The sequence below is a fragment of the Mixophyes fleayi genome, chromosome 2 (assembly GCF_038048845.1).
Source record: "Mixophyes fleayi isolate aMixFle1 chromosome 2, aMixFle1.hap1, whole genome shotgun sequence".
In the NCBI taxonomy this organism is placed as follows: domain Eukaryota; kingdom Metazoa; phylum Chordata; class Amphibia; order Anura; family Limnodynastidae; genus Mixophyes; species Mixophyes fleayi.
The window spans coordinates 86,038,125-86,158,459 of record NC_134403.1 but is presented as its reverse complement, the minus strand read 5'-3'; the positions used below and the strand labels follow the sequence as shown (position 1 = coordinate 86,158,459).

Sequence of the window (120,335 nt, the reverse complement as noted above, 5' to 3'; positions counted from 1 at the left end):
AGAACGATATGGCTAGTATACATATAGTTCTCCTCAGTAAAAACCTTCTCCCTCTCCCACCAACTAAGGAAGAGATTGGCGTATGTGGGCGCACACGCACTGCCCATTGCGGTTCCTCTTATTTGAAGATAAAACTTTTCTTCAAAGATGAAATAGTTACATGTCAAAATTAATTCTAATAGATTCAGAATGAAATCATTCATATCATCCATATTTCTCATATCCCAAAAATACTTGGTTGCCTGTAGGCCCTGTTCATGAATTATATTTGAATACAAGGATTCCACGTCAAAAGAAGCCAATCTAGTTGTTTCATTTAGAATGATGTTATTGATCTTTGTCAGGACATCTGAAGTGTCCCTTACATATGAATCAATCCTAGTGACAAATTCTCGCAACTGTGCATCAATAAATTTGCTAGCATTCTCAGTAAGATTACCTATACTGGAGACTATTGGCTTGCCGGGAGGATTTAGTTCATTCTTATGGATTTTTTGGAGAACATAAAACGTGGCCACTCTCGGATGATGTACTGCCAAAAAAATCAAAATCAGTGCGTGAGATAATTCCTCTTATATGTGCGTCATGAATTAGTTTATCATATTTTAGCTGGGAATTGGCTGTCGGATTAAAAATGAGTCGTTTATAGCAGCCAGTATCATTCAGCTGACGATAAATTTCTTTTGTGTATTGAGGCCTAGGCCATAGGACTATGTTACTGCCCTTATCGGACGTTTTAATCACTATATTGTCCCACTTCTCTATTTCTTTGAGTGCTTTCCATTCCCCCTTAGTAAGATTGTATTATACTAATAAAATTTGTATTTATTTTAATTTATTCCATTGTCTTCTGAGTGCCCTGAAAACACAATCTTGTTCTCTGTTAGGACCTGCACTAATATCTGTCTGTGCTGCAACCATGAGGATGGGGGGACACTGACCCTCAATGGGAGGATAGTGTAAGAATCCGGGGGAAGGGCGCCTAACATCAGTGACTGTGCACTGTCCTGATATCGCCCATTACCTCTGGAACCTCCTTTAGTTAGTCTGGGGCTGAATTTTCCGGCTTGCCGGGCGGGGAATAGTCGGGAGCGAGTCCTCCAATAGATGGGATAGATGTCCCAGGGTCCTGAGGCGCGCGGCGAGGTGGCCGGAAGTTAGGCCTCCCTGCATTGTATGTCACCGCCGAGCCGAGCCGGGATCAGATCCAATTTCAAATAGGCGGCAGGAGTCTCCAGTACACTGTCTCCCAGGTGGTGGTAGTGAGGGACGAATATAGGTGCCCTGCATTCAAGATTAGCCTTGGGCAGCACGGTGGCCTCACAGCACTGGGGTCATGAGTTCGATTCCCGACCATGGCCTTATCTGTGTGGAGTTTGTATGTTCTCCCCGTGTTTGCGTGGGTTTCCTCCGGGTTCTCCGGTTTCCTCCCACATTCCAAAAACATGCTAGTAGGTTAATTGGCTGCTATCAAATTGACCTTAGTCTCTGTCTGTGTGTGTGTATGTTAGGGAATTTAGACTGTAAGCTCCTATGAGGCAGGAACTGATGTGAGTGAATTCCCTGTTCAGCGCTGCGGAATTAGTAGCACTATATAAATATCTGATTATGATGATGATTGTCCCGGAGCCCGCAGTGCACACATCTGGCTGGTATGGCGTCTAGACCATGCCCCTTGGACTTACTGTTGTTTTTGTTACATGTTATAAAAGATTTTGGTTTTGTAAACCTGTAGCAAATGGTGTGAAATCTGATTTGCATGTGTTAATGATACAAACTAGCTTGTTGTTACATCCCCTATCATGTGGATTCTGTTCACTGTATTTCACTGAAACAGCTCTCACAATCACAAGTGTCTAATGAACCTTTGGCTACTAAATCCAATTGTCGTTACTCACTGAATTCTTCTGGAGTTATCAGGCATTGACACAGTTATCTATCCACTTGTCATCTAACCGCTCAGTGCCTTTTGTCTAATAGACAGGTCATGGTTTTTAACTTATCTTTTCTTAACTTAGCTTTGCTTCAGGCCTGAAGATGTGGCAAGACGAAAGAGAACATGGAGATAATTGATTCACATCATAAGAGAAAGAAAAGGAGCAGGAAGGGGGGCAAGAATAATAGAAAAAAAGCGCTCTAAACATAAGAATGAGCAATGCACTAATATAGATAAAGTGAGTAATACTAATAAGGATGAAGATCAACCTAAAGTCTTTAATCTTAGTTCTAAGATATTATCACAAGGGGACATGCCCCTTTTGGATAAAGGTTTAACATTTGCACCTACATATAAAATAAATAATTTTGACACTTTTGTAGATATACAAAAGTTTATACGTAAAATTACCATAATTTTTTTATTTTCAGATGAAAGATGCTAATGAAGACATTAACGTGACCAGTAAACAATTGTGTAATAAGAAATTTAAGAATAAATCATCCTTCTTTCCCACCCATATAAAAGGGAATTTTATAGACATGTTTAATAGAATGGTTACAGAAGCCATGAGGAAGATTAATATCCATCAGAAACATACTAGAAAAAGTTACCATAAACTGACCACTAAAGAAAGGAATACTTTAAGATCTCTCATGGAGAATAAACAAATTGTTATCAAACCTGCCAATAAAGGTGGTGGCATGGTGGTAATAGATACAGACACATATATACAAGAGATTATGGGTGAATTGAATGCAGAAGGGACATATAGAAAGTTGAAAAAGGACCCTAGAGAGGGCATTGCTAGAGATTTAAAAGTTCTCACTGATAAATGATATGAGGGCTGGGTGTCTTGGATAGGGATACAATGGACTATATCTCTGTCTCTCATCCAACAATCCAGCTGATTTACACACTACCCAAAATACATAAAAATAAGACCAGTCTGTCTAGAAGACCCATCATTTCGGGCAAAGGGTCCATTACCATTAATTTGTTGAATGTCATTGACCACCATTTACAACCTATGGCCCAAACACAAGATCTTATTTACAGGACACCAACAATTTTTTAAAGATTTTGTCAACTATTGTGTGGGATTCTGATTTCATATTAGTAATGGTTCCTGTATACTATAGTTAGACATGATCTTGGTTTAGAAGCTATTAATTCAAGCCTTACCAGCACAGTTTATTCAGAAGGATTGAGAGAATTAATTCTAGAGGGAATTCATTTTATTCTCTCCCATAATTATTTTAGATTTCAGGGTGACTTTTACAGTGTAATGGTACGGCTATGGGTACCAGGTTCATCCTGAGCTATGCCAATCTTTGCATGGCTCACTGGGAAGACTCTTGGGTGTGGGTCGGGCATGAGTTCAGGGCGAGCCTGGTGACCTAATACCGATACATAGACGATATCTTCTTTATTTGGAGAGGACCTGAAGAAGAACTGTCCAAATTTTGTAATTACTTAAACCCCAACTCTCACACATAGAGCTTACGTTTGAGTGCAGTAAACCAAATGTGATTTTTTTTGATATAACAATTTATGTCAATGAGATGGGTCTACAAACCAAAACTTATAAAAAAAAAAAACTATGGACACCATCAGCTATATTAATTGCGATAGCAATCACCATCAGGTTTGACTCAAAAATATACTGTTTGGGCAAATGAAATGAGTTAGACGCAATTGTACAGAAGATAACATTTTTACTGAGCAAGTGACCAATATGAAAATAGCCTTTACTACAAAGGATTACAGGCAAGAAATTCTAGATAGGGCTGAAAGAGAAGTCATGTCAATCAAGAGGGAGGATCTGATGGCCCCTAAGAAAAGCTCCATTTTTAAAAGATCTGATAGATACAATTGGGCCTTCATTTCCCGATATAATTAGGATTTTAGATAGGTTGAACACATCTTTAGCAATTATTGGAATATTCTGAAAAAGGATAATGTGATAGGAAATCTAATTCCCAAGAAGCTGATATTCATTCAGTGTCGGGCTGGGGCATGAAGGGCCCACCGGGGAATGCAACACTAGGGGCCCACCAAAGGGGGTGTGGTCAGCCATCATAGAGGCGGGACCTGACACTAGAAGGGGAGTGGTCATTCCACGAAGGACAGCTAGCACCTTAGTGTACTATATAAAGCATACAGTGTGTGTGTATAAAGAATACACAGTCTTGACCTGCCCCTTAGATTGGGCAGAACAGTCACCAAAAATCGGGATTGTCCCACTAGACCAGGCTTGGCTAACCTGTGGTACTCCAGGTGTTGTGAAACTACAAGCCCCAGCATGCTTTGCCAATATATAGCAGCTTATTGCTGTAAGGGTATGCTGGGACTTGTAGTTTCACAACACCTGGAGTACCACAGGTTAGCCAAGCCTGCAGTAGACTCATAACATTTGACAGACTGTCCTACCTGTTGTTGTCACTTTTACCACCTGTGGCTGCTGGTTTCTTTAGTTGCGGCTTGTCTGGATCCTGGAATGTTGAGGGTCCTATTTGGAAAAAATAATGGGTACATTTAGAAACGCCAACCATCCCTGCCATTAAATCAGCATCACCCACATTTAATAATTAGGCCTCTCTCCAGCCTCAACAATAAAGTAATAGTGCTCACATTTGATAAATAGATCTATTTCCCTCCAACCAACCCCAACATTAAATTAATAGTATTCCCATTTAATATATAAATCTATTACCCTCCCTCCAAACAGCCCCAGCAATAAATTAATAGCATTTATGTTTAATATATCCATTTCCCACGACCATTCCAAGCATTAAATAATTAAGGCCAGTCCGACGCTGGTCTTCCTGCCCACAATCCCCCTTCACTGCCATTTAATGTTAGCAAAATGAATTTGCTGTCTCTGTATTACAGATCTTGAAGAGCCCTGGGAAAAATGACTGCTAGGGAGAGGGGCCATCTTGGGAAAGTAGTTCCTTAGATAGTAATGCAGCTTTAAGTTGGTCACTTATAGACCAAAGTGACCAGCAATCGACTATATAGCACAGCAGCCATTGCTGTGATCAGACATCAGCAGTAACTAGCTGTGGCCAGGAAAATAATGTTAGATTTAAAATAATTCTTAGATATGGAGGTACTTTATATTTAAAGTTCAATTATGGTGAGCATGTCCACTATGTTAACAGAAAGTACAATTTGGAACAATTGATGGTGAAACAAATTTAAAAAGTTTAGTAAATCTTACCCTCATTGCATGATGCATTTCTGGATTCTACAATACAGTACATCCTTCTTTCATTCTTTTAGCCATAGAAGTAGATTTAAAAAGACTCAAAATTTATTTATATGTATTTAATTAATGGACCTTTATCCTAGCAATGTTTTATTTTATATGTATAGAACTATGTAGCTAGGTAAACGGACTGACAAGTGAAGACAGTTAACTGACTTGGCACAATTTTATTCAATTTCTTTGGACAGTTTTATTTCACTAATTTCTCTTAATAGCAGTACTCATAACATTGCTGATTTTCAGGGACATAACTAGACATGTGCTACCCCCTGGCAAAGTTTTATAAAGGCCTCCATGAACATAATGCATCTTGTGGGCAATCACCCATAAACACCCTGCCCATGTGACACAACAACTCACTACTACCACTAGCCTATGCACTCACTTACCTGTCTCCTCTGTCCGTGGAAAACTCCGGCATCCTGCTACTCTGGGTGGCCGCGGCAAAAGATGAATCCTGTTGAAAGTGAAAAACACTACCGCGCAGGTGCAGAGAGCCGTCTCTGCACCTGTGCGGTAGTGTTTGTTACTGAAGTGTCGCCGCTGCCACCGCCATCACAAGTGACGTCTTCTCCGCAAGCTCCGCCCTAACAGTGGAGGGGGCGGAGCTTCAACGAGGCCGGGCCTACCGGTGATTAGACTGGCTGCCCGGCAGGCCAGTCCGAAGCTGTATTCATTTACAGAAAAGCTCCCAATTTAAGAGACAGATTAGTAAGGAGCCACTTACCTGAGGTGGTGAGAAAATCTGTTAGAATAGTTGGATTTCACAAATGCAGGGGATGTATGGCCTGTAAGACGGTGAAATCTAAGAATAGTAAAACAACCAAATTGTCCATAAATGAACATACCTTGAAGATTGGCCAATTCATTACGTGCAATATGAATAATGTTGTATATGTGACAGAGTGCAGCTGTAACAAATTCTATGTGGGCAGAACGACGAGGTCTTTGAAATTTTAGACTTTGTCAACACATTTATGACATCAGAAGGGGTCTTCAAACACATTCACTGTCTAACCATTTTAAAATCTAACATTCCTGCAAGCTGAACATATACACTTCTGAGGAATACAAAGGATAGAAAACAATTGGAAAAATAGTGATATTATTGGTTCCCTATGAAGAGAAGAGATGAGATGGATTTCACACATTAAAGACTTTAGTTCCACAAGGACTTAATGTGGATTTTGAGATCAAGTGGTTTCTGTAATTGAAATGAAGGCACTATAGGATCATTCTATAAGCTAAATGGAGTACATTAGACAATATGGTGATCCATTGCAAGGCAGATAAGGGTAAATGTATGTCTTTATTTATTTAAGAAGAATCTAATTGTAATTTTTAACATATTGTTTTTAAAAATTTTATACGTAATTTGTGAAATTGTTTCCATAGAGATATGACAAATGTGTGTTCGTGTGCAATCTGTTAGGATTCCTAGTGAACTCAGGAAGCGGCAACAGAAGTATAAAAACCAAATGTCTTTATTCAGGAAAAATGTATGAACAGGGATTCAGTTAATGGAATATGCAGATTTTTAGGTAGCAGCATAAACAGGTATAACTCCAAAACATAAATATGAACGGGTGTGATGAATAGCAGGAAAGTCCACAGAGCAACAGGTTCCAAGCAAATGACAAATACAGTTAAAATGCAGGAACAAATATAGAGTTACCCTATTGCCAGGATGCACGAGTCTGTCCAGGAAAGCAAACAGAGTAGCTGAGTCCAGTGACCAGGCAGAGGTCTAAGCAACAAAAGTTCAAGCAGAAACCAGTGTCCAGGCAGAGTTCAGGGTCACAAGCAAACAAGCAGAAACCGGTAATCATGCCTAAGTCAGGTGCAACAAGAGTTCAAGTAGTATCCACTATCCAGGCAGAGTTCAAGGTCACAAGCGAATAGGCACAAACCTGGTAATCAGGCCGAGGTCACAACGGGAGATCAAGCAGCAGTAGAACAAACACTGGAACAGGGAGAAACAAGCAGCAGCCAGTGATAAACGATGAACTGCACAGAGCACAGATTGAGGCAGGTATTTGAAGCTGTGAGACAGGTGCAGTTCTAATCAGGCAAGGAGATTAACTCCTACAGGCATGGTGTAAAGTTCAGGAGCAGAACAGCAGCACCTCTGGTGGATTTAAGGTACTGCTGCCACATACAAAATATAGGCAGAGTCGTAACACAATCTTATGTTTTTATACTATTATGCATCAGAATGTAGTATTGAAGGTAAATTGAAATGAATATGTTTCTCAGAGGTGTCTGGGAACAAATATTTGACGGTTTTAATGTGAAAAGAGGACTATGAGTTTCAGATTTGTCCTCTATCGATAGATGCATTGAGATCAGCAATATTTTGGACAGCAGCAGTAGTTGAATGGATTGTGTTCCAAAAAAAGCTAAGCCTCGTTTTGATAGTAAGACCAATGAAGCGTGTGGGTCTGGTCATGTGACTCATGGAATGCGGACCTGCATCCAAGCCTCATTTTAATTTAAGAGAGAGACATGGGCGGAGATTTGGATCGGAGAGAACTATAAATACCATATAGGGTTATACGGACATTATCCTTGATTAAGATTTGAACTTCTAAGTCAAAACTTATACGTCAAAACAAGTCAAAACTTGTTTTACCTTATCTGAGAATCGAGGAGCTGGATAGACAGATGTTCTAAGGGATCATGGAACCTGTCCATGTATCTCCCCATGCTGTTTGCATAGATAAGTTTGGTACGAGTCCAATTATATTTTATGGTTTTTGTAAAGTTGTTTTTATTAAAGAGGTAATGCACTATATTTTGTCCATCACTGTTTTATGGGTCCTTGGCAGTTTGAAGATGTTGCCATTCTATGAAAACACACCCATTGAAACAGAGATTTTTGAAGGCTTTCAACTATCTGGAATCGTGTAAGTATATATCCTAGTGAGTTGAAGTATTGATAATCATGGGTGAAGTTGTAGCAACATATTCTTCACGGTGAAAAGGACAAGTTTCATAGAGATCTGAACATTTCATCTTTTGATTCAAATTTATGTACTACACTATGTATTGGTATCTGTGCTGTGAGTCTGTCTTTTAGATGAGGCTGTGTGAACTACTCCTCAGAATGGACGGACTTTTTCCTTCATGTTTACATCTTGTAATAAGAGAAGGATTATATTTTCTCTGTGTCTATATATGAGCGTCTGATGTATGTATTCCCAATTTTTCTGGTTATGATTTAGAGGTATAGTGGCACCTTATTATACGTATTCGGCTGCACAGTAAGTGGAGCTCCATACTGATTTATTGACCCATTGCCTTCTGCTTCAGGCCTGGCCAACCTGTGGCTCTCCAGGTGTTGTGAAACTATAAGCTCCAGCATGCTTTGCCACCAGATGTGCAGCCAATAGCTGGCAAGGCATGCATCTACCCTTGCATTACTAAAAAAAACTACTAAAACTATTAGTGATTGCCTGCTCAGTGGCTTTCCATTAACCAAACTGGCACTACTAGCCCGGCAGCCAACCCATCTTCATGTGGCTGCCAGGCTCCACAGTCGCATAACAGTCTGCATCCAGGTCAAATTTCCGTAAAATTCTTGGTTTTCGTTTACGTCTACCTACATAAAAAGTATTTTATGTACTTTGTTGAGATGCACATATCTGAATATGCATCCAGAACATATATGCCAGATTCATGTCATTATTATCTGTGTACACCCGCAAGAGATCTGCATCGATGTCACACTCAGTTGCATTTACATGAACACACTCATACTGTACTTGTCCTACACTTAGATGCCCCTTACCATTCCCTGTCTGTCTTTCTGTACGTAAGAGTTAAATGTGAGTCTACATAGGAACTTTTCTTCGGCGCATTCACAAAAAAGCTTTAATAGATGTACATATAAAATGTAATAAATGTGCATTTTATAGAATCATGCTGCACAAATAAAACACAGTTTCAAAATAATTGTTCAGTTTATTGAGACAAAATTACATAGCAGCAATGCAGGTATCCTGAACAATGTAATTGTTTTCTAAATTTATTTTTTTTCCTAGGCTTTTTTCTTTACAGATAGTACTTGGAAAGCTAAGCAATAGCACATTTCACAAAGATCGATTTAAAAATAAAAAAAGGACATGACCTACATTATATATAATTTAACATTATGTTAAAGGGACACTGACATCAAAAAATATGTTTGTGCTCTAAGGATACAGCAGTTGTCTATCATCAGTGTTGCACAAATACAATTGTCCAACCTTTCTATTTGCACATTGACAGCTCTGGTGCATGGTTGCTTCTCATTAAGTAGAGGGGTGAGGTTGAGGAAGGAAACAACTGCAGTTTGTGTAGTGTGAAATCGCTCCGCGCATGCCCAGAATGGAGGCGAATGCATGTGCAGTGAGTGAGAGGTGTGTGATTCTGCCAGGGCCGGTGCTAGGGTCCACGGCGCCCTAGGCATTTTTAAAAAATTGCCGCCCTCCTCCCTCCTCTCCTTACCTTGTCTCACCACCGCCGACTCTCTGCTCCATCTCCTCCCCTCCACTCACTGACACTAGTAAGTGGAGGGGAGGAGACGGAGCAGAGAGGCGGCGGTGGTGACAAAATAGCCTCTTCCCCCCCTCCCCGTCCATCTGAATGCTGTGCCGTGGCCGTGACAGGTATGGTCAGCGGTCGCCGCACAGTTTTAAAGTATTTAGAATACTGTGGCACCCTCCAGGTGCCCTCCAGAGCCCGGCACCCTAGGCAAGTGCCTAACCTTGCCTAATGGGAGCGCCGGGCCTGGATTCTACACCTGGAGCGGTGGGATGGGGATAGAAAAGGTGTGCAAATGCAGGCTGAGCACACTAAAGGCATGTTCACGAAAACGCGGCTCATGCAGTTGCAAATACGCATTGACAATAATGATTTAATGCAAATCAGGTGCATATGATGCTGGGCAGAAATATGCTCATTTTCTGCTCTATTCTTTAAAGAGTAGGTTACTCCCGTTTTGCATCAGCTCCGTAAATAGATTTTTATGCCCAATTTTGCTCACACAAGATATATAACAACTGCAGCCTACTTAACGGTTTTATTTAATATAAATACACAATTTTGATGATAGTGTCCCTTATGTTACATTACCATTACAATGTTTGATGAGATGTGTTTCATACACATCAGCTCAGTGAGTAATTAGGTTGTGTGCACATACAGAAGAAAACGTGTGTGCTCAAAGAGAACTGCAGTAGACAATTGCTATATGCCCTTCATGATGTGAGAGGTGTTCCCTGAGGACTGAGTTTGGAAATACTACTGTAGGGGTTTGATGTTCTGGCTCCAGTGGGTGGATAATTCTACCTTGGTTTAGTCCTTCCACCACACTTCTCACGTCTTTCTGTGTACTAATAAAGTCTAAAGGGACACTCTATAGAAGTGTTTGGGATTATTGGAGGGGTAGTTAGTGGGCTCCAAAACATCTGAGCTTGTTTATGTGGGGGTGGGATGTCATGACTTCTGAGAACAATAGTTTCCTGTTGGTCCTTGCAGTCATACTTCCATTGGCTTTCCGGGAAGTTGCACTCACAGCCTCAGACAAGGATGTAGATCGTGTGGTCACACCCCCTAGGCTTCTTGAGGACCACAAGAAGCAGCCATACTGGGACTTGAGATTCCTCTTGTAGGCCCTCGATATTCTACTTTATATACCAATTGCCAAACACCTTTGCTGGGACTAAGACCTGTATGTGTGCTCTTAATACTCTTTGTTTAATAAAGGCTTCCTATTTTCAGGCTGCATTTTTTCAATGTTCATATTATCACACTCAGTGACTTGTAGTATTATAATCTCTTAGTTTTTAACACTGCAAAAATGCTAAGCCTAAAACTCAGATTGTGCACAATGAATTGAGTTACTAGGAATTTGATTGATGCCCTACAAATGAAGGTGAATGGTATTATCATAAGCGCATGTTACCAGATATAAAGTGCTGAGGGCCTGTAATCAGATCATCTAAACCATGCTCTTCAAAATCTCCAGTGACATCTGTTCCTCTGAAGTTTCTGCCCCACTATATCTGCTTGCATATTTTTCTTGGTATTCAGTCAGTAAGTTCATAACGTTGTGTCTCTGAAACCGGGCTGCGTCTTGCAAGGGGGTGTTACCCCACCTAAGGAGAGTACAGAGTATTATTGTGAAATGATGTGGAAATCATTATTATTGTCATTAATAAATCAGGAACATACAATGTACACAAAGCGCTTATAATCTTTACTTAATGGTAAAAAGAGTAGAACAGAGACAAAAGGGGCAAGTGTGGCTCAGAGTGGAGAAGGGGACAGTAGTGAGGGTGCGGCATCTTAGTGGTATAGGTGTAAGTAGGGTACAGGGCCACCATCAGGGGGGTACGGCCAGTACTGCTGTGAGGGGCCTTGACAGACTAGGGGGCCTGGACAGACCTCTCCGTCTGTCCGGACTCCCTGGACTGTCTGGGCCCTGCAGTCACCGACCGTGCTGCCCCTTTTTTTTCTTACCTTCTTCTCCACGATGTTGCAGCTCCGCCTCCCAGACTCTGATAGGCTGGGAGTGCGGCACGGTGACGTCATCACTGCACGCTGCTCTCCCAGTGTATCAGTGACCGGGAGCTGCAGCATCGTGGAGGAGAAGGTAAGTTAATTAGCTATTCTTTTTTTTGAGAGGGGAGATGGAGAGCCTGGGGGACCATAACTGTGGAGGGAGGGAGGGAGGGAGGGAGGGGGGGAAGAGGGAGAGCCTGGGGGACCTGAGGGAGAGCCTGGGGGACCTTAACTGTGGAGGGGGAGGGAGAGGGGGACCTTAAATGTAGAGGGGGGAGTCAGAAGGGGACCTTAACTGTGGAGGGGGAGGGGGACCTTAATTGTGGAGGAGGGGGCGAGAGGGAGAAGGGGACCTTAACTGTGATTGGGGAGGAGAGGGGGACCTTAACTGTGATTGGGGGAGAGAGGGGGACCTTAACTGGGGGGGAGACCATAACTGTGGGGGTAGAGAGGGGAACATTAATTGTGTGGGGGGGGAGAGGGGGACATTAACTGTGGGGGTGGGAGAGGGGACATTAACTGTGGAGGGGGGACATTAACTGTGGAGGGGGAGACATTAACTGTGGGGGGGGGAGAGGGGGACATTAACTGTGCTTGCGGGGAAGGAAGAGGGATACATTTACTTTGGGGGGAGGGGAATATTTACTGTGATGAGGGAGTGGGGGGGAATGTACTGTGATGAGGGATAGGGGGTGCATGTATGGCGGAGAGGGAGAGGGGCACATGTATGGGGAGGGGGCACATGTATGGGGAGAGGGGCACATGTGTGGGGAGGGGGGCCCCGCCAGATTAATTAGTACTGGGCCCCACAATTTCTGATGGCAGCACTGGTAGGGTAGGCTCTAGTAAAGAGTTTTCATAGAGTGTTTAAAGATTTGAAGGATGAGTATGGTGTTGTAGGGAATTGCAGACATGTAGCGACACAGGAAAAGTTTTGTATATGGTAATGAGAGGTGGTTATCACATAGGAGGCGAGACATAGGCCAGAGGAAGATCTAGGAGGATGTGAGGGAAAGAATGTCTTGATGAGATCTAAGAAGGAGTAGAGGCATTGTGGGGTTTGTAGCTGAGGGCGAGTGATTTGAATTGGATTCTGGATGATATAAGGAAACGATGTAAGGATTTGCAGAGTGGTGCGGCGAAGGAGAACAGACAGTCTTGCTGCAGCATTTAGGATGGTTTGAAGTGGGGTCAGATGGGTGAGAAGATTGGCAGGTGCAGGCTGCAATCGAGGCAATATATGATGAGAGTATGGATAAGAGCTTGGTTGCATCTTGGGTAATAAAGGGGCATTGTCTAGCAATATTTTGAAGAAGGAAGAATGAAAACTGCAAGAGAGACTGGGGGCTACATTTACTAAGCTGCGGGTTTGAAAAAGTGGGGATGTTGCCTATAGCAACCAATCAGATTCTAGCTTTCATTTATTTAGTACCTTCTACAAAATGACAGCTAAAATCTGATTGGTTGCTATAGGCAACATCCCCACTTTTTCAAACCCGCAGCTTAGTAAATCTAGCCCTGGGTGTGAGGAGTAAAACAGAGGGTGGAGTCAAGGGTGACACCAAGGCAGCGTGCTTGGGAGACTGAGGAAATTGTGGTGTTGGTGATGGTGAGGCACAATGTATAAATAAACATTTTATACATAACTATCGTTTTTTCTGCTGTATAAATTTGATTGATTTCCTATGACATTACACACATGCTTATTATGGGATCATGTATCATCTGACTCAATAAAAATTTGAATCATGAACTTCATTGAAGCATGAACCTCTGATGCCAAATGAAACCCTGGCAGATCTCTTTTAGGGATAGGTTCAAAGCTTGAGCAGGGTTTATGTTAAGGACATTGAATTTAATTAAGATACTAACACTCAATAAAAGCACGTCATTTTTAAAGTATATTTAAAATGTAGTTTATTGTATTTTAATTGAATTGTGCATTAACTAATAGTTATAAGGAAAGATTGTTCATGAATTAAATTAATTAAAATTCATAAAAAAACCATAACATTAAAGTTTAATGTTAATGATGGGGTTAAACATTGGATTGGGTTACATTCAGAGCAAGTGTTGGAGGTCAAGGCTTATAATTAGCCGTACACGGAATGTTGAAGCACCTCACAGCAGATGCAAATGATTTGTTGTCTTATTCAGGGCTGTGAAATATATTGATGCTTTAAAAACATTGGATAATGATAAAAACAAAGAGCATTACAATTAGAGATGTTCACTGACCCCCGTGTTTTAGTTTTGGTTTTGGTTTTTGGATCTGGATTAATTTTGTGTTTTGGTTTTGGTTTTGGCGAAACCGCCCTCGTGTGTTTTGATTTCGGTTTTGGGTCACTATTTTTTTCCTAAAATCCCTATTTTTTTTTTAAGATCACATCATTTGGCTCTTTTTTTGTTTCTACATTATTATTAACCTCAATAAGATTCATTTCCAGTCATTTCCAGTCAATTTTTGTCAAGTGACAAAAACACTGCTACCCCTCCTGTTTCTTTATGAGCAATGGCACTGAGCAATGGTACTGGAAACTGGAGAATGACAAAAACACTGCTACCCATGTTTCTGTGTGAGCAATGGCACTGAGAAATGTCACTGGAGACTGGAGGGTGACAAGAACACTGCTACCCCTATTTCTGTGTGAACTATGGCACTGTGCAATGTCACTGGAGAATGGAGAGTGACAAGAACACTGCTACCCCTGTTTCTGTGTGAGCTATGGCACTGAGCAATGTCCCTGGAGACTGGAGAGTGACAAGAACACTGCAACACCTGTTTCTGTGTGAGCTATGGTGTGGAGATGGTGCCCGAGAAGCGGGCGAAGGTGCCCGCCATCGCTATGCCCCTGGAGGGGCTGAAGATGCGCCTGGTGCCCGGGAAGGGGATGAAGAGTCCCCCGGTAGCTGAGCCCTGCAAGTGGGTGAAGACAGAAGAGGAGAAGTACTCACCCGTCCATCGATCCAGCGGCGGTGAGTATAACTTCTTTTTTGCAGGTCCTGTGCGCGGGGGAAGGATGAGCCAATCAGGGCTCATCTTTCCCCGCTGGCCAATCAGCGGCCGGATGCGCGAGCCAATCGCGGCTCGCGCCCGGCCATTCAAAAGATTGGCGCCGACGCGAGCCAATCAGCGCTCGCGCCGGCTAATGACGTCACGCCGGCGACTATATAAGTCGCCGGGTGGCGCCATTTTGGCAGAAGTCCGTCGGCGGGGAAGAGAGAGGACGTCTCGTCCAGACGTCCAGCAACTGAGGCAGCAGCAGCGGCGGCAGGGGGCCCTTGTAAGGGCCGTGAGCTACCCTGCCGCCAGAAGACTTCAAGCAAGCCGCCGGAGCGGAGATCGTCGGCGGGGAGCCCTTGTCAGGGCTGAGAGCGCCCCCGCCAAGCAGCCTTCAACAGCGCCGAAGAGGAGAAGAGGCGCCGCCGGCTGGAGGGTCTGGAAGACCCGGAGAAGAAAGAAACAGAAGACGGCGTGTCAAGTTGAGTATCCTGCGCAGAGCAGGTAAGTAGACTCAACAATAACGTCGGGCACTAGGCCCGTGGGCACAGTCGGGCACAAGGCCCGTGGCACTGTAAAGTAGGGGCACAAGGCCCAGGGACCTGGGCACTAGGCCCCAACGTGTTAGTGGGCCAGTAGGCCATTAGTATATATATATAAAGGGGACAAGCCCCTATTAGACAGACAGGGGCGTGAGAGCCCAGGTACAAGGGCACAAGGCCCTTAGGTAGTTAGGGGCCTAGAGGCCAGAGGGCCTGGTTAGAGGCTGGTAGCCTGTAGGTTATTAAGGGCACAAGGCCCTCAGTTAGTTAGGGAGGCCACAGGCCTCAGGCAGGGGCTAGGACCCCTAGGTAGTAGGGCATAAGGCCCTAGTGAGTGGGCTCAGAGCCCTGAGGTAGAGAGGGGGCTGAGGCCCATTAGTCAGAGCAGAAGGCTCTGTGTGTAGCTGGGCAGAGACCCATGGTGTGTAGGGCATAAGGCCCTGGTGGTGTGAGGTAGAGGCGTGAGAGCCTTGTGAGTGTAGGCGCGGTCCTGTGTGAGGTGAGCACACGTGGTTAGGAGGTACGGTCGAGCGTAGGCTCCTGTGGTGCTGTAGCAACCTGCTGGTTGGCTAGCAGCGGTGTGTTCGGGTAAGTAGCGGGCAAGGTACTGTATACTGTATCTATTTATTCTGTCTGTGTGGCGAGTGTAGTTTACATTACAGTATTTTGGTGTGCTTTCTTACTGTGTCCAGGGGCAAGACGTCAGGCCCCCATTAAAGGTAGGCTCTTGTTTCCTGTGGTTTTCCTGTGTTAACCCGTGCTGTGGGGGACAAGTGTAAGTACCAGCATACACATAGTCAGGGGAGAACACACGTAGTTTTCCTGTCCCTTAGGTCCCCGGGGTCACACTGGTACTCAGAGGGGGGTGGCTGAGTGGGTTGGTGGCAGTACAGCACACCTTGAGGCAGTTCCAGGGGCGGCCGTGGTTCTGATCAAGGGTCCTCAAGGCCGGTTCCGTGCAGGTGGACCTGTGGTTCCGGACGTAGGGACACGTGTGAGATACCCGAGTACAGGCAGTCGGGCGGTTCAGTTCGATCGGCTGTTCCGTGCGGCAGTCGGCCCGCGGGTTAGTGTGCTGTTTTACTGAGCCTCAGCCGGGCTTAAAGAACCCGTACTTAGGGCCTGTGTGTGACTCCATAGCAAGAAGGCAGCTTCTTGGTACGACCTGGGTGAGGGGGTTAGGAACCGCCTTCCGGTTTAGGCTGTGAACACCGGCTGGTGTTCCCCGTAGCGTGTAACTAGTAGTTCCGTTAGTGCACCACATTTAGTTAGTCCTAGTGTTTGACTTAGTTGCGTTGCCGACCATTAGAACGTTGTTAGGGTCGGGTCGCCGTTGTAGTTAGTCCAGTTTTGTGGGTGCCATCTTAGTTCACGGAGAGCGTAGAGGGAGGCTGTGTGTTCTTGTCATCCGCAGGAGTCGGGAAGGTGCAGGAGAACCGGATCGGAAGTGGGAGTGTCCCGGTGAGTATCACGCTCGATTCCTCCTTTCGGTTAGGCCCTCACCGGCAGGTGTGTGAGGTACTTGAGGCGGGATTAGTCCTCGGATTAGTCTTGGCCTTCAGTGCCTGTAGTCCCCCGCGTCTTGGCAAGAACAAAGTGAGGAGGCGGCAAGGAGCTTGGACTGACCGTGTCCTTGTCCTTTGCCGTAATCTCGGACAGCCCTTACCTGGTAGGCACGGCCGTAATCTCTGCCTCTATCTTAGAGGGACGTGATTGGAGGTGACTGCGGCTGCGGATCTGCTGGGATCGGATCGCAGCTGGGAAATCAGAAGCGGACTGGAGGTGACCATCGTTTACAAGGTGAGTTATTTTCTGTTGCGTCTGTCCCTGTCTTTCCCCGCAGGGGGGCGTTACATTTTGGCGTAGTCGGCAGGATCAACGATGGCTCATCGGGGGATCATTCCGCTGTACGAGGGATACAGCTGTGTCATCTCTCGTGACGAAGTGGCAGCGTTCACGAAGCAAATCCTGGAACGTTGTGAGACAAGGAAGAAGAAGAACAAAGGTACTAAACGGCAACCGGTGGAAGAAATGCTGTGCTGGAAGTGTGGGTTGCCTGGACACTTCGCATACCAGTGCCCAGTTGCCGAGGAGCTCTTTGATGAATGGGAGGACGAAGAAGTCTCCGATGAATGGGAAGACGTAGAAGTCTTCGAGTGGAAGGACGAGGGAGCCTTCGATCCATGGTCTCAAGAGAAGTCGGAATCTGGAGGAAAGGATCGGCAGAGCCTGCTGACTGTTGGATCGCAGGTGATCGTCCCGTCCAAGCAAGATTCGCGACAGGAATACCCGCGTCAGCCGGATGCTGGAGCCGGGGTATTGGAGACGTCGGATACGTCAGACGACTTGTCCGTGGCTGTGGAAGAGTTGGTCCCTGAAGACGAAGGGAGAGCTGAGCAGACCCTCCACGGGGCAACGTTGTGTCCGGAGACATGTGAAGATGTCTGCCCGGTGGTACCTGAGAGGATGGAAGCCATCAGTACCCCGGAAGAGAGAGCTGCTGAAGAAGTACTGCCTGAAGAAGACTGTACTTTAGAGAGCGCAGCTGGAGAGTGGTGGATGTTGTCACATTCTGAAGAAGCTTCCCGCACAACCGAGGAGGTATCGGACGGATGGGAGGTTCCGGCAGGTGCCGAGGAAGAGACTCCCTGGATACCGACTTCGGGCGAGGAAGTTGCCAGGATGGTGTGGATCCTGCGTGAGAAGGCCTTACCGCGAAGGATCCGGTGGACGCAAGTCAGGGATGCCGGTAAGCGACCCTTGGAGGTGGACGTTGAGGAGAAGACATCGATTGTGGGAACCACAATGGAAAAAGGCGGCGGAAATGTGGAGATGGTGCCCGAGAAGCGGGCGAAGGTGCCCGCCATCGCTATGCCCCTGGAGGGGCTGAAGATGCGCCTGGTGCCCGGGAAGGGGATGAAGAGTCCCCCGGTAGCTGAGCCCTGCAAGTGGGTGAAGACAGAAGAGGAGAAGTACTCACCCGTCCATCGATCCAGCGGCGGTGAGTATAACTTCTTTTTTGCAGGTCCTGTGCGCGGGGGAAGGATGAGCCAATCAGGGCTCATCTTTCCCCGCTGGCCAATCAGCGGCCGGATGCGCGAGCCAATCGCGGCTCGCGCCCGGCCATTCAAAAGATTGGCGCCGACGCGAGCCAATCAGCGCTCGCGCCGGCTAATGACGTCACGCCGGCGACTATATAAGTCGCCGGGTGGCGCCATTTTGGCAGAAGTCCGTCGGCGGGGAAGAGAGAGGACGTCTCGTCCAGACGTCCAGCAACTGAGGCAGCAGCAGCGGCGGCAGGGGGCCCTTGTAAGGGCCGTGAGCTACCCTGCCGCCAGAAGACTTCAAGCAAGCCGCCGGAGCGGAGATCGTCGGCGGGGAGCCCTTGTCAGGGCTGAGAGCGCCCCCGCCAAGCAGCCTTCAACAGCGCCGAAGAGGAGAAGAGGCGCCGCCGGCTGGAGGGTCTGGAAGACCCGGAGAAGAAAGAAACAGAAGACGGCGTGTCAAGTTGAGTATCCTGCGCAGAGCAGGTAAGTAGACTCAACAATAACGTCGGGCACTAGGCCCGTGGGCACAGTCGGGCACAAGGCCCGTGGCACTGTAAAGTAGGGGCACAAGGCCCAGGGACCTGGGCACTAGGCCCCAACGTGTTAGTGGGCCAGTAGGCCATTAGTATATATATATAAAGGGGACAAGCCCCTATTAGACAGACAGGGGCGTGAGAGCCCAGGTACAAGGGCACAAGGCCCTTAGGTAGTTAGGGGCCTAGAGGCCAGAGGGCCTGGTTAGAGGCTGGTAGCCTGTAGGTTATTAAGGGCACAAGGCCCTCAGTTAGTTAGGGAGGCCACAGGCCTCAGGCAGGGGCTAGGACCCCTAGGTAGTAGGGCATAAGGCCCTAGTGAGTGGGCTCAGAGCCCTGAGGTAGAGAGGGGGCTGAGGCCCATTAGTCAGAGCAGAAGGCTCTGTGTGTAGCTGGGCAGAGACCCATGGTGTGTAGGGCATAAGGCCCTGGTGGTGTGAGGTAGAGGCGTGAGAGCCTTGTGAGTGTAGGCGCGGTCCTGTGTGAGGTGAGCACACGTGGTTAGGAGGTACGGTCGAGCGTAGGCTCCTGTGGTGCTGTAGCAACCTGCTGGTTGGCTAGCAGCGGTGTGTTCGGGTAAGTAGCGGGCAAGGTACTGTATACTGTATCTATTTATTCTGTCTGTGTGGCGAGTGTAGTTTACATTACAGTATTTTGGTGTGCTTTCTAACTGTGTCCAGGGGCAAGACGTCAGGCCCCCATTAAAGGTAGGCTCTTGTTTCCTGTGGTTTTCCTGTGTTAACCCGTGCTGTGGGGGACAAGTGTAAGTACCAGCATACACATAGTCAGGGGAGAACACACGTAGTTTTCCTGTCCCTTAGGTCCCCGGGGTCACACTGGTACTCAGAGGGGGGTGGCTGAGTGGGTTGGTGGCAGTACAGCACACCTTGAGGCAGTTCCAGGGGCGGCCGTGGTTCTGATCAAGGGTCCTCAAGGCCGGTTCCGTGCAGGTGGACCTGTGGTTCCGGACGTAGGGACACGTGTGAGATACCCGAGTACAGGCAGTCGGGCGGTTCAGTTCGATCGGCTGTTCCGTGCGGCAGTCGGCCCGCGGGTTAGTGTGCTGTTTTACTGAGCCTCAGCCGGGCTTAAAGAACCCGTACTTAGGGCCTGTGTGTGACTCCATAGCAAGAAGGCAGCTTCTTGGTACGACCTGGGTGAGGGGGTTAGGAACCGCCTTCCGGTTTAGGCTGTGAACACCGGCTGGTGTTCCCCGTAGCGTGTAACTAGTAGTTCCGTTAGTGCACCACATTTAGTTAGTCCTAGTGTTTGACTTAGTTGCGTTGCCGACCATTAGAACGTTGTTAGGGTCGGGTCGCCGTTGTAGTTAGTCCAGTTTTGTGGGTGCCATCTTAGTTCACGGAGAGCGTAGAGGGAGGCTGTGTGTTCTTGTCATCCGCAGGAGTCGGGAAGGTGCAGGAGAACCGGATCGGAAGTGGGAGTGTCCCGGTGAGTATCACGCTCGATTCCTCCTTTCGGTTAGGCCCTCACCGGCAGGTGTGTGAGGTACTTGAGGCGGGATTAGTCCTCGGATTAGTCTTGGCCTTCAGTGCCTGTAGTCCCCCGCGTCTTGGCAAGAACAAAGTGAGGAGGCGGCAAGGAGCTTGGACTGACCGTGTCCTTGTCCTTTGCCGTAATCTCGGACAGCCCTTGCCTGGTAGGCACGGCCGTAATCTCTGCCTCTATCTTAGAGGGACGTGATTGGAGGTGACTGCGGCTGCGGATCTGCTGGGATCGGATCGCAGCTGGGAAATCAGAAGCGGACTGGAGGTGACCATCGTTTACAAGGTGAGTTATTTTCTGTTGCGTCTGTCCCTGTCTTTCCCCGCAGGGGGGCGTTACAATGGCACTGTGCAATGTCACTGGAGACTGGAGAGTGGCAAGAACACTGCAACACCTGTTTCTGTGTGAGCAATGGCGCTGGATCTTCTGGGGAGGGAAGTACTTATGGAATCCAAAACCTGCGAGATCCGACAATGCAACAATGAAGTTTTGATTCAGATCCGAGGACGCGTGAAAGTACTGAGGTGGCTCGCAAGCCTACTTGGATCCCCTAAGTTCGGGTGGGCTCAGTTTTCAGAAAATCGAGCTCAAACATCTCTAATTACAATCTAAGAGGCTAAGATGGTGGGACGGCTATGCAATGACACCTGCTGGTCAGAAGATGTACAACAGACTGTGCATGCTTTTGTTTTGCACATCCAGGGAAGTGGCATGAACCTGAATATTCCTCACCTCCATATGGCATACTTGCCTACTCCCCCGGAATATCCGGGAGGCTCCTGAATTTCGAAGAGTCCTCCCAGACTCCCGGAAGAGTAGGCAAACCTCCCGAATCCTAAAAAATCCTGATATTCACGGCATTGAATATCCCGAGCGGTGCTTAATCATGGCATTAAGCCCGGACCACTCTCAGCATTACATAGTGGGGGCGGGGCTATGGTGATGCATAGACGTCACCACGCCCCCTCCCATCCCAGTCACATGATCTGTCCTCCTGGAGAACATAGTCAGAAAGTCGGCAAGCATGCCATATGGCACAGATCTATAATCTATAAATGAATACACAACACTACTGTGGACCTGTGTGCAGAGAATAAGGTGGAGAGTGTCAGTACCAGGGGCTGGCTGGGCAGGAGGTGGGGTATGCCCCCGGCCAGTCCCATAGTGGGCTGGGTCACTGGGCTACATGCATTTATTTCCCTTTAAATTATTTCCAATAGGCTGCTAAGCTGAGTCTCGCCCCCCCCCCCTTCCCCCGGGGTAAAGTTTGTCAGTCCTCCCCTGGCCATTACTGTGTTGCAATTTAGTGAACTGTTTTCTGACCTGTGTATATTCCACTCCTGAAAGAAGCACTTGTTACGTCTCTGCCAGAATTAAACTTTGACACATTATTTTTACAGAATTTTTCTTTAAAATGTTAATACATTTTATATGATTGTATAATATTTAAACAGGGAATGAATTATTGCATTAATAAATTATCCTTAATTGCTGGAAATTTTTGTCCACAATTGTGGTTTATAATATTGACCAATGGCACAGTACAACTACCCTTGTTTTCATTGCTGCATGTTGTACTTATTATACTTTATTATGCTGTTTGTTGCATACATTTATCACAGGCAAGTATTTAATACTCGACAAATAGGTGTATTGTCCTTTATCCACATATAGTGACATTATCAGATACATATGTACCTTTACGACAGCAAAATGTCAGTAGAAATAATTTTCAAATTTTGGCAGAAATATTGTTGTGGGAGCTGTAAGTGGCAGTTACCCTAAGTGACCAGGGGATGGAAGCAGCTACATATAGTGTGTGTGTGTGTGTGTGTGTGTGTGTGTGTGCCATATGTACATATACTGTGAGTGTATGTGTGTGTGTGTGTGTGTGTGCCATATGTATATTAGAGATGCTCAGGCTCGGTTCCCCGAGAACCGAACACACTCGAACCTAGCAGATCCTTTTGTGCGCCCTCGGAAATTAAAACGAGGCAAAACGTCATTGTTACGCTGTCGGATCTCGCAAGCTTTGGATTCTATAAGTACCGCCCTCCACGGCGATTCAGTGCCATTTCACAGAGGGACACAGAAGGGGTAGCACAGTTCTTGGCAGTCTCTAGAGCAGATGGGAAGCGTTATAGGTAGAAAAGAAAGAGGAGGGGTAGCAGTGTTCTTCAAAGTCTCCAGTGAAATTCAGGAGAGCTCCATTGTTCCATTGCTAATTGTCATTGCTGAAATATCATCATCATCAAATAGAATTAATAGGTCTGGCAGGCTTGGTCTTCTAAATCTGGAGTCACATAATGTACTGTGTTATATAGGTAACACACAAAGAGGAGAGCTCTATTGCTAATTGCAGATTGCTGAAATACCAATAATAGGACTGGCAGTCTTGGTGTAAATCTGCAGTCACATTGTACTGTGTTATATAGGTAACACACAAAGAGGAGACCTCCATTGCTCCATTGCTAATTGTCATTGACATTTTATATGTGTTATATATGGTGAGTCCAAGTAACAAAAAATCCTTATATTATTCTCACCTGTCTTTTACATGTGGGTTAACTCTGCAGCCTTCTGTGAGGAATTTGACCACATCCAAATGTCCTGGTAGAGTAAAAAATAACATAAGAAATGGAGGGAAAGCCGCAGCACTTTAGTTATGTGAAAAGCCTGTGTCCTGGTCCTGTGTATAAGCATCTTACACACCTTCAGCAGCTGCCACATGTAGAGCTGTCCTGGAGTCATAATCTTTTTGCTCCATGTTCATGGCAGACAGTGCAAGCCTGGAATACAGAATAGTCATTTCTAATCCGGTGTCTGCAGAGTTATAACAGCAAAAGAAGTTATATCTAATAGATAAACCACAAGAATATGTATATATACCCCAGAAATAAATTAGTAAGTATGATTTTGAAACAGCTTTTCTATGGTATTCTATTGTCTATGGAACTTATGTGGACAATCAGTTTGAAATGGTTGTTTAATCTCCTTGAAGTAAATGTTGCGAGAGGGAGCCATCTGATTGGTTGTGAGCTGCTTTAAATCACTCAGATGCTGCCCTCTACAGCACTGCACGCCAAGCAATATGCCATTTACAAACTTATCCTAGCCCGCTTGTGAGAAGCATTTACAGCAAAGTGAGTGTGCAGCTCCTTCAAACAAGCTGCAGTTCTGGTACATTAAACACAAATTTTTGTCCCGCAAATAAGAAATCTGGGGTAAATATACACAATGGTGCAATACATACATGTATACATGCATAAATGTAGTGTTATATTGTGTCCAGGTTTACATACATCTGTATCAGGAAAATTATGTAGTATGCAGCAATGTCATCTCACCTCCTCAAAGCAGAGACATCTCCAATGTAAGCTGCAAAGAGAAGATTCACCACAGTCTTGTGCTGGAGAGAAGAAAGCAGGATTAGATCAAACATCTAAATGAGTAATTCCTAGCTTCTTGTTAGAACTAATAATGAATAAACGTATCCCTTATAGAGTGCATTACCCATATATGCAAGTACAACGCTACATCCCAGGGTACAATATGGTATCACAGTAGTATTTAATAGCACAATCATGTATTAGGAAAATGATTATTAGACTACATGGACTGGGCCCTTGGGGCTGAGTGTACTGACACTCTCTGCACCACCCTACAGCCTGACATTTGTTATCCTAATATTTTTAGTCGCTCATAATACCTGTATTTCTCTTGCCTCTTTGCGGGGATCCAGCTTTCGAGCACAGTGCCGTAAGTTGTCATAATTATGGAAATTAAAGAGTGAAACCAATTCCTACAAAGTAAACAGTCTCTAATTTAATTATCCAAAGATGACTGAAATCAAGCTCTCCGACAAGTCACCATTAGAACAATCCAAGAAGGTTTGTCATTAATAAAACATTTTCGTAATGGAAGTGTACATTTTTGCATGACTCATATATATATAGGTAATATTGAGAAGTAAGTGATCACACAACAACCAGAGAACACAGTTCACTCAAGTCAATTTATCAGACAAACTGGGTCAGTGACAAATGTGCCGATGTGAACATGGAGTACACATTTATTTACAAAACAAGAAATACAACTACAGACTCCAACTGCAATGTAGCCAGAGCTCCCTGATTCTGTCTCACTGTATGGCAAGAACTGTCCTGTGTTAATGAGTATAAGAGATCCAAATCAGTGTCAGAGTATCAGGTGTGAGCATGAAATCATTGCAATAGCTTGCAGGCATAGCCCCAGTAGAGATGTAGGGAAAGCGTCAAAGCTGATAAATAAGGCACTTGCTGTCTCAAGTCAGAAATCCCCCCATACACAGCTCTGGACTTTATACCTTTGAGGAAGGGGATGTTATTTCCTGGATCACCCAAATTATCCTCTTTAGGACAGTTCTTGGAATACCCCTGGGTCAAATTCAGGAACTCTTGCTATGTTACACTGTATAAATGTGCATTACATTTTTGTGGATACATGGCTGCCCCAGATTATTATTGGAGGACATTGTACTATGTTCTGTATACTATCTCAAACTGTGATATTTACTTTATAGCTCAGTATAACTCTTCTGTGGTGATAACATAAAAATAGTCTAGATTTAGATAACCAATGAGCAAAACACATGTTCCTTACTTGGCAGAAGTGAATCCCTCGTATACTGTTACCAATTCTATCGAGAAGAGGAGACCAACAGAACATCCCCATAATGTTGGGCACCACCAATAAGATGGCTCCTGATACACCAGACTTGGCTGGTAATCCAACCTGCAAGCACATAGCTATAGTGAGGGAACATTCAATAGAACCAGATATTTCTTATTGTAGTCCAAATAAATGTACAATAACATGTACAATAACTTTGGCAAGTCAATATCTGAATATATATAAAACACACAACAAAAGATGAAAGGTGTGGAGTGGTCCTCAAACTCAAAAACATGTTTTAAGAAAGTCTCAAATTATTGTGAACAAGTGATGTCTCTTTTTCTTCGTAATTGTTTTTGATTGTTCCCACTTCCACACAGAGGCAGAATGCCGCAGGGTCTATTATCCCACTGCCTCCAACAAAACCACACAGGCACAGTGATAGCATGACCCGACGCATTTTACCCTTTAATACCATGGTACAGTTTCTGACCAAGTCCCTGACACTATTTGATAAGTGTTACAGTGTTTACTTTTGATTGTATAATATTTAAACAGGGAATTCCTTATTGCATTAATAAATTATCCTTAATTTCAGGTTATGAAGGGCTGTCCCTGGAAATTTTTGTCCACGATTGTTGTTTATAATATTGACCAATGGCACAGTACAACTTCCCTTGTTTTCATTGCTGCATATTGTTCTTATATACTGTATTATACTGTTTGTTGCATACATTTATTACAGGCAACTATTTGATATTCAACAAATTGGTGTATTGTCCTTTATCCACATATAGTGACATTATCAGATATATATGTACCTTTACGACAGCAAAATGGCAGTAGAAATAATTTTCAAATGTTGGCAGAAATATTGCTGTGGGAGCTGTAAGTGGCAGTTACCCAAAGTGACCAGAAGATGGAAGCAGCTACATATACTGTGTGTGTGTGTGTGTGCCATATATATATATATATATATATATATATATATATATATATATATATATATATATATATACTGTATATATGCACAGCATAACTGTATTGCTATTTGCTGAACCTGTTGATTTGAGAAACAATGATGCCTAAAAAGAACATCAGAAAATATCTAGCAGTACACTCACGTTAAAGGCAAATTGTCCAGAGTAGTCATACATGCCACAAGAATGCATGAGACTCAGGGTGTTTCTCACAGCTTCAGCACTCAGGACCCGCTCTCCTGTGATTGGGCAGATCCCACCATTAGCCAAAGTGGCAGCTATCACACTCCCTGATTCACAGGTCACCTCAATGGAGCACAACTAGACAGAGAAGGAAACATATAGTCATAAGATAACACAGGTAACAGATTTTGACTTACTTTACATAGCTACATCACAGCAATGGATTCTGAATATAATTTAGCAGAACCTGAGCCGTCCGCCAGACTATATATTATTTCACTGATGGAGAATCTGAATGAACTGTTCCTCTAACATGCAGTGTAAATTCATTTTAAGAGTGATATACAGGTCTTGCACTAATACATAAGTTTTCACTGGTATATAATTTTCTTGATGATAATTTATATTTTTTCTTGAATCTTACCATGCATAGGAGCACTGACCTGGAAGTAAAGATCCAAAGCAGCCACCATGTCAGCACTCTGGGGAAAGCACTTAATGGAGAGAGAAAAAAGAGATATTAATAGCTATAAATATATTATTGCTTTGTGTTTGTTACAAAGAAATAGCTACAAAAGTTAATATGTGATAATAACGTGTAATAATACTTTCCTTTAAATAAAGGCACCCTTTACCAAAAAAGACACACTTCATGGGAAGAACTGATAGTGATAATAGCAATACTGTATGATTAACATGTGTGTATTCTATGTTTGTGGTGTTTGTGTATGTGGTCAGTGTGGTCTTTGTATATGTGGTTTATGTGGTATTTGTGTATTTGGTCGATGTGGTGTTTGTGTACGTGGTCAGTGTGGTGATTGTGTTTGTGGTCAGTGTGGTGTTTGTGTATGTGGTCGGTGTGGTGTTTGTGTATGTGGTCGGTGTGGTGATTGTGTTTGTGGTCGGTGTGGTGTTTGTGTATGTGGTCGGTGTGGTGTTTGTGTATGTGGTCGGTGTGGTGATTGTGTTTGTGGTCGGTGTGGTGTTTGTGTATGTGGTCTGTGTGGTGTTTGTGTATGTGGTCGGTGTGGTGATTGTGTATGTGGTCGGTGTGGTGTTTGTGTATGTGGTCAGTGTGGTGTTTGTGTATGTGGTCGGTGTGGTGTTTGTGTATGTGGTCGGTGTGGTGTTTGTGTATGTGGTCGGTGTGGTGATAGTGTATGTGGTCGGTGTGGTGTTTGTGTATGTGGTTAGTGTGGTGTTTGGAGTGTAGTGTGATTGTCTGACATTACCTGTACTGTAATGTCTAACAATTAATTTTGAGCTGTGCATTCTTGCACCTAGAAAAACACAGTGTCCTGCAGCCCGAGTAGTGACTAGTAGTAGATCAGGGTGGATCAGATGATATTGTTTATTTAGATTAGCAAGGCATTTGATGCAGTATCCCACAATGAATTAATTCAGAAAGTTAAAAGATTGTGGCTTATGCTTGGCCCTTCCGTGGCCATTTAATGTTGGTTTAACAAGGGGAAAAAACACTTTTACACTGTAATTTAGAGTTCAGTAAGGACACGCCCAGCGGCTTCCTTAGGCCCTGGGTATCTGAAATAGGAACTGTTGTTTTGTTCTGTCTTTTTATGCATTTTGAAATGTGACAGGTAGACAGCATGTTCCATTCACAGTAATGTGTTGAATAGGTTCTAAAAATTGTAAAACTTGTTGGTATTGCTGAAATTTTAGAACCAACTATGAAATAGAGAAGTCGAACAGGTTTTTTTTATTTTTTTTATTTATTATTTGTTTTTTTTCTTTTGTTTGTTTTTGTTTTTATATTCCCCAAAACAAAAACACATACATACAGATACAAAAACACGTAACAGATATTTTATAGTACCTGCATCTTAACGAATATAAAAAAACAGACCAAAAAATAATATGAAGAATAGATACAGACACTTATCCAAGTATTTAGATGGATACATAAATTGCACAGAACAGGCCAGCTGTAATCCCCTTCTCCCCTCCCCTCCCCCTTACAGTAATTTACTCAGCAGATTCTGCTAAACATGCCCTGTACCTGGAGCAATATGATTTTGACCAGTGGCGGGCTGGCCCGGGGGGCAGGGGGTTAGACGCCTATTAGGGCCGGGGGGTAGGCCGGCCGGCCACCCCCCGGATGCAAAAAACAGTTTCTCCCCCCGCGGCCGCATCCGATGTCATCAGATGCGCCGCGTCAGCGCACAGGCGGCCGCATCACATGACAGGGGATGCAGCCGCGTAATCAATGATGCGGCCGCATCCCCTGTAATATGATGCGGCCGCCTGTGTGCCCCCCGGCCATCCCTCTCCCAGCCCGCGCCTGATTTTGACCAAATGTTATGATATTTAGATTGCACTTTCTTACACGAATATACATACCTCTCATGTTGCAAAGTGGCATTGAGCATGTGCTACAGTGTTTCAAGCTGGTTTGCACATTTTAAGGCCGGTTTGCACAAGTGCAATCTAGTTCAAACACGTTCATTACATTTTAATAATTTAGGTGGTTTTTATTGCCTTAATTGTAGCATTAAAAAATAAGCATAATTAGACCGAGCCTGGTACACAATATCAGATGACAGCCGTGCCAAGGGGAGATCCAATAAAATAGTGAGGTCCAAGGGCACGGAGGATCGGGAAGCGGGTAAGTAATACACATGAGCAGAATGGGGAGAGGAATGGGCGTATCCATGTAGACAATGTACACTAAGGGAGTTCCAAGCTCGAGCGCGCTGCGCACAGCAGTGTCATTTGGACCGGTATCATTTACACCAGCTACAGGTCTGGTGTAAGTGCCAAGCGATAGTGATGATGGATGTGTATGCATGCTAGAACAATGTGTTTGCAATCAGGACCAACTGTAATAGGACATTCTATGTAAATGAGACATCCTTATTAATGTATTTGATGAGGGGGCACTTTTTTTAATGTTTTTTTCATTAATGATTATATTATTAACAGGTTACAATAATTAAAAACATTTTCTTTTCTGTGTGTTCTCCTGGGACTTTATATTCCACATATGTATTGTATGTATCTTGCAGTGTATTGTGTCCATCAGTGCACAGCAAATCTAGACATGTATTCAACAGCGTTTCTTCAGATCCGCATGTATTTGAATACAGACGTGTGTATGCCCGATTTATGTGTCTTTTTTTAAAAACGCATATTACGTTCGCTTTGCATTCCTTAATAAATCAAACCCTGTATGAAAGAGGTTTGCATCACTGGATCAGATGAGTCCGTGGGAGATCCACCAGATCGATGGTACCACCATACACTAGGCACGTACAATTCTGAATTATAGCATTATTCAACTAAAAATAAAAATGTTGTGCTGAGTTTTGCTTTAATTGCATTGATTGAGAATGTTTACAATAAACTGCATACTATTTTCAATGTACTATCAACAAGGCTCAAGGCTGAGGGCACAGTGTGCACTGACATTCAATGTAAAGGAAAGGGGCTTGATTCATTAAAGAACTTAAATTAAGAAGTTTCTTATTTAAGTCTTCTGGACAAAACCATGTTACAATGCAAGGGGTGGAAATTAGTTTTCTGTTTTGCAAATAAGTTAAATACTGTCTGTATTTTCAGGTAGCACACAAATACTTAATAGCTTATTTGTAGACTGAAATTTAAAGTTGATATTTGTGTGCTACATGAAAAAACAGTCAGTATTTAACTTATGTGCAAAATAATAGACCATTTCCTCAAATTTGCGCTCCAAATGATCCGTTCTGGATCCGAGGGCGGTCACTTCATCCTTAATTTCTTTGATGGATGTTCTGAGTTCAGAAGTTATATCTGTTTTAAGGGCTGACAGAAGAGACTGGATAGATCTCAATGTAACTGGACCATCCATTTCCAATGGTTGTGAGGCAGACAATGGTTCTGGCTGAGACGGATGAGAGATCTGGCGACTTTGCTGTGACATCGCTTGAGCTGGAGATTTGTCCGACGACGATAAAGGAGACCCAGATCCAAAGAATTTCCCTAGAGGAACAGGCTTAGTAGGTTTAAACTTTTTGGTCGGCATAATGTTACAAGAGAATCAGGACATACTGAACGCATGTATCAACAGCAGCTCCACCGCTACATATGACATCAGGTGTTATATCATGGAGAGTGGTTAGGTTAGAGCACGGCCCAGGAGGTTAATTTTTCATTTAAGCATCAACATCATCTGAATAACCCATGAATCCTGCAGCTTTCTGGCCAAGCAAAAAAAGACTTGAGGATATTACAGTTCTGTGTACAGAATTAGTGTTACAATTCCGTCACTAGGTGGCAGCAGGTTCACAGCTGGAAACACACTGTGTCACAGAAAGGCAATCCAGACATATAGAGGACAGTCCTTTAAGGGAGCCAATATTCAGTGGTCAGGGGCGGGCTGGCTGGCCCAGGGGGCAGGGGGGCAGAGGCCCCCCGGGCCGCTCTGTCAGACAGCAATTAGGGCCGGGGGGTAGGCCGGCCAGCCGCCCCCCGGATGCAATATATGTCCTTTTTACCCGCGGCCGCATCTGATGACAACAGATGTGGCCGTGTCAGCGCACAGGCGGCCGCATCACAATGACAGGGGAAGCGGCCGCGTCATCAATGACGCGGCCGCATCCCCTGTCATGTGATGCGGCCGTCTGTGTGCCCCCCGGCCATCCCTCTCCCAGCCCGCGCCTGTCAGTGGTGGAAACAGGCTCACTTCTGAAGCTCTCAGGGTTAATTATTATATAGCAGGTGTAAATTCTGTGACTCCCCCAGCTGTCATCCTTATCTCCGTTCACCGGGAGTCCCTGGAGACGCACAGATTATTCCATGTGCAAAATAATAAACAAATTTTCACCCCTTGCATTGTAACATGGTTTTGTCCAAGAGACTTATATAAGAAACTTCTTAATTTAAGTTCCTTAATGAATCAGGCCCAAGAATTGTAGGTCATACTTGTCAATGACAAGGAGCACTTATATAATATCATGTACCTTCTTCTCCTTGAGATAATATCCAATGGCGTAATTCCGATCTCCTGTCTCCTTTTCTGATTGAAACCTGCATTACATTAAACACATACAGCAAAAGGATTTTATATTTTACAAAGTGTTATTAAAAATATGTGACTATAATATACAAATGAGGCTACAAGAAAAGACCATTCTAATTTTATTTAAAATTGTTTGAAATGACCAGTTTGTTGAATTGGCACCAATGATGTCAGGCTCACCCCCCCCTGCTGCTAGGCCACGCCCTGTACCATTGTATCATAAGATGATTATTACACATAAATAAGAATGACAGAAGGGCTGCATGCAGTGTTAGGAAACCCTTTTAATAAGTTTGGAAGAGTCCTGGAAAACAAAAATTATATAAAAACAAAAGACATAAAAATAATCAGCAAGCAGGTTGTTTATTACTTGTGACAGGTTAATTTCAGTAGTTACAATAAAACATGCAAACCTTCCTATTCAACTTTGGTGTCCAGACGGATACACCAGTGGTTCTTACGTTGCATTGTTGAAGCCAGTGTATTCATTTCCTGACATCTTTTTCAGAAACTGCATAATCTTGAGAGCAGAAAGAGAGAAAATCAGTGAATTCTATCAATCAGGGCCGAATTTAACAAATACGTTATCTAGGTGCATGCCTAGAGTGGAATAGAAATAGGTTTACGGTAATTTTATTTTCATTTTGTCATTTTTATTTTTCACATTAAAAATAATGTTGCAGGGAATATTGGATAGAGGGTGCTAGACGTATGGGGCATGATTCCTTAAGCAACGTAAAGTGAATGCATTTTAAATAACTGACAGAAAATGCATGTAGGTATACACATATTCAACAAGAAGAGGACCTCAAGAAATGTTTCTAGTAGATACTTCCCTCCCCCGTTCCGCCCATGAAATTGTAGGCCGTCAGTAGTGTTCTTTTGTGTGTGAAGATTAATTAGATGTATTTGTGTTCACTGGTGTATAGTCCTTTTCTTAACACGTGCTGAGCAATTTTACACAGAATATGGCACATGTTAGCATTTATGTTCCTTAATGAATCAGGCCCCTGAGTTGTACAATTACTAATTTAGGATATATTCACTTGCATTGCTTAAATTTGGCCTACCAGTTAGTATGTAATGCACTGCACTTTGTCCACTCATTCTGTAGAGATTCTATACTGTTAATAAAGGTCACTTGATCTAATATATACATACAAATATATGCGTATCCATGCATATTGTAAGTAATATGTACATAAAACATTCCATGTCATGGCAGAATCATGCTAGCTAGCAGGTACACTTCAACGGCTCTCAGCTTACTGCAATGGACATATGTACATAAAGAAGAGTTTTAACACTAATCTAACATTTCAATCAACACGTTCTAGAAACGTTTCTATATGTACAGATGTGAATACTACTGGTAAAAGAAACTTAAGCTGTATATTAAAGGGCTGATGCTAAGTTGGACTCATATGCGTTAAAAATGAACCTCTAAAAAATGTGCTTAAAAATAGTGTATTTACGCCCATATCGGAGCCGGACCGATTGTGGCATATTTATCCGGACATCTTTATAGAGACTGCATGTCATGTTCAAACAATTGACTGATAATCACGGTGTTTATATATATATACTGCTGCACTGGTGGAGCAGCAGTGGTATAGATGTCACACTGTCATTAAGCCGACTCAGTGGCACAACCGGAATTTCAGTACCACGTCCACCACTGGAATTCAGGCCCCGTCTGCCTATAAGTCTGTTGTTATTAAATACCAGCTAGCGGCGAGTGGCTGTCGGGTCACCTAGGATCCACCGGGCCCTGGATGCGCGCCTGCACCGCCTATGGGGTAATCTGGCACTCGCCCATATGCTGAGGCATAGACATCTCAGCTCTGCACCAGTACCATATGTGCCAGGTTACGTCAGGCGTACTTACATACAGAGCCAGATTAAGATGGGGGCATGTGTCCCAAGCCCCCTCTCTCTGAGGGCCTGCCGGTGCCGCTGACGGAGACGGTTATAAGTCATTAGAAAATGCACGAGGCTAATCTTTCTGTACAGACTCCCTGTAGTGCTCAGACATCATTCCGTGGAGTCTGTACAGTGTAATCACTTCCCGCCTCAGCAGCAATGAGTGCACAGCGAAGCTGTAGCACGGTGCCGGAGGTCACAACTAAAGGTGACAAGCTATATGAATGGGACTGTAATGAGAACTATGGGGGAGGAGCTGGAGGGAACGAAATGAGACCTTTGGGAGTGGAGGAGGGCTGAGATAAGACCTATGGTAGAGAGGGGGGCTGCAATTAAACCTATGGTGGAGAGGGGGCTGAGATAAGACCTATGGTAGAGAGGGGGGCTGCAATGAAATCTATGGTGGAGAGGGGGGCTGAGATAAGACCTATGGTAGAGAGGGGGCTGCAATTAAACCTATGGTGGAGAGGGGTGCTGAGATAAGACCTATGGTAGAGAGGGGGGCTGCAATTAAACCTATGGTGGAGAGGGGGGCTGAGATAAGACCTATGGTAGAGAGGGGGGCTGCAATTAAACCTACGGTGGAGAGGGGGGCTGAGATAAGACCTATGGTAGAGAGGGGGGCTGCAATGAAACCTATGGTGGAGAGGGGGGCTGAGATAAAAGCTATGGTGGAGAGGGGGCTGCTGCAATGAGAGCGACATGGAGGGGGCGGCTGAAATGAGAGCGACAGAGGGGGAGGCTGCAATGAGAGCGACACGGAGGGGGCGGCTGAAATGAGAGCGGCTCCTTTGGGAGTGGAGGAGGGCTGAGATAAGACCTATGTCTTTACCTGTCACAGATGTAGTGGTTATTTCCTGATTTGGATCGTGCTGATTTTTAGTATGTGAAGGAATTATCTAAGTGTATTACACTACGTGTCTCCTTTTTCCATATAAGTATTGTGGGAAATATCATGCTATGAGAAATCTTGATGAATATTCCTGCCTTGCAAAGAAACACCGGACAAAAGAATTCATTACAACTCCAAAGTTCTTAAGAAACATCTGTGAGTAGATCTATATCTGGGTCATATTATCCACCTGTTACAGGGGAACTGCTTTGTGTACCTCTTATTGGACAATTGAATTAAATTTATTCTGTGTCTATTCAATAGAAGCGCCACTCTACCTCTATTTTCTTTATTTTGTACATTAATTGTAGTTATATTAGTGAGATCCTCATGGGGTGCGAGTGCAGGTGGCAGTTTTAGGAGCGCCAGTTAGGTTTATTCAATTATTTTTGTCACCATCTGTAAGTTCCTGCCTCATCTGTAAAAACATGTGTGGCCCAGGAAACAGTTGCCCCCATCTCCCCACTTGTCAGCAACCTCTTACAAATAGGGTCCACACACTTTCCCTTTAATTGTTATCATTTTATGCTTCATTTGTCCCTTAGCGGCCAGAACAGTGGTATATATTAGCCTTTCGGCTAAGATCAGGTGTAGATGCCTATGCTTAAAGATGCCCCCTGTGGGCGATGGGCCATCACCTCGGGCCTTTTAGCTCATGGGGAATGGAGCAGAATGGGGTCAAAGGACCAAGCCCCCAGCACAATGTGAGCACTGTGGTGGGTGATTGGAGTCATCCACCTCGGGCTTCAATAACAAAAAAAAGCAGTAATATAGGCATATTGGTAATAAGGGCATTAATGAAGTTAAGAGATCATTTTCTTATCAGACAAGGCTTACGCTCATTTAAGGTAATGAAATGATTTTAAATGAAAGCATTGTACTGCAGGTAACAAGATACTGATGTAATTGTGCTGTGCTGGGAGCTCTCTGTTATACTGAAGACTGGGGTCACTTAAGGACAGGTTTACTTTCCTTGTTATCTAAGGGAAATAAACTCTCATCTTCTCCTTGTATGGTAATGTATGATATCATTAGGTCTCAGATACAACTCAGCTCAGCACATAACTATGGACAGGAAAAAAGCCTAGAACTATATAACATGTAAAAAACACACGATTTACCCACACAAACAAATATACCGGTAGAAATAAAATCTGTACAGTGGCTTAGTGGTTAGCACTTCTGCCTCACAGCGCTGGGGTCATGAATTCAATTCCCGACCATGGCCTTATCTGTGTGGAGTTTGTATGTTCTCACCGTGCTTGCGTGGGTTTCCTCCGGGTGCTCCGGTTTCCTCCCACACTCCAAAAACATACTAGTAGGTTAATTGGCTGCCATCAAAATTGACACTAGTCTCTCTCTTTTTCTATCTGTCTGTGTGTGTGTGTTAGGGAATTTAGACTGTAAGCCCCAATGGGGCAAGGACTGATGTGAATGAGTTCTCTGTACAGCGCTGCAGAATCAGTGACGCTATATAAATAAATGGTGATGATGATGATGATGATGATGATGATGATGATATGTTAGGGAATTTAGACTGTAAGCCCCAATGGGGCAAGGACTGATGTGAATGAGTTCTCTGTACAGCGCTGCGGAATCAGTGACGATATATAAATAAATGGTGATGATCTGCATAAAAGTAAGTTGCTTGTATGAGGCGATCTTTATGTATGAGATGGGCACAACTTATCCCACATATTGAAGTTCAAGCTTGACATAACCTTTCCGCCTGTGTATTTGGAAAGCCTATACCTACACACTAACATAAATAGACTGAATGATAACAACATACTTACATAATCAAACTTTTCAGCCTTGGTAGAACCTTGCTAAATACAAAGACATAAAACAAGTGTTATCATCACTGAATGTGTAAAATCATGATTGCCTTCATTAACCCAGAAACATAGCTGCAAATAATACTCCTTTTGATTAATTCTTTATAGGGTTTTCAAAACAGAGTTTACAAGCAAAGAGTCACTCAACAACATGGGTGTCTTGAATAAAATAAACATTAAATCTAGGCAATTATATAATAATTTTTATTTTATTATTATTATTATTAATTTTTATTTATAGGGCGCCACTAGGTGTCCATGGCGCCGTACAGGGACAAACAGAATTACAATACAGCACAGCACAGTACAGTAAACAATAATCACAGTAACTCAATGAGCTCAACGCTAGGGTAGGGGGAGGGGAGAATCCGCATACAACGGAGCCCAGGAGGGAGAGCACGGGTGACAGGGGAACTCCCAGAGGGAGAGGAGGGAGCGAGAGGAGACGGGGGGGGGGGGGGGGGGGAGAGGGTCCTCAAGGAGGAGGGCTGATAGCTGGAGAGCAGAGTTGAAAGTGGTGGAGACAGGAGGAGAGATGACCCTGCTCAAAGGAGCGTACAATCTAAGGGGCGGGGTAGACAGACAGAGAGACACGGGGGAGGGAGGGAGAGGAGGAGGAATGGAGGATAACTATGAGGGAAGGGGAGTGAGGGGGAAGAGGCAGAAGAAAAGGTAGGAAGTTAAGTGGGAGACTGAAAGGCTTTAAGAAAAAGGTGGGTTTTTAAAGCCCGTTTGAAACTGGACAGATTAGGGCAAGTTCTGATGGAGGGAGGGAGCTTGTTCCAGTGGAGGGGGGCAGCGCAGGCGAAGTCTTGGATACGCGCATGGGAGGAGGTGATAAGGGGGGAAGAGAGGCGACGGTCATTGGCAGATCGGAGGGGACGGGATGGAGCATGAATAGAGAGGAGGGTGGAGATGTAGGGTGCAGTGGAGTTGTCGAGGGTATAAAGTAAATATACAAGGACTGACAAGGACGAACAGGTGGCAACGCTGAGGTTGACATGGGTGTGGAAACTGCAAGGGAAAGGGTACCAAGAGAGGGATTATGTTTAGTAATTACCATGGAGATTTTTCAAGCTCAAAAGTTAGTAACTCATAACTAGTATATGAAAAATACGAGATTGATCAATCGTATACATTGAATTGCACTGTTATGTGCTCTATGTCTTAAAGGTGAAGGAGAGTGAAACAACTGGGGTAAAATTAATTAAAAAAATGTTGGAAAGGGCATATGGTCCCCAGGCTACTCTGCAGTAGGGTGCATTTGATGAGGGAACAACAAGACCCAGGCCACAAGGTACCCAAGAGACTAAGCAGCAAGGTGAGGTGGATCAGTCAAAATTGTCAAATATATATGGAAGGTACCTGAGTCTCCAGTGTTACTCCACTGTCTGGATGTACCATTTTATTCGATTACCAATCCATTACTCCTGATATATTGAGAAAGAGGAGGCAAGAGGGATTTATCCTAGAGAGGGAGGGGCAAGGATCACAGTAAAGTCTTGTACTTTCCAGTGTCCCTAAAGGTCAGCTAATAAAGCTAAGTAGTATTGTACACTTGATGTCCATTTTCAGACTAGATTAAATTCTCCATTTCACATGTCTTATTATCTCTGTAAGTCTATTCATTAACAGTACGGACAGAAGTAGATTTCCAATGCACCCTGCTTTGGTGGTATTCAATACTTTTAACAAGTGGAAGTGGAAATGTAGAAGTGGTGCTATGGAATGAAATTTTAAACTTTTACAATCAAAGCTGTAGGAGAATTGGCGGTATGGCATACCACAGTATATCGGCCAACTCTGTGCCGCTGGTTTTACGGGAAGGAGTTATAGTGTAATAGTAAGAATGGCAGAAACGGGGGGGGATCTGTACCCACATAATGCTTTTTGTCAGATAGTGTAAGTACGACCACTGGCCCAGCACAAGAGCAAAAGGGTGCCCTTTGCTTTGTTAATCCTCCAGCAATTATCTAAGAGTTCAAGAAATTATATATTGACTAATACAGAATTGGCTAAATAAACTCTTGACAGTGTGGAGAAGGACCCCTTCCAAAGCAGACTTGTTCAAATAGTATTAGAGGCCGCATGATATAGCTTTTCATGGGGTGGGTTGACAAGAAGTGGCACATTTTTCAAAATGACCGTGGGACAATACATTTTCTCTGCATTCATTGAAGGTAGACAACAACATAACTATATTTTGCCACAAAGTCAGTAACCTGTTAATACACATTTGCGCACCATTTTGTTAACAGAGATGGACCCATGGAAGGAAGTTGGGGTGCCAAAAAGCAGGAGCATAAAAGAAGGTTCTGAACTCAAAATCTTCTTTTATGCACCTTTGTAGATGGCTGATTTCAATGCTATCAACATTGGGTAGATTAGGGAAAGGATGGATTCTTCCAGGGTTAAATGGAGAGATGGGAGCCAGGGAAGGCTCATAAGTCTGAGTTTTGTGAAAGCATGTTCTAGTGAAACCCAAGATAATACTTAATCTTAACACTTGAAATTACTGAAAAGAAGAATAGAAAGGATTCTCTGCAGTAAGAGCAACTGAATTATCAAACTACAATATATAATGTTCCCCAGACTACAATGTATAATAATCAATACTCACTTTAATCAATGAACAATTAACAATGGCTCCAGCGTTCACCAAGGGGTTGTGTGGTTTTCCTAATAAAAGGGAACCATTCTAGTTATATTAGACACATTTTTATTGACAAACATCACAACAGATTATAATATTAATATATCTGTACCACAATCAGTTATGATTTTATATTTGGGCAAGGACCATATGTTGCACACATCTTTCTGTATGGATATACTTAAAAAGACCACCAAACATAAAATACAAGTCGTATAAAAGAGCTTCTAATAATATTCAGAAATACACATATAATTGATTCATTCCTTGCCATAACGTATCATATTTGACTATTGCTCTATGTCAGTGATAGGCAACCTGATACGCTTCAGGGCTGCATTGATGAACCTCTAAATGTCAAAAGGGCCGCACATTACACGTAATCTCAGTAATTAAACAAAACATTTAATCAAAGTAAGAGACACCTATCTGTAATAACATATCTGCAGGCATTTTAAACAACAGTTACCAGGACATCCGACAATGTCCTAGGGCCGTCTGTCGCCCATGAGTGCTCTGTGTTATCAACTATTTCATTACAATTATTCCCCATTATTATTTGTTGTTTTTGTTTTCTCTTATAGTAAGTCTTACTTCTGGATACAGTTCATATGATGTGATTTATTTAATTTGTACATTGGTTTCTGCATGGTCCTTTCCACCTGCAATAAAATGCTCTACTTCCAAACTTCTCTTATATTTCCCTATTGCACTTGCCTGCTTGTACCGAATTAATTGCTGAAACATGTGTTTTTAACCATGATTTAATTCAGTCACTTCTTAGTGTCCGTGGTAGTCTTGGAGCTGTGTTCAGACACTTGCTGAAGAACTACCCACAGAACGCTGTAACTGGCTCTGTCTGCAAGAACATTTTGTAAAAGTATATTTTCATTTACAGCTTTCTTACAATTCTTCTTAATAAAGGTACTACGTCATAGTGAGTACTACTACATAGGGAGTACAAAGTCACAGTGAGTACTACTACATAGAAGACAAGTTCTCCTATTTGATATCCAGGCTGAAAGCACTGAAACATAGTATCATCATCACCATTTATTTATATAGCGCCACTAATTCCGTAGCACTGTACAGAGAACTTGCTCACATCAGTCCCTGCCCCATTGGAGCTTACAGTCTAAATTCCCTAACACAGACACACACAGACTATGGTCAATTTGTTAGCAGCCAATTAACCTTCCAGTATGTTTTCGGAGTGTGGGAGGAAACCGGAGCACCCGGAGGAAACCCACGCAAACACGGTGAGAACATACAAACTCCACACAGATAAGGCCATGGTCGGGAATTGAACTCATGACCCCAGTGCTGCAAGGCAGAAGTGCCTTACAGCACTGATGATATACATGTAAGGTAAGTGCTCAACGCTGGGAATGCAGGGGTCAAACAATATTGTGAATCAGCATAGATGTTTTTATTGTAGGTCACATTCCAGTCATAGGAACCAGATTAACAGGTTAGGATTTGTACTTTAACATATGTCACGTGAAAGTGACTGATTTCTCTCACTCACAAACAGAGCCGGTTCTGGTCAGTTGAAGGACTGAGGACTTTTTCTCAGCAGTCAAATTTAGTTTGAGCTTCTTGCAGCTGGTTTGTGCTATGCGACTAAAATGGTTTAATTGGTGCATACCTTAGAAGGACTGTGTGAAAGTTAAACAACAAATAATAAATGTTAAATCCTCCCCTTATGCCTTTGTTACATTGGGTTCTGTGTGCTTATGATGTGTGTTATCCAAAATAAAATGCACCTAGATGGCCCAAAAGGAATCCCATTGAAATCAGTTGCTGCCATTCATTCTCCGTCATGTCAGAGGACATGCACAAATCAGATTATTTTGCAATTCACTAAAGCACCAGATAAACCAAGAATGTACCAAATAGGATGCACAATCTAATGCACTTAATGCTCATCAGAATGCCTTGTCACACAAAATGAAATTTCGATTGTGGATTTTGACACAGAATCTAGCACATTACTGCGACTACCCACATTCAGCCTGGAACACCCAGATCTGCCCATGACCAGCATATACCTGACTGATCACAAGGGGAATCTTGGTGTACTGACCCATCGTGCACATCCGTAGGAAGGGATGCAAATATGCAGAAATAGTCACATGATTAAACGCATTAGCTGTCCGACTCTGCAATTTTCCACACTAATAAGCATCCTTTCATTAGTTATTTAGTGATAAGTACGTATTCTTTGCAGCATAGTAACTACTGTTCAAAAACTTCCGGTCCAAAAATAACAATTGTGGCTTTTTGTCCCATATGTTATCCACACAAAATAGTTCTCATTTATATGTTTTTAAATAATTTCTTCACTTAACGTTAAATGGACAATCCTTAACATAAAGCGTAAGTACTCATCTCCAGCTGCCCTCTCCATCCATTCAAATGCTGGTGTTCTCCCTTGCACTGTAAAGGAGAACACTTCGGCAAACATTTTATCTTCCCACCCTTTTACATATTTGGAGAATTCAGGACAATCACGTTATTTCAATGGATGCCCATGTTAAATTAGCTGCTTGTACTGTGATTTGTTTTTTTACATTATTAGCAGAAAAAAATCTTGATTGATCACAAATAGCTCAGTAATTGACAAACAGGACCTCTTACCTTGGTGGTTCAATGACAACTTGTTAAAGCGAAGACCACTGGGCTCTTTGCCCATGTACTGATGGACATAATCTGTCCCAAGGTCATTCAGAGCGATGGCATATTTTAGTGGCTTCACGCAAGATTGAAGGCATAACGGGACATCCGTGTCTCCCACTGAGTGCCTTAAATAGAGACAAGTGGGAATCAGAGGTAGAGAAGTGTCAGTATACCTTCGCAAATATTTGAAATAGCAGCTACAATACCAGGTAGGAGTTATTTCGTTTCCAAATTGTCTTTAGGTAAATCACTGGAGTTGCAGCTGAAAATTAAGTATATTGGTGGAACCATGCTGCACATCCTAAGGCAACTTTCTATAACAAAAATATTCTAGGAAGATTTATAAATGGATTTTCACCTCTCGATCTCTAGACCACGGCACTGAGTGTGTGTTTAAAATGTTCAAAAGGTTGCTAGATATCTGGTGACATCAGTATGATATCACTAGGATTCATTTAGGTGTGATTGTCACTTAGATATGCATGGAGGTACCTTAAAACTACTAGATCTATATAGCACATGATCTAACAGTGTTAGTTCTCAGGGGAGAGCCGTCATATCTTCTTTGCACTATAAAGCTTCTCATAAAATAAAATAAAAGTAAGTATGTATATTCTGCATTATATGCAGAGTTTAAAATACAACATAACTAACAGGAGATACAAGCGATACACTTTTTTATGGAACTAATGGTTTTATTGAATGTAGTTTTTCATATATATTAATCAGTAAGAATATGCCTATTTATTTAACAAATGTCCTGTTATTCCAACATTATAACTAAAACTTTAGAATCTTTTACAGGTAGACCTATAATTTCAGGTATGAATTCTTTAACCTCCAATCTATATCTTTATAATAACAGAAGTGATTGATTTCCTTGACATTGTGCACTAGAGATTCTACCTCTATTCTACAAACCATAAATCAGTTTCAATGGAAGCTTATGTTTGGGCAACTATTATTGTATAAGCCCGCTATACACATCCATTACACATGACAAGGGAATAATGGTAGTAAAATACCATTTAATTTGATCAATTTAATATATTTAAGCTGTACCATCAAATTTGTATTAGATTCTATAGCTTTATGTTTTTTAACGATTATTTGCAAGTAGGAGGAACTGCTATGGTCATAAAATTTGCACCCACCTATGCCAATTTGTAGCTGAAACAGTGCTTTACTTATAATCAAATAATTCATACAAAGGAAACATTTTTTACTCTGAAAAATTTGATGATTTATTGCTATTTGGTAGCCAGTCAGGAATTGATGTCATATATTAATAACTGGACCCTCAAATTACACACAATGTAATTAAAACATATAACTTATTATTTGCACTTGGAAATTGAGGATTCAAATGCAGGACAGGTCATAACTAGTATATTTTTTTTGTTTAAAAAAACAGTTCATACCAACAGCCTCATTTTATCAAATATATGTCAACTTTCTCAATAAAAACTCAATATTCCATATTCAAAATTTGAAAAAACGGAAGCACAATTGTCATGAGGATAACGTATTTGAAAAACAAATAGAAGTATTAACCACTAAGTTTGAGGAAATAAGTTATAACAAGATCAGAATCAATGTTCCTAATTTAATGGTGTAGGATAGAGATATAACTAGTCTGCTGCAGAATAAACAAGGCAATTTGACAAATGTATGTTTATTAACAGTTATTCATATAGCACCTACATATTACAAAGAGCTTTACACAGAATATTTAGTCATCTATTAGGTATATTATATTCAAGGATATAGATAGTCATACAGAAAAAATATGAATAAGTCCTATGTGATCAGAGGACTTACAACAAATGATATAGTTAAATTACAACTACATTTAATAAATTAACATTTATTGGTAAAACTAAGCAGCAGTTAAAATATTGGATACAAGAACATGTGCAAAATATTAGAAATGGATTTTATAATCATAGTTTATAGAAGCATGTTTTGCAAATTCATAATACCGATCAAATCTTAGTTGTCAAGTTACAGAACATGACAATGATCTGCTCACTGAATAAAGAAGTTGTGTAACATTGAGCAGTTCACTATAGTAATGTTCTAAGGGGGAATTCAATTCAATTGCGTACGATGTGGCATGTGGACATTGAACCGCGCACTTTGCCAGCAATTACGGTAGAAATTTCTTTCAAATCTCTGCCGCGATTGTCTCACACACATTTCAGGGACACTTCGCTGCTAACTGTATTCCCCTCAAAGACTTTAAAGGGGGAATTCAATTCCCCCTTGAATACCGCCTCGGTACCGTTAATACAGTAAATTTAATGGTATTAACGGTAATTACGGGCACTATTACCGTAATATCGGTAATAGTGCGCAGGCCTCATTACTTTTACAGTAACGCAGCCATTTGAATTCCCCTCTAACAGTCTAGCTATGCCCCTTACATTCCATCTAGCTCTTCCCAACAGCAACTGTCTAGTTCAGCCCACTATTGACTGTCTTGCTCTATGCACTGGAAACTAAGTTTGCAATCCAGGTATTAGGAGAAAGAAATATGATGCAAGTCCTGCCTTGCCAGCCAGTGATATAAACTCCCCAAACAAAGAAATGACACTGCCCAATGAGCCATTAAAAAAGTTAATAAATCAAAGACAAATAGCAGATTGAGTGCACCGTTCATTCCAACCTCCCTGGATGGTAATCTCTAACAAATTATGCCCCACCCCATTCAGGAGATGCCAAATGGGGCCACATTCCATTTGTCAACCAGAAACCTGAACTGTTGGCAGGTACTGGTGAACTAATCAATACCAAATATACCAAAAAAAGCATAATATGCCATTTTCCACATATGTTCTCACCTCTGTCCATCCACAGTGCAGAGAGATACGCCCCACCGCTGAGGACTGACTTTGGCAAGCTGAGGAATGTAGTTAGCCACCTAAAGTGAAAAACCATAAGAGAAGCTAAAAGTGAGTTACAGGGAAAAGAAGCTGGCCAAATACAGCAACAAACAGAATACTTGCAGCATCACAGAGGTCTGTTAGTGTAAGCTGAAGACGACCTCATGTACAGGCTGATAATGATTATCTTCCGTGTGTAGGATAGTAATCTAATTGACTTCAAATTGATTATTATCAGGCTTGTTTTAAGCCACACAATACCCAATATCAGTCCAATTACCCTATATGACTGTCAATATTGCAATATATGTCACCATTTTAAAACAGCTAGGTCTCACTTCATATCATGTTCTATTCACTTCTGTTGCAGGCTACTTAGCCTATACACATACTATTATTATAATAGTGATGTTTAAGCATTAAACTTACAATATGCGAATTGTACATTATTGTTCATTTTGCAATACAGAGGACAGGATTTAGAATTGCATGTAAGCACATTTGTGTGATTTAAAAATTGCATTTTGGTGCACAAATTATGCACCAATCATGCATCTATTTATCGAGTTATTACTATTACTATTATTAATATTAGCCTTTATTTATATGGCTATTGTTTTATATATCTGTGGGCATGTGTGTTCATATACACATATGTGGGTTTGTTTCATTATTACTATTATTAATATTATTTTTATTATTAATGTTATAGATATAAACCTCTCTAGATATTAATGGTTTATTTATTATTTTCAATGTATTCATATGTGTTTTTTTATAGTTATTTTTGATTTGTCATAGCTGTATATTGTTCCTAAACACTCTACCTAACATATGATTGTTTGAAGAGATTCATATTATTCTTTATTTTTAGATTTATATTTAATTTTATTATTATTAATATTTTTTATTTATTCATATATATCTTTTTTACAATTATTTCCACATTTTTCTTTATTTTATTTTATATTTTTATTTTTTAGAGTAAGAAGTGTTTTTGGCTATTGAGCCACATGTGTATAGATTAAAAAATATATAAGAGAGTTTTTTCTGGGCAGTTTATTCATGCTCTGATATATAGAGAGATCTTTTGAGAGATATATGGGCATTTCTATGTTTTTTAAGATCTAAACTCATGTGTTTGAAATCATGATTAATGAGATAGTTCCTCTTTAAAAGGCAGCCTCTGATTCTCACTTTCATTCAGGAGGTTGAGGAGGTTAGAGATATAAGGGGCAGTGGAATGGGAGAGGGCCTTGTAGGTGATGGTGAGGAGTTTGAAGAGGATTCTGTAGGGAAAGGGAGCCAGTGCAGGGCAAGGCAGAGAGGGGAGGCAGAGGAAGAGCGGTGTGAAAGAAAGATGAGTCTTGCAGCCACATTCAGAATAGAGCGAAGGGGGACGAGATGTGTGAGGGAGGCTGGTGAGGAGAAGGTTACAATAATCGAGACGGGATATTATGAGAGAAAGGGCAATAGTTTTGGCAGCGTCCTGAGAAAGGAAGTTGGGGGACAGGAGAGATGGTTGTGTTTTTAATGTTAATGGAGAGATCAATGTTGTTAGAAGATTGAGAAGGAGGCAAAACAATAAGTTCAGTTTTAGCAATGTTGATTTTGAGAAAATGTGAAGCTATCCAGAAGGAGATGGCGGAAATGCAGTCGGAAACACGAACGAGGAAGGGGGGGGGGAGGAAACGAGATGTATAATTGAATTTCATCGGCATAGAGGTGGTACTGGAGACCAAAGGAAAAGATGAGATTGCCCAGGGAGGTACAGTAAAAAAAGAAGAGGGCCGAGAACAGAGTCCACAGGGACTCCAAGGGAGAGGGCAGTGGGGATGAGTCAGGAGTGGAAACAGAGAAGGAGCGATTGGCAAGATATGAGTTGATAAGAGGGGACAGTGTCAGAGAGGCCGAGAAAAAGAAGGATCTGCAGAAGAAGGGGGTAGTCCACAGTGGCAAAGGTCGCAGAGAGGTCCAGGAGGATGAGCAGAGTTGCATGAATCTTTCACATGCTAGTGCACTTCAGTAAAGGCGTGCAGACACAAGTTAAGCATGTCTCTTTGAGATGTTTCTTATTTTGAGTTACACAAATCTTCTTAGCTATGAAAAAAAGATTGCACCTACATAAACCAGATGCAGGTTTTGGAGTTGATGATGATGATGATTGACAGAGCTTTGGTCCGGGCTCATATATACACTAGATTTAAGGCAGCATGTGGCTGGATCACATAGAAATAATTAATGGTATAAATTTATTTCAATTAGTAGCACAGGCGCCAATTTATATAATTGCAAATGTACTGATTTTTGTTACCGTATTATATTTCTGCATTAGAAATGCACTGGTTTCTGAGGCAATAGGTATTTGTATGGAGGAAATGTGTTTTCTAAACTGTCTGAAGGCAGGTAATCTCATGTTAATTACCTAATAATCTCAGTGACAAACACTTGTTTAGCTTGAATACACAGCAGAGGCTAATTAGACTTGCTGTTAGGCTTCCTATCTCTGTAGACTCAGGATGCAAGTAATTTAGGATATCACAGATTGATGTGAAGTTAAATTGCGCTAGATGCAAAATTAGAGAATATTATATCCTAATGGTAAACATTTAATGTAAAGTCTCAGATGTTATGGTGCCAGCTAAGACAGGGACTTGGTTACCTCCTACCAGGCTAGGGCTCCAAAACTGTATAAAAAGAGCACCGTTTGACCATGTGATGTATCTTTCCATCGGTACCTTCTGGAGAATCGCTAGTAGCTTAAGCTAGTATGTTAAAGTCCTTGTCAGGGCTCCTGAGCAATAAAACATCACTATCTGAAGATTCTGTCTGCGACTATTACATGCTGTTTCCTGTGACTAACAGATAAGAGCTTACACTCAAATCCGTTCCCTGGCTGTCATGTGTTGAACTCAGTGTCTCTATGTCAACGCTCTGCCGCTACCCAGCAGTTCTGATCCATAGTAAGCGGTCAGGAGGTACCAGCAAGCCCACAGCAGAGAGGCATTGCAGCAGCTATACCAGCTACCCCAGTATTACGCGGTTCTAGGCGCCACAAAGGAGGCCAATGGTGGCAGCCGAATTCTTCTACAGCTATTGCGCAGTTGGTATTCGCAGTCGGCAAGTGTCTGGTGGCCAGGTGACATCAGTAGGAGTGGTAAGGTTACTGACGGTGAGAAGGAAACCCAGATAAACTGTGCAGGAAGAACATCATTAGTTTTCTCTTCACCCTACACACCGGGTGGTGAAGTAAGGCCATCCGGTCACACTGCACGTATCCTGAGGAGCATAAAATTCAAAATACAGACATGGAAAGACAAATATCCAGGCGTATCTTAGCCCATACACAAACACCTTCAAGTTTAGTTTAGTTAGAGGTAGAATGAGCACAGGAGACAGGGATCTACCGATTTGTGAGAGTGTAGGATCAAGAGGACAGGAGGTAGTGTAGGAAGATAAAAAGAGAGTAGATACTTCATCTTCATTTGTGGGATCAAATGAAGAGAAGTTGTCAGAGGGAGCTGGGTAGCACCCTCTGAACCAGAATAATACATCTAATCATATGTGCTGGGTAAACAGTTTGTGCCCTAGGTAATCTACAAGTAAATATATTCTCCTGGTTTACTTTTAATTTTCAGGGATATAAATACTGAACAATAAGGTTTTATAATTTCCAAGCACTTTGAGTATAGAGAAATATAGCACAGAAATGCACAATGAGCAATATTAGGCAGCCCAGTTATATCTTACAGAATGAAGCATTACTTTCTTTTTTTTTTACTGCTGTAGTTTCTGGTTTCTTCCATTTGTATTAAAGAGTCATTATGATTAAAAAAAACAAAAAAAACACGTTATGAAGACTATTTAAACTACACCTACAATTTATTGGACTTATACTCTTACAAAAGTATATTGTGTTTAAGAACAGACACAACTGTTAATATAGTGAACTGATATGTTTATATGAATGTATTTAATTCTAAAGCTGGCCACACACATTCCAATACCGCCACTTGGCCCAAACCATGAGCAAGATAAGAGAAGAATCCAATCTGGCCACATATATGCAAGGCAATATTGATTATCAATGTTGGATCGATTTGGACGTCTAGTGCTAGGGAGGAGAGTTTGATCACAGAAAGGCCTCTTAGTGTTGCGTTATCTGACCAATTGCAAATGGATCATTTTCTTACACCATGATTGCTTTCAGGCATTAAGTCCTCTGATTTTGGGACAATATGATGAGCTAACCTTTGGTGCAGTAGATTGTCTTACCTATTAGGCAATATAGTGTCTTACCTGCAGAAATGCATTTAACATTTAATACACAGTTTTGTATCATAACATTCCATCAATAAAACTCACACAAAGACATTGTTTTACAGTGAGTATGGCGAGTGCTCACCTCCCCTTTGTTGATGCTGCAGGCTTCTTCATATAACCGGTTTATGTGTAACGTGAACTGCTCGAAGTCTGGAATCACAAACTTTTTACAAACAACTTGAGTCAGTAGCACAATGTTACTCTGAACACACCTGTAAAGAGAAGAGATGTTCAGTGCTATGCAGAGCGCAATGTAAAGACTAATAATCTTGTTATTGAACACTACTTTAGTGTTGTTAAAAGCATTGTCCACACTTCAGCTCCCGTGTGTATGGGCCCTAACAGTTTACTGAGCTGCAGAACCTTGGCCAGGAATAGCACCAGACATGGATTTATTGTAAACACCTGCAATTCTTTCAATACTGTGCTTGATACCTAAATGGAAGCATTTATTGACTTTCAAAGTGTACCAGTTGCCTGCATGCAATGAAGGCAGCCATTTTATGGGAAGAACAAAGATTTAGTATATCAATTCTCTAGGAACTACTGATGTTACTGAGCGATGAGCCTTGAGGCACAATGCTGTAGGTTGTGCTGTGAAGATAGTCAGTAATGAAAATAATGACATTGTCGTGTGCAAATACTTCCAGGAACAAATCTTTATAACTGGGAACAAGGGACCTTTACCAGCTAGGACTTATCTGATATCAAAATTGACCCTAGTGTGTGTGTGTCTGTCTGTGTGTATGTTAGGGAATTTAGACTGTAAACTCCAATGGGGCAGGGACTGATGTGAATGAGTTCTCTGTACAGCGCTGCGGAATCAGTGGCACTATATAAATAAATGGTGATGATGATATATCTCCAGGACTAAGAACGTTCCAGAAACGTTTGTATATTTAGTTCTGAATATTATTATTTACTTTTACATTTTTCAAGTTAACTTTTTACATTTAGAATTTTAGATTTAATGGTCCATAGGAAAAGCATATAGTACAGAAACTGGTTCTATTAAATATATAACTGAGCTACAATCCCTGTCATACCAAACAACACTGAATAGCAAGATCTGCTTGTCTGACCCTGCTTGTCTGACCTGCCCTGTATTGATTGCTTCTGCCTGGCTCAGTGGAAGAAAGGTTTATGACAAGTAAAAACCGCAGGGTAAATAATGTCAACAGGAGTACACTATATTGTTAATGATTTGAGAAAAGGCAACACCTCTGTCATCATTTCCAACTGACTCTAATTTTCAGCGAAAGTCCCTGGTTTTAAATATTTCTCCACTTTTTATTCATGCAAATGTACATATTTTTCAATACTGAATAGAATTTGTTTATTTAATTAAAGAGGAGTATTGGAAATGACAATAAATTACATTATAATCTTATAGTTGTGGTTGTAATGAACCACTCTCAATCTAACAAATAATGCAGTATTTGGTGTCATGGTTAGATATACCTGTTCAGTAGCAAAGTGTCTCTAATAATAATTAGAAAATGTTGTCAACTATACTCTGGGCCTGATTCAGTAAGGCAAGCAAAATCAATGTAATGTGCGTTTTTTAAAAAACGCATGTAAATCGGGTAACTGCACATCCTTCTTGAAATACAAACGCATCTGAAGAAACATAATGGTTTAATACAGGTCTAGGTATGATCTGCATACATGGCACTTACCATATTGAGACAGATACAACACACTGCAGGATACTTACAACACATATGTGCAATATAAAGTCTCTCCTGAAGACACAGAAAAAAAAGCTATTCGATTATAGTCACCTGATAATAATATAGTCATTAATGAAAAATCATTAAAAAAAAAAAATGAAAAGGTTTTTTTCAGTTTACTTCCTATTAAATATATTTATCATGATGGTTTTAATGTCTGCTGCACATAAAATGCATTCTTACAGTTGCTCTTGATTGTAAAAACACATGTTCTAGCGTGCATACGAGGACATCATCACTATCACTCTGCACTTACAGACCTGTTGCTGGTGCAAGTGATATAACTGAAAAACACCTACCTTAGAGATGCCCAAAGCTTGAATCGGACGCTGTTGTGTGCGCTTGAGCTTGGCCCACCCTTACTGTACACTGACTATCTGCATACACCCCTTTCCCACCCTGTTACCCCCTTCAAATTATAGGCAGTCGGATGTGTAATTTACATGCAAACATGACCTGTATTCTTTGGTGTATGTTTCAGTTATTCGCAGGGTGAAAAACACAAAATACACTGCGTAAATAAAGTTACGTTCCTTAATGAATCAGGTCCTCTGGCTTTATTCCTTCCAAACGTTTAATTTATTACATTACTGCAAATGGTAACCGTCTATTCACAACTAGGAGCCTATTTATTAAAAGGAAAAAATCCCTTTCTCTGGTGAACATGTGTGTTTTGCTGGAGACAGGGCTTCTTGATATTAAACAAAGGTTACCTCCAGTGGCAACTATTGCCGGGCACAAGTACCGCCGCTGTCCTGCTATCGACATCTCAAGATGGCTTGAAACCTATACATTTAGGTAGCCATTTATGAAAACTGGTAGACAGATAACAGGTGCTATGAACTATTGCAAACAATCAGATCCTGTAATTCTGCTAGTAGAGTTTAGAAAATGAAAGCATGGGTTACAGTACCTTTTATGTGCACCAGTTTTCACAAACATTTTTCCATTAGCGTTTTGACATTAGAGTGAGTATCAAAAAATTACTTTTCAAAGTATTTTAGGTCCATTGTTGCTCCCATAATTGAGTCTTGTACAGTATGTTGCAGCATGTTCATACAGTCCTTCAGTCTGGGGTCTGATGTAAGCAATCCATTCGCTTTCAGTGTCTGTAACATTAAGCCAGATATTTTGTTGAAAAATTACAAAAGTCAAGAATTAAGGAACCCAAATTCCCTTAACAGTTCTTTTAACACCTCTGTACAAATGTTATGTGATAAAACAATTTGTTTTGGGCTTATTAAGCCACCAATCTTCATTTAATGTCTTAATGGTTCTTTTGAAGTGAATACAGATTATCAATGAAGATGATTGATCTCCTCACTGATCAGCATCTATGAATGACAACTAAAGTTACTAAAAGTAATCATATGCAGGCCGATCTGGATGTTCACTTGTTGGTACACACACGAGTCCAGATCTAAATGATCCAGTTGCCCTGTACTAGGGCTGGATGGTTACATCCCACAAGGCACCATTTAACCGATTGGACGATGAATGTGTACACGGTCAGATGCAGCCATCATCAATACGATTTACCATCCATCCCAACTGAGAACTTATAGCTCTCAGTAAGATGCTGATTGGGATCAGCTTTGTTTTTAGTCCCATATATGCAACCAATTAGTTATAAAACAGCCCAAATTTGTCATCTATATCACAAGAATTCATGAAGAGAATCTGATTGATCCTATACGTCTTTAGTTACTTTAGCACAAAGTATAGACTCTGAGGGTTATTAGCTAACACTGCTCAGAAGAGCAAAAATGCACTAAAAACCATAGTAACCAATCAGAAAATGGTTTTCACTTTCTAAGGGTTGTGCACACAGGTATTAGTAATTTCCTCCTTTGATCCGTTTTGTACAGCTGAAAGGAGGAGAGACAGAAGTTCACATAGAGATCACTGACTTTTATGAAGAAGTGCTGCAACAGTGCACACAGCATCTTTGCAAAGCGAATGTGGGAGCAGGTAAAAGTAGAACATGTTTCTCTGCCATGCATTTCTGGTCCAACGTCTCTTCATGATCTCTATATGAACTTTTATCTCTCCTCCATTCTCCTGTAAAAACAAAACAGAGGAGGAACGGAAATTATTAACACCCTTGTGCACAATTCCTTAGGCTGGGTACACACTACAGTGTTTTCAGACTAGTATTGGGTCAATCAAACGATAAAAGACTGTTCGGCCCGATATTGCATTAGTGTTTATGCTCCAACGATGAACAAGGATCACTCCAAAGCACAGATTATCATTTGATTGTTAAGCAGAACTATAAATCTCGTTCAGATATGGAACAACGTCCTTCCAATCCTGCAGTGTGTATGCACTCACGATCAGGCTCTCCATAGAGTCACAATCTTTTCAGTCAACAGTTATGACAGATAAAGAGCACAGATCTGAGGGTAAATGTTTAAAACATGTATAGTGTGTAAGCATGAATCATCATGCTGATCGTGACTTTTTTTTTTATCAGTCGTTGGTACAACCGTTGTAGATTACACATTGGGCAGAAAATTCTGTAGTGTGTACCCAGTCTTAGTCAGTGAAAACAATTGTCTGATTGGTAGCTATGGATTTAGTGCAGTATTGTACCTTTCACTTGCACTAACAGTTGGGAGACACTGCTCACCATGGGAGTATAGAGGGTGCTGTGTGGAGTAAGGCACTAAAAACTTGTCTAGCCTGCTCCCATACACTCTATGCCCCCCTCCAGCCATTTACATCAGTTTTTTTTAATAGTGCCTACAGTGTAGGGCACAGTTTTTAGTTTAGCCTTTATTTATTTTCATTTCTATTTTTTTTAACTTAGATTAGGAAGTTATGGAGAGTGACAATGGCACTTCAGTGCCACCCCCCCTAACATTTGCGGGCCCACAGGAAAAGGGTCACCTGGCACTAGAAATTAGCCGCTGGGCAGGGCAGCAATGCGGACTGTTCTGGGGGGCCATGGTTGCAGACGACAGTCTCCCATTACAGAGGGGATGACTGTGTTGCCGGCGGTCCATGCCCGCTATGCTCTTACAAGTCATCGCTGATTTAAATTTCCCCTGCAAAGTCGCCGATTTCCGTCTACTTACAGAAATCGGAGCTTCATACATTTACTCCCAGGTGTCAAAAGTTGTTTTGACCTCCAGAGAAAATTTTGACACTTTAGAGCCAGGTGAAAAATGTATTGGCTCTCAGACATGTTTCATGAAATTGATGGGCGCATGGTGTCTTGTTTCGAGGCTGTTCAGTGGCCATGCTTTCATTCTCCTCCCTTTCAGCAAGCGATTTTGGCACATTGAAAAACATCAGATACGAGGTTGGCTGCGCAGCTTTTCCGGTTGTCCGTTGTGACTCGGATGTCTCTAATATGGTGGCTGAGAATGAACAATCTCAACCGGGAGCATCCATTGTCAGTTCTGGATTGGACTATGGTGACCACGGATACAGGCTGGGGAGTGGTCACACTCAATCTTCGGTTGCAGGAGTCCTGGATACAGGATGAGATGAGGTTGCCTATCAATGTTCTCAAACTGTGGGCAGTTTTCAATGCCCTAGTCCTGGCACAATCACAACTTCCACACAGGTCCATTCAGATTCAGTCGGACAATGCCATGGTAGTGGATTACATCAATCATCAGGGTGAAACCAGGCAATGAGAGAGTTTACCAAAATCACGAGTGTGTGGCCATTTAGGCAGGTTTCATTCTGTGAGTGGACAGTTGGGAGGCTGACTATTTGAGTTGGCATGCCATCCATCTGAGGGAGTGGTCTCCCCCACTGAGCAACTTTACTTTTGTTTGTTTGAGAGGCATGCTCTGATATCAGTAGCTGATGGGGAGTGCTGGTGCTAAACTGCTATTTGGAGGCTCTTGGGGTGCCTCTTAGCAAGTTAGTTCTCAATTTAAAACACATATATGTATGCCCCAAAATTAGGGACTCTCATTGATTAGAGTTAGGAACACCCTATTAGCAGAAGTGCCTTGACATGGTCGGGTGTTACTGGCTAACAGCATTGTGCTGGGGGAATTTTCTCTGTATTTGCTCCTTTCAGGATAACCCCACCCTTTCAAGCACTTGCTGTTAGCCTATATATTGATTGAGCAACTTTCCTCTGTTTTGTTTGTTGGAGTACTCTCTTCACCAGGAATTGTTCATTCAACTGGTTTGCAGGTGGGGTCAAACAGAGATCGACCTGATGGCTTCTCAGTTGGACATCAGGTCGATATCACAAGGTGGACAAGTATTGTACCAGGATGCAAGACCCCCAGGCCTTTCTAATAGATGCCATGTCGGTCCTTGGAAATTCAGGTTGCTATACATATTCCCTCGGGTGTTAAAAAAGGTAAGAAGTGAAAATCTATCAGTGATTCTTCTGGCTCCGGATTGGCCAGAAAGGCCCTGGTATGCAGATTTTCTTGCTATGTGAGCAGATCCTCCTCGGTGACTACCACTCATGGAGAATCTTCTCATTCAGGGTTCTTTCCGTCATCAGGACCTAGATCAATTAGCTATAACGGCTTGGAAGTTGAAACCCTAATTCTTCGACAGAAGGGTCTCTAAGACAAGGTGATTCAGACCATGCTCACCCTCTTCTAAACACCTTTCACTCCATTAGCCTTCGTGATACAGTTCTTTCCTGGTTCACTTCCTACCTATCGAACCACTCCTTTAGTGTTTCTACCTCTTGCACATCCTCCCAATATCTGTTGAGGTCCCACAAGGGTCTGTTCTTGGCTCTTTACTTTTTTCATTGTACACCTCTTCTCTTGAGGCACTAATTTGCTCATTCGGCCTCCAATACCACCTCTACGCTGATGACACCCAAATCTATATCTCTTCCCCTAATCTCTCTCCTTCTGTACTATCTTGTGTTACTGTCTTTCTGCCATCTCCACAAGGATGTCCCAATGCTTCCTAAAGCTCAACATGTTCAAAACAGAGTTTGTTATCTTCCCTCCTGCCAGAGTCACCACCTGCCCTCAAATCTCCCTCACTGTCAATAACCTCGTTCTCCCAAAACCACTGCCTTGGTGTCACACTTGACTCCGCCCTCTGCTTTATTCCTCACATCCAGACTCTCTTCCAGTCCTGTCGACTTCACCTTAAAACATTGCCAGAATAGGCTCTTTTCTTACTCAACATGCTACCAAAACAGTTATCCATTCTCTCATCATTTACCGTCTTGACTATTGCAACCTACTGCTATCTGGTATTCCTGACAACCATATATCCACACTTCAATCCATCCTAACTGCTGCTGCAAGACTGATCTTCCTCTATCACCGCTCCACATCTGCTGCTCCCGCTTACAAGATTTCTCCCATGCTGCTCCCCACTTATGCTCCCTACCACGGTCAATCAGACTTTCCCACAGCCTTCAAATCTTTGGAGCTCTTTGATAACCCATCTCTTTTTTAGAGGTGACCTTATTCTCGATAACACTATTCACTAATGCATCCTCAGAACTATCCCAATCTCCAATAAGCCACACTAGCTCCTCTTGTTTCAGCTTTGTCTACCTTGTATGTCTCTGTTTTATGTATGAACTGTTTTCCCTACTGTACGGAGCTGCAGAGTACTGTGGCGCTTTACAAGTCTACGATAATAATAATAATGCTCAAAGCCAGAAAGCCTTCATCTTCCAAGTAATTACCATCGTATCTGGAAGTCCTTGGTTGGTGTGAGAAAAATATAGGTCTCATTTTTTTCAGTTTGGACAGAGTAATAGCGTGCCTTCAAGACGGTCTGGGTAAGGGTCTACGTATGGCGTCCCTTAAGGTGCAGGTCTCGGCTTTGTCTGTCTACTTTCAGAGGCGATTGGCTCTATTGCCAGACATACAAAACTTTTCTTCAGGGAGTTCTACATGTACAGTCGCCGTTTGTTCCTCTGGTGGTACCATGAGACCTCAATTTGGTTCTCTTGGCACTACAAAGATCCTCTTTTGAAACTTTGGAGTCGGTTTCATTGAAACTTATTACTTTGAAGATTTTGTTTTTGCTGGCTATTTCATCAGTTAGGTAAATTTCTGAGTTGTCAGCTCTTTCCTGACACCCTCCTTTCCTTATCTTTCACAATGTTCAGGTGGCTTTACGTACGTTGCCCTCTTTTCAGTCGAAAGTGATGTCTAATTTCCACATCAACCAGGATATTGGCATTCTTGCGTTACCTCAGGATCTGCAATCCAATATCCAGGGTTCGGGTTCAGTCTTCTGGTGTTATATGACGCTCGTAAGCGTGGCTGGCCAGCCACAAAACAGACGATTGTAAGACGAATTACTGACACTATTCATCAGGCATCAGGCATATATTTCGGAAGGATCTCCTATTTCTGAAGGTCTTTCTGTTCATTCTAATAGGTCAGTTATTGCCTACTTGGTGGTGCAGCATGGGGCCTCGGTTCAGCTATTGTGTAGGTCAGCCACCTGGTCTTCGTCCACATGTTCACCAGATAATACAGATCTTACATCTTTGCTTCCAAGGATGACAGTTTCGGCCGTAAGGTTTCATGTTCCACTCAGTCTGTGCATTCCCACCCATAGGGACAGCTTTGGAACATCCCGATGGTGAGCAGTGTCCCCAAACTATAAGTGCAAGTGAAAACAAGATGTTTGGACTTACCGTAATATCTCTTTCACTTTCACTCTTTCACAGTTAGGGGACACTGCGCTCTAACCCTTTTTTTCTAACAGTTCTGTTGTATGTCTGTTCTTTGTGCTTCGCCCTCTCTTATAGCTTGGTTAGTTAAATAAACTGATGTAAATGGCCGGAGGGGGCATAGAGGGGAGGGGAGCAGGCTAGACAAGATTTTAGTGCCTTACGCCATACAAGGCCCTCTATACCTCCATGGTGAACAGTGTCCCTCAACTGTACTAAGTGAAAGACAGTTTGCGGTAAGTACAAAAATCCTGTTTTCAGCAATGTTAGTAATAACCCTTATTAGATGTTTAATAAATCACTAATGTTAAAGATATGTGACTTTACGGGGCATATTCATTTCTTGGCGTCATAACCAAAAATCTCGCGGCACGTGCACTATTACCGTGTAAATATCGTAATTACGGTAGTTTTCTCGCAGGATTTTAGCTCGCTGCTCCCTGAGCCGCGAGCTGAAATCCAGCTTACTATTACCGTAATAACGGTAATAGTTTTAACGCCGCGGGGAATTGAATATGCCCCTACAACTGCTAACAAACATATCTAAATAATTACTGGTACAGGATGCTATCTCTCCTAATTAACAAAGTACAGTATCGGACTGCGGTATGCATGTTCCCTCAGTAAATGCTGTTACAAGGGTACACCATATATTTTTTTATGTAGCACACATATTAAATACGATAGATACAGAATAATTTACATATTTGGTTAATGAGTTTGTGATATTGGTGGGCTGTCACCTTCAACATGCATTCCTTGTAATACATATGTGATAGTTACCTGCGCACAGGCTTGGGGCCACCATAGAGTCCTCAGTTGACCTATGGACGGCCTGAAGACCAGATACAGTCCTCAGAGGTTTTATTCCCACCATCCCTGACAAACTACGTAGACTTTATTGTTTGACCTGATTTTTTTATTTAGGAATATATGGCTCGCAAGCATAAAGTTGTAATGTACATGCAGTCCTTTCAGATAATTACTTAGTTGGCACTGTCTAGAATAGCCTATGATTTTCACCAGCTTAATATGTCAATTAGTATTCATTACAGAAGTTTTTTTGTATTTAGTATATACTCAATCACTTTATAATTTCATATATGAATAATTCAATGGCTAAGGAGGAATTTATGACTCAGATACCCATTAAACCTATAAGCAATAGTGAAATTCAAATAAATTAGGTCTTATTACCTTTTGATCAAGTTCAAACTATGGAAAGACAACCCATAGCTCTCCAGCTGGTGCTGGATGACAACACCCAGCAAATCACCCTCACCTACTGGCTCACAACTGGTTGGTGAGACGTCCATGCATAGACCAAAACCTGACACAACATGGAAATCCTGTAAGCAAGGATTTATTTTTTTATTTTCTTATCTGGGGGGTGAGGGTGGTAGGTGCCTTCCATTTGCCTGGAATGGTAATAACCAAATAACGGTGGACTGTGCAGAGGCGGAACTAGCGAACTGTGGGCCACGATGCAGGGAGGAGGGAACCAGGGCCCCGACCCTGTGCATCTGCCATGCAGCGGGCCCCATTATTTCAATGTGCCGTGGCAATGGTAGTTCCGCCACTGGGGCTGTGTGTGATGTGCTGGTTCCCATGTTTGCATGTTGTTCTTGGCGGTCTGTCAGACTCCAGCCTCTGTTCCAGCAGCTATTCAGAGAAATGTGCCAGTTCTACCTTCTTTACCCCTCATCCACACATGCTAGAAACCCACATATTGCGTCTTACATTAATAAACTTGTTGACTGGAAGTTGCTCCTGTCCTTCAGAAATTGTGTAGAAGAGAAGCTTTATGAGGTGCTTGCTGCTGGCAATTCTGAAATGAAAGGGAGACAGAAGAAAGTTTCAGACCTACAGATCTCATGGTAACGCAGTGTTTGTCTCAACAGCCAGTCAAGTACATTAAGCACTTCAAAGAAGTCTGTTCCATCATTCTACAGCCAAGAAGTGTCAGCTGTCATTCGAGGTTAATGTCCATATTAAACAAATAATGCTAATTCCCAGTACTATAAAGTGCTTTTATACACTCATATAAACTGCACTATAAATATTATACTACATGAAGGGACAAATAAAACAAAATATGATGGTAAAAGCACCTAACATGGAAGTTAACAGATATTGTGCCTGATTCATTAAGGGAAGTAAGGCAAAAAAGGAGTAAATTGTCTCCTGGACAAACCATGTTACAATGCAAGGGGTGCAAATTAGTTTATTATTTTGCACATAAGCTAAATACTGGCTGTTTTTTCATGTAGAACACAAATACTTGATAGCTTAATTTTTACACTGAAACTTAAAGTTGATCTAGGACATCTAGGATCTTGGGCAGCTCAGTGGCCTAGTGGTTAGCACTTCTGCCTCACAGCACTGGGGTCATGAGTTAGATTCCCGACCATGGCCTTATCTGTGTGGAGTTTGTATGTTCTCCCTGTGTTCGCGTGGGTTTCCTCCGGGTGCTCCGGTTTCTTCCCACACTCCTAAAACATACTAGTAGGTTAATTGGCTGCTATCAAAAATTGACCCTAGTCTCTGTCTGTCTGTCTCCCTGTCTGTCTATCTCCCTCTTTGTCTGTCTGTGTCTTTGTGAGTGTGTGTCTATATTAGGGAATTTAGACTGTAAGCTCCAATGGGGCAGGGACTGATGTGAGTGAGTTCTCTGTACAGCGCTGCGGAATTAGTGGCGCTATATAAATAGATGATGATGATGATGATGAAGGACATGCCCTACCCCAACTATAAATCTGTCACCACATTTTAAATGTACCTCCTCTCCAATGCAACATGGTTTTGCCCAGGTGCAGAGTTACTAATTATTTTTTTTGCCTTACTTTCCTTAATGAATCAGGCCCATTAAGTATAAAAAAAAACCTGAATCCCTTGACATGATTGTGTGATAATCGGAATCAGTTGTGAAAACATTTTATTTTGTAATCTGTCTTTATGCAAAAAGTGGTTCAGTTTGATGTACTCATTAAAATGTTGGAACCACTTTAGCAGTGTGAGAGCTCTGCTACTGTCTCTCAATGTATGGTGATAGTGTATACTGTTTCACTCTGTTTAGTGCATGGGACCATTTTAGACAATACAAAGACATTGTTTTAACTATCTGCTCCTGATCTTATCAGAAGAGTGAGTGGGGCTCAACCTCTTTAACGTTCACTGCTCCAGTCATTGGTTCACAGCTTTTGCATGTGGTGACACACGTTCCGCGTGATTCATTTTTGTGAAATGTGTTTTAAAATATTATAAAAAACAAGAGCATAATCATAAACAAATATATTCTCATTAAAAACCTGGACTGAATCTTTCATGTTTCAATAAAAATATAGTTGATGTAACACTGCTCTAATTTAAAGTTTAAGTAAGATATTTTGTGACATTAATGTGACACATGCAGACAAACCCGTCCTTTACATAGTGATGGGAATCACTGCTCTAGGTTAATAATAAAATCAGACAAGCTGCTAACTGCTGCAAAGCAATTGTGATAAAATAATAAGCATAGTAACTATTTATGTAATAAATATTGCATTTGAAAAAATATTTTACTGACCATACATGTCACTAAAATTCAACAGATGACCAGCAGACAAAACAAATGATAAATAGAGGGGGGAGGAATTTTACTCATATACAAACAGAAAAACAATCTACATTAATTAGGGGTCATATACTGAATGGGACAAAAGTAATGGGTCCCATCTATGCTTATATTTACTAAATTGCGGCTTTGAAAAAGTGGAGATGTTGTCTATAGCAACCAATTAGATTAATTTGTGTAATACATTCTACAAAAATGACAGCTAGAATCTTATTGGTTGCTATAGGCAACATCGCCACTTTTTCAAACCCACAGTTTAGTAAATATACCCCCTAGAGTTGGACGCAAATGAGGCTAGTTGTTGAGTTCACAGGACGTCTGTAGTGCATCAGAAAACCTCTCCTTCCACAATCACAACTTTACATCAACTATCTGCAGTTCTGATTAGCTGCTGAAACTTTTACATATATGCTTGTGATGTTATTAGAAGTTTTTTTTATATAGGCTAACTTGTAATTTAGGTTTAGTGGTCCTTTATGTAGCGCTTAAAGTACCAGCTTTGTTTAACCTTGTAGTTCTATTCTACATAAAAATTCTGCAGCTCACACTACAAATGCCAGGGGCCAAGTAGCCAATGTGTCTAAGGAATTTCTGCTTAACTTTTATTACTAATACTATTACATTACTATTTATGCCAATGGATGCACATCTTCTTTGACTCCTTAAAAGATCCCGCTGCATCCTAATTTGACTTACTGGCTCCTGACATATACACTATATTGTCAACCCATGCCATACTGTACAGTATGTCTGCTTTAATATAAAATGTAAGTAATATTACAGACAGGGCTGTAACTAGGGCTGTGCAGAAGTGGCGACTGCCCAGGGCGCAGTATCGGACTGGGGCATGAAGGGCCCACCGGGGGACTGCAACGCTAGGGGCCCACCAGAGGGGGTGTGGCCAGCCATCATAGAGGCGAGACCAGACACTAAAGGGAGAGTGGTCAGCCCACGAAGGACAGCTAGCACCATAGTGTAGTATATAAAGAATGTAGTGTGCTCATCCTTCTCTTTTAAAATGACAGGCTGACTGCGAACTTAGTTACTAACCTGCTCATGCTCCTCTGGGCGGTTGGATATCCGGAACTCCTATTCTCATCTGCCCTGCTCAAAGTGAAAAACACACTACCGCGCAGGTTCAGAGAGCCCAGACGCAACTCTCTGCACCTGTGTGGTAGTGTGTTTAACGGGAGTGTTTGGCAAAAACGGGGAGGGGGGGGGGGAGTTGCGTCTACCCCTATTGTTGCAAGAGCAGCATTAACACAGGTTATCCCTCTCTACGAACTAATAATATACTGAAAGTTAAGCGCTTATTGACTTATGTATTATTCCAAGTGTAATGCTAATAATAAAATTTGTATTCTTTTATCTTGAATACAATTCGTATTTTTCTATATCTTGTATTAGGCTGTGAGCAAGAGGCTCGGTTCAATTAGTGGGATAACATTTAATGTTAGTTTTATCACAATTTATTGAATCCTGGTTAAAATACATAAAAATACATTAATATAGACAAATAAAATACTCCAATTAAACCACAGTATTTATATTATGAGGCATTGATTTCTATATACATACATATGGTATGGCATCCATTGAACATACATAAAAAAATCAGACAAACCTAGGTATATAGACCTGGACTAGTCTAGCTACTGGGAGGCAAATGGCAGTGGGTATAAATGCTGCATTGATCCAGATATAACACAGTCACTGATATCTCAATAAAATAATGTTCATAGCATACAAGTCCAGTAGATGGGAATTGGTATTTCTTTAGGTCTCTGCTAGTGCAATATAAATATTCAGATCACTGTCCACATATATCACATGGTTATTGCTGCGATGCTTTCAAATTTAACTTTGTTTACTTGCAGTTTCGATGTATATAGAGATGGTGGCCGAGTACCCAGTGTGCTGAAATCAGAGGATGTTTCTCGTGGTCCGTGCTTGTTACTGTTGGAGAGGAAGGTGCCTGCGTTCCACTGTAGAACGCATCTGTCCCTTCCTGTTCTCACGTATGTCCAAAAGATGAATTGTATGCAAGTCGGGAGTCAGCTGTTTTCTTAGCTCCTCCCTAACAATGGAGGGGGCGTGGCTATAATGTGGCGGGGCCTACCGGTGGATAGTCCTGCTGCCCTGCAGGCCAGTCCGAGCCTGCCAGGGCGCAATGCTGAAGGGGGGAGCAGTTTAGGAATATTTTCAGTTCATTTGGTTGAAATTGATAGCTGGGGGGTGGCATTGTTGTTTCTTACCCCGGGAGCTAACATTTTAAGTTACAGCTCTGATTACAGGGAGAAGATGTGGAGTTGTTGTAATCAGTTATTATTGCTTTAAAAATATGTGTTAGTGATGGTTTTGGAAAGTGGACATAAGCTAGAGTTATTGAGAGATACTGTAGACTAGTACATGGGAATGTAAAGACAAGGCAGATGATGTAACACACATTCGAGACAGGCTCACACACACAACAGCAGGTCAGTGGCAAACATTAGGCGCTCCTCTGAGAGTCAAGAAAAATGTCCCATGCATACCTAGGGCCCGATGCAGATTTGGCCGCAATTGCACCCCAAATCGCAGCGACAAATTGCGTTTACCTAAAAACCACAATTGCAGGCATATGCAAATCTGCATGATACGTGCTGGTCTGCACTAGTTGGAAATGTGCCTGGTTTCTGCCAGGCATACGTTACATACACTTTGCATATGCGTCCATGTTTAGAACCATTTCTTTAGTACGAAAAATATGTATTCGCTATTATTAGGCATCAATAAAACTTCATAGACCTCTCTAATACAGGAGAAACAACAATGCTTAAATGCGTATACAAAGGCATAATATATGCATGTGTAATGAAAAAAATCAGAGGAGCATTCCCAAACAGCCACCCACAACGGGACGTATTGCTGGCCTTGCCCACCCGCAAATAATATGGCTTGGACAGGTGTATATGCATCTGAGAGCTGTCTGCATCTGTTTGCAAACACATCCCTTATTGTACCTGACCTATATTACAACACCCCCTCTCCAGGCCGCCTCTCCAGGTGCAAAGGGCGTAAGTGATGGTATTGCACAAATCTGCATAGACGCATTTGTGTGTCACCACATTTCTGGGCATGTACAGAGCAATTTTAACGCAAGATACGCTATGCTTACTGGCATAGTACTCACTCTGCATCAACCCAATAATGATCATCAGGTGGCACAAATAAAGTTTGACATGGTTCAAGTTTAAGACATGTTCTCAGGGTATAGATTGGTAATCTTCAAAGTAAACTAAGAAACGTATAAATTACATCTAATACAGTAGTACTTACAATAAGGATTCACCCTTATTGCTAGGATACACCTACAGTCATAGCCAAAAGTTTTGAGTATGACACAAATATTCTTTTTCACAAAGTCTTCTGTCTCAGTTTTTATGATGGTGATTTTTATGATGGCAATTTGCATATACTCCAGAATGTCATGAAAAGTGAGCAGATGAATTGCAATTAATTTAAAAGTCCCTCTTTGCCATCACAATGAAAATGTATCCCAAAAACAACATTTCCACTGCATTTCAGCCCTGCCACAAAATGACCAGCTGACATCAGGTCAGTGATTGTCTCTTTAACACAGGTGAGAGTGTTGACGAGGACAAGGCTGGAGATCACTCCGTCATGCTGATTGAATTAGAATAACAGACTGGAAGCTCTAAAAGGAGGGTGGTGCTTGAAATCACTGTTCTTACTTTATTCCATGGTTATCTGCAAGGAAACACATGCAGTCATCATTGCATTGCACAAAAAGGGCTTCACAGGCAATGATATTGCTGCTAGTAAGATTTCACCTATATCAACCATTTATCAGTTAATCAAGAACTTCAAGAAAAGAGGTTCCATAGTTGTGAAGAAGGCATCAGGGCAACCAAGAATGTCCAGCAAGCGCCAGGACCATCTCCTAAAGTTGATTCAGCTGTGGGATCGGGGCACCACCAGTGCAAAGCTTGCTCAGGAATGGCAGCAGGCAGGTGTGAGTGTATATGCACGCACAGATAGGTGAAGACTTTTGGACGATGGACTGGTGTCAAGAAGCCCAGCAAAAAAGCCCATTCTCTCCTGGAAAAACATCAGGGACAGACTGATATTCTACAAAAGGTACAGTGATTGGACTGCTGAGGACTGGGGTAAAGTCATTTTCTCTGACAAATCCCCTTTCAGATTGTTTGGGGCCTCTGGAAAATGCTTGTCCGGAGAAGGAAAGGTGAGCGCTACCATCAGTCGTGTGTCATGCCAACAGTAAAGCATCCTGAGACCATTCATGTGTGGGGTTGCATCTCATCCAAGGAAGTGGGCTCACTCACAATTTTGCCTAAGAACATAGCCATGAATAAAGAATGGTACCAAAACATCCTCCAAGAGCAACTTCTCCCAACCATCCAAGAACAGTTTGGTGATGAGCAATGCCTTTTCCAGCATGATGGAGCACCTTTCCATAAGGCAAAAGTGATAACTAAGTGGCTCGGGGATCAAAACCTCAAATTTTTGGGTCCATGGCCAGCAAACTCTCTAGACCTTAATCCCATCGAGAACTTGTGGTCAATCCTCAAGAGGCGGGTGGACAAAAAAAAACCCCACAAACTCTGACAAACTCAAAGCACTGATTAGGCAAGAATGGGCGGCCGTCAGTCAGTATGTGGCCCAGAAGTTGATTGACAGCATGCCAGGGCGAAATGCAGAGGTCTTCGAAAAGAAGGGTCAACACTGCAAATATTGACTCTTTGCATAAACTTAATTTAATTGTCAATAAGTCAAGCCAAGTCTTTGACACATATGAAATGCTTGTATTTTATTTCAGTACATCATAGCAACACCTGACAAAAAGGTCTAAAAACACTGAAACAGCAAACTTTGTAAAAACTAATACTTGTGTCATTCTCAAAACGTTTGATCATGACTGTAGTTTATTAGGGAGATTTTTGTATTGAAACTTTTTCTGTACTATTAACAATACAATAACACTATAGTATATCTGTGTTTGACTATAGCATTCACCCATTCATCTCTTGTTTTAGAGTGTTCCAGGCTGCATCCTATCCATTTCTGGGAATATTAACACAGTTATTCATTCAACTAAAAATCTACTCCTAAAAGTAATAATTAAACAGAAATCATTCATGTTGCCAAAGATTTGTTTAGAACAAAATGTTCGTCAATCCTTGTTCTTGTGTTACATGAAGACTGCCACTCTCTCTATTCTTAAAATTTTCCTTTAATTAAATTGCCTTTTTAAATCTGTCTGGCAATATTGAAGAACATCATTGATTTTACAGAATTGCACTTTGATACATTTACCCCTTTATCTTTTAAAATGACTGCACTATTATATTCTATTGTCCTATTATGGTCTATTGTATGGTCCATATCCATTCTCTGATCAATTCCTACCTTGACTACTGCAACCTCCTCCTAACTGGACTCCCCCACTCCCGTCTTACTCCTCATCAGTCCATATTCAATGCTGTAGCAAGACTAATCTTCCTCTCTCACCGTTCTACTTCTGTCTCCCCTCTCTGTCAAGCTCTCCACTGGCTCCCCCTCCACTTTAGAATCCCCTTCAACCTCCTCTCTCTCTCCTACAAGGCCCTCTCTAACTCCATAACTCCTTAGCTCTCCAACCTCATCTCTATTCATACACCCTCTCGTCCTCTATAGTCAGCCAATGATTGCCACCTAACCTCTCATCTGGTTACCACATCTCACTCCCGCTTTCAAGATTTCTTCTGTGCTGCCCCCTTCTATGGAGCGACCTCCCTCGTTCTATCAGGTTTTCACCTAGTCTGCAAACCTTCAACCGATCCCTCAAAATGCACCTATTCAGGATCGCCTCCCTTAACATCTTACCTCCCCTGCTCTACTCCCTTTCTTTATCCTTCCTCACTTATAATTTTCACCTCACCCTCTTTCCTTCTCCCCTCGTCATTTCACCAGCCCTTTGTCTACTCTCCCTTCAGATTTCCAGTCCCTTCACTACTCTAGTTCCCCTATCTACTCTTCTTTCAGATTTCTAGTCCCCTCACCCCGATTTCCCCTGTATATCCTGTTAGCCTGCCCTCTCCTCTAGATTGTAAGCTCCCACAAGCAGGGCCCTCTATTCCTTGTGTCCTCCTCCTCCTGTCACCTTCCTGTTGCTTCTGGCACCCCAACTTCATTCCTCAACCTCGACTCTGGGCTCCTGCCTCAATCTCCTGCTCTCTCTTCCCCTCTACTACTGGCTCTGGTCCTGCTAGTTGCACCCACACTCCTGGATCCAGGCCCATCCTACTCTAGTCCACTCCCCACCTCCCTTCCTTCCTTCCTTTTTCTGGCTCTCAAGCATTTATTTATTCATTTATACCTCTCTGCCCGGTCTACCTGCCCCCAGACGAATTGTCAATTCAATTGCACTTTGTTTTGTCTTTGTACTTCCCTGTATGCCGTGCTCTGTGTCCTGCTATGCATTATGCCCTAAATAAAAGATAACAATAATATTGCTTAATATAATTCTTATATATCCAAGGATAATTAAGTGTCCATGAAAGATATTTCTACAGCTGAGACCCAGGAAGACCCCTGAGGTTTAGCATCTAGAGAAGTTATTATCAAGGGCTATTATGTCATCCTACTTCCGTACTTAAGATAGATAAAAACCTTTGCTACTCTACATCTTGATAGGCCATGTACATTGGCTGCACTAACTGTTTTACTAATTCTTTATACTTCATCTTCGCTAATCTCTATCCAATATCTGGAAAACAATGGGGATACAGAATGTTGGCACATATCTAATCATGAACGTGAAATTTAAATTAAGAAATTTTAAAATATTTTTAAAGATTTCAGATATACAGTTTGCTGATTTTTAGGCTCTGTGCTGAGTAATTATATTAAGTATATCCTTACAGTGCCAGTCATTCTCCTGTTTAAAATTGCTATATACACATAAGTGGACTGAAGATAAAAAGGGTAATTTACTAAGACCAAATATATGCAACTGAGCAGCACATTTTACTATGTACAATATCCTTATTAGATGCTCTGAGCATGTACACTTTTGAGAACTGTCTTCATGCAAACGCTTTGTAAATAATTAGCAAAATTGTCCCAGATGCAAATGCACAAGTCCTGACTTTTGGACAACCCTTTAATTACATTACTTTCCTTTTCTCTCCTAACATACTGCTTGTTGGAGACTCATTGACGTATTAAGTCATGTCAGTGAGAGCACATCAGTGTATTAATTTCATGATTCTATTTTATAATGTCTCCATTACATTGATAGATTTATACCTATGAGTGTACTTTCCTGTATAATTCACACCAGGTTGGTGGACTGTCATGAGCCGCGGCGGTACTCACAGCTTCCTGCGCCCCCTGGCGTCCCGGCCATCACCTTGATGACCGGGACGTCATTTCCGGATCCTGCCCGACCGTTGCCTTGTTGTTGTTCTGCACTGCGTCCCGGCAGTGGAGGAAGCCGGGCGTGCACGCGCAGTGTGGAAAAACCTGTGGCTTGATTAAACAAGCCTTGTACTGGTCTGTGGGCTAATTAATGTTTGTATTATTAATTATGCAGGGGGCCATGAGTGGTTCAGAGCTAGGCTCTGATTGGTGGCCACTAGTATTTAAGGCAGTGAGGTCTGCAGCCTCACTGCCGGTTTTATAGCGTATCTGTCCCAGTCCTGCTGACCTGCTCCTGTTCACTTGTCCTGTCCTGTGGATACTCTGTTTGATTCCCTGTGTATGACTTTTGCTTGAATTATTGGACTCTGCCTGTTTTGCTCGTGACCCTGACCCTTCTTGCCTGTACCTTGGACCTTGCTACCGTGCCTGTGACCCCGACCTTGGCTATCGTATTGACTACCCGCTGCCTTCTACCAGTCTCCTGGTCCGCCGCTGTGGTTCTGTATTTCCAACCCACACTACTCTTGGAGCTAAGTCCTGGGGGCATCTGAGTACCGGTGAGCGCGTCAAGCTCTAAGAGAAAGGCGGCTGCTATAGGCGAAGACCTCCTCATTTGGTTCTGTGGGTTGGGGATCAGGGCCAGCAGCCTAACATGGACAAAAGGCTTTGTAGCCATCAGTTAAACCGGTAATGCCCCCTAAATATGCATTTTCCACCCCTTGACGTGATAAGTCCTGCACCTTTCCATACAAATTAGTGTAAGAGCTCAAAAATAGGTGCATGACTTCATAAAATTAATATTCTGGACATTTTTGCAGCTTCATAAATTACCTTTAAGTCAAGATGGCAATGAGTACAATTTACTGCTATATCTGCCTTGCACTTCGTCTTGTAAAACACGTATATACTATAAAGGATGTGTAAACAGTTTTCTAGTCACTGGTTTTTCTTGTCTTCTAAACAGGAAATGCCTCCACTCTTCTTTTGTCCTGTTGTGGATGATGAGTTCATACACCAAGGTTTATGGTAAAACTTCTATGATTTTGAGTTCAGACGCAGTAGTTGCTTCTATGTATATAGCCTGTGCCTAGGATGGCAGAACTGCTTGGGTGGCAAGCTGCCAAGTGTTTCATCATTATACCACATTTTCTTATGTATGCCTACCAGCATTAAAAATATATAATTTTAAGGTACTGGCAGAATAAACACATAACTGCTTATAAATAAATACATTGGGGAGGTTGAGGACAGGAAGTTTTATGGGGATAGAGAGGTGTCTTAGAAGAGAAAACATTCAATCCTGGCCTGCATATACTACAGTTGCTAATAGCATAATTCCCAACATTTAAAGAGGTTGCTTGCAAGCTTAGTGTATTTGCAGTATTTTACATTCATTTAGAAGTGTTTAATATGAAAGTAATATGAACTGCGCTCCATTTATTGTAAAGCACTCACAATCATGGAGCGCCCTATGAGCTATGTACAGTTATGTAGGATCCTCTCAATTAATATTAAACCTGCTATTATTCAACTCTAAAACATATGTGAAATTTTTCAGAATAATGTTAAATCCTTATTTGGATTTTTCTAAATTTATAAATAAATCTATAAGGAAACCTCTAAATATAAAACCTTCAACTTTGTCACAATCACCACAAGCAAATAGGTTTATCAGATTAATTTAAAGCTTCAATTTCATTAGCGCTTAACTTTCTAGTTTCAGAATACAGGACAACCAAATAGCTCAAAATGAGTCTAACTTATGAAACTAAAATTAGTTAAAAAAATGAGTCTTAACATCTCCTCCAGTGGTCGAAGAGGAAATTTAGTAGTGGCGGTATGTAAAATGTAAGTGAATGTAATTTGATGGTTTTACAATGAAGGTAGTAAGAGAAGTGGCGGTATGGCATACCACCGTATACACCCCAACTTAGACCACTGATCTCCACCAAATAAATTAGCACTTACTTTCCATTCGTGTTATGCAGTTACACAGTCCATACATGAAGAATTCCACCACCATACCGCGTAAATACCGGTAGTACGGTACTTTTCTCACTGGATTTATACCGGTAATAGTTTTTCGGCGGCGGGAACCACCGAGAATTGAATATGCCCCTTATTGAAGATGCCCCTAAGGGGCATATTCAATTCTCGGCGGTTCCCAGTATTACTGTAATAGTAAGCCGGATTTCAGCTGAAATCCAGCGAGAAAAGTACCGTAATACCGGTATTTACGTGCACTATTACCGTAATGATGGTAATAGTGCGTGCGGCACGTTCATTTTGGCTATAACGCCAACAATTGAATATGCCCCTTAGAGGGACACTAACTGCATCTTTTTCTCTTTGTCTGGGGGTGACTCGATTCAGCGCGTATCTTATAGATGCTGAATGACATAGAATGTAGTGTCAGGCAACTCTTGCTGAATTGATCCCTGTGTGTTCTGTGCTGGAAGGTAAAGGTAAAATTGTTTGTTTTGTATGTTTTATGATTGGGTAAAGTAATTTCTGTGGCTGACAGCCATGACTGATCCTGGTGATCACTCCTGATTTCTCCACCCCCATCCCCCCTTTACTTTTCAGCCGTCCTCCTTACTCTAACAAATGTCTAAAAGAATGTAAAGTATTTCTAACTGCAGTAGGGAGGGGGGACTTTTTAGCTCATTCATTACAGAAGTCCATTAAATCAATAAAAGCTCTGGAATTATGTGGTCCGTGTGCTATCCTTATCTAAAGCTTATGTTGTTATATACAGTATACCTTCAATTAAAAATAGGTCTGACCATCTGCACCTATTCACTAAACATACATGTCACAATTTGTAGCTAGTGTTCAGAATTTCCAGTTTGGATTTTATCACTAGTACATTAGGATATGGGCTTCAGTGGGACATATGGGAGGCCGATTGCTTGAAATTTGCCATTGTGTCACTCCCTTTACTACCTCTCATTACATCTAAATGGGAAATTCTTATATCCTGTCGCATAATAATAATAAAAATAGTATTATTATTAAAGAGTCACTTGCTTATCTCAGAAGACAAACTACAAATGATACCTAGGTGATAAAAGGTTCCATGTTATTGTAATAAGGCTAGTATCACAAAGACATGTTTCACCATCCAGAAAACACGGTGCTCTGACACTGCATACATTGTTATCTTCAAACCTGATGTGCGCAGTGTTTTCCTGTTGAAAGTGGTATCACTAAAGGAGCTTAAGAGCACCGCGTATTAAGAGACAGATGTGGAATTGTGCTTTAACGCTGAACGATTCTGCTGCCATTGCATAGCCCGTTAAGTTAAATGAGGGTTTTATTTCTTATTTTCTTTCTGAAACTTATTTGTACACCTCATTTTTTATGTCTTGTTATTAACTGTTTTGTACTTAAGCCTTGGAAACATTTTTTGGATTAAATACATTTAATGTAGCATATTCTCTGTGATTTTTTGTGAATTTATGAAGCCAAGTGAGCCTCACGCTACATCTGTATGTGATTTAAGTGGTTTTGGTGAACACAAGGACTCCATAGTAAATCCTTCTTGGTGGCAGAAAAGGTGTATTCATTGGTAAGTGACTAAGTCACAGCCAGCTGTTTCAGATTGCTGTATCTGAGGTAGGCTAGGCGTTTGTGACAAACTTTTTTCCATGTACAAAGTTAACATTAAACATCAATGCATTAGTACGTATTACTTGCAATACAATGGGTAACCGAATGAATGAATTTGCAGCCTCTGTGGCCTGAGCACAGATGATTGACAGTCACTTGTAGAACATACACACGTGGCTGTACAATCAATCACTCGCAGTTCTACACTCTCCAGCCATGTGTGTTTTTCTGCTAGTAACCAACAGTTACTGATTCATGAAGTGACTGCGGTCATTTGTTTTCACAAAGCACAGTACGCATGCACTCATTAATCTGACATGCATTGTATGACTTTGTCAAGGTGTCACCTGCTAGCAGAAAATGCAACATGTTTTTCTTACAACCGCAGCATGTGGAAGATTAACACAATCACTTGGCATTAGAAGAGAATTGCTTGCTCTATCTGTAAAGTGGAACCTAGACACAGATATTAATGGAACGTGTATACAGGAAAAGGTGTTGTAACCTTTAGCAGACAGACCTAAACTCAACAACAAAAAGAATACAATCTGATTGGTTGCTATTGGTAACTCCCCTTTTACTGTGCACCAGTTTATATGAATGTGCCTTAGAATGTTTCTCACTGTAGGCTGCATGTGATGGGATCAATGCATGGTCACCATGGTGTATATTTGGCACAAAGGGGTTAACATGTAAAACTTCATTATTATTGGAATATTTAGTGCATTCCTCTCCATTCAGTTTGGTAGCAGCAACAATGAAAATGTAGTGACTTATGTTCATAGTATATTGTAAAATGCAGATAGACACAAGATCCCTGGATCCAGATAATCAGATAAGCCATAACAGCGCCTGTTTAGATAAAATAACAGATGTTTGTTGTATCTCAGATATCTTGTTTACCTCCCCTTCCCAGGAATGCCGTTTAATGCAAGAACTTTGAAACTGAAATTGTTTATATAATGCTGCGTTACATTAGTTTAATTTCCTTTCCAATATTCTATAACATATTTATTGTGCACTATTAACCTTAATGTAAATGTAAAAACAAATATTCCAACAAAATAAGTAAAACAAATAAATAATAATTCACTTATAGGATATAATTTCCATATAAGCTTTGAATATTTGCTGGAGTGAACTAATATTAACTAGTGCATGTTACAAAATGAAAGCAGTGGTTTGACTTGTCGCTATGGGTGATAGCACATATTTTGCACCTAGCACAATGTTATGATAGAAGGGAAAGTTAAGGCAAAATAAGTTGGTTTTACTAATACACCTTGTCAGGTACCTATAGAAACCGATAAGAACAGATAACATCAAAAAGCACAATGGCTAATATGCTATCTTTCTTTTAAACTACTATATCTGTCTCCTTGCCATTTGCCATGAATTGTATAAAACAGAAAAATAAAAATATATTTGAAAAGGAAATATTTATGGACCAAACTTTTATAGTATATATAGGCAATCTGTTATTAAAACAGAAAACTCAGGTTTACGTCAAAAAGAAACAGTACAGTACATAAAAAGTAAAAACCTATAATTCACTTTGCAATATCATATGCCATAAGCATCGAGGTGGGCAGCCTACTTTCACATCGAGAGACACTCCTTCAACACATGTGGCACATGAGACAGCGCGCACACACAGCCTAATCCGTAACACCACATGCAGTGAGATAATATACTTGGAAACTAAAAATGAGCAGAACTATACAAGACGGTGGACAAAGATGCTTGAACTATACTTTTATAAGCAATTTAACAGAAAATGGATGTATTAGAGCCCCTGTGACTTTTAAGCCATTAAATTTAACCTTGACTCCCAATCTGGACAGTTGTGTGTCACAACAATTACGTGCGATATTGAAAAGTCTTAAAAGTAGAAATGAATGTAAGATATTTAATAAGGAAGATATATTAACAATATTTTAACAAATAATCATGAAAGGAAATGTATAAGATTTGATTGCATTCTCTTATTTTTGTCATGAATTCAGTTTTATTCATCACAATATTTTAACAAAGTTGTGTCACAAATAAAGCGTGCCGTAACATGAGGAAGGTTAAGGAACCACTGTTATAACTACTACATTGATAATAATTTATTAAACAGAGAGCACCTGTTCACCAGGATCCCAAGGACCATGGTCATGAACGCATTCTACCATGTTATCAAGTCAAAAGTAACAACCATACTGGTATTATCACACTTTAATGTGCACGCAACAATATTTTTCACTTACGTCTCTTTGTTGTGTTCAAGTGCTCCTTCAGATGTTCCCGGCCGGTGTTCTCCAAAGTGACGGCGAAGGATGTGCTCTCTTCTAGAAGAGGAAGTGGGGATCCATGGGAGCATCCTGAAATCGCTCCATATTCTCCATCGCAGGAAGAGCATTTCTGTCTGGAGGAGCTGGAGAGAATGTTCAGCTACAATAAAGATAGTGGAAGACAAAAAGCCTAGAAGCAACTCAAAGACAATCCATGACACAGATACAGTAGACTGATATAGATAGAGTAGACTGATATCTGCAGGTTCAATTGTCCAGCAAGTACTTTAAGTAAGTTGGATCCAATTAGTGAGAAAAGTGTCTGTGGGAGATGTTCTGCACTCATTCACAGAGGTGTCTCGAGATCCAATATTCAATAGTATCTCCAAGTGCACAGCAATGATTAGCTAAGAAAGTGATGATAACTATTGGTCAATTGTCTTACAGGTCTGTGAGAAAGTTATTTCATTTAGCATTCACAAAATATGTACTCTGCATGACTATGGTCACAAGCCAGAAATCCTTGTCAGTAGCTACAGCCCTGCTGACATATGTCATCACTTGTAGAAGGTCTGTGACAGCACCCAAGAGACAGAGTCCCTTTAAGGAATCTCCGGCTGCTACACAGTATCTATTAACAGATAAATGGCAAGCCTCCTGCAAAGCCTCCTTAGCACCCAATCAGGCAGGACTGGAGGTGGGACCAAGCTATCTGAAGTTCAGCCATGGGCAGGTGGGAGGACATGTAAACTATCTGCTTTTTTTGCAAGTCCTACACACCCCCTGGATCTGTTTCATCATGTGCTTACACAGCCTCATTCACCTGTCTGTAGAGAACTTTCATCCTGCTCAGCTGTATCTATACATAAAACATACTTGCAGCTATGCTTCCAGCATAAAACATAAAGTAACACACTGCCGCATAGTGTACAAAACCCACCAGAGAGAATACAAACCTTGGTAATAATCAGCAAATTCCTTAATGTGTTTAGATTAGTGGAATTTGTATGATTGTCTGCAATAGATACAAAAATAATGCTGTACTAGAGATAAGCCTATATGACAGCAGTTTATAATTCCCGGCACACTGATATTTAAACAAAACACAGCCTGAGAAGCCATAGAGATCACAGTGTGTATCCAACAGCTGTGCTAGGTGAAGAGAGTATCCAACTCCAAGGTGGGACAGTTTGTAAGAAATTCAACAGCAACATTCTAGGCACAGGTGAATAAGAGAAATATTATTATTATTATTTATATAGCACCAATCATTTTGCACAAAGAATATGTAATCGTTCACATCAGTCTCTGCCCCAATACTTATTAAGCACTGTCAATATATATATAGTGCTGTACAATTTGTAAGAGGTACACAGACATTACATAATAAAACTGAAAGGGTAAAGAAAGCCATGCTCATGAATCCTTACAATAAAAAAGTATAAACCTTAATTGAGCGCACTGGCATATTAAAATAACAAGCAAAAGTTGGCTAAAGCGATCAGCAAAACAAATACCTGGCTGGCTAACTAGCCATTAATTAAAGCCATGTCAACATCACAGTGCTAACATTTACTGTGAAACAATAAGTTGAAATATAGTTAATTATTTACTATAACAGCATATTGCACGCCTAAGAGTCTATGTCAATATAGAAATATTGTGACACAAACTGACCTTTGATCTATAACACTTTCAGTGCTATACTGTCATTCAATCCAATTGTGCTTCACAGAGGTGTAGGAGCAGGCTTCTTAAACGCAGTGGATGTTGAAGATTGCTGCACTACTACTTGTGGCCAAAAGGTGGAGACATACAACAAAACAAACCCTCAAATGTTTTATGGTTTTTTTTTATGTTTTGCTCTTTGTGCGAGTGATAATAAGTATGTTTCAGTGCACCATGGCAGTTATCATTTAAGAAAAGTGTGGATTATGATGATCAATGCTTAAAGCTTATATAATTAATAAAAACGTATTGAGGGATATTCATGAAACACACTGTTAGGTAATCAAAACTTAGTACTGGTATATTTTGTGAGAGTGCAACAAAAACCTACTTGTTAATTATATGGGCACCACTTGAATCATGGGCTCTACCCACCTGTCATACTAGGGAGGATTAGATTATCTTGAGTGTAAGTGGGCAGAAGGTGCTACCGAATAAATTCCCCTCCTTCTCTCCAACCACCATCCCAGATAGCTCTACTGCTGCCTGCCAGCTGTTTAATTAACAGGTTACTTGTTTCACTACCTAGCCTCACTCAACGTTCAACGTTCATAGGTTGCTCCAGCGGTAGCTAAAGTGGTGCTGAGAGAAGGGGATGGATCTACTTGTGTAATGGGAGTACTCACCAACCTGGTGTGGCCAATGCCATGCCCCCTTCGGTGGCTATGCACGGGTTCCCAAGAAGTTCCTGCACCGGAGCCAGAAATTTCTCTTTGCTGCCCCGGTAGTTACAGCCATGGTGAATCCTACAGTGACAAACAGGATCTTGGGGGTGACTGAATACTGACAATACAACAGGATAGCATTGCTCTTGAGCGCACACTCACAAGTGGCCCCCTTATAATTAGAAAGAACTGCAAAAACTAATAAAATACAGCGCTCTAATATCTATTGTAGTTGATAGAGACATAAAGGCAGAAATAGAAGCCACAGAAATTCATTAATTTATCTACAAAATCTATTTATTAAAATAATAAAATATATCCATATGGAGATCAAAATAATCAATAGACATATAGATCAATCTCAAATCTTCTATAACATCTGTCATAAGACTCAGAAATTGTTCTATTTTAGTTGAAAAATCTATCAATACACACAAGCAACTTCAAACTCAATCAGGAGCGTCCTCCCCTATAAAAACACAATAACTATACTATAATCCGTAATAAGTCTCCGCTGTTCAATTACATCATCCAGTCCCTGAGGTAACTAACTCTATATTATATCAGAATCAAAAGATCAGTCTACCACATAAAATGGCATATATAATCTCACAGTTTGTTTGAATATACAATAATATCAATTAGTTATTTTACTATCCAGATCTGAAATGACCGCTGTTAATATCAAGATATAAGAATCTAGAATAAAGAAAGTATTGAATCTCTGTATCTCTAAACTGCCAGTTTAATTACCCAGATCCTGGGACTGACATCCTCCAGCTTAGTATGTCATATTCTCTCACTCCACGGTGACAAGTTTCGGTGGCCTCCTAAGAAATAAGATCCTTTACTGCTTCAGATAATGCACACAGTCACAGTCGGTACTCCCACAACTCTGTCAGACACCTCAATCATAACACAATTTCATATGAACAAACAGTCTGTTTCTCCTTCTCTTTCTCAATCACCTTAACCTCCACTCAGCAACCACTGACGCGTTTCGTTCAGGATGAACTTTTTCAAAGCATGATGCGCTATATATGCCATTTTATGTGGTCAACTGATCTTTTGATTCTGATATAATATGGAGTAAGCTACCTCAGGGACTGGATGATATCATTGAACAGCTGAGAACACCGAAATTGTATGTTTTTCTGATACATACAGTATGTTTCACTTAAGTGATTGTGCTGTGTGCATTTGATACATACATTATAGTATAGTTATTGTGTTTTTATGCGGGAGGATGCTCCTGTTTGAGTTTTAAGTTGCTTGTGTGTATTGATAGATTTTTCAACTAAAATAGAACAATTTCTGAGTCTTATGACTAATGTTATAGAAGATTTGATATTGGTTTATATGTCTATTGATTATTTTAATCTTCATATGGATATATTTTATTCATTTAATAGAGTTTGTATATGTCCTCTCTGCGCCTGAAGAAAATAGTTTCGTAATTCAGTACCCCAAAGACTATTAACAGGTCAGACATTTACCTCCAACAGTGCAATTACTGACATATAATTAGAATTATGACACTAGTAATATTGCCGGTAAGGTGTCTCTGGGATATAAAAACAAGGCATCAATATTGATTTTTTCAGAAAAATAAATAAATGGACCAACACCACTACATCAATCAATATACGTACATCTATATATGCAATCCGTATTCTTTGTGTAATATGATAACATAATGTTCATGCACATAGCAGTCCTTTTGGTATAAGTTTGTAACTTTATAACCTATTTTAATAAATAAATAATAGTGTGGAAGAATAATTATAAGTTCTCCACTGAGAACTTTTGGCTTGCGTAAGGTAGACACTTCACATTTAGTGTGCTACATCTGCTATATACACTAGGGGGCATCAGTTAGTTACTAAATAAATTGCACATATGAGATCAGGATAGCTCCAGTGACAATTATGTTATTCAAACTTGCTGCAAATCGAACGATTCACTCTAAATATCAAACTAGATCTTTATTCAGTTTAAATGAACACACACCAGGGTGCAACCACAGAAAATCCATTTTATTTTTGGTGTTTTTGTTTACCTAGACACATGGCTATATAAAGATCTACTGCAAATAAAACTTGTTCAAAATTCTCTAATCTCCTATTAAAACTAGCCACAATATTAGGAGACAACAGCCTGCATTGTTCTGTCTGAAATCAGTAATGTAAATGCAGCGTACATACACTTTTAGAGCCTTTGGTTGCATAGCTTAAGACAGCGCAGTTGGCACTTCTAGCTGCAGGACACTAAGGGCTTCATTTAGAGTCGGACGCAATGTGCGTCTAAGACTTACATGGAAGAGCAGGAGTGGGAGTGTGCCGCCGCTTGGTAGGGTATTACGAGTGGCATGCTACCCCAGTTGTGTCCCTCTCGTAATACCTTACCAAGCTGCGACCAGTTCCTGCAGCTAGCTAACTACTTGTGCCACCTAATTCCTGCCGCACTTTTTCAGTAAAAATATTCATGGTCACACCTACATAACTCCGTGTTTCACCCTTTCCCTCGCACTGACGCAAGCTGTCGCAGTGTACACTTGCGTCTGAAAAGCAGACGGAACTGCAGGGAACTGTTGCTTACTGCGCATGCCCCATCAGTGGAAATGTGCAGGATGCTCCTGAAATGGACTTTTCGTCCGACTCTAAATGAAACCCCTTACATAGAGCGTGGAATATCATTGACTGAGCGATTGAATGACAAATCTGTCGAGTTAAGTTACAAACATCACACTCAGATAAGTGTAATTATCATTGGTGAAACCATATTAAGCACAAGGAAGGGGAAAGTTGTTTCAAACCCATAAGAAACTGGACATATGTATGTATGATACTGTATTGCATCCCTACACAAGTGGAGATAGCAAGTTATTAGTATGCTAAAAGATACTACATTCAGTATTATATTTAGTAGCTGCTCAAAGAATATTTTACTCTATTTACTGATATAAAGACATTGATTTATGAGTCGTATTAAATTGCAGTGCTACCAGAAGATGCTGATTAATTATCTTCAATAGTCAGGTTATAGAGACTTGTACTAAATGGACTAAGGGAATTTATTAACTTAATATAAAGTAATAAAAGAACTGCATATCATCTGTATACAGCTTTAACTTGTTACTGTGAACAATTTTGCGTTTCAACTGCACTACTGAATCTCTAACGAATCAATGTATCTGGGCATTTCAGATGGACAATTTATTTCTTTGGTTTTGCAAGACAACAGTCAACTAAATACAGTGGAAGAGGAGATTATACATATTTGATGCACACAGAGTATAAAATAAAGGGATAGCAATCAATTGAGACAGTGACTATTCTGGTGATAAAGTCTTCTTATTACATATATTTTGATGCAGTTTATTTAGGAAATCCAAATAAACTACTTTTCACAATTAACTGCAGTTTAAAGACATATTCATTTCCATATAATGTAGACTGAATATGAGATCTCTTCTTGTGCACCAACGATCAATCGGCTGCATCAAATGTGTGATATACAAATGACATATGTGGTCTTATGAATCTATACAATTATGGAGTAAAAGATTAAGGGTGAAAGTGCAGGAGTGACCACACTATATAGGTAAGGGTCAAGGGAAGTGTTAGAAATGTACAGTATTTCCAACATGTTGTAGAATTAGAGAAGAAACAGGAATCAGAAGCTGCTAATGATATTGGTTTATGCAGTTACACGTTAATGTAACTATTTTGTTATTTTTCCTAACACTGTCTATTATCTTTAAAACGGGTAATAAATGGTTATTGTTGAAAGTTCAAGTACTGAGTGTAATTTTCTTAAGTCACATTTTCACAAAGCTCAAAGTAAGCTAGCAGTGTTCTTTACCGTCATGAATAGACATATACTTATGTGACTCACATTGTTTTGTTGCATTCTATTGCTTACCGTGCTTTGCTATTTATGTAATTTGCAAAAACCCTAGAATTGTATTCTGGTTGTCAATTATCCTACCCATCCCCATATTAAATACTTACCATAAGTGCCTAAAGATTATCCTAAACAAGTGTTACATTTATATACAAATATAGTCTCTTAATGAGATCCATCAGGAAGAAGTAGAATATAAAAAGAAGAAGGGAAAAAGGCGCCTCCTAGTGCAATAACGATAAACAAGTGCCCTATCACACCCGTATATAACAATGCATGACAAATGTGAAATCATAATCAGCTTTTCTGTATATCACAATTTCCAGATACCCTTAGACCAATCTTCAGCTCCACGTGCCCGTACGTGGTAATAAACATTATATATGACGAAAAAAAGAAAAGTAAATAGCAGTAGTGTAATATTGTTACAATATACACCTGTGTAACACAATAGAGTTGCTCAGCACCAAACATAGTTTTTTCAAACAAATGTGCTCATTAATAAATCCCGAGACAGCCTCTTGTGATGATGATTCAATCCTATGAAAAAGTGATCCTCACCAAACTTTAGTCAATCACTGGTAACTCTAAACAATGTGCCTATATACCAACATTTATATATAAACACGTTTATCTCAGCTCAGTCTTTCTTCTCCTGTCCACTTTCTCGTTTTAAGATTCATGTTTCTGTTTTGGAAAGTCGAGCATGGAGAGCTGTTGGCGGTTGTTTGGTCCCTAGGCTGGGTGAGTGCTCATCTCTCTGTCTTCTACCCAGAAGCAGGGGCCATATATATATATATATATATATATATATATATACACACACACAAGATATGGAGCACGCTACAAGATATTGAGCACGCTACAAGTCATGTCTACTCTGTCACGCAGACCATGATCACTGCCTGCTTTATTATTTATTTTTTCATTCATCTGGTGTTTGCTAATAATTAGTATTAATAAATCATTTACCATATTGATGACTATTTTTACAAGTGTTTAATCTGTGGATATCATCTGATAAAAGCACTGCACAGCAATGCCATATTTTGCATTAAACGCAAGAGTATGCAATTCAACTACAAGCGCAAAGGACAAGTAAAGCAGGCTATGATTTCAATGCACAGTAAGAGTGTGCCAGGCTCGAGCGCACGCAGCAGTATCTGATTCAAGCTTTGGGCATCTCTAAGGTACGTGTTCATATCACTTGCACCAGCTACAGGTCAGGTGTAAGTGACGATTCTGGCTGTCATTTTGTAGAATGTACTATGTAAATGATAACTAGAATCTGATTGGTTGCTATAGGCAACATCTCCACTTTTTCAAACACGCAGTTTAGTCAATTACAAAAATAAAAATGCTGCGTTATGATGTCAAAACCTAATTTTGCGCAAACGTACCCAATTGGGGGAGTGTTCCATGTTGAGTGCCAATTAGGCACATTAATCCGCACTCTCATGCAAACATGATATTTCATTGGACAAGATTATTTCAATTAGGGTGAAGTAGGTACATATAGTGGGATGCCGCCTGCTTTGCAGAATAGCACACAGTCTTTTACCTCTGCAAAATTATGTCATTTGTCCACTTTTGAGGTGTTGAAGATTGGGTCTAGCCCTGTAGTTGCAATTAGAGATGAGCGCACTCGGATTTCCTGAATCCGAGCCCACCCGAACGTTGCCGATCCGAGTCGGATCCGAGACAGATCCGGGTATTGGCGCCAAATGAAAACTTGAAACCGAGGCTCTGAGTCATAATCCCGCTGTCGGATCTCGCGATACTCGGAACCTATAAATTCCCCGCTAGTCGCCGCCATCTTCACTCGGGCATTGATCAGGGTAGAGGGAGGGTGTGTTAGGTGGTCCTCTGTCCTGGTAGATCTCGTGCTGTGCTGTTTAGTTCTGTGCTGTGCTGTTTAGTTCTATGCTGTGCTGTTTAGTTCTGTGCTGTGCTGTGCTGTGCTGTGTTCTGCAGTATCAGTCCAGTGGTGCTGTGTGCTGTGCTCTGTCAATTTTGAGTTCAGTGGTGCTGCTGGGTCCTGTGCTGTGTCCTGTTCAGTCCAGTGGTCCTGTGTCCTGTGCTCTGTGCTTCTAAGGGCATAGTTCTTATTTCCCCAATATTCCCAAGTGTTTAAAAAATTAAAAAAAAGTTATAAAAAAAAAATACACAAAACTAATTAATTTTTTTTTAAATTACAACAAAATTTGCAAAACCAATCCTGCAGTATAAGCCCATTGGTACTGCAATATTACAAAGTTCACACATTCAGCAGTATCAGTCCAGTGGTGTTGTGTGCTGTGCTCTGTCAATTTTGAGTAGAGATGGTCACTGACCCCTGTGTTTTGGTTTTGGATTCGGTTTTGGATCTGGATTACCATCGTGTTTTGGTTTTGGTTTTGCAAAACCGCCATTGCGTGTTTTGGTTTTGGTTTTGGTTTTGTTTGGTTTTGTTTTGCTATTTTGTTGGAAAATACATGTTTTTGTGCCTAAAATAACCCAATTTAGTGCTCCAACTGTTTTAGAGATAAGTAATCTAATTGTTGAGGTAATAAATCATCCAAAAAAACTGTTTAATTCTTCGTTGGTAGGCCTTCATTTATTCTACACACAAAACAGATTGTCTTCCTATCCCTCTATGCATATTGGCAATGCAGCCATCGTCTTTGGATGTATATTACACCCTACACTTATAGTTAAATATGTAAAGAAATGGAAAAAGACAGTTTGCTTTCTGTCTCTATAGCCCCCCCTCCACTTTTTTAAAAAAACAAAAAATTCAGCCATTATAGACTGTACAATATTAATTGACATGGAGAAAGCCAGTTTGGTTTCTGTCTCTCTAGGCCCCCCTCCACTTGTATAAAATACCAAAAAATCCAGCCGTTATAGACTGTACAATATTAATTGACATGGAGAAAGCCAGTTTGGTTTCTGTCTCTCTAGGTTTCCCTCCACTTGTATAAAATACTAATAAATTCAGCCGTTATATACTGTACAATATAAATTGAAATGGACAAAGGCAGTTTGGTATCTGTCTGCATCAGATCCTCTCTCCACTAGGAGTAAAATAGAAAACTATTCAGCCGTTATATAATCTAGAATATAAATAGAAATTGAGAAAGGCAATTTGGTATCTCTCTGCATCATAATCATCAACATCATCATTAGCGCCCTCGTCGCCTACACAAATCTCCCCCTCATCCTCTTCTAATTCCAAAGTGGCATCCTCAATTTGGGTATCACCGGCTACACTCGGGCTATTAAGGCACACATCAGCAGAATGCTCACGATTAGACATCCCACTGTTGGATGGACTCTCCACAGGGATTGTTGTCATTTGTGAATCAGAGCAAATATTCTCCTGTAATGCCTCACTGTTAACTTGCAGCTCGGCTTTGACGCGTAACAGTAGTTGTGCACCAATTGTAGGCTGGGTAACTTTTTGGGATCTGCCACTAATAGCCAAAGGTGAAGGCCTCATTCTCTTTTTGCCACTGCGTGTGTAGAATGGCATGCTTGCAATTTTTTTTTTATCGTCACTTAACTTTTGCTCAGTTACACTTCTTTTTCGCTTCAATACAGTAAATTTTTTTTTGGTTTTTGTTTTTTGCACTAATTTGAAAACACTCTGTTGTTTGACATCGCCTTGGCCAGATGACGTACTGGGACCACTAACATCAGGACTGGTGACAGAACCTGGTTGCTCATTCAGATCATATGTGGACTGCTTTGAATCCATTCTGAGCGCAAACCACTGGGGAGTGCTAAAAATTATTTAGTAGATACTGCTGACAGTTATGACTTTTGACAGCCAGAAATATTAATGCACAATTAGGGAGGACACCCCAAAAGCACTGAGGAGTGCTAAAAATTATTTAGTAGATACTGCTGACAGATATGACTTTTGACAGCCAGAAATATTAATGCACAATTATGGGGGACACCCCAAAAGCGCTGGGGAGTGCCAAATATGAAGAAAAAATAATAAACCTCTATCCTCCTCTCTGCACTAGCGATTTTGGTTAGAGCAATTGCAAGAACAATATTGTATTCTCTGTCCCTGCTCTAATTAGCCTATGACTACACCCTGCTCTCTCCCTCTGTCAAATGGCGATGGATTGCTGTGGAGGCGTGTATTTATAAAGTTGAAGTATCGCGAGAACCGAGCCCCGAGATCCGACGACGTCACAATGACGTTCGGCCTCGATTTGGATTCGGAATGGGCGGGAGAGTACCGAGCTGCTCAGCTCGGTACTCGGATACCCAAAGTTCGGGTGGGTTCGGTTCTCGGAGAACCGGACCCGCCCATCTCTAATTTTGAGTTCAGTGGTGCTGCTGGGTCCTATGCTGTGTCCTGTTCAGTCCAGTGGTGCTGTGTCCTGTGCTCTGTGCTTCTAAGGGCATAGTTATTTCCCCATTATTCCCAAGTGTTAAAAAAATTAAAAAAAGTTATAAAAAAAAAAATACAAAAAAATAATTAAAAAAAAAATTAATTACAACAAAATTTGCAAAACCAATCCTGCAGTATAAGCCCATTGGTACTGCAATATTACCAAGTTCACTGATTCAGCAGTATAAGTCCAGTGGTACTGCTATTACAAAGTTCACTGATTCAGCAGTATAAGTCCAGTGGTACTGATATATTACAAAGTTCACTGATTCAGCAGTATAAGTCCAGTGGTACTGCTATTACAAAGTTCACTGATTCAGCAGTATAAGTCCAGTGGTACTGATATATTACAAAGTTCACTGATTCAGCAGTATAAGTCCAGTGGTACTGATATATTACAAAGTTCACTGATTCAGCAGTATAAATCCAGTGGTACTGCTATTATAAAGTTCACTGATTCAGCAGTATAAGTCCAGTGGTACTGCTATTACAAAGTTTACTGATTCAGCAGTATAAGTCCAGTGGTACTGATATATTACAAAGTTCACTGATTCAGCAGTATAAGTCCAGTGGTACTGCTATTACAAAGTTCACTGATTCAGCAGTATAAGTCCAGTGGTACTGATATATTGCCAAGTTCACTGATTCAGCAGTATAAGTCCAGTGGTACTCTCCTGTGCTGCATATAATTTTTAAAGGCTTTGCCGAGTGTGTGTTGCTTAGGGGTACGCTCTCTTGTGCTACATATAATGGAAAACCAAAATTTGGAGTATAAAGTAGGGAAAGATCAAGACCCACTTCCTCCTAATGCTGAAGCTGCTGCCACTAGTCATGACATAGACGATGAAATGCCATCAACGTCGTCTGGCAAGCCCGATGCCCAATCTCCTAGTACAGGGCAAGTAAAATCCAAAAAGCCCAAATTCTCAAAAAATAGCAAAAAGAGAAACTTAAAATCATCTGAGGAGAAACGTAAAGTTGGCAATATGCCATTTACGACACGTAGTGGCAAGGAACGGCTTAGGCCCTGGCCCGTGTTCATGACTAGTGGTCCAGCTTCACCCAAGGATCTAAGCCCTCCTCCTCCCCCCCCTACAAAAAATTTAAGAGAGTTATGCTGTCAGCAACAACAACAAAACAGCAAAGAACTCTGCCTTCTAAACAGATGACATCACAAATCCCCAAGGCGAGTCCAAGGGTGTTGGTGGTTGTGAAGCCTGACCTTCCCATCACTGTACGGGAAGAGGTGACTCCATCCAGCATTTGCAGCACGCCCTCTGCATATGCTGGAAGGATCACCCACAGTCCAGTTACAGATTTGGCTAATGAAGGTGTGAATGTTGTACACCGGGAGGAGGATATTGATGTAGCTGGCGCTGAGGAGGATGTTGATGATTATGATGCAGACAGATACCAAATTGCCTTTCTCAATTTCTATTTATATTCTAGATTATATAACGGCTGAATAGTTTTCTATTTTACTCCTAGTGGAGAGGGGATCTGATGCAGACAGATACCAAACAGCCTTTGTCCATTTCTTTGTATATTTGAATTTCTAGTTCTACAGTCTATGCAGGCTGCTTTTTTTATATTCAACTACAAGTGTAGGGCGGGGGGCATAGATAGCCACCAAAGTAACGTGGTCCATTTAATTTCACTTTCTAGCTCCACAGTCTGTGCAGCCTGCTTTTTTTTATCTTCAAAGTATTTACAAGCCTTGCAATCTAAATTAACTAGAGGTAGGGACATGCTAGAACTCCACCCTCTATATGCTGCAGAGGATGGAGGAGCATCAAAAGGCCATTCAAGCCTACACAGCCACCTACGACATAGGAAAAGGAGTGGGGATGCGCCTGAGTCAAGCGCACTGGAGAATGATTTCCGTGTTGTGCAAGGTTCTGCAGCCATTTGAACTTTCCACATGAGAAGTCAGTTCCGACACTGCCAGCTTGAGTCAGGTGATTCCCCTGATTAGGCTTTTGCAGAAGCAGCTGGAGAAAGTGAGGGAGGAGCTGGTAAACCATTGCGATTCCACCAAGCGCGTAGCTCTTGTGGATGAAGCCCTTCGTACGTTTTTTGCCAGGATCCGAGGGTGGTCAGTCTTTTAAAGTCAGAGTAATACATTCTGCCCACCGTTCTCGATCCTCGGTTTAAAGCGTATGTTGTGTCTCTGTTTCCGGCGGACACAAGTCTACAGCGGTGCAAAGACCTGCTGGTCAGGAGATTGTCCTCTGAAGAGGACCGTGACATGCCACCAGCTCCACCTTCATTTTCATCACTGTTTGTGCAGTTCCAAAAAAGAGGAACTGCCATTTCTATTGCTACCTTCTTTCTTTCTATATTTTTTTTAAAAAAAATAACTGACATTTATATTACTACCTTCTTTCTTTCTATATTTAAAACAAAAACAAAAACTGTCATTTCTATTACTACGTTAATTGTTTGTGCAGTCACAAAAAAGAGGAACTGCGCCCTTAACTGCTATGTTGGTTTTAGACGTCCATCCGGTGTCCGCCATCTGTTCCCTGGAATTCTGACCAGTTGAGGGTGTATTTATTATATTGTGGCCCCGGTATCAAATTGGGTACCGGGGCCACCCCACTACGCAGTCCAGAATTTTTTTGGGGGTAATTCAGACCCGTGGAGGGTTTTTTATTAATTATATTGTGGTGACCACTCCTCTACGCAGTCCAGGTACATTTTTTGGTGCGATTCATACCAGTTGATGGTTTTCTTATTATATTGTGGTGACCACTCCTTTACGCAGTCCAGATATATTTATTGGTGCGAATCATACAAGTTCAGGGTTTTTAAATTATATTGTGGTGACCACTCCTCTACGCAGTCCAGGTACATTTTTTGGTGCGATTAATACAAGTTCAGGGTTTTTAAATTATGTTGTGGTGACCACTCCTCTACGCAGTCCAGGTACATTTTTTGGTGCGATTCATACCAGTTGATGGTTTTCTTATTATATTGTGGTGACCACTCCTCTACGCAGTCCAGATACATTTACTGGTGCGAATCATACAAGTTCAGGGTTTTTAAATTATATTGTGGTGACCACTCCTCTACGCAGTCCAGGTACATTTATTGGTGCGAATCATACAAGTTCAGGGTTTTTAAATTATATTGTGGTGACCACTCCTCTACGCAGTCCAGGTACATTTTTTGGTGCGATTCATACCAGTTCAGGGTTTTTAAATTATATTGTGGTGACCACTCCTCTAAGCAGTCCAGGTACATTTTTTGGTGCGATTAAGACCAGTTGATGGTTTTCTTATTATATTGTGGGGACCACTCCACTACGCAGTCCAGTAAGATACCTCGTTGCAACGTTTTGGACTAATAACAATATTGTGAGGTGTTCAGAATACACTGTAAACTAGTGGAAATGATTGTTATTGAATGTTATTGAGGTTAATAATAGCGTAGAAGTGAAAATAAGCCCAAAAACTTGATTTTTGAACTTTTTATGCTTTTTTCAAAAAAAATCCGAATCGAAAACCTTAAATCCCAACCAAAACCTTTCGGCAGGTGTTTTGCGAAACAAATCCGAACTCAAAACATCGAGAAAATCTGAATCCAAAACACAAAACACGAGACACCAAAAGTTGCCGGTGCACATCCCTAGTTGCAATGGGATGCATATTCCACCAACCAGTGCATTTTTAGGAGTATTTCAACCAATATAATAAAAATATTAAAACACATTAAGACACACAAAAGACGAACAGTCCTGATATTCTCTTATTCTGATGGTTAATTTAAGACATAAATGAAGATAAACTGAGCTGTAAGTTAGGCAAAAATGTCAGAGCTGAAATGAGTGAAGCAGATGGTCTAAAGTGGTAGAATATTGGACCTTGAAGGGACATTATTACTATTTTCACCATGTGCATTTTTAGGTAGATCTGCAATTTGAGGTACAGGTGGATTATCTAGGGCAATTCCAAAGACCAGCAAGTGCTTATTTTATTGCGCTTGGAGGACAAATAGGTGTGCACATAAAGAAGCAGTTTTGGTTGTTTTGTAAATGAGCCTTAATGATTATACAACATACAGACCGAGCAGTTGTGTACTGGCTGAGACAGATACATAGCAGTGATCTTGGCCAAAAAGCTGAATAATGATTTTAGGCAATGATATGGCTAATAATATTTTGAATAATGACTGGTGGTTTTAGGACAGTGATTTGGGGGTATATTTACTAAACGGCGGGTTTGAAAAAGTGGAGATGTTGCCTATAGCAACCAATCAGATTCTAGTTATCATTTATTTAGTGCATTCTACAAAATGAAAGTTAGAATCTGATTGGTTGCTATAGGCAACATCTCCACTTCTTCAATCCCGCAGTTTAGTAAATCTAGCCCTTGGTGAGTTTATTTTAGGCGATGTGAAATAAATTTTGGGGCATATTCACCGTGTTACTCGCAAAAGTAACGCGGCGTTAAGAGTAGAGATGCTCACTCATCCCCGTGTTTTGGTTTTGGATCTGGATTACCATTGTGTTTTAGTTTTGGTTTTGGTTGGTTTTGTTTTGCAATTTGTTAAAAAATTCCTTTTTTTGGGCTAAAATAACATAATTTAGTGCTCCATCTGTTTCTTGGATAAGTGAGGTAATTCTACAGCTAATAAATATCAACGAGCGCTGAGCCCCTCGTGATGTGTGCTTTTATCACACACACACACCAATTCAGGGTGTCTGCCTATATTTTACACCCTACACTTATAGTGAAATTGACAAAACAGCAGCCTGCAAAGAATGTACGTTAAATAGAAATGCCCCAAGTCCCTTTTCTCTTTGGGGGTAGATTACACCCTACACTTATAGTGAAAGTTTTAAAAAGTGGTTGTCATCATCATCTTCAGCATCATCCTCACCCTCATCAGTGTGTACATCATCATCACAGACTATTAATTCATCTCCGCTGGAATCCGCCATTAGAGAAGTGTCAGTACTTGGATGTATTTGCCGGTAAAGGCCTTCCTCGTGGAAGATGTAGTTCATTTTGATGAACATCATCTTTTCCACATTTTTCGGAAGTAACCTCCTACGTCGATCACTGACAAGGTTCCTGGCTGTACTGAATACTCTTTCTGAGTACACACTGGAGGGTGGGCAGCTTAGGTATTGCAAAGCAAGTTTGTTCATGGGTTTCCAAATGGCTTGTTTTTCTTCCCAGTATGGAAAGGGACTTTCTGACATTTCCATATCAATTAACTCTTGAAAATAATCCTCCACCATCCTTTGCATGTTAATAGTAGGATTGAATGGAGTTATGGGCAAGGTCACACATTTCTGGGTAAAATCTTTCAAACCAGCCCAGATGTCAAACTGTTGTGGTCTGCCACCTGCGTCATCCATGCTTCTCTTTGGAAAGTGCAATTTTTTGCGAGCAGCAGTTGCCTGAGAAACTGAAGGAGGAGACGTCGTTAAGCCAAGGCCCAGTTCAGCGGACAACTTGCTGACCAATAGCTCCTTGCAAATGTTCACATCTCGGTCATTTTGAAGCAAAGAATCAATGTAGATCTTAAACCTAGGATCAAGCACAGTCGCCAAAACGTAGTGATCCGAGTTCAAGATTTTAATAACTCTTGGATCATTGCAAAACAAATTAAGTACTTGATCTACAAGGCCAACATTCTTTGCGGAATTGCTTTCTTTCATCTCCTCCTTTAGTTTGTCAAGCTGCTTTTCCAATAGTCGAATTAAGAGAATGACTTGGCTCAAGCTAGCAGAGTCTGAACTCACTTCACACGTCACAACTTCAAATGGTTTCAGTACCTTGCACAGCACAGAAAGGATTCCTCACCGTGCAAGAGTGAAATACATACCCTCTCCTTTTCCAATGTCATGGTTTGTGCAATACACTTGTATGGCTTTGCGCTGTTCCTCCATCCTCTGAAGCATGTACAGGGTGGAATTCCATCTTGTTAAAACCTCTTGCTTAAGTTGGTGGCAGGGCAAGTTAAATTGTTCTTGGAGCTGCTGCAATCTCCTACATGCTGTGGCAGAATGCCGGAAATGTCCCGAAATTTTATGGGCCACCGATAGCATCTCCTGCACCGCACGGTTATTTCTCAAGAAGCTCTGCACCACCAAGTTGATGGTGTGAGCAAAACAGGGAATGTGATGGAATTCACCCAGCTGTAATGCTTGCACAATATTGTTGGCGTTATCAGAAATTACTTATCCTGGGGAGAGTCCAAGTGGCATAAGCCATGTATCAATGACATCCCTTAGTTTTCATAACAAATTATCAGCTGTATGCCTTGTTAGTGAAGCCGGTGATACAAAGAGTAGCCTGCCTGTGACAAATGTTACGTAGTGGTTTACATGCTGCTGCTGCTGTTCCTGCTTGTGAAGGCGAATGACCAACCCAGTGGGCTGTCACAGTCATATAGTCTTTGGTTTGCCCACTGCCACTTGTCCACATATCTGTGGTTAAGTGTACAGTGGGTAGAATGGCATTTTTGAGCCCAATTACTACATTTTTACGAACGAACAGTTGCGGAATAGCTTTACGTGAAAAATGGTGTCGCGATGGAATTTTGTAATGGGGACACAAAACAATTCAATTAACTGTGAAAAACCAGCTGCGTTTATTGTGGATATTGGACGCAGATCTAACACTAGCATAGTAGCCATGGCGTCTGTGATCCGCTTGGCGACTGGGTGACTGCTGTCATATTTGCTTCCTCTAGCAAAAGAATGCTTCACAGTTAATTGTTGTAAAGTAGTAGTGCTCTTTTTCTTGGGCTTCTTATGGGAGGAAGATTCACCCCCAGCAGCAGCAACAGCAGCAGCAGTGGGACTAATGCTCAAACATTCTGCAGAGGAATCAATTATAGCGCAAGAGTCATCAAGCCTTACCAAGTGGGATGCAGGGCTAACTCCCATCGCTACTGAGGATATTGATGAGGACGGTGTTGTGGGTGTAGATTGCAGCCGTCGGAATGTAGGTGTGAGAAGAGTCCTAGCTGATGATGGAGTGCTTGTTATTTTTTTGCCATAACTTTCAGCTTTTCCCAACACCTTGCCATGAACTCTCGTCAAATGGCGTAACATGAATGAGGTTCCAAGATGGTTAAGGTGCCTCCCTCGACTGACTGTGGCTTGACATACACTACAAATGGCTATACAACTGTTGTCAGGATTTGGGTAGAAATAATTCCACACGTAAGAAGTGGCCTTTTTGGTCTTATGCCCAGGCATGACAATGGCCTTCGTCTTGTCACGTGCCAGAACTGCTTCCACTGGTGCAGGACTTACACAAACAACCTCATCCTCATCAATATCCTCATTAGCGCCCTCGTCGGCTAGACAAATCTCCCCCTCATCCTCTTCTAAGTCCAAAGTGGCATCCTCTATTGGTGTATCACCGGCTATACTCGGGCTGTTCAGGCACACATCAGCAGAAATGCTGAAAGGGCCCTTCTTTATGGTACACTATCAGAATGGTCACGATTACACATACCACTTGTGGATGGACTCTCCTCAGGGATTTGTGTCATTTCTGATTCTGAGCATACATTATCCTCTAATGCCTTACTGTTTTCTTGCAGCTCGGCTTTCACACGTAACAGTAGTTGTGCACCACTTTTGGACTCCAAATTACTTGGTCTTGCTTGGTCACGAGTAACCTTGCAAGAAGAAGGCTCAGTAACATTTTTAGATCTCGCACTAATAGAGAAAGGCGAAGGCCTCATTCTTTCTTTGCCACTGCGTGTGTAGAATAGCATGTTGCCAATTTTTTTTTTCTCTGCAGTTAACTTTTCATCAGTTACAGCTCTTTTTCACTTTTTTTTGTGTGTCTTTCCCTGACTTAAAAAGACTATGTACTTTTACATAGGCTTTACCAGATGACGTACAGGGAAGACTACCATCAGGACTGGTGGCAGCAGCTGCTTGCTGATCTTGCTCATATGTGGACTGCTTTGAATCCATTTTAATGAGACCCAAAACACTTGTAGTGCAAATTCAGAATGATATAGTGCTGGTATATAATTATTTCAACACCAAAAAATAGTAGATTTTTTGGAACAGGGGAATATGTGACACTCCAAACACTTGTAGTACAAATTCAGAAGGATATTGTGCTGGTATATAATTATTTCAACACCAGAAAATAGCTTTTTTGGAACAGGGGAATATGTGACACCCCAAGCACTTGTAGTGCAAATTCAGAAATATATAGTGCTGGTATCTAATAATTTCAGCACCAGAAAAAAGATTTTTTGGAACAGGGGAATATGTCACACCCCAAGCACTTGTAGTGCAAATTCAGAAATATATAGTGCTGGTATCTAATAATTTCAGCACCAGAAAATAACTTTTTACTACAGGGGAATATGTGACACTCCAAACACTTGTAGTACAAATTCAGAAGGATATTGTGCTGGTATATTACAAATTCTGCAGGCAGAAAATAGTTTCTTTAGGAGGGAATATGACACCCCAAATAGTTTGTAATGTTTGGAAAAATGCCTCTTCTATACTCCTCTCTTCCTGCTCTAATAACTGCTCTAATCCTGCAAACTAACCCTTCTCTCTCCCTCTCTCAAATGGTGCTGGATGGCTGTGGAGGCAGATATTTATGCATTTGAAATATCGCGAGAACCGAGCTCCGAGATCCGACGACGTCACAATGACTTTTGCCTCATTTTGATTTCCGAATCGGCGGGAGAGTACCGAGCCGACTCGGTTCAGTACTCGAAAACCTGAAGTTCGGGCGGGTTTGGTTCTCAGGGAACCGAGCCCACCCATCTCTAGTTAAGAGTTTTACCGGTATTATGGTAATTCTAAGCCGGGTTTCAGCTCGCAGCTGACTGAGCTGCGAGCTGAAATCCGGCGTTAAAGGTACCGTAATAACAGCAATTACGCACACTATTACCATAATAACGGTAATAGTGCACAAGCCACGTTACTTTTGCAAGTAACGCAGACAATTGAATATGCCCCATTTTGTCTATGGTGTTGGAAAATTATTTTTTAGCATTGTAAGATGAACATGAATATTGACTATTATTATGTTTAATGTTAGTGGGTAAATCTAACACTACCTAAAATGGACAGAGGGACACTTAAGATTCATAATAAAAAGATGAAACTTCTCTTAATCGTACTTGTAGGTTTACAAATCATCGTGAATCACAGTTTATTATGTACTGCTACAAACACACAAAAGTACTAAAACAAGTATTACTACTCAGGCTGGATAAAAATATCGGACCACACACACTTTACAGAGCCAATGGAAGAGCTTGTTTATACAGAGCCCACAGAGGGATAGTTTGGAAGGAAATAGAGTCATGTTTGGTCCTCAAAAGTATAGCAGTATTTAGGTGTCTCTTGTTGTCAGTCATATCCTGTATTCTATGGTAAATGAGTGAAACATTTATATTGTAACAAACTCTGAACGGCAAAAAACACCTTCTGCCACTTACATAGAGCAGAAATTGGTTCTAGTTCTGCCCCCCACCCCTCTCCCTTCCTTTCACCCGCCTCTCTGTGACCATCATCACTATGACATCAGCATTTTGGGCATCAGTCCAAAACATCTGCAGATACTGTGAGCTCAGCTACAGGGCGGCAGAGGAATAACATAAGGCAAGAAGCTCAGCAGCAGAGGAGGGGAGAGGATCCAAAGTAAAAAAAAAACACACAGGGAGCAGAATTAGGGGCTTTGCAAAGAAGGGTCAGAGAAGTTCAAAGAAGGTGTGAGATGAGCAGAAACCAGGAATATGAGTGTGTAAAAGGGAGCAAAACAGGCGAGGACACACACTGTGACACATCCCTCTGGCAGCAGGAAATAAAGATGGATTGAGAGGAAGGAGTGGTTACACTCATGGAAAAGAATAGCAGAAATGGGAGGAGGACACAAAGTGACAGAAACAGGTAATGAGCGCAGGAGACATTTTAGAGGGGGAAGCAACACTTATTGATTGCAATAGGCTAGTTAGAGAAATCACAAATCTGTGTTATGTTACCAACTTGTGATAAGCAGTTACAGTCACATATGGAAATAGAGAAGTATGAACTGTAAGCTCTTGGGAGCAGAAACCTCTCACCCACCTCTTTCAATCTGCTCTCACGTGTACAGAGTCACAGAGAATGTGGTAATATTACTAAACAAAAATTCAAATATAAGTTGCATGTGGTGGTTTAAGTAGTTGAACATAATAAACAACTATACAGTGTTTGTGAAAATTCTTTTGTACAGCACAACCCTATAGTTTTGCAGGCAAATTTTAACAATCCTTTGGTCAACTTTTACCCAGTGCGTGTAGTGGGCTATGCTTTGCAGCAACACAAGTTGTGTGCACTGAGTATGGGATGGAGCAGGTTAACACAAAAACTTAATCGTTGGCAAGTGTTGTATGGCAGATAATTGATAATAAAATGATTTGTAAATAACTTATTTAAAAGGACTCGTTATCTCTGTGAAGTAAAGACTGATTAGCCTTGAGTAGAAAGCATTTGTCGCCCCACCATTCAGTTTTCCTAAGAGAGGTTCTATGGCTCAGGAAATTAGCATATTAATCCATCTGGCTAGCATGCTAATCACGGCCCCTGCCTGTCCCCTACTACACATTCGTGCTCTACACCGATTAGAAGTTCTGGACAAAGCACGGATCAGTATGACATTAACATACTGAGTGCGTATTAAAACTAGAGATGCTCACGGACCCCCGTGTTTTGGTTTTGTTTTTGGATCTGGATTACCTTTGTGTTTTGGTTTTGCAAAACCGCCATTGCGTGTTTTGGGTTTGGTTTTGTTTTGCTATTTTGTTGGAAAATCACTTTTTTTGGGCATAAAGTAACCAAATTTAGTGTTCCACCTGTTTCTTGGATAAGTAAGGTAATTCTAAAGCTAATAAATTAGGAAGAAAACAGTTTAATCCCTGTTATACCAGGACTAAGAGTAATAGTACTCTTAGTCCTGGTATATAAGAGGGGGCCAGTAATATTGAATATGTTGTATGAGGGGGATAAGGAAGCTTAATCAGCGCATTCAGTATACTCATGATATTTCCCTTAGTTAGAGGTAAAATTCCTCTTATGAATCGGAATAAATGCCCACATACTTTGAAGGGCTAATCCTTATTACAATCTCAGGGCTCATTTTCCCAACAATATTTGGACTCCAAGACAAATAGATGAGTGGACTCATTTAAAGTCCAACCAATTTGTCCGGTTATATATACGGCAAAAATATATACAATAAAAGAGAGGCCAGTTGGTAGGCACTGTTATTTAATATAGAATCAGGGAAGTGTGTAACTACTGGAATCAATCCTATGATATAATATACATGGCAATAAGGTATAGCCAGTAGTTTATGGAGTAGTGACGCGGTTGGACAATAATTATTGTCCATTTTATCAGTATTAGTTTCTATTAGTTTGATCCATTGTTCATTTTTTATATTTCGCTATTAGAATGTTTTAATATTAAACAATAAAAGGAGTATTTAACAGAATATTAATCTACAGAATATCAATTCCTATCCATCTAAGTGCCCCATTTGATCATTTCTTTCTCTGTCTGACTATGTTTCTAGCAATTTAGTGATCGGGTGCACCTATCCTCAAGGTGTATGGTTAATACTATTGTAGCTAGACTGATACATACACCCTGAGGAAGTGTATGGATTACCTGGTGCGGTTTTTTCTTTTTAGCTTCAAAAAAGAAATGGACAAAGGCAGTTTGGTATCTGTCTGCACCAGCACTCCCCCCCCCCCCCATCCACTTGTAGTAAAATAGAAAAAAAGCAGCCTGCATAGACTGTAGAACTAGAAATTCGAATATACAAAGAAATGGACAAAGGCAGTTTGGTATCTGTCTGCATCAGTCCCCCCCCCCCCTCCTCCACTTGTAGTAAAAAAGAACAAAAGCAGCCTGCATAGACTGTAGAACTAGAAATTTGAATATATAAAGGCAGTTCGGTATCTGTCTGTATCAGATCCCCTCTCCACTAGGAGTAAAATAGAAAACATTTCAGCCGTTATAAAATCTAGAATATAAATAGAAGTTGAGAAAGGCAATTTGGTATCTGTCTGCATCATAATCATCAATATCCTCATTAGCGCCCTCATTGCCTACACAAATCCCCCCCTCATCCTCTTCTATTTCCAAAGTGGCATCCTCAATTTGTGTATCACCGGCTACACTCGGGCTATTAAGGCACACATCAGCAGAACTGCTGAAAGGGTCCCTCTTTATGGGTACACTAACAGAATGCTCACGATTAGACATCATCATCATCATCTATTTATATAAACATCCATTAGACATCCCACTGTTTGATGGACTCTCCAGAGGGATTGGTGTCATTTGTGATTCAGAGCAAACATTATCCTCTAATGCCTTACTGTTATCTTGCAGCTCGTCTTTGACGCGTAACAGTAGTTGTGCACCAATTGTAGGCTCGGTAACATTTTTGGATCTGCCACTAATAGAGAAAGGTGAAGGCCTCATTCTCTCTTTGCCACTGCGTGTGTAGAATGGCATGTTGGCAAAAAAAAATTTAACGGCACTTAACTTTTCCTCAGTTACACTTCTTTTTCGCTTCAACACAGTAAAAAAAATTTGGGGTGTGTTTTTTTGACTGATTTCAAAACACTGTGTAGTTTGACATCGCCTTGCCCAGATGACGTACTGGGAACACTACCATCAGGATAGAACCTGGTTGCTCATTCTGCTCATATGTGAACTGCTTTGAATTCATTCTGAGCCCAAAGCACTTGGGAGTGCTACGAATTGTTTTAGATACTGCTGACAAATATGACTTTTGACAGCTAGAAATATTAATGCAAAAGAATAGGGGCCACCAAAAAAGCACTTGGGAGTGCTAAAAATTATTTTTTAAATCTGCTGACAGATAGTACTTTTGACAGGCAGAAATATTAATGCAAAAGAATGGGGGACACCCAAAAAGCACTTGGGAGTGCTAAAAATTATTTTTTAAATCTGCTGACAGATAGTACTTTTGACAGCCAGAAATATTAATGTTAAGTGAAGCCATTTTAGCTGAGGGCACTTAAAATGCATGGATTATGTTTTTCAGGTCCTTACCCATTAGGGGTTAAAGTTGTTTTAGTCCCAGCCAATAGAATCCATGGGGAGTGGTTTCAGTCACCTCATTAGAAACTCCCATGGGCTTCTAGACCTTTCCTTCCTGTGATTTCACTGATGCAGGAGCTCCCTGGAGACAGATAAGATCGTTTTTATTGCTTTAGCTTTCTATCTTTTCTAACTCCCTGTTTTCATCTTTTTCTGTTTAATCTCATCCTTTACCTTATCTTTTAACCCCCCTCGTTTTTCTTTTTCTTCATTTATTTCTCCTCTTTCCCTTTTTTCCTTCTCCCCCTCCTTTTTTCCCATTCCCTCATTCTTCTCCTCCCCTCTCTCAATTTTCTCTGTTCCCCTGTATTTCTCCTTGCCAAAAATGTCCAGACCTAGGAGATCAGCGGGCCCCCCTGCACGTCTGTCAGACGGGTCACAGCTCCCGGCCGGGAGTCTGCGCCCGCCTGTTACTTTATCCAGCTCTGCCCCCTCTAGTGAAGCGCTGGGAGCGCTGCCTGAAAGCGTGCATCCCAGCGCTGTTAATATTGCTGCAGGGGACTCCCCTGTCGCTGGGTCTCAACGGAGATCTGGGCAGGGGGGGAGGGGCGGCGCTCGCAGGTCCCGGGCTCCAGAGAGATCAGCGGCGCTGGCTGCCTCAGGGGACGCCAGCGCTGCTGTGCAGCATAGTCAGCAGAGGAGGAGATCTCCTTCTCCTACCTCTGCTAGGTCCAGCCAGTCCTCCCTTCCTCCTCGCTCTCCACCTCCCAATTTGGCAGGTCAGGTCTCCCCCAGGGCAGCAGGGGGAGAGGGAAGCTTACAGGCACTGGCTTCCTCTTACAGTTCCCCCGTTGGTAATCACCTTATAGCTGTGAATGAGGTAAATTTGGAGTCACAGCATGTCTCTGTTTCTGCCACAAGTCACAGACCCTGGTTACACAGCAGCAGTGGTGACAGTATACCTCAAATTAATATTATCCCCCCACTTATGCCTCAGGGATGGATCAGGGGTAGAGTGCGCCCTCATATGGCTCATAATGTAAGTTTTCAGCCCATGTTATCTTCTCAATTACACACACCCTCACCACCTCAGGTTGGGCCCCCTATACAGTATAATTTCATATCTCCAATACAAGCTGCTAATGTTCCTCTGCAGAGGCTTCCATATAGCGATTCAATCAATGTCGGGGGTCACCCCTCGGCGCTGGTTCAGTCTGGGAGCTTTCAGCAAAGCCCAAACACAACGCTTAGTCCATGGGCAAGACCAGCAGTAGCACAGGTGGAGGCGCCCCACGGGAACCTGCCTCCCTGGTCACTACCGTATCCTCCTCCTAATCCAGATAGGGTCCAGCGGCCAATGCAGAATTGGATGGCACCGTATCCACCTCCTTATGTTTCAAGTTATGGGCATGCTTCTAATGCAAGCATTACAAATATACCCGTCCCTGATCTCAATAGCTCCCCCTTTGGGTTTGGTTCCTCCCAAGATCTGGCCCGCCCACCAGCCCCAGGTTTTTCCTTTGGTACGCCTGTCCCAATAGAGTCGTTAAACAGCATTTCAGGAGTTAGGGTTAACCAGTCGTTTGTGTCTGAAGTAGCTAACATACATTCTGTTTCAGTGACGGCAGTATCGGGCGGAGGGGCGGCCGCGCCATTGCCAGAAGTTATCACAGTGACGGGGAGCTCTGCCTTACAGACGGAGCCAGCAGGGGATTCGGCTTCAAGAGAAGAAACATCAACCCAAGCACTTGCGTTACCAGGGACATCTGCGCAAAGTGGTGAGTGTGATTCTATTTTGGCACATCGTTCACATACACGCAGTCCTCCTTTAGCTACCACTAGTGAAGAATCCGATGAGGAAGGTCAGGGTCCGCGTAAGCTTTTAAAAATCTTAACAGAGCATTTAGCGAAGCCCGCTAGGGTGACCCCTTCAGGCATAGCTCCACCCACGGCTTTAGGCGGTCCTATGGTACGATGCGACAATACAGCATTGTTAAGAGGCGTGCGTCGCAGTTCAAAGGATAGGATTGACAAAGGGTACTATGTCGATTTGTTTATGCTCACCTCTGCAGCCAAAAAAGAATTGCTGGCTGCCTGTGGTAAGGGAGGAATGGGTGAAGAAAATTATAGAACGTTCTCAAACTGGTTGAGGGGGTATTGTATATTCTCTGCCATCTATGTGGAGTCTAGACCGGACACCAGGGCGGATGTGTGGAGGTACCTACACCTGATTAATGATCTGTGGATTAACGCGGGTGGTACAATTTGGAGGCGTTACGATGAGAGTTTTCGTAGCAAGGCAAACAAAATGCATACTATCCCATTTGGGTGTAAGGACGTTGAGTCATGGATGGCACTGATGCTGCCAACTGAAGATGCTATGCCTCCTGTAGTACCTAGGTTTCAGAGCCAGGGGAGGCGTAGTACTCCCCAAAACAGTAAGAACAGATGTTTCGCGTATAACAATGCCTCGTGCGGAAGGGGTGACTCTTGTAGATATAGACACGTATGCTCCAAATGCCGAGGCAGTCACCCAGCTAAGGATTGTACCAGGCAGTCATCAGGAGTGGGTAGGGGCCGCGGTGCGCCAGGAGGTGCTAACTAAGGGGCCATCCCCTATTGATTTAAAAGTTCTAGATAAGTGGCTTAGTTTTTTCCCAGATGTTGTTCAAGCCCAGTGTCTATCCCAAGGCTTTCATCATGGTTTTCAGCTTCCAGTAGTAGGAGAAATTAGGTCGTCATCGGGCAGGAATCTTAGGTCAGCAGTCTTGCTTCCTGATGTGTTGAAGGATAAGGTTATGAAGGAGGTTAGCTTGGGTCGTATGATTGGGCCTTTTGATTCCCCCCCAATTCCTGATTTGATAATTTCCCCTGTAGGAGTTGTCCCTAAGAAGGCTGCGGGTAAATACCGTCTAATACAGCATTTATCCCATCCTCCCGGTTTTTCAGTTAACGACGCAATAGATGTTAGCTTCAGTTCAGTCAATTACCAGTCCTTTGAGGAGGCCTTGACTTTAGTTAGGGGCTTTGGGCAAGGGGCTTTATTGGCCAAGTTAGACATTGAATCGGCATTTAGACTGCTGCCGCTTCACCCAGAATCTTTTAGATTCATGGGCTTTAGGCTACAGGACGGTTTCTACATTGATCGCTGTCTCCCCATGGGGTGCTCAGTGTCATGCGCTCTTTTTGAAAAGTTTAGTTCGTTCCTGCATTGGTGCGTACAAGCAGGAACGGGTCATCAAGGAATCGCCCATTATTTGGATGATTTCTTGTTTATAGGTCCCCCTTCATCCGCAGTGTGTGCAGACACGCTTTTTTCAGCTACGGCATTGTTCAAAATCATGGGGGTCCCAGTGGCGCATGACAAGACTGAAGGGCCTAACACATGTTTGTCATTCTTGGGCATAGAGATAGACACCATTGCAGGTTGTTGTCGTTTGCCTGAGGAAAAGATAAACAAGTTGGGGGCAGCGGTTTCTGAGGCGATTAGTTCACAGGGTAGCTCCTTGCGTCAGGTTCAGTCTCTTCTCGGATCGCTCAATTTTGCATGCAGGGTGATACCGATGGGACGTATTTTTTCTAGAAAATTGCAAATGGCCACATCAGGCTTAAAAAGGCCTCATGCCAGAGTACGCCTATCGGCGGAAATAAAGGGAGATTTGAGAGTATGGGCCAAATTCTTGCAGTCTTTCAATGGAGTGCGGATATGGCCTAAGAGACAAGTCTCGAATGTTTTGTTGGAATTACACACAGATGCCTCTGGGGCGAATGGTTTTGGGGCCATTTTTCAGGACGAGTGGTGTGCAGCTCCTTGGCCTGAGGGGTGGCGTCAGAGCGGTTTGGTGGCAAATTTGCTGGTTTTAGAGTTATTCCCAATAGTTTTAGCCATTGATCTATGGTGTCATAGGTTAGCGGGCCAGAATGTTGTTTTCTGGTGTGATAACCTTGGAGTTGTGCAGGCAATAAATCGCCAAAGCGCTACGTCATTGCCGGCAGTGAACCTTTTACGTAGACTTGTTCTGAAATGTTTGGAAAATGATATAATTTTCCAGGCCAGACATGTACCCGGAGAGGTGAATAAGGTGGCAGATGCGCTTTCGCGTTTCCAATGGCGCCGCTTTAGGGAGCTAGCTCCTTTGGCTCAATTAACCGGCATCCCTTGTCCTTTCTATGCATGGCAGTGGGTCGAGTCGGAATGATCGAGTTGGCGGAGTCATCCTTGGCGCAATCCACAAGACGTGCGTATCAGTCAGCGTGGAGTCAGTGGGAGGCTTTCTTACAATCCAGGGCCCCAAGTACATCAGGTCAGGCGGAGGAGATTTTAGAGTTTATGTGGGAAAGATATAACACGGGTGTTAAAAAGGCGGCTATGGCCTCAGCATTAGCAGGCATTTCTTTTATGGCCAAATTACATTCAAAAGTTGATCCCACAAGAGGTTTTATTATTTCCAAGGCTATGAAAGGGTGGGCTAGAACCCGCCCTTCGGTTCCTGACTCTAGGCGTCCCATTACGGTTCCCTTGCTTAGGCAGTTGATTATGTCGCTTGCGGAGGTCACTTCTAGCTCCTATGAGTCCACTTTATTCAGCACAGCTTTTTCTATGGCGTTTCACGGAGCATTTAGAATTAGCGAACTTGTGGCTAAATCGAGAGTTTCCCTAGGTACAGCCCTTTTGGGAAAATATACTTTAGTTGCTAGTACGCAGGTCTCCATAAAAATTGCACGATCCAAAACGGATCAGTTTAGTAGGGGTCATTGGGTCACCTTGTCCCCTTGCAATGATACGAGTATATGTCCGGTGGCTTGGTGTAATAAATTTTCAGGAATAAGGCCTAAGGATAGCGAGGCTTGGCTAGCACACATGGATGGGTCTCCTTTGTCCAAGTTTCAGTTTAATGCCATTTTTAAAAGTGCAGTGATAAAGGTGGGGTTAGACCCAAAATTTTATGGAACGCACTCGTTCCGTATTGGAGCAGCTACAGCTGCTGCCATGGGAGGGGCCTCCGTACCCGATATTAAATTGTTGGGGCGATGGAAGTCCGATAATTATAAAAGGTACATTAGACCTTAAGGCAATTATATGCTCATGTTTTGCATATGTTATTTCTCTATTGTCTATACTTGGTTCTCTTGCTTTACTTTTATCTTTCTGGTTCTTATCCCCCCTCCTCCTTACTCTTCCCCCCCCCCCTTCCTCGGTAATCCAGGGCGAGAGCTGCTTGCCGTGTTCAACGGGGGCATGGAGGGATTTTTTCCCAATTTCTCCTACGGATTAAGGCCTGATTAGTGGTGAGCCTCCGGGGTTTTTTGGGTTGGTTCACCTTCATCTGGGTTACCGTTCCTTTACTTTCTTATCTGATTAAACCTGTTTAGGTTGGTGACATTTCCCGCCTAGGGGTGTTAAATCGTTTTGGGTTGGTACCTCATAGCTTATGTTAAACCATGATTGGTTGGTATGTTTGCATGTCTGTATCATAAATCACGCAGTGGTTGGTAGTCGGGCATAGAACCATAGAATTAATATATTGTCATGTTGGTGTAACATACGGTAAACCATGACTTATTTCCCACCTCCTGTTTAACCTTTAAAGGTTGGTATGTTTTCAAGGCACGTATAGGCGTCATATCGTATTCCCATTGAGCATATATATTCATCAATTCACCTCATCAGATTGGTAAAGGTAATACTGTTATTAGTGCCCCCTCCCCCTTAAAATATAAGTCTAATAGGTTGGCATTTATAGCCTCACATACGTAGTTCCCCTCTCTTTAGCTTAAGCAATTTTATTCATCATTGGCCATATTAGTCTTCTGGGCTATTAGATAAGCAGTTCTATCATATATTTAGTCATATAAACCGGTTGGTTGGTCCATTCTCCCCCCCCCCCCCCCTGTCCCACATTTTCATACGAAGTTGGTATTAAACCTTTGCGGTTGGTTGCAAATATGGACAATTTGTTTAAAGTATGCAGGGGTCAGGGTCATTGCTCTTCAGAGCTGGTGTGTCTTGGTGTTATGTATGCATATAGGAGGAAAAAAGTAAAGGTTACAGGGCCTGTGTTGTCCCTGGTTTATATTCCAGGAATATTTTGGAATATTTGTTACTACTCCAGATCACCAATTCTTTCTATCTTCGGTTTACAGGCCTGAAGATAAACATTTGGATAATGGGACACTCATTTGTGTATTGGGCTTCAAAACATCATTTGGCGAATGAGTGGTCTAATTTCCCATGCCCGGTGGATATAAAATGGATGGGGAAGAGGGGCCTTTGCTGGCCATTCCTGTTGTCTTGGTTAGAAGAGGAATTGGCAAAATCACAACATCCTGATATTATTGTTTTGCATCTTGGGGGGAATGATGTGGGGAAGACTAAATCATTGGCCCTCATAATAAGCATTAGAGAAGATTTACGTGCTATTCGGGCACGATGGCCTACAATTGGGATTTGTTGGTCCAACATTGTCCCTCGTTTATACTGGAGGTTTCCCATTCGCCCCTCTACGCTTACTAGATTATTAAGAAAAATTAATAGTGTTACGGGGAAACTGGTTAGAGAATTGGGGGGGGTAGAAATTTTCCACCCATCCATTAAGGCGGATAATACACACCTGTTCCGGCCGGACGGTGTTCATTTGAATAAAGAGGGGATGGGGTTTTTCATCAGGGAGATCTATGAGCAATTAGGTTCGTGGTTTTGTGCTCGTGGTGGCGGGCTGGGAACCCGTTAAAGGGTACCAGCTATGGTAGGAGAGCAGTGCAGTCAATGACTAGTCACAACGGTGGTTAGGATATTTGGCCGCACGTCACTGCCCCTTTCAAGTAACATTACTCTTGATCCTTCTGAGTGGAGGATCCCTTGGCGTGCTTTGCGTGGCCGTCAATGTTGAGTTCAGAGGGGAGCAGTCATGCTGACGCCTGTTTAACACCGGCCAATGTTAAGGGAGTATTCCTTGGTTTAGTTTGAATGCCATTTGGGCATTGCAGTATTTGGTTAGATGATTAGTTGTTTAGTTGACTGCAGTTTGCTCTCGCCACCACCAGGTGACTTTCATTTAATTGGTTTATGATTAATAAAAACTGCGACCTTTTGCCAAAGTAGCTATACGTGTCTGTGTCTTTATTTCATTAGATTAAGTAACACTTTTAAAGTACAAAGGTTGGTAAGGTGCGTGAAGGAAAAGGACATTAGCCATATGCGTTTTATGTTAAGTGAAGCCATTTTAGCTGAGGGCACTTAAAATGCATGGATTATGTTTTTCAGGTCCTTACCCATTAGGGGTTAAAGTTGTTTTAGTCCCAGCCAATAGAATCCATGGGGAGTGGTTTCAGTCACCTCATTAGAAACTCCCATGGGCTTCTAGACCTTTCCTTCCTGTGATTTCACTGATGCCTCCCTCCCGCCCAGCTAGTTATTGTTTGATTTAACAATCTTTTTTACAGAGGAGGCGCAGTTGGTGGGAGAGCAGTGCAGTCAATGACTAGTCACAACGGTGGTTAGGATATTTGGCCGCACGTCACTGCCCCTTTCAAGTAACATTACTCTTGATCCTTCTGAGTGGAGGATCCCTTGGCGTGCTTTGCGTGGCCGTCAATGTTGAGTTCAGAGGGGAGCAGTCATGCTGACGCCTGTTTAACACCGGCCAATGTTAAGGGAGTATTCCTTGGTTTAGTTTGAATGCCATTTGGGCATTGCAGTATTTGGTTAGATGATTAGTTGTTTAGTTGACTGCAGTTTGCTCTCGCCACCACCAGGTGACTTTCATTTAATTGGTTTATGATTAATAAAAACTGCGACCTTTTGCCAAAGTAGCTATACGTGTCTGTGTCTTTATTTCATTAGATTAAGTAACACTTTTAAAGTACAAAGGTTGGTAAGGTGCGTGAAGGAAAAGGACATTAGCCATATGCGTTTTATGCAAAAGAATAGGGGACACCCAAAAAGCACTTGTAGTGCCAAATATTGAAAAAAAAGACCCCTCTATCCTCCTCTCTATCGATTGTTATCAGAATTGGAATCAGAATTGTATTGTCTGTCCCTGCTCTAATCAGCCTGTGACTACACCCTGCTCTCTCCCTCTGTCAAATGGCGATGGATTGCTGTGGAGGCAGGTATTTATAGTTTTCAAGTATCGCGAGAACCGAGCCTCGAGATCCGACAAAATCACAATGACGTTCGGCCTCGATTTGGATTCCGAGCGGGCGGGAGAGTACCTAGCCTGCTCTGCTCGGTACTTGGATAGGCAAAGTTCAGGTGGGTTCGGTTCTCGAGGAACCGAGCCCGCCCATCTCTAATTGTAACCACCCCTCTTCCAGGTGAGACTAGGAGAAGAAATAGATTTATTTATTTTGCTACAGGTTTAAATAGTCTGTACTTAAAAGAGGATCTGACAGTTTTCTGCTGGAGTTTGATGAAAAATACGTATGTATTAAAGGAATTTCCACTAACATGTTTCAAGAGACTTTGAAAAGATATTATGAGTGGTTGAGAGGTGGTTTAAAACTACCATCAGCCCTAGTTGTCCTTAAGCACTGGGCCCTGACTTCACTCACTTTTTTTGTGACTAATTCTCCACTGAAACTCATAAATCAGCAATATACCTTACAAACCAATTGTTATTAGCACACATAATAGGCTGCTTGCCCCAAGTCTTTTGATACATGCAATAAGTTTCAAACACCAAGTATTTTGCAATAAACCACAATAGCAGGTCCCCAAATTTGTTGTATTATACAGCAGGCTCCATATCCCAAGCTGCTTTATCATTTGTCAAAATTTATTAAAGTATTACATTCAATCTTGAAATTGTGACTTCCATTAGCACTCTGACAACAATTAGCACTCTGACAACCAATCTGGGACTCCCCGTTGACTAATATTTTGGATTATGATTCTGTGTTCATCCATGTTCAATATTATTTATAGGAAAAGGGACGATATATTGTGAGTTTGGTTAGGCAATGGTTTAGGACCAGAGAGATTAGTATAAATAACCAATCACTCCAGATTTGGGAGAATTTTATTTAAATATGTCGAATTGTTTTCCATATATGCCAAATACCAAATTTTATTTAGGAGTAGTTGTCTAGAAGGAGGATCTGGGTTTTAAATCTGCCTGGGGTCTGTAGGTTCTCCTTGTGTTCATGTGAATTACCTTGGGGTGCTCTGTTTTCCACCCACAGTCTATAGACATACTGATTAAACTAGCTAGTGTGAATGTGACAGCAATATTAGACTGTAAGCTCACCAGGGCAGGCATTTGATGTTAACACACAAACATTATTGTCCAGCATATTGAAACATACCAGTGCAATATAAACAAAGGAAATGGTCATATATGAAAATGTCATTTTTGTGGTTTAGAGGCTCTTTAGTGTTCCTGTGTGGATACTTAGTTTAAAGTTACTGCTTGATAAAACCATCCATATCCACTATTTCCCATAGAGCTATGTTTGGTATCTGTGGATCATATTTACCAAGGATGAGAAGCTGGATCATAAATACAAACATACTACGTGACATAGGTATTAATGAACCTTTATAGGAACATAATTGTAAAGTAAACCTAATTTACAATGTATATTTTCTCAAAAAAAATGTGTTTCATCTTTAGTTCATGGATTATGGGTGGTTAGAGAGAAGATAAATAATTACATATGATTAAAAATGCACTAATGGCTTTTTATTAGATTGTACCACTATTATATGCTGAATTTAAAATAAATCAAACATAATATATAACAAGGACTGTAAACCAGAAGCTTTACTTTATTATTATTATTTTCCTAAATTTAAGAGATCCCTGTCCAATTTTGCATGTTATAGAAAAAGTATGGACGGATGGGAGAGCATATAATCCCTTAACTGGGCCCCTGGGTTCAAAGGAGTCCGAGGCTCCTGAAATCTACAAACTGGGAGATATGCAAGGAATTCTGGTTTGGATGGGGGGATCTGAATGGGTCCCAGCTGTGCTAGCTAGAGCTAAGGAATGCTCCCCCCCCCCCACCACCACATCCACACACAGTTACTACAGCACAGCCAATACAACACAGGGAGTGTTAGTCTATCTTACTCTGACTGGCTATGTCACATTCCTCACCAGTCTCCATTTACACGACATGGCCCCAGGAAGACTTGACCTAATACTTAAAACTGGGGACCTCTAGATTGGTTCTGTTTATCATCATCCTACTGGTCACAGAAGCAGACTATCCAATATTGTTGCTGCGGACAACTTTAGATTATAATCAGACAAGTCTTCTATCAATTATTGAGTTTAATGTTAAAAAATAAAATTAAAAAAAGAACCTGGTTTCTTAATAAGACTGGGCGAAAATGTATCCCCTTTTGCTTAAATATCCATGAAACTTGCGGTCTGTGTAGTTGGAGCAGTGTGGTTTTGGGACAGTGGACCTCTTGGATCCAATCGCAGTAAAAAATAACATAAAAAAACCCAAATCAGCTCTGAACGGTAACTCAGTTTACAAAGTAAACAGCCCAGTATAAATAACATACTTGAAATCTAAAAATATTAAATACAGACAACAAAGTACAGAGGTAAGAATTAAATTTGAGCCTTATTTGTACTAAGTAACAAGTAAGGAAAACATTAATGTTTTCTTTTCTTTTATATTTTAAAACATTGTGGTCATAATATATTAAAGCAAACTATACATACATTATTTCTCAGTTAACCCTTTTATTCATGTGCAGAAAAAGGATATGTCACATCTATGTTGCCCCAGATGAAAAGGCAATTACATTTCTGCTAAAATTTAGGTTTAAAAATTATTATTAAATACCATCACCATTCACTGATTCCCCCCCCCCCATATTGAAATGTGGGTACACCAGCTCTCTAAATATAATATGCAACTTCCTAGTTCAATACTGGATTATATAAAGGAGTTTGGAGCTTGTTGTAAGGGCTCAAGGGATTTATCGCTGATACTCTGATACCATTTCCATCTCAAAAACGCTTTGAGATGGAAATGGTTGAAGTGATACCACATGCAGCCACCACTTCCCTTAATCAGAGGCTGACACAAAATACTCACTGCTACCAGTGTCTGTGGCTACTTCTTGTGGCAACACCAGTCAAGATCTGAGCCCAGATGGGCTGTTCAGGTGTTGGCACACCCACGATAGAAATAAAGGGTGTTGGGTTTTGTTATTTTTATTTATTTCATTATTTCTAATTGATTTAAAATATATACACCCCAATCCCCTTTACATCTTTTTGCTACAAAGTGCCCCTTTTATGGACTGATATATCTGCATAAGTATATTCCTCAAGTGACTATTTTCCAAACTGCGGGTTTGAAAAAGTGGAGATGTTGACTATAGCAACCAATCAGATTCTAGTTATCTTTTATTTAGTACATTCTACAAAATGACAGCTACAATCTGATTGGTTGCTATAGGCAACATCTCAACTTTTTTAAACGTGCAGTTTAGTAAATATACCCCCAGAAGTGTCTGCTTGGCTCTAAAATGTATAACAACATTGTATATTATTATGTATCATCAACATCAACATTTATTTATATAGCGCCAGCAAATTCCGTATAGCTTTACAATTGGGAACAAACACAGTATAAAACAATACTGGGATAGAGAGGTAAGAGGGTCCTGCTCGCAAGCTTACAATCTATTTGCTGCTTCCAAGTGTTTGTAGCTGTGTATGGTAAGTTGTGATGGATAATAATGATCCACAGCTTTGTTATGATGCATTACGGTGTCTACTGACAATTAAAAAGTCTGTCTTTTTTAATATCCCCTTTGGTTGTTGGGTGCTATGTAAAAGTCAATTCTAGAGAGCATGGTGGCTTCGTGGTTAGCACTTCTGCCTTACAGCACTGGGGTCATGAGTTCAATTCCCGACCCTGGCCTTATCTGTGAGGAGTTTGTATGTTCTCCCTGTGTTTGCGTGGGTTTCCACCGGGTGCTCCGGTTTTCTCCAACAACATACTGGTAGGTTAACTGGCTGCTAACAAATTGACCCTAGTCTGTGTGTCTGTCTGTGTGTATGTGTTAGGGAATTTAGACTGTAAGACCCAGTGGGGCAGGGACTGATGTGAGCGAGTTCTCTGTATAGCGCTGCGGAATTAGTGGCGCTATATAAATAAATGGTAGTAATAATAATAATAATAATATATGCTTTGATAGTAAATTGTGGGTGGCTGCAGAATGGTCATAGGAGGTACTAGTTGTATAGTTGGGAAGCATTACAGTAGCAGCAGATTAAAAATGTTGTGGGACCCTTCAAAACTTGCTATCATCATCATCATTTATTTATATAGCGCCACTAATTCCGCAGCGCTGTACAGAGAACTCATTCACATCAGTCCCTGCCCCATTGGAGCTTACAGTCTAAATTTCCTAACATACACACACACAGACAGATAGACAGGGAGACAGAGAGGGAGAAACTAGGGTCAATTTTTATAGCAGCCAATTAACCTACCAGTATGTTTTTGGAATGTGGGAGGAAACCGGAGCACCCGGAGGAAACCCACGCAAACACAGGGAGAACATACAAACTCCACACAGATAAGGCCATGGTCGGGAATCGAACTCATGACCCTAGTGCTGTGAGGCAGAAGTGCTAACCACTAGGCCACTAATTTGCTATGGTTCAGTAATTCCTAGCTATTCCCTCTGCCTATTTATAGTAATATTACCATTAATATGTCAAGTAATATAAATAATAATAATGTTATTTATATAGTGCTTTTCTCTCTGGAGGACTCAAAGCATGTTACATGTGCAGAATACAAAAACATGTAATAAAAATAAACAGAATACAGAAAAAAAGAGCTAAGCATTTGGTATTATAAAAGCTGAGCTGCAGCAATTTAATGTTTGAGTAAACAGGTAAGTCTTGAGTTTTGAGTATGTTTTTGAAGATTTCAAGAGAGGGGGGCTCTCGGAGTGTGCGAGGCAGCGAGTTTCAGTGGGCAGGAGCCGCAGAGCTAAAAGCTCAGGCCCATATGAAGTATAGGAGATTCTAGGTACTGTTTGTAGTCCTTCATCTGTGGATCAATGTGGAAGCATAAGCTGCTAGGACCCTAATTCTGTAGGGCTTTGAATATCAATAAGCCAATCTTACATTCTCCATCTTACAGACAGTCAGAAAATGGAACAGAGAACAGGAATTATATGGCAGGAATTGGGCAATTTATTTAACAGCTTTGATGCTGCATATTGTAATTCTTTTTCTGGGAGACCCAGTTAGAGCACAGAGCAGTATCTCAAAGTGTGAGGACACGAGTGAATGTATGAGTGTAGGAGTATCTTCTAGTGGAATAAAATGTTTTATTCCATTAATGTTCCTCGGCTGAAGGAATGAAGATTTGAACATGGCTGACACCTAGGGGTAAATGTATCAAGCTGCGGGTTTGAAAAAGTGGAGATGTTGCCCATAGCAACCAATAAGATTTTAGCTGTCATTTATTTAGTACCTTGTACAAAATGACAGCTAGAATCTGATTGGTTGCTATAGGCAACATCTCCACTTTTTCAAACCCGCAGCTTTATATATTTACCTCCTGGTGTCTAAGTTTCAATCCACAAACAAGGACAACAACAAGACTCCGCACATTATCAGGGTTTGGCATCTCAGAATCCCACTTCAGCTCAGTTGGTTGAACTAGCTGCAATTTTGTCATTTGACAGTGAGCTCCCATCATAAGAACCTCTGTTTTATCTGGATTCAACCTCAACCACAACTAGCATTTATCCATTCCTAGACAGTCATTAAGGATTGCTATTAGGTTCTCATTACTCAGAACAAAGGATAGGTACAACTGAGTATCATTTGCATAAGAGTGGTAATCCAGGCCATGGTATATAATAATTTCACACAGTAGTAGTATGTATACTGCAAATAGCATGGGAGATGGGAACATTACCTTTGGCAGATGCACTGGAGCAGATAAGTGTTCTCCTGGAGACACTCTCTGCCAGTGTGAAACCATTTGAACCAACTAAGGACTGTGCCATCCAGTCCACAAAAACTATTCAGGCACTTTATTAGAATCTCATAGTCCACGGTATCAAATGCTACAGAGAGGTCAAGGATGATTAAAATTGAACAATTGCCTCTGTCTCTTGTCACCAGAAGAGCATTAAGCGCACACACCAGGGGGTACATTTATCAAGCTGCGGGTTTGAAAAAGGCAAGATGTTACCTATAGTAACCAATTAGATTCTAGCTGTCATTTTGTAGAATATAGTAAATAAATTATAACTAGAATTTGATTGGTTGCTATAGACAACATCTCCACTTTTTCAAATCCGCAGCTTGATAAATTTACACCAGGACTGTTTCAGTACTATGTCATCCCCTGAATCCTAAATTAATTATCATTGGTTGACAGGCGGATTTCCGTTTGAGTTGCAATAACTTTCACTATAACCTTCCTTAGAAATTGAAGTTTTGAAACCAGTCTGTAGTTAGTCATGCAATCTGGGTCTAAGAAAGGTTTTTAGAAGGAGTCTGCCAACTGCTTCCTTTAGTGGTTCAGGAAAATACATGTCTCCAAAGACTTTTGGCAAATCTGGACCAATTACATCAAGACACCATATTAGGTTTGTTAGTGCTTGGGCCAGAACAGAAGTGGTCGGACATAGCCCTAGGGTAATTTTAACAATGTCTTCATCCAGCAAAGCAAGTCCAATCATTTACCCATAATAATAAAATGCATTGTGATATATCAGGTAACACAGTAACCATAAATAGGTCCAGTAGTAGTAATAGGTTCAGTAGAAGTAAAATGGGCAGAAATTATACAGCTTAGTAGCAGCAATATGACTAGTAATATGCCACATAGTAGTAATGTGTACAGTAATGTGGACAGTAGTAGTGATATTCACAGCAGTAATAAAAATAGCCAGTAATAAGCCTAGTACTAAAATGTCCAGTAGTAATATGTCCAGTTGTGTGCTAATATGCCCAGTACTTGTAATATGGCCAGTAATATGCCCAGTACTAGTAATATGGTCAGTAATATGCCCAGTACTAGTAATATGGCCAGTAATATGCCCAGTGCTAGTAATATGCCCAGTACTAGTAATATGGTCAGTAATATGCCCAGTGCTAGTAATATGCCCAGTAATATTCCCAGTACTAGTAATATGGCCAGTAATATGCCCAGTGCTAGTAATATGCCCAGTAATATGCCCAGTACTAGTTATATATATATATATATATATATATATATATATATATATATATTACAGTAATATGCCCAGTGCTAGTAATATGCTCAGTAATATGCCCAGTACTAGTTATATATATTACAGTAAAATGCCCAGTGCTAGTAATATGGCCAGTAATATGCCCAGTACTAGTAACATGGCCAGTAATATGCCCAGTACTAGTTATATATATTACAATAATATGCCCAGTGCTAGTAATATGCCCAGTGCTAGTAATATAGTCAGTAACATGCCCATTACTAGTAATAATGGCCAGTCCATTATCATCATCATCACCATTTAATTATATAGCGCCACTGATTTCGCAGCGCTGTACAGAGAACTCACTCACATCAGTCCCTGCCCCATTGGAGCTTACATTCTAAATTTCAGAACATACACACAGACAGAGAGAGAGACTAAGGTCAATTTTGATAGCAGCCAATTTACCTACTAATATGTTTTTGGAGTGTGGGAGGAAACCGGAGCTCCCGAAGGAACCCCATGCAAACACAGGGAGAACATACAAACTCCACACAGATAAGGCCATGGTCGGGCATTGAACTCATGACCCCAGCGCTGTGAGGCAGAAATCCAGAAGTCCAATAGTTATATGGTCAGTAATATGTCCAGTACTAGTAATATGTCCAGTTATGTGCTAATATACTCAGTACAAGTAATATGGCCAGTAACATGTCCAGTAGTAATATGTCCAGTTATGTGCGAATATGCCCAATTCTAGTAATATGGGCAGTAATATGCCCAATAACATGTCTAGTAATATAATGTCCAGTAACATATCTAGTAGTAATATCTCCAGTTATGTACTAATATGACCAGTACGGGTGTAGTACCAATTAACGGTGCTGACTACCCCGACAGAGAAGATGACGACAGGAGGACACCGAATGCATAGTAGAGCGACCTGAAAAAAAACCTACTTACCAGGATGCAGATGTCTTCATGGGACGACTCATTGTGTTGCAGACTGTGCAAGATGACATCATCACAAACCGCGACTTGTCTTAAAGCGGCAATGGATGGACCCAGCTGTCATTGATGTAATGATGTAAGTAGTGTTTTAGGTGTTAGGGTTAGGGGTATTAGGGTTAGAAGTTAAAGTTAGGGTTAACCCTAACCCTAAACTTAACCCTAACCCCTAAAATAGTACTTACATTGCATCAATGACAGCTGGGTCCATTTGTGATGATGTCATCTTGCACAGTCGGCTACACAGCGAGTCGTCCCATGAAGACATCTATATCCTGGTAATTAGGTTTTTTTCAGGTTGCTGTACTATGCATTCAGTGTCCTCCTGTCATCTTCTTCTTTGTCGGGGTAGTCCGTATCGTTAAACTGACTACCACCGGACCAGTACTAGTAATATGGCCTGTAATATGCCCAGTAACATATCTAGTAATAATATGTCCAGTTATGTGCTAATATGCTCAGTACTAGTAATATGGCCTGTAGTATGCAGAGTAACATATTTAGTAGTAATATGTCCAGTTATGTGCTGCATTACTGCATTATGGTTGGCGCCATGTATCACATCATTGTGATATATGAACCTATAGTTTTTGTCCACTATCAGTGATCTATCAGAAACCATTGTCATACACCCATACATAAGTGACATGTGACAATCGGAGCTGCCAGGGGAGTCCTACAATCAGGGCAACCAATTCAACCAGGAATGGGAGACATAATAAAGGGGGAGGCGGTGGCAGTGGAGTAAATACTGCTGAAATATAACTTACATGTTACTACTAGACATATGACCACCACTATCCCTCACACACCCCTTCCCATTTTTCACTTGGAATGCCTGCACCTACCTCTCTTGTTTCTGCCTCTTTCTGGTCCTGCTACCTCTATGAAGTCATGTTGTCCTCAATATAAACACTTTTGGGAATCCAACATAACTAAACAGCAATGGCTTATCTACACAGGTCACACTCATCGGGCACTGGACCAATTTTTGACCTGGGCACAGTGTCTAGAATAAGCCAGTTCACTAGCTGCCTTATTTCTGTATCCTCTCTCCTCTAACACAGTCATTCAAATAGTTTGAAGCAGATATCCACATTCAGATGATGGCAACATAGTCTATGTTCTAAATACTCCAGTGTTCCATGGTAGAAAAGAGGATCAAACCGATAAATAAACATCCCGGAGTTCACACCAGTCTTGGCAAAGCCCACGTCAGTGGACATACTGACTTTCTGAAAATAAACAGCATCAAAATAAATATTCATATGGCTTCAGAGGTCCCTATAATTCTTCACCTGTCGATACACAGCCCAGTAATTTGAGAAAGGCAAACTAAAAGTCAAGCCAGATCAAATGCATAAGAAAAGTTTGTTAACATTTGTTTGGATAGCGAAAAACACATTGCGTATGAATGAAAGTAGCAAAATAATATTTTTGAAATACGTCAACTAAATCCTATAATATATGCAAGAAAGCGCCTATCAGCTTCACCTGAATAATTCCCATCATATAATAAAAATTGCCTTTAGATAGAGTATTAATTTAAAAAACAGATACACTAGAATCTCATTGCACATCAGTGACGGTCCATCCTGCGGTCTTTGTACAGGCAGAAGGTTAAGAAGCAGTCAGTAAGCACTCATGCACATATACTATTATGTAAATCAAGAGAATAATTCAAGAGATTTTCTGCATCTCAATATACCTAGTAATACTTTCTAACAACACTTTCTGTTGAAACAGTTTAATACAGAGACACCTTAAGTCCTTTACATTGGACATCTAAACACACACAGCGACCATTCATGGATTACATATTTTAGCATTGACATGCTGATGGAAAAGCTCTCAGCCTACTTAAAGAAAGTGCATGGGCTTGAGGCAACATGGTAGCCTTTTGTTCCTGCATAAAAGGAACAAATGGATGGGCAGAGATTGCTGTCAAGAGAAATATTCCAATCTGAGGGTGAGAGCAGGGTTTTGACAGGTGGTAAATACATGTGTGGTGGGGGAGGTGACAGTAGAGTGTAATTAATTGGGTGATGGTGGTAAGGACAAAGTTGTTGTGTTATGATGGGACTATGGATATATGTATTGAAGGAAAAACATGGATAGGGCAGACAAATGGATATATGCATACAGGGGCTCTTCACTAATTCCTATGGAGAGGCAGATCATGCACTCAGATTTTGAACATAATGGTGCTCAAGTTCCACCCTGAGAGATGGAACAGAGGATGGAAGGGCGGGCAAGCATAGACCAAGTACAATAAAGGGCTGCTCACGTACTTGCTGTAGAAGTCGAGATATGTCTGTCTTGAGGTATGTCTATGGCAAGTGCTTGACCCAAGATACATGCAGGAGAGGACCATCATCAGCATGAACCTTGCAGAAGTTTTTGTTTTTTGTTTTATTTCGAAAAGGAAAAATTACTGAAATGTAAAAAAAAGGTGCATCCCTCCAAAAGTGACAATTTTGTGGGGATGAACAGCATACCCCCTCCCTAAAAAGGGGATACCAGTTTGGGCTGCTCCCCACTGGGTTGTCATATCCATACCCTTCTCTCACCTACATCCCGATGGCTGCAATCTACACCCGCAACACCGTCCTCATCAATATCCTTAGTAGCGATGGGAGTTAGCCCTGCATCCCACATGGTAAGGCTTGATGACTCCTGCACTATAATTGATTCCTCTGAAGAATGTTTGAGCATTAGTCCCACTGCTGCTGCTGTTGCTGCTGCTGGGGGTGAATCTTCCTCCCATAAGAAGCCCAAGAAAATGAGCACTACTACTTTACAACAATTAACTGTGAAGCATTCTTTTGCAAGAAGAAGCAAGTATTAAAGCTGTCACCCAGTCGCAAAGCAGATAACAGACGCCATGGCGACTTTGCTAGTATTAGATCTGCGTCCAATATCCACTATTAATGCAGCTGGTTGTAGACAGTTATTTGAGGTCTTCTGTCCCCGTTACTAAATTCCATCATGACACCATTTTACTAGAAAAGCTATTCCTCACCTCTACCAAAAGGTTCGTAAAAATTTAATTATTGAGCTACAAAATACCATTCTACTCACTGTACACTTAACCACAGATATGTGGACAAGCGGAACTGGGCAAACTAAAGAGTATAGGATTGTGACAGCCTACTGGGTTGGTGATTCGCCTTCACCAGCAGGGACAGCAGCAGCATGTACCCAATAATGTTACATTTTTCAGAGGCAAGCTACTCTGTGTATAATCTGCTTCAACTTGAGGCATGTTATTGTTATTATTATTATTATTATCGTAGATTTGTAAGGCACCACAGTGCCGTACAGTATGAATGGAGACATGAAAACAAAGGGTATGGAGGACCCTGCTCATTAGAGAGCTTACATTCTAAAGAGAAGATGGCACAGCTGATAGTTTTAAGGTGAATTAGTGTGAATAGTGTTATCGAGGATAAGGTCACCTCTAAAAAAGAGATGGGTTTTCAAAAAGCATCTAAAGAGTTGAAGGCTGTGGGAAAGTCTGATTGAGCGTGGTAGGGAATTCCATAAGTGGGGAGCAGCATGGAAGAAGTCTTAAAGGCGGGAGTGAGAGGTGGTTATTAGAGACGAGACAAGGCGCAGGTCAGAGGTAATACCGCTGACAACCTGTTTGAATAACTAAGGAATGTCATTGCAACATGGCTTATCCTGCTTGGACTCTCCTGGGGATATGGGATTTCAGATAACGCCACCAATATTGTTAGAGCATTACAGCGGGGGGAATTCCATCACATTCCCTGTTTTGTTCACACAATCAACTTGGTGGTACAGAACTTTTTAAAACATGACAATGACATGCAGGAAATGCTGTCTGTATCCTGAAATATTTAGGGTAATTTTCGGGATTCTGCAACAGCATGTAGGAGAATGCAGCAGCTGCAAGAAGAATATAATTTAGGGGGAATGTACTTTAGTCCAGCGCAGTGGAGAATACTTTCCGTGTTGCGCCGGGTGCTGAAACCACTCAAAGTAGTCACCTGTAAAGAGAGTGCAGACACTGTTAGCTTGAGTCAAGTGATTCCCCTAATTAGATTTTTTGAAAAGCAGCAAGAGAAATTGAAGGAGGAAATGAAACAAATCAAATGCCGCTAATTATGTTGGATTTGTAAATTAAGTACTTTTTTTCGCTTCACCAGGATCCAAGAGTTATCAACAGCTTGAAATTGGATCACTACATTTTGGTAACTGTGCTTGATCCTAGGTTTAAGAGCTATGTCATCTCTTTCTTTCCCGATCTGAAGAGATGCAATGAGCAAGCTGACAGCTCAAGTGGTACATCACACAATGATGTCTCCTCCTTCAGTTTCTCTGGAAATTTCTGCTAGAAAAACTTAGCTTTCCCAAGACGTCCAGTGTTGATGCAGATAAGTCTGCACAACCTTTTGACATTTGGGGGTAAATGTATCAAGGTGCGATTTTGCAAAATCAGCGATTTTCTCGGGAGAGTTGAAACTCGCACATGTATGAAGCAGAGATTTCACGCAAAATCGCCAGAGTTGTGCTTCTGTCAAAATCGCTATTTCCAAAATCTCCAGAGATCAAACTCCCGACTGTTTGCCACTGCAGCTATACAAGTCTCAAATGTATGAATCTGCGAGTAAGCAAACTCAGGAGAGTTTAGAGGGGTCCCCCCTCTATTCATGCTTAACCCTAGTGCTGCCTGACTACTGCTGGTTTCGTGAAAATCAGGGAAAAATTTTGAGTGGGGTCCTCTCGATTTTCACTTAACCAGCACTAGGCAAACCAGCCGGGGTTGGAGGCACTATAGCAGGGGGAACACGCAGCAGGGGTCCACCTGCCATAATGGGACATAAGTAAGGAATTTACTAAGTTATATCCTGTTTTAAGTCAGTTTAAAGCAAGTATTTCTGAAGAAGAGGATGAACCCACTGTAATTTCAGCCATTACCCATGCTATTAACATGCTAGATGTTCAGCGTAAGTATGGAAAGGGGGCAGTGGCTGAGATAGGTGAGACTAGTGGAGTGACCACTAGGAGGGAAAACATCCAAGGTACTGAAGCAGCAACTTCTGTAGTTAATTCTGAAGGTAGTGAACCAGTGGGTACTTATCCTGTCCGCACAATAGCAGTTCCCAATGGGAAGGCGGATAAGGATGGTATAGTTCCTGTAAGAAATGTTACAATGCATTGTCCTTGGACGAGATCAGAATTACGTTCCATTATGACTGAATTCCCAGATCCCAGAAAAGAGTTGGCTAAGTGTCAGAAATTTGTTAAAGACTTAGAAAACGCACACGAACCAACCAATAAGGATTGGCGGGTAGTGTTGAGGGCATGTCTTCCTCCCAATACTAACATACAAAAATGTATTAAAGATTGATTGTTGGAGGAAGACAACACCTTGACAGATGAAGGTAATCAAGAAAATATTGAGAAAATTATCTCACAATTAGCCATCTATTTTCCTGTCGTAGTAAATTGGAGTAAGATTTTCACCATAAAACAAAAAGATAGTGAAACTGCAGCGGACTATTTTTCTAGAACTCTTGCATCAATGACGCAGTTTACTGGGATAACAGATATAAGGGAGAATCCACATCATAGGGAGGTAGCTGTAACAGTACTTATGGATGGCTTAAAGGAGAATTTAAAAGCAAGAGTACAAACCTCATTACCTAATTGGAGAGGCATCACAGTAGATTCTCTTAGGAAGTCTGCTGTGGAGCATGACAAAAATATTTTTAGAAAGAAGGAAGGAAAAAATGATAGGTTAATGACGGTAAGTATACAAGCTTTAGAGGGAATGCATACACAACCGCAAACATACCATGCACACAATACAGGTAATAGGGCAATGATATGTTACAACTGTCATAAAGAGGGACACATAAGGGGAGCTTGTCCAGAAAGAAGAAGAGAAACACCTAGGGGGGGATCACATAGATATCCTCCAAGGAGAAACACACATAGGCAAGAGAACACACAGCTACCCGTGCAGGTTATAGCAGCAAATATTGCGCGAGAAAATGATAGTCAGCACTAGGGGTCAGGTCGTACCTTTAGTCTACAACCAGTGTGGTTAACAGAGAGTCTCAGGGAAGAACCAACAATGATAGTTGACATAGCTGGTAGGAAACAAACTTTTCTTGTAGATACAGGGGCGGCCAGATCTGTGATAACCTCTCCTTTCAATCTACAGGTGACCAGTAAAACTATTCCAGCTATGGGGGTAACGGGAAGAGTGTTGCATTATCCTTTAACTAAACCCACATAAGTTACTATCGGGCCTCTGCATACCAAGCACTCGTTTCTCTTGGCTGCAGCAGCTCCTACTAACTTGCTGGGAAGGGACATATTATGTAAAATGGGATGTGTCATATACTGTACCCCTGATGGTGTATTCCTAGATATACCAGAGAAAGTCGCGCAAGAGGTACAGGATGCATTGGACACTCCACAAAGGCTAATGTTACACTCTACCGTTATAGAACAAAGTCCATCTCAAGTAAAGGGGATGTTGCTGGAGATACCGGGTTCCCTATGGACCAAAGATGGACAGGACACTGGATTGATGGCAAATGTAGCTCCTGTGATGGTAAATCTAAAAAGTGGTAGGATAGCTCCAAAAATCCCACAGTATCGATTAAAACCGGAGGTGAAATTAGGGGTATATCC

At 41.5% G+C, this 120,335-nt stretch overlaps 2 protein-coding genes across 2 annotated transcripts; one reads left to right on the top strand and one right to left on the bottom strand.

Annotated features, from left to right (window-relative positions):
* Window positions 1–9,999: 9,999 nt before the first annotated feature.
* GLS2 (glutaminase 2) lies at window positions 10,000–74,333 on the bottom strand. The gene is made up of 18 exons (XM_075199519.1): window positions 73,690–74,333; window positions 58,525–58,612; window positions 51,126–51,247; window positions 48,488–48,617; window positions 44,041–44,120; window positions 41,159–41,322; window positions 38,486–38,544; window positions 35,824–35,856; window positions 31,674–31,732; window positions 31,154–31,220; window positions 26,642–26,692; window positions 26,160–26,336; window positions 25,024–25,155; window positions 24,092–24,184; window positions 23,730–23,791; window positions 23,095–23,171; window positions 22,929–22,992; window positions 10,000–11,350 (listed from the first exon to the last, which is right to left on the bottom strand). The coding sequence occupies exons 1-18, from the start codon at window positions 73,839–73,841 to the stop codon at window positions 11,194–11,196; spliced, it is 1,767 nt and encodes a 588-aa protein (XP_075055620.1). The 5' UTR covers window positions 73,842–74,333; the 3' UTR covers window positions 10,000–11,193.
* Window positions 74,334–97,497: 23,164 nt separating this feature from the next.
* Window positions 97,498–105,338, top strand: LOC142141232 (uncharacterized). The gene is made up of 2 exons (XM_075199518.1): window positions 97,498–99,249; window positions 101,653–105,338. Exons 1-2 carry the CDS (start codon window positions 97,857–97,859, stop codon window positions 102,540–102,542), a joined length of 2,283 nt encoding a protein of 760 aa, XP_075055619.1. The 5' UTR covers window positions 97,498–97,856; the 3' UTR covers window positions 102,543–105,338.
* The last annotated feature ends 14,997 nt before the right edge of the window (window positions 105,339–120,335 follow it).

What these genes read in the sequence shown, in the direction of transcription:
- GLS2 (XM_075199519.1), bottom strand. Translation starts at nt 73,841, where the DNA reads ATGCTCTTCCTGCGATGGAGAATATGGAGCGATTTCAGGATGCTCCCA. An exon ending in AAGAGGCAAGAGAAATACAG is followed by an intron (nt 23,792 to 24,091) that starts GTATTATGAGCG and finishes TCTTCTCTCCAG; the next exon opens with CACAAGACTGTGGTGAATCT. An exon ending in GATGTCTCTGCTTTGAGGAG is followed by an intron (nt 23,172 to 23,729) that starts GTGAGATGACAT and finishes TCTGTATTCCAG; the next exon opens with GCTTGCACTGTCTGCCATGA.
- LOC142141232 (XM_075199518.1), top strand. Translation starts at nt 97,857, where the DNA reads ATGTCCAGACCTAGGAGATCAGCGGGCCCCCCTGCACGTCTGTCAGAC. An exon ending in AGGGACATCTGCGCAAAGTG is followed by an intron (nt 99,250 to 101,652) that starts GTGAGTGTGATT and finishes TATGCATGGCAG; the next exon opens with TGGGTCGAGTCGGAATGATC.